This window comes from Strix aluco, chromosome 1 (genome assembly GCF_031877795.1).
Source record: "Strix aluco isolate bStrAlu1 chromosome 1, bStrAlu1.hap1, whole genome shotgun sequence".
In the NCBI taxonomy this organism is placed as follows: domain Eukaryota; kingdom Metazoa; phylum Chordata; class Aves; order Strigiformes; family Strigidae; genus Strix; species Strix aluco.
Genome location: NC_133931.1, coordinates 50,333,034 through 50,440,752, shown reverse-complemented (window position 1 = coordinate 50,440,752; position 107,719 = coordinate 50,333,034). Strand labels below are relative to the sequence as shown.

At 41.4% G+C, this 107,719-nt stretch overlaps 1 protein-coding gene and 1 long non-coding RNA gene across 2 annotated transcripts; both read left to right on the top strand.

The window, feature by feature from the left end:
• Nucleotides 1-16,859: 16,859 nt before the first annotated feature.
• On the top strand, nt 16,860-19,387 carry LOC141933208 (uncharacterized). Its single transcript, XR_012626029.1, has 3 exons — nt 16,860-16,999; nt 18,311-18,370; nt 19,313-19,387. It is a non-coding gene; the product is annotated as an uncharacterized LOC141933208 (long non-coding RNA).
• Nucleotides 19,388-25,332: 5,945 nt separating this feature from the next.
• TAF4B (TATA-box binding protein associated factor 4b) lies at nt 25,333-100,105 on the top strand. The gene is made up of 16 exons (XM_074847653.1): nt 25,333-25,645; nt 40,949-41,097; nt 41,851-41,958; nt 46,195-46,362; nt 46,469-46,591; nt 48,756-48,845; nt 52,141-52,385; nt 52,521-52,854; nt 58,408-58,543; nt 59,133-59,238; nt 64,713-64,885; nt 67,554-67,684; nt 73,323-73,448; nt 74,474-74,530; nt 86,899-87,018; nt 98,288-100,105. Exons 1-16 carry the CDS (start codon nt 25,333-25,335, stop codon nt 98,453-98,455), a joined length of 2,547 nt encoding a protein of 848 aa, XP_074703754.1. The 3' UTR covers nt 98,456-100,105.
• The last annotated feature ends 7,614 nt before the right edge of the window (nt 100,106-107,719 follow it).

Genomic DNA, 107,719 nt, shown 5'->3' with positions numbered 1-107,719 from the left:
CATAAATAGCAATAGATCTAAAGAAACATTGAAAAAAGAGTCCGCAGCCCCATTTTTTACCATGCAAAGGGAAATTCACACTCAAAAATCAACATTTAAATAATGGCACAGATGCATACAAGCAGGGAAGTAGATAGCTACAATGGAAATGTGCCACATGTCTCAGAACACATATCCACAACAGGGTGTCTCTTTTATGACTTTCTTAATGCACTGCAATATGCCTAGATATCAAAGGACATATGGTATATTTTCTCTTTAATTGCACATTTCTTTGCTCTTGTGAGTTACTCACAACCTTAACATTATTTAATTGTAATTTAGATGCATAAATCTAGACCATCATCAAGAGTTTCAAATGCAAATATGTTTTAATCAGATCTTCCACCTATTGCGTTTAGGGTGAGAATAAATTTGGTAAGAGATAAATCCCCTTGCATTCTAGCCGGTCCTCAGAGATTAGAGATTAGAGGGGCAGCTGGACTTATCCCTTAATAGGTATGCCAATTGGAGCCGCAACTATAGGTCTGACCCGGACGCCCGAACAGCCCGTATGCTGTAGGTCCGGTTGCGTTCAAAAGAAGCCGTCAGATTCACGACTGGTGCGGATTAGTGGCCGACACTATAGGTCTGACCCAGCCCAAACAGCCCATACACTGTAAGTCTGGTTGCATTCAAGAGAAGCAGTCAGATTCACAAATAGTACGGTTTATTTTCATGCAACATCTACAGATTCTTTAAGATTGCCTACGACAAATGCACAAACTGCAGGTTGGCTATATGGCACTACACAAAAGAAAAATGATTGCAGTCACACACACACAGTTCCCGGGTAAACACTCGGCGTAGTCGAGGAAGTCTTACCAAAAGGCGTCCCTTCGCGCGGGGGGGGGCGGGCGGCGAGAGCACAAACCCGTCGATCTGTCCCTCCGATTTGGTGTCAGATTATCGTCCTTCTCAGTTAGGTACAAACTTGGGGTACTATTTATCGTAGTAGGTATGGTGAGTGGGTGGGACTGTAGTCAAGTCATTATTCTATCAATAATAACATAATTAGTTTCATGGTGCCAAGGGGTACGGCTGGTTTTGTGGGAAAAAGAGGGAGGACGGGAAGCAAGGTCGACTTGGTACGATAGGTGCAGCTGGGCTGTGTGGGAAAGAAGGGAGGATGAGGCACAGAGTTGGCAGGTTGCTACAAAAAATCATATTTCGAGGGAAACGAGTAGAACAGGAGATAAATCTGTCCTTGAAGTAAAAGAATGGGACCGTGCGGCCTGCACCCCGCCTCGCATTCCTCCTTGGCGCCACATCAAACACAAATCACTGGACCTTCGTCCTGTCCTGTGTTTATTCTGGGCACTCTGTGTCAAGGAAAATGTGTGCTTCGCAGATTTCTCACTGTTTTGCTGTTTTGCCTTCCTCACGCTTCCAAATACCTAACACCACCTCTGTTCCAACTTTTGTCAGAGTAGTGTCTTTTTTGTTGATGTGCATTTGCGTATGTTGTCATATGTTTTTGGAGAGAAGAGAATGCAGAGAAGGATGGGCCCTTTTCTGAAAGATTTTTTCCCTGTGTTTCCAACTCATATTTCTCAGTAACAAGTAGTAGGTAGAGATATAGCTCCTAAGACTGGGGTCTGGAAAGCATTAACATTTAGTTCCTAGAGAAAGCTATCTGAAATGAAGTGCTAAGAGTAGAGTGATTTTAGCCTTCCCAGGATTGTGTCAGACCTCCTCATTGCAGAGGAATTCATTTTGTTTGGGAGAAACCTATAATATTTGCAGTGATCCAGTCTTCCAACAATTCTGAGAAAAAATGATAAGCAATCTTCAGTTTCTGTCTCTATTTTCTGCCATTTTTATTATCTGAGTTTCCATAAATCCTCTCGAATAGGAGAGATAAGAGAAGGAACCCACAGACATTCCCATCCACAAGCAGGAAAAAATAGAATGCTGATTCATCATAATTTTCAAATTTATATTTAAAATTAAAATCCAACTTGGCATTTACAAAGCTATATATACAGGAAAGAGGACAGAAAAGAATTTTATGGTAGCACCATCTGCTTAAACCTGCTTGACTAAAGGTCTCATTATGAAAGTTGGGAATGATTCCTGAGAGTTAGATGTTTCTCAGACAAAGCCTTTAACATGTTGGTGTTACCTCATTTCGTGCATTCACTTCAAACTGACAACCCCACCCAACACTTTCTTTACTATAATAAGTATGATAGCTCAGGATCTACTGCTAGTAGGATGACAGGGTGAATTTGAGCCTCTGTTTCAGAGTAGACTACTTTTTCATCTTGCAATTTTAAGAAAAAGTGGTGTTTATGCATATGTTTTGTGATATCAGCAATACAATCAGGTAACAGAGCAGATCCCAAGGAAGGAGCGTCTTTCAGTAGATGAAAGACAGCAAAAGGAAGGAATGCTATTTTCAGTTTAGTATTTCTTCACTAACTGAATTTGGTGTAATCTAACTTTGATGGCATTTCCCGCATGTCCAGTCTCCATGTTAATTCATCTTGTTGCAAAATGGCACTTGCACCTGAAGGTCTGCTTATGTAAATAGTTGAGTCTTGAAAATGGGTCCAGTTCTGCTTATTTAATAAACAGTAATTTGTCATCAAAATACACAATATCAGACTGTTGGTAGGGTAAATGGTGCTTTTTGCTTCCTAGAAGAGATCACACTGAATAGATAAATTTGTCTTGAATTTATTCTGTCAGCTTCTTGTCTGTTTTTTTCAGTTTTCTAATTTACATTCTGCATTGGCTATTGTAGAGAATATTAGTAAGAAATCACACCTGAAATGCAAGCCTATATGTTCTGGTATAAAGTGAAGTACCCAAACAGCACTGCATGCTACAAGGATATTGGTGGCTCTGCCATATTCCAGAGGGGCAATAACAAACCCAGAAAAAAAATCATTGGGATGCTAAATTTTTATTCTAGTATCTGTCATTTTAGTCTGAAAATATAAATATTTAGAATAAAGAAACTCACAGCAGGTTCAGCACTTTGCACTAATGGGAGCAAGTGCAACAGCTGCGGTGAGAAAATCTTTCTGTGTCCTGATTTTATTCTTCAGAAGGGAATCTCCAGCTACTAGGAACGTATGCTATAAATAAAGAATAGCAGAACATCTAATCTAAGCCTCCTTAGAGCTGAAAATTCTTCAGGAATTCTTAGAGGTTAATATTTTATTTTAAGACGCAGAAGCAAAGCACTGCACTAACTTCCTCATTTTTTGAATGTCAAAAGCAGAGCAGAAAAGTTAAACATAAGAAGGCACTACCAAGCAGTGCTGAAGAAAAGGTAGCAATGATCTTGATGGTCTTAATATTCATATCTGTTAAAGGCAACACATTTGCAATGGAGAGGTATGCTGTTCTTCTGGGGGTGCTTCTGGGAACTCACTTCTGCATCATCTGCATCATCTTCAGCTTCTGCCTTCTGAAGACTCATGACTGTGAAGGACTGAGGAGATGACTGAATGGCTACAGGACAGTACTTCTACCTTATTGTCACAATCCTAATCAACAAATTGCTGAAGGAATATAGAAAGATAATTATATCAAGCACAATTTTCTTTCAGCAAGCTTGATTCCATGACCTAAAGACCTTCCCTCATTCTGCTATCAGTGCTGCTCCCAGTGCTGCCCAGGATGCTGCTGGCCTTTGCTGCAAGGGCACACTGCTGGCTCACATTCACCTTGCCCACCAGGACCCCCAGGGCTTTTTCTGCAAAGCTGCTTTCCAGCCAGTCATCCCCCAGCAAGTACTGGTGCATGGGGTTGTTCCTTCCCAGGTGCAGGACTTTGCACTTCCCCTTGTTGAACTTTGTGAAGTTTGTGTCTGCCCATTTCTTCAACCTGTTGTGGTCCCCCTGAATGGAAGCACAACCATCTGGTGTATCAACAAATCCTCCTAGTCTTGTAATACCTGGAAACTTGCTGAGGGCCTACTGTCTCCTGGCATCCAGGTCATTAAGGAAGAAGTTAAACAGTATTGGTCCCAGTACTGACCCTGTATTAACCCCTGAGATATGTCACTACTGACTGGCCCCCAGCTGGACTCCATGCCACTGACCACGATCCTATGAGCCTGGCAGTTCAGCTAGTTTTCAGTACACCTCACTGTACACTTATATAATCTGTACTTCAGTTTGCCTATGAGAATGTTATGGGAGATAACTATCTAAAACCTTACTAAGGTTGAAATAAATAAAACCCCACTGCTCTCCCCTCCCTGCATGCTCAGACAGTGTCTTTATATTGCTCCAGATCACCTGTCACTATTTCCACCTCTGGTATGCTTCCATTTTATGTCTGGGTTTTGTCAGGAGCTCCTTGTTCATCCCTGCAGGCCTCCTTGCTCAATTTCCTGCAGATCGGGTTAGACCGTTCTTGAGTTTGGAGGAGCTGATCTTTGAAAATTGACCATCTCTCTTGGATCCCTCTTCTCTCCAGGGCCACATCCTGGACTCTTTCAAGCAGGTCCCTGAATGGACCAAATTCTGGTCTCCTGAAATCTAGGGCTGTGATTCTCTTTTTTGCTTTGTTCCTTGCTCTCAGGATCCTGAACTCCACCTTCTCATGGTCACTGCAGCCAAGGCTGCCGCAGACCTTCACATCCCCAAACAGTCCTTGTTTGTAACTGTGAGGTCCAGCAGAGCACCCCTCCTTGTGGGCTCCTCAATCACCTTTGTTAGGGATTTGTCAATCAGTGCACGCCCTAAACTTTTTGCATTGCTTCTGCCCTGCTCTGCTGCCCCTTCCCCAGATATCAGGATGCTTTGCACATGTCGTTCTGCCCCACCAGCTCTCAGTTGACTGCTCATCCATCCCAAGGCAAAGCTCCATGCTCCATTCCTGCTGCTGTCTCACATAAATGGCATTTGGTTTTGTTCTATTCTGTCTGGTCTCTTTGTTGATATACTCTACATATTGCTTTTTAAATCATAGAAGAACAGTAAATAGCCATTTAACATTGTGTTCTTCAACTTTGTATACAGAGTGTATCTCAAAGACACTATTTCATCAGAAGGTCTTAAAATCTTAAAATATTAATTCTTTTGATGAATAAAAAATAATTATACAATGAAATACAAAGCAGGGAATACAGTTACATTTGACCTAAAATAGATTATAGAGATAGTCTTGTCACTGTTAATAACCAGTGGTGCCATTTCTCTTACACAGCACCTCAGTAACAACAAAGCACAGCAAAAGAAACAATATACTCACATTTCTGTAAATATGCTTTGTGAGTATTACTGTGCTTGAAACCAAATTAGGAAAATATACTCTTAACTAAAATCTTGTTATATTGAATGTACATTGATTGTTTTCCACTTTTAATGTCTGTGGGATCCTTGCTTTGTGTTTGCTTTTCTCCATTTTTCAAGTATTTTCAAGGATAAAATTATGATGACTGGAGATATAGTTGCAGAATGAGCCTCTATAATATTTCATACGCACACGATACATGCATTTCACTCTTAGCATGGAATAACAGATACAGCATATTCATATTTTATAAAGTTTAAAAAGAAACCAAAATAAACTTATGTTGAAGATGCGTATCGCAACATTTTTTGTACCATGGTATTCATCCTTCCAAAAGTCGCCCTGTTTCTTTGGCTCCATTTCTGTGTCTGGTATGTGTACAGTAATTGAGTCATTGGGACCACTCAAAAGGCACATGATTCACTGAAGGACAAAACTCTTCCTTTCCTGTGAAAGTTTACTTGTTTATCCCTTTCTGTTCTGAGTAGTCCCATCATCAGTGGAAATACAGTAACTGAGTGCATATGTATTTTCAAGAGGCAAGAAAATCACTAGGAAAAATAACTATGATATTTTGAAATGTTTGTTTTATCTATCTCATCTAAATTTCTTACCATAGACTGTGCAGGTACAGTGAATGGTTGCTTGGAATGGTAGTGTCTCTAACTTGCATTACTGTAAACATATAGATATAGAACATATATATATATGTATAGTATGTATCTATGCATGTGTGTTTCCTTTCGAGCAGGAGCAAAAGGGCAGAGAAGGAAGATACTTCGTGTGAGTGCAGTCTGTGAGAAGATGGTCCCAGGGTACAGGAGGTCTGCTGTGCAGACCAGGAGACCACATCCACGGGGAGAAGCCTGACCTGTAGGGATGGTGTCTGCTGGAGCGTTCCTCTGTCCTTGTCACGCCACTGAGGAAAGCAGGTGCGCAACCGATCCGGGCATGTGTAAAGACTGTTTGGGTATTCCCTGGTCATATGAGGTGTCCTCCTGCCTACCTGGGAGGACGTGCCTTCCTGTGTGCTCACAGGAGTAGGCACACCAAAAGGTGGTGGAAAGGTTGAGCTCCAGGGGAAGCAGGGAGCGCACACAAATAGGAACTATAGGCCTTTGTCTTCCTTTTGTTTTAGAATGAGGGCAACAAGGGATGCGTGCTAGAAATAGGTAAACTGCCTTTGAACTACCCTATAAAGTGGAATTGACTGTAGTTTTCTCTAAGAAACATATGAAACCAGAAAAAAAATAGTAACTCTGATGATTTCTAGCGTTTGTTTTGCTTTAAGGACATAGCAATGCTTTTTACCACTCCCCATCTTTTCCTTGTATTCAGCATAAAATTTTAAAGCATGACTCTAATCTAAAAAGATACTCTAGAAAATTATCATAGTGTTATTACATAATTGCTATATATATTCTTTTGCAAGGGAAATAGCAATTTATCGGTCTGAAAATCAAGCTGAGTTTGCTCTAGATATCAGTAAGAAAAATTCTAATTTAAAAGACTAATTAGAAGCCTTCTTGATGGGAATGCAGGTCATAATAATACCTATGTCTCTCTTGTATTGATTCTATAGGAATAAAAAAGGAGTCTTCTGTTCAACAATGTAATCTACATTTTATTATTATTACTAGTCTTCTGATAATGATAAGATGTGATTTTGCATAACTTCCTAAATATGTTCACAGTTTACCTACTAGTGTATATATCTTTTTGCAGGAATAAGGTCCTGTTGCTCAAATAAATTGATTATGCCATTTTTAAAATGCTATATTCTTTCTTACTGATTCCAGGATGACTTTTGATTCTGGCTTATATGATGCATCATTTCACCCTGCTGATTTAGCTATCGGGAATAATTCAGTTTGGAATAATTCTGGTTTTGCAGGATTCGATGTTTATGTATTTATTGAAAACATTAAGTATCGATTTTATTTTTGCTTGATGTTTGTCTCTCCCAGACATCCTCATCCTGTTGGTCAGCAACAACTTGAAAAGTTGAGTAGACACTGGCATGGACAAGAAATTATAATTCATGAATCAAGAAGAGAGGTAACTTTGCTCTCTGAGGATAGGAAACAAAAAACTGACATTCATCTGAGATTATGATGAGGAGAGCCAAGTGGAAGAGATAGTGGTCAAATCTGGTGAAGAGAAGCAGATGAAACCTATGTTTACTGATATTTATTGGTTCAGCTCTAATTTTTGTAAGCAAAGTAATAAATTGTAGGGCTAGAACAGGGGACAAAACTTGTCATGGATTGAAAATATAACAAGAAATTGCCTACGAAAACTTTTGCTGGCCTGTTTAAAACAAGTAGAATTGATAGCTAGATTGTATGTACCTGTTGGTTTGGACCTTTTTAAAGAGCAAACATCTTACCGTATAAGTATGAAACCATAGTCTGTTATTCTTCCTAAATGCCCAAAGATATCAGCTTATGTCTTTTAAAATAATACACAGTTTTCTACATTCATGTATATAATCTTTTATCTTGTGTGCACTTTATACTAAATAATCAGAGAAACTGAAAAGTTTTATGTTGGTTGTGATGTAGCAAACTTTGGTCTTAGGTAAGGAGATAAGGAGAATATTAAAAGGAAAGTCAAAGGAAGTAAAACATGGATGAGTTTTGTATATAGTGTACTAAAAGAGGTTTTCTTTCTTGAGTGTTGGATAAGAAGATAAATCTCTGCAAGGAGACAACTACTTGTGTGTTCCTGTAAGCCCTCTTTTGCATCAATTCATTAGTGTTGGTAGGATAACATCTTTGAGGAAGACTGAGAAAGCAATGGAGGGGATGGTCATGTGCTATTTCAGTCATGTTTGAGACTTTCAGCTCAAAATCCTAGTTTATTTATCATCGATCATATTGTTCATTATTTTCTTCAGCCCATTGTCAGACACAGTGTTGGTCAGTTTTTCTTTCCTTTCAGCATTCATTGATTTGTGTCTTCTAAGAAAAAGGTTTTATGAGGGGAAATACTGAGTTTCAAACCAACGAAGAAAAAAACAAAGTTCCTATCTGCTCTTGAGATGCTGACCCTAACAACCTTTCCATTAGTCTTTTTCAGACATTTTCAAAACAGCAGTCTTCATCTCTCTTCTACCCATGGATATGAAAGGAGCTTCTCATAAATGTCCGTAGTACATCATTGTCTACTTTCAAAACTCTTCCCCACTGAAATACCTGCAAAACCAGTGACAGCATTTAAGTTGCAGTCTGGCATTATCTTACAGCTGAGTAAACCCCACAGCTTGCTGTTTTTCCTTCAGCCCCCTCTACACTCACCTGTGGCCAAGTGTTCCCACTCGATCTCCTGTGCATTCACTTTTACTCATCTGATCTTGTAGTGGGATGTTTACGGAAGCTAAATTAGCGAAAAACAATTTGTTTTTCTATAAAAGCAGTTTTCTGCCTGTTGAGTTTCACAAATTGGGAGCAGATGAGTTTCAATGTCAAAGCAAGGGAAGACAATTACTGGGGCACGAGAGTGGAGCAACATTACCCTTCTTTGTCAGCAATTAGTTTTTAGATCAACTTAACTATGATTATACCTATAAACAGCGAGTACACCAAGAATACTGCTTATCACATTGATCTGTGTTGTCTTGCTATCTCCCTGGGCTCTTGTGTCTGCAACCACGTTATTTCCTTTGTTTTCTACTTTGGTTGTAAGCCTTTTTTTCAGGGGCTGGCTCTCTGTACTGTATTTGTAAACCACAACTTTTGCAACTTTGAAACTTTTTGCTGTGATGTTTACCACACCTTATCATTTTTCCTTTGTAACAGACATTATTATTTATAGTTCGGGGACAATGGCACAGCCTCCACATAGCTGTTTGCCTGTGTCCTTGTGAAAAGACTTGGTATTATAACATCTCCTCTACATAGCATAAATAAAGTTAATATTGGAGATAAGAACAACTATTCTCATCTAACAGGCTGGATTTTGAGGGCTGGATACAGCTGGATTGGGTACACAAAAAAATCTGTCACCAAGCTTCAAGGGGAAAGAAGAAAATGTATTCACTGGTTGATCATGTCTGTTCAGCTTTTGCAGGTATTGTTCGTAGCATTATTGCTCCACAATACATTCCGAGCAAGTATGCAGTACGTAAAAGACCTTTAAAGACTGGATTTATGAAAAACATTGTGAAGGTGGACGCTGTGGTTTGGGAGACTGGTACTAGGATATGAAGGCTTGGTTTCCTACGTAACTTGAATATAGCTGAAGGATTCTTACGGGGTCAGTGGGAATTATTTTTATTTTTAAAACTTACTGGTCCCTTTTTTTTAATTTTTTTTTAAACCATCTTACATGGGTCTGTTTGCATCTTGTCAGCAGGGACAAGCCCCTTGGATGGCAGAAGCTGTTCTGTACTAGTTGCAACAGCAATAAGCAGACTGGAAGGGAGGAGAAAGGCAAACCTAGAGATCAAATTCATCAAAACAAACCAGAATGATATTGGAAATATTCTTGGAAAGTTGGAAGACAACTTTGGGCTTGAATCTGTGCTGCAGTCCTCCTCTTCTGCCCTCAAAACTACCTCTTGACATGTCTGTCTCATTTATGAGGCATCATGAGACATTATGACACCCTTGTTCCATAGATGAACTAACACTTCTGAACTTTGAGCCTCCCCAAGGAACATTTTCCTTCAGATAAGGATTGAATGAAGGTAAGACTGCATAGAAACTCAGCAAACTGGTTAGCAAAACTGCCTAGAGCATGCATCTTATCTCAATGTACAGGTTCATGTGCCCACTGAACTGAGTGGTCATGGCTAGTTGCCACTGCAAGACAATGGTCTTGCTCCTGGCTATGCTCTTCCATTGTTGCTTTTGTGCTTGAGGCATGGTAAGCCAGGCTGGAAACCTGATCAGCAGAGAGATAAGCCAGGAAGAAAAAGTTTCTTGCAATGTTTGACCAAGGACAGGCGAGAGCCAGCAGAGGCTCAGAGGAAGGGGAAGTAGTTCGCAGAGGAGAGTCACAGTAGCACTGATCTCATAAGAGTGTTTGCTCCTGGGTGGTGCCACTTTTTCCTCCTGCTCTACCCTAGGCACTTTCATCTCCTCCCTGGTGCACTTTCTGATGATTTTTTGACCCCTTATGAGTTGACTCAACTCACTAACCTCACAGAAAAAAAACGCTTCATATGCTCGTTGAATGGATTCAGTGTGCAACTGTATGAACCCCATAACTCTGTGAAAGAAGAGGGGAGTGAAGGAAGAAATTGGTGGAGGAGATGGAACTGTCCATTTTTGGTGGTCAAACTATTATTATCACCCACTGAGGGTGCAATTTGATGTTACACCTAACCAACTGTGCATGCAAACTACTACTGAAGAAAACAGTCCTAAACTTACTGATCTGATGCAAAGTGAATTCTTGTTTTGGTGAGTTGCCACAAAGTTGTGTGATTGTTAAATCTAGTTCAGGGGAAGCTGCAGGAATGTCTCTGTGGAAGTGGTTGAGAAGAACAGAAATGCTGCTTTTTGTGTCAGTCTCCATTTAGGTCATCCTATCAGGATGTGAAACTGTCCTCTTTGCATGCTTTCAGAAAGGATGAAAACAAAACTCAGCTGGTCAAACAGAATGTAGTTCTGAGTTGGGTCCATACACTGATCTGACGTAACAGCTGCAGAACAACTCGTCCTAACACAAGGAGAGATGAGAAGGTGCAGTGAGGGACAGGAGACAGGAGAATCTCCTCTTTTGATAGCACTGTGCTCTTAGATTGTCTGATGCTGAACATGGAGCTGCTCTGCAAGAAGGGGATTCCAAGTGATAGAAATTTTCAGCTTTTTGTAGTAAATGGCTCACCAAAATGATCCAACTTAAAAAAAAATATTATCTTTTACTTTGTGAAGCTGAGTGTTTTCACTGGCCTCACAAGCAGATGAATTTGTGGGAGAATGGGAGAATGAAGAACTACACCAGTGAGCAAGTGAATAATTGACTAGGAAATCGGGAAATCAGGAACCTACTCAACTGGCTTTACTGTCAGGAAATTTATAATGTGAAACTGTGCCTTGGGTTTTCTACAGTAGCTTGTAATGAAGAGGAATAAGGGTGTACTTCAGCAACCCTCTCTTCTTATACACTATTATGGTGCTGTAACCCCCATTTCCTGGTACTGTGGGGTGGAGGGAGTGGTACAATACCAAAACCATAATGTGTTGTACAGTAGGGAGCAGTGTATTTTCATATGTGGTTTTGGAGGGGCTAAATCCATATTTAATTTGTAAATTAACTTTCTGTAAAATTAAACACCGTAACGGCCTGAAATTTACTTAAAGTTGCTGTTCCTCAGAATAAAGTTACTTCTATGTGCTGTTTTGAATTTGTTCCTATCTTCACCTACATTGCTTTTTCAGCAGTTTCTGACTTGAAAAAAAGTTGCAACAGTTTGCTCCTTCTTGAATAATAATTTGTTGCTAGTTAATGAAAGAGTCTTTGTGATGACTTTATCATTGTGATTACACAGACCTGGCTGCTGGTGCCAGAATAGTGACTAACAGCACCATAAACTGACTCTCGAGGGTCCAGTTACAGTAGAATACACTCCATACTGCTTTGCAACTTTAGCAGGTAAGCAGTTTGACACTTTTAGGTTTCCGCTTAAAAGCGTCAGATGATCCTGAGTATTGAAAACAAACCAGTTGTTTCTATTATTATCTGTAAAAAAAAGGAAGTCAAGTTAAGTTTCCTTTGCACAACTTCTTAAAAAAAGTTAATATCCCTTGAGAAAAATAACTTTTTCACAAGAAAATAATCACCATTTTGAGCTCTTTTATTTTAAGGAGCACCAGCAAACATAACTGTTCCTCATATATATATATATCTGTGAAGAACCTTATTGTATAATTTGGAAATAATAATGCAGAGAGCCCAAATGTTATTACTGTATAAAAGAGCTGTGATAAAAATATAAACTTAAAAAGAAAACAACAGGATCCCTCACAGAAGAGATCAATGTGAAAGGCCAAATTGAATGTAAAACTTGCAGATACAGATTCTTATTTGCAAATAAAGACTAGCAGAACACCTGTGAGCAGGCTGATTGATTGCAACCATCTGAGATGTTCCTTCAAATCAGTTCACAACTGTGCCTGAGATCATGTTAAGGGATAATCTGATTAAGCCTTAATTCCTGTAGTCTGTGTGGTTTTAACAGGGAGTAGTTTCTTTGCAGTGAAGCCTGTTTTGCCTTAGTTACTTGTGTGTGACTTGAATGGAGTAGCATAACTAGAACACTGACCACAAACTAACTTCTGGAGATCAAAAATAAGATGTTGATATATTGTAAGTGAAGAATTTTATGATGAAGAGTTGATTTCAGCCTTTTCAGTCTTGTGCTTTGCTTGTGTGTTGGACCAGTAAATTTCTTAATTTTCTGCGATGCTGAAACTGTCCGCTGTCCCATGGTGCTGCATGCAAAGCAACGGCTGTAGGTCTTTTGGTACATCTGCCTTGACTGTGGGCTTTAATAGCAGTGGGAGTCCTGAACCAGACAGATCCATCTGGTACCTACTGGTCTTAGAACGTAAGAGTCAACTTAATATATATATATATATTGTCTGTAAGTATCTAAGTATTTATATGTAAGTGCTGCATATATGGACTGTATGAAGAATCAATTTTATGCATTAAAAGTTTTTGCATACTCAGTGCATGTCTCTGACATTGTATGTTGAATTCTGAACCAAGTATCAACAGGATCAGAAGGAATATTCAAGGTAAGTCACGGAAACATACTTGGTTTTAGAAATAAACTATGGTAAAAATACATAAATAGATGTAAAAGCTTTACAAAAGCTTAATACTTGCTGCAAGAAATGGTAGCCTGTTCATACAGAAAAAAAATAAATTCCATCTGAAATATGTCTTGTGTTTCTTTAGTGATTTTTTTTTTTTTTGTTCATCCGTTGCTTTTTATAGAAACTTTTCTGTATAGTTACTTAAAACTTGCACATCAACTGTATTTGAAAGAACACAAACAGCAACTAGGCCATTACTGGACTTTTTGTAGTGGAGAATTTTGAGTCATACCTTGCTCTTGATCACATGTTTTTGTAATTGACTCAAGCAGGACTGGAACAAATATGGTGAACCCTTCTGTGTACAGTCTGTTCACACTAGAAGCTCTCCCTGTCGGTGTTGCAGCTGTGCTGCTGGAAACAGTAGCAAGAGAGCAATCTGGATGATTATATTCTGGCTCCCATTCCAATTGCAGGGAAGCTGTTGAATACGTTGGTTGGTCATGGAGGCAATGACCAAGAGTAGTAGTATTACTAAATGGAGACAGGTAGAGGCAGGGTTGAGAAAGTCCCCTGGCTAAAGGAATGGTCACACCTGACTACAGCTGGTGTTGTCCATTCTTTGTGCTCAGTCAATCAGATGTTTACCACTTTAATTTACCAGAGTGATTTCATTGCTGAGTTTGTCCCTAGTGGTTTCTGAAAGCTCTTGTAGTGCATGAGCTGATGGGGTACCTCTTCATTAGTGAACAAAATTGCCAAAGCCCACTTTTTGTCTCTGAGACCATGTTTATACCAGACTCTCCTTGCCTCCAAAATGGGCTTGCTGTGTCTCCTGGCTGCCTGCTCCCAGTGTGTGCCAGAGATCACTGTAGCAATAGAGATAACCAAGCTCCAGCATCTGGACCCATGTGCTGATGACTTTTCTGTTCTGGCATAAGTATAGCTAAGGCAGCTGAAAGCTGCTGCAGTGGATTGGTCCCTCCAGTGCAGACAGGGGCGCTGTCCACCTTTACTGCTCAGAAGGCTTTGGATTAATTATCTTTGAAAATAACTGTCTTCCAAATTTAGAAGGAGAAGAGGAGGGAGGAAGATAGTACACCAGCATGATGTAATAGCTTCCATGCTTTGCTTATGTGTAAACTGGAACAATTTTTCTGTAGAATGGATTAAAACTCCCCCAGACCCATGAGCATATGTGCCTTGGTGAAGGCGAAATCAAAGACCATGTTTGTTTTGAGGCAAAGGACTGAAGGACATAAAGATCCTTTAAAGTTGTACACTAGTTTTATGTATGGTCTGTGTATTTTATGAATTTCTCTCTGTCTTTGTCCACCAATGAAATAAAAAATCCAAAGAGAAAGTTGAATAGTGAATATCACTTCTGTATTGACAAATCTTTGTTTCCAAGTGGATAGTTTGATTATGTAAATATTTATTATTACTGTGTTCATACATAAATGCTAGTTTTACCATTTTGATTTTTTGCCATTTTTCTTACAGCTCTTAATGCTACTGATGGCTTTAACATAGCTGCTAAAACTGGCAAGTAAGTAAACACTTTGCATTGTCTCTATTTAAGAAACTTTGTGGGTGTCCTGGTTTAGCTAGGATAGGGTTAAGTTTCTCCAGCAGTGGGGGGAAGCTCTAGCCGGGTTATTCATATACCATGCTGACATCACGTCCTGGCACCCAAGCCCGGGAGAATCGGTGAGCGTGTGCCTTTGTGTAGCCATTCCTCTCACTGCTGTATCCGTACATACCTTGCTCTGTTCGTTGTTATTACTGTTATTATTATTGTTATTGTTTGTTTTGTTGCTGTTGCACTGTTGTATTAAACCTCTCCTTATCTCAGCCCCAGGGCTTTGTATTTCACTCCCTTTGTGGGGGAGGGGCAGCGGCCACGTGGTCTCAGACCCCTGCAGGGACTAAACCACCACAGTGGGGAAAGTTGCCTTTTAGATAATTTGTCAGGTAATAGCCATTCTTGCTGTTACCATTATCTCCCTCCCATGTTTGTTCTGAGATTTGAGTTAACTTGGAGGTTATGGACAAAAGGTAAGAAGTCCTAATTCCTTCTTTCATCCTTTCTTAATTATTGCACATTTGATTGGTTTTATTTTTGCCAAGGTGAATGCAGAGTAGCAGAGTTACTTACTGATGCAAGCAGTAGTGTTTTCGCTTTGCAGTCTTCTACTGTTCTATACTGTGATATGCCCATCACGCCTCCTTGGTTCCCTGTCCTGCTGGGACCTGCCTGTAGTTGCCTCTTATTCCCTAGTTTTTGCCTCAAGGGTGTAGTTAATTAGATTACGGTTTATGTTCTCTGCTTGAATCCCAAGAGACAGAAAGCAGGGAAGTCCTAGCCACCATCTGCTTTTCCCCTGTCCTGTGGATTTCTTTCATCTCTAATGAACTCAGACAAAAACACAGACCACTGTGCTCATCAGCTATCGTAATACTTCAAAGGTGGTTTTGAGCTATCTGGGAAAGAGTCCTGGAACATGCAGATAGATGTTGGCTAGATCAAGCAATAAGCCCCTGAAAAGCTGAGTATTTACAAAATCTGACAACTGGTTTATTAATGATAGTATTGTAAACATTAAAAGAAAAACAACTCTCTGAATGTACTTTTTTGCACTGTAAACAGTGTAAGACACTATCGTTGCCATTCTCATTTTAATTTGGGAAAATGCTGATGGAACCTTGTCTGCAGAATTGGCAGAGGTGTATTGGCGGTTGGGCCTCCAGGGATACGGTTAGTTGACAAAGTCATGGCACAGGTGGAGATGGTCATAATCAGCTCCTCAGTAAACCCAGATGAAACTTCTGCCCACCTTCCACTTCCCTTTTAAATGAACAAATATTAGTGATTTTTTTTTTAACTATTATTACATTAGAATTTTTTTTTTTAATTATTAAACTTCAGAGAGGGGAAGGTAATCCTTGAATCACTAAAAACATTTATTCACTAGATCTTGCAAGAAAAGACAAGAGCTGCAGCACTGGAAGCCAGTCTTGCATACCAAACCATGTGGAAACTCTTCAATTCAGCAGGAAGACCTGATAGAAATTTAGATGACAGTGAAACTGAAAAAAGTTTTGAATTCCATTTGAGAGAAACCCTGCGTGTGCCTTTTTTTTCTTCTCTGATGTAAAGAAATAGGTACCAAACTTTGGCAGTTTCTCCAGACAGAACTTCTTGGCTTTTTGCAAAAAAACCCCCAACCAAACCAACAAAACCCCAAGCCATGGCATTTGTAAGATGCTGAATACAGACCTACATAGGTTAGTAAAACATTCTACATCCTGGCTTACTCAGAATGCTTCTCCCATGGCCAGAATTTGAGTTTCTTCAACTATTGCTCACAGGACCGTGTTAAAGGGTTTTGAAACTTCTGTCTTTCCCCTGCTTCTACATCAGAAGAGGTTTTGGCAAACACAGAGTGCTAGAATAGTTCATATAAAGAAAAAGACATGTGTGGCATGAAAAAATTGAGAACTGCTGTTGTCATATTATTTATGTTCCCAGAGACCCTGAGATCAAGTATTAAAACGTTATCAGATTCTAAGTAGAAGCTGCAAGAGGAAATCATTGACCTGGCAGACAGGCAAGTTGTGTACCACATATTGCATAGTGATAGTGAGGGAGTCCCAGTATGAAATGTACGCAAGCCTTTATACAATTGATTACAACATGTAAGCTAATACATGTTGTGGGGAGACTTATAACTTCCCTTCTGTCCTCCACAGGCCAATGCAGTTGGTGGCAATGCTAAAACTGGTTTTTGGAAAGGAGTTACCCAGAAGAAGTTACAGGAATTCAAAAGGACACCACCTAATTAATAAGCAGCTTTGCTAAGAAGTAATCCAGTACAAAGTACATGATAAATGCTTCAGGAAAAGCTTGAGCTTCTTTCCTTCATGAAAACGTAAAATGTTTCATAAATATATTTGTTTTAATGATTTCATTGTATGTTACGCTGTGAAATCTGATGGAAAAAACATTGAACTTGCTATAACAGGGAGAAACCAGACACCACAGGTATATGTTAATGACTTTATAGGAAACAAGTATATAACTGGTATACAAAATCTCACAAAAATTATTCCAGGTGACACCTGTGCATTTGACTTGATGTATGAAATCTCCCCTAACATCTGGTGGTACAATGTTAGGTGACTTTTTGTAGTGTCTCTCTAGATTGATAGTGCTGGGAGCTATAGTGATTGCTGCTAATTTATAATAGTGTAAGAGACTGTTGGGAATGTTTCATGCAGGAAGCAGTGTAGGAAGGTGTATGGCAATGTGCTTCTTGCAGGGGTTGTAAAAGACATTATCAATGTTTTTGAAAATTATGAAAATGATAGCGATGTTTTATCCTGTAGTGATCCTTATCGCAGTATTTCTGACATGCCGTAGTCCCTTCATAGCTTAATGGCTTCTGTTTCTATCAAAAGTGGAAAATACAGGCTTTAGAATACATACAAAAATTTACATAAAAATATTATCAGAATAGAGTATTTTTATTTTTTGGAACAGTTACTTTAACACTTACTACGTACTACAAAGCATTGCCAGCAGGTTGAGGGAGGTGATCCTTCCCCTCCACTCAGCACTGGTGAGGCTACACCTGGATTGCTGTGTCCAGCGCTGGGCTCTCCAGTACAAGACAGACACGGACATACCGGAGAGTCCAGCGAAGGGCCACAACAAAGATGATGAAGGGACTGGAGCATCTGCTCTATAAGGAAAGCTGAGAGAGCTGGGACCGCTCAGCCTGGAGAAGAGAAGGCTCAGGGGGATCTTACCAAAGTCTACAAATACCTGAAGGGAGGGTGCAAAGAGGACAGAGCCAGGCTCCTTTCAGGGGTGCGCAGTGACAGGACCAGAGGTAACAGGCACAAAGTGAAACACAGGAGGTTCCCTCTAAACATCAGCAAACTCTTTTTTTACTGTGAGGGTGACCGAGCACTGGCACAGGTTGCCCAGAGAGGTTGTAGAGTCTCCCTCCTTGGAGATGTTCAAAAGCTGTCTGGGCACAGTCCTGGGCAACTGGTTCTAGGTGGCCCTGCTTGGGCAGGAAGGGGTTAGACCAGAGGACCTCCAGACGTCCCTTCCAACCTCAGCCATTCCATGATTCTGTGATAGTTGTTAGAAAAAATAAAGATACCATCTTCAAAACTGTGTTCATTGCTCTAGCTCACCATGTTTGGGGTTTGTATTTTTTTTTTTTCTCCAGTACCTCTCAGGTGTGGATGGAGAGAAGGGATGAACTCAAATTTACCTGGCCTAACTACAGGTATCTAGGATTTCCTATTGACTGTATCTAGGCCTTCAGCTTGAATAACAAATTTGAATGACGAGCATGTGCTTTGAAATTCAGTGTGCATTTCATCTCTCCCAATACAATAGTACAGCAAGTGACTGTGACTTCGATGTTTAGGAAAACAGCACAGAGAAAATGGGGGAGAGCGCAATATGTAAACATATTTTCCCAAATATTTAAATAAGTTAAGCAATTTTTAGTTTTAACATTTGTTCAAAGTTTAAAATAGTTCTCCAACCATTCAAATATGAGAACAGTGAGGGGGAGGGAAGAGAAAAAAAAAAATCTTGTTATTATTCAGCAAAAGAAGTAAAAAGATAAATCCTTGTTAGGCACTTACTATTTTTGATCAAGTAAACCAGCTTGCTTGAAACATCCATGGATGTAAAATAAGGAAGGAAGATTGCAGTTACAGGTTCAGAAATCATGTATTCCCATGCTTTTATGCTTTGTGTGTGTTATGGGTGAATCAAATTATGAATTCCCAGTGGAAGGCTAGCAGTTCAGCTAAAAAACATGCACCTGCTTAATCCAAGATGATATGCAAGCACAGGGAGGTGGAAATTAAACACACCACTCCAGCAATAGATTCCTACAACGTGATACTTACGAGGATAAAAGGAAACAAGGACTCAACCTTGTCATTTGAAGGAAAATTCATGATTTGCCCTGATGAAACTGATTTACTTTTTCTAAACCCAACCTAGTGAGTTTTTTGGTTTTGGTTTGAGAGTTTTTTCCTCAGAGAAAAAACAACTGTGCTGTAGGTTTATTTTCCCAACAACGTTGGAATACTCCCCAGAGTGTTCTGTTTTCTTTTAGAAACAAAAATTTCTGATAGCTGGCATAACTACCTATGTGTTTATAAAATGCTGATAAACACAATTAATTATAGTACATATTTTTACATTTTAGAAAGTAACCTAGTGGAGTATGGTTCCGACTGACATCTGAGCTTGTTTAATACTAAGGCACAGCATGAAAAAACAGGAAGACATCCCTCAACAGAATTCTAGTCCCTTTTTAAGGAGGTAGGTGAACACCAACACCAGTTTTCATTTGTCTGCAGCTGAATTTCGGATTTTACTGATGTATTTTGTGTTACAGCTTTCGCTCAGCCTTACCGTAGCTGGTGGGAAGGGGATGCAGTCCCGTTTAGCCCCTCTGGTAGCTCCACCGCTGGTTGCCAGCAGTCTCTTAATTCACCATTATCTGATTCATAAGTCTGATTCTGACTGTTTGCATCACTTTGAAATGCTTTATAAATATTTAGCAGCACAGTTTTTTGCTATGGAATGTAACTAGATTAGAGCATCACAATTGGAAATAATGGAATTAGTAATTTTGTTTTACTCAGATTTTTAGTGCAAAAGATATTGAAATGCAAGTTGTAGAAATAGAGAAGAGAAAAAGAATCTGGAAAAAAAAAGAGAAAAATACTTGTTGCAGAACAATTATGATGGCTGTTATAATGTTTTTGAAGTTCTAAGAGGCAGTAATTGTCTACAGTGCATAGAGTTGCTGAATGAGCTTGTTTCTTCCTGAGTTCTGTAGTTTTCCTGAAACTTGATGGAGCTACACCTGTGCTGAACCCAATACGCTCGTTCATCTTGCACTGTGCAAAGAGGCGTATATTCACATGATCTTTTTTTTTTTTTTTTTTTTTGCAGGTGTATTTGGCACAAAAAGTTACTAATATGTTTTCCAGAAGGTGATGATTGCCCCTGGTTAGTGCTGTACAGGATATGTAAAATCTCTCAGAACCCCCCCCTTTTTTTTTCTTTTCTGCTGTAACTTTTTGTAAAGGGGATAATTACTGTATTATGACTCCAGTAAAATTCTGATTTGTGTTCTGTTTCATTTACTAAGTGTTGCAATGCTGTACATTATTAATGAATAATAGGTAAGCAGTGTCACTTTACATAACGCTTCAGTGATGAAACTGCCTTCTTCTAGTGAATTTTACTGGCTAGCAAGTGGTATCCAGTATGACTTAACTACAGTTATGTAATTCTTAAAATGTGAAGTCTTAATCTTTTTTACTCTGTGTTCCATTGAGAATATGTTTGTGCCCAATGGCTAAGCCTTTAATACTGTGAATCTTTTTTGCAGAGGCATTTTACCATACCTATTTCCTGTTACTGTATATTTTCAGCTACCCATTTCTATTGCTTGTGCCCATTCCTCCCTTCTTTCTCCCTCAGTTCATTTAGTCTTCTGATCTTTCTTCCTCACTTAAAGCCTAGCTTGTGAGGTGCATGTGCTTCCCTGACCTTCCCACCTCATCACATCACTTTTGTGGCTTCATGACGTAGCTCTCGGTTGCCCAGACTGGCAGGAACTGCAGCTGCACAGCCAGGTAGGCTTTGCTCTGCTGGGACTTAACATGCCTCCCTGCATGGCTAAGCTCCAAGTTCAGTTAGCTCTCTTGTTATTAGTAGCTCAGTAGAGTCAACCAAGCTTTATAGATTAGAACAGTGTAAGAGTATGTGCCTAATTCTTTTGCTGTACCTTCCTGTTGTACTTTTAAATGTTTTATAAGGTTTTAAAGCTGCAGTGTATTGTACCTCATGGAACAACGAGTTTGACTTTTATATAGATAAGTATAATGTTTGGTTTTGCATTTGTGACCTGAATGTCCAAAAGAAAGAAGCACCTCCATAAAAGATCATCAGTCAAGACAGAAAAAACAGGTCAGACTGTAATGCTGAGTATAAATTAAAAAAAAAAATCACTGAAATTGCAAACTTAATGAAGAGCTGTGGATACTGAGGATATTAAATAGCCAGCTGTGATTTCACTTAGTCATTTTCATTAGTAAATAAATTCATATTTGCAATTATATTCCTGTTACTTAATATTTTTGGTCATATCTTCTATTCCTGCATTTCCAACTAACTCATTCTTGCTTTTTTTTTTTAAATGAAATTTTCTATTCCCTGATTTTTTTACTGTTCTTACCTACAGTATCTCATTTCTTTCAGCATTTTTTTTCCCTGAAGAGCTAGTGTTCTTTGTTACTATTTAGCTTGTTTCTTGGTAAGCTTTTATTTTTTCCCATTAAAATTAACTATTTTAACTAATGAGATTAAATCTTCAGCCATATTTCTTTCCTTCATGTTGCCATTATATGCTTAAGTTAATTCTGTAATGCTTCTGAGTCTCTGTCATTTAAGAAAAGCTTAAGGCAAATATTACGAGTTTCTCATTCCAGCTAATTTGCTGGTTGTGTTTAATTGATGATTTATCAATTGGAGAGAAAATAAAACTTTTGTAAAAAGGATCACTGACAGATTAAAAACCCTGAAGCATATTAGATGGATTTTATAGGGTTGTAGGAAACTAAAACCAAAGTGTTGGATATGAAACTGACTTAAGATCTAGGGACTTTTATAAAGGTCTGTCTTTGGAAGAGTTAAGGACAGAAATTTTGGAGGATGGGTAGTTGATTTGTATGTTAAATACGCTATTTGAAAGCCTCAGGAAAGCTTAGAACAGCAGAGACTGATTCAGTGTGCACTGTGTAAGTCTCAGCTGTTGGAAAGGGTTATGCAGACCAAACTATGGGCAGTATAGAACCTAATGGTTCCTTTTGTTTACACTAATGCTTTCCTATGCCTGGAAGGTAAAGAAGATACTTCTACATGAATGTCAGATGAGTCCATTCATGGTTTATTTGAAGTGGTGAAGCAGGTCAATTTGCCAAGGCTGGGCATTCATGGAATGAACAGCTTGATGTGTCTTCAGCTGACTTTGAAAAGCAGTTACCATATTTATCAGTATGTCCTGGGGAAAAAGCTGTAGACAAGAATGATGACTTAATTCAAAGGTTTTTTTCAATGCATGGGTTTTTTTGGTGGTAGCAGTCACCCAAGAAAATAAAGATTTAAAAAAAAAAACCAAACTCCAGGTAGGGACAAAAGTAACTCTCCTTACATGCGTTATAACCTGTTCAGTTATGAAAACAGCTTTAAAATTCTGGATTCTTTGTTCCTTGTTATTCTGACTTTTTGCATTTTTTTTTTCTGGGTAATGAAGACTGCATACTGGTAATATATTTTTCCAGTGTGAAAAAAGGACCTTTTATTTTCTGCGCAGTTTCATAGAATGAGGGGTGCATCTGCTTTGTTTGGCAAGGACACTTATGGCACTTTAACGGAGCCCAGAATTTTTTTAGAGACATGTGTATTTCTAAATCTTCTGGGCTTTGTTCAGTGTTTTGGGTTTTTTCTCTTTATTATCATTGTGCTATACCTTTTCCTGTGTTTTCTTTCACATCATTTCCTTTGCTCCTTTTGCAGTCTCCTTATGTTTTTCTCTCACTATGTTGTATTTTCTCCTTCCTTTTTTCACACTCTGCTGTGCCTCACAGCTGTAGTGCATACACTTCTGTCTTCTTCAGCTGTTTCTTTTTGTCTCTTCTAGATATGCTTTCATTCCTGAGCACTTGCATGGGTGTCTCAGAGATTCCTTCAGAAGTTGAATGGCCCCAAGAAGAGGAAAAACTTGGCCTTACATAATAAGCCAACTTCATTCTTCCTGAAATCCAAGAACAGTGGACAGCATGCCTTCACTTGCATCCTCCTCCTCCTGTTAGTCACTCTTGGTCTTTGCTAGAACTGAAGCTTGCCTGTCTCCTGGTCTCTGAGCACCCTTTGGCATGTGGGAGGTAACTCACTGTACCCTGGTTGTTACTCTGTGTGTGTAATGCAGCTTTATACACTTGAGAAGTGATTTAACTTGCTCAGACTTGGCAGAGCTCTAAGGGGTAGAGAGACTACCTCCCTCCTGTGTTATCCCATCACCACCTCTTCCACCATCATCCAACCCTGCTCTCATACTTGGAAACTGTAACCATGTCTGCTGCCTCCTCTTTGGGATTTTGGGCTGAGTTTCTTCTGGAATGGTAGGCACGGTGAGAGCTGAGGCAAGGTGAGGGAGAAGGGATGCTGTGTGAGAGAGCAAATACTGTGTTTGGATCCTAAATAGGGTTTTTTTGTGTTCTTGAATATAGGCTTCTGTGGCACTGTGTTTTGCACCTGGTATGTTGCAAATGCAGGTGATAGCTGTGCTTTCTGCAATCAGTTAAAGCTACCAGTGTAACAACAGTGGTGAAAGCATGCTAGAATTAACTTGATATGCATGTAAAAGGCACTTACCAGCTAGTCCATGCGCCTTATCTGCATGTCTGTTGCTACCTGTACTATTGGAGTTTGGGAAGGTACACCTGTGTTGTGACCATGCTGGAAATTAAGCTGTGGCCATATGCTTCCAGTTCTCATCTCAAGCGGTTTCCGTTCTGTAGCTGAGTTGCTTCTGACAGTATTTTAAAGTGGCAACACTGTGCAATCGAGCAAGGTTGTGAATGGAAATGGTCAAAAATGAGGTGTGTTTCCTTTGCTCCCAGAGTCTGACAAGCCTGTAAGCAGCAGTGCATGAAACTATCTATCAGGGCACGGAAAAAAGTTGTGTAACTTCATGCATTCTGTTCACGTTTTGCATGATTTTCAGTGTATCCTCAAGGATTACTTTCTTGTCTACATTTTTACCTGGAAAACATAGTTGCAAAGGATATTTTAATACAAGAGTAATTAAAAGGGAAATTATTTTTTGCTCTCCTAACATTTTCTTGGATTTTGAGCTTTCTGTACCACTGTAACAAACTGTTCACCAGGCCTTGGTTGTACATCACTTAACGCTGTGCTCAACTTGGGCAGACACCAAGGCCCCTTAAGTTTTATGGGTAAAGAGAAGCACATGTGTAAGCATGCTTCAAAACTATTGAAATTTACCCCTAACTTGGCTATGACATGCAAAAACCTTGAAACAGAATTACTGAAGGTCATGCTGACATCCCTATCAAACGAGAAAAACTTTGTTATACTCCTGAAATGTTTTTTTAAAGCGGTGCTGCATGTACCCTGTAACGATTACGCTTGCTTTGCAAGGGGAGGGAGTCTTCCTTCACATCGGGCCCTGAGCGTGAAGGTCAAACGGGACGACTTCGTCCCCCTTCTCCTTCCAGGTACGCGCTTGCTTGCGCCTTGTCGGCCCGTCGGCAAGTTCAGCTCCGCTCGGGAGCCGAGCGCCATACGGGGCACGCCCCGCGCTTGCCGAGCTCCTCCCGCCGGGAAGGGAAGCCCCGAGGCCCCCTGCAGCCCCCGCTGCCCTCGGCGGGCTGGCGCAGGGAAGCGGCCCGGAGGCTGGCACGGCGGCGGGGGCAGGGCCCAGCCCGCTCGCTGTCAGCTTCGCGGCTCTGCCGGGGCCACCCGCGCCGCACCGGCTCCGCGGACTCAAACCGGGGCTCTGGGGACGGGCGGGGAGCCGGGTCCCGCAGCCAGGTGGGGGCGACGTCGCCGTCCGGCGGGGCCACGCAGCGTCTCCCTGCGGCGAGACCCCGTCCCGGGGCAGGGCAGCCGCCTCCCCTTCCACCCTAGCGTGGACCCCGGCCCCCGCAAAGCCCAACCGCCGCAGAGGCGGAGTACCGCCAACTTTCCCCTCAGCGCCGGCCCAGCCCCACCCGGTGGCGGCGGGGGGCGGGGGGGGCAGGCGGCCCTCGGCGCCTGCGCGGGGGTCCGCGTGGCTCTATCAACACGGCGGGCGGCGGCGCGGCGCGGCCGGGCGGGCGCTGAGGGGCGGCGGGGCCGGGCCGGACCGAGCGCCGCCGCAGTAGGGCGCGCCGGCGGTGTGGGCCCGCCCCGCGCCCGCCCCCCGCCCCCTCCCGCGGCCGGCAGGGGAGGCCGGGCCGGCCGGGCCCACGTGCGCGCAGCGGCCGGCAGCCGGCAGAGCGGGGCCACCATGTGTTTCGGCGGGCGAGCCGGCGGCCGGGGCAGCGCCTGAGCGTCCCCCGCCCGCGATGCCACGGGGCGGCGCGGGGCTCTGCGCGAAGCGGCTGCCCCCCGTCTCCCCTCGCCGCCTCCTTCTCCGCCTCCTCCATGAGCACCTCGGCGGCGGCGGCCCCCCTCAGGCTGATGCCCGGCGGGCCGCCGGAGCAGGCGGCCGCCGCGCCGCCCGTGAGGCTCCTCTGCGCCCCCGCCGCCGGCCCGCCGCCCGACCGGGGCGGCCCCGCCGCCCAGCTGCCCGGCGGCCCGGCGCCCTCCGCCGCCCCGCAGCCGCCGCGCCTGGCGGCCGCCCCCGTGGGGACCCCGGCGGCGCGGGGGGCCGCCCCCGGGGCCCCGCGGCCGGTGGCGCCCAAGGGGCCGCCCGCGGCCGCCCTCCAGTTACCGGCCAACTTCCAGCTGCCCCCAGGTGAGTGGGCGGCCGCGGGCGGCGGCCCCGTGTCGCGACTTCACGTGGCGTGTCGCGCCGCCCGCCGCCGGGGAGCGCGGGTCGTCAGGGCGGGATGGCAGCCGGTGCGCGCCCGGCAGCCCGGCACCCTGCCCTCGCTGCGGGAGGGAACGGCAGCTGCGGCCGCCGCGGCGGGGTGTTCCACGGGGGTGCCGAAAGTTTGGGGCGCGTTGCTTCTCTGCCCCAAACTTCTGGGGACGGGGGTGTCTGCCTGTCTTGGAGGGCGTTGGAAACGTGAACGGATGAAGTCGGTGAGCAGCGGGGATGCTTCCAGCGTCCGAGATGCTTACAGCGTGTCTGGAGGATGGATCTGGAAGTCTCTGGATTAAGGCACCTTTTTTTATTTTGCTGGATAGCGTGAGGAGCAGGAGGACTAACCAAAAACTCAGTGGCCAAGTTACCTTGATTTGTGACTCGAAAAAGACTAGTTGAGGCTTTCGTGGAACTTGGATGAACGAGTAACGCGGGGAAGCGTGAGCGTGGGTTAGCGGCTGCGAAGTAACTCCCACTTACAGTGCAAGTCATACTGCTCTTACTCCCCCTCCAAGCAAGCTGTTCCGGAGGAATTGTTTTCACTGTTACAACCAGGCCGAGGGGAACCGTTATTGAAACAAAATATTATCCTGCATAAAGAGTGTAATGTTGAAATTTCATTGCGTGTTGCCCTTTGAAACGCTTTCTTCCATAAAGCGTATGTGGGAGACAAGAGTTTTAGAGAGGTACCACACTTACGGATGTAATTCCTAGAGCGGCAAAGAAAATATTAATGTAGGAACTGTGTAGCGCTGATAAGCAGCAGCAGAGGCTTAGCCAAGGCTCCTACCTGCACTTTCTCCCAAGAGAGAGAAGGTGCTGTTGGATCTAAACTTACCGCTCTTCCCTGGCAGGCTGCATTTAAATGCTTTTTTAAAAAAGAAAGTGACTTTGATTCTGCTGGTCTTGGTCTCGCTATATTAAGACCCCAAGATGTGCAATCACTTTATTGCTATTGTTGCTGTAATTATTTCTTGCCAGGACAGTTCCTTTGTTGGAGCATCTGTTGCTCCAGTTACATTCAGGTAGGATGTTGCATAAAAGGAGGACTGGTTTTATGTCAGTTCCTATGCTGCTGGTACATATTGGTCTTTCTGCCTTTCTGTCTTTCCTCTTTTTCTTCATGTCTTTATCAAAGACATGCACCTGTCAAGGAAATACATCATGCTAATGTAATTTTTAAAAAATACTGTCTTTAATCAGTAAGTTTCACTGTAGATTGCCCAGCACTCACGTGATGCTGTAATGTTTTGGGTAGTCAGCAGTCAAGGATAAGTCTGAATCCTTACTAGCTTTCCTCCGAAATGAACTGTGATGGACTTTTTTTTTTTTCCTCATAGTAGAGTCCCCCAGATCTTCAGGTTTTCTACCTAATATTTTGGCTTTCTGGAATCTTACCAGTATTCAATTAGACTTTTCTGTGAAGGTGAGTGCTCATGTGAGTTTCTTGCAGTTTGGGAACTACAAGTTAGCAAAAGTTTCGGTTTTGCTAGTAGCTTTGGTTTGATTACATCAAAATATGCTGCTGAATGTCATCTGACTTGTATGGTGGCAGTAGGCAGGTGTAACAAAAGTAGCGTTACTCTTCAGTTGCATCAGCTTGTTTTCCTTGCTCCTGGGACAAGAAACAAAGCAGACTTTGTATTTGGAAGTTCAGAAGTGCTGGTACTGTGCAGTATTATAAATTAAAAGTAACTCTATGGACTTTAATGCTCCAGAAGGAGCATTGAAGTTGGCAGACTTAAAATGGATCAATGTTTCAGGAAACTTGTCTAAATAATTGTCCTAAGGAAGATGTAAAAATGCATTCTGGCTTGAGTGTTAGTATTCTACCTCGATCTTCTATGTGGATTCAAGTGTTAGCATCCTTAAAAAAGAAGGTGGAATAAACCACCAAATTCTTAGGCTTGAAAAGTTTCTATTTCAAATAAATTGCAAAATCTAGCCATGCAGGATAAAATAGAGAAGGGAGAATGCTCCTGGCTTTAAAATCATGGCATTCAACCTGTGGCACCAGCTACGAAAAATGCATACAGAAATCAATCTTCCCCCGAGTTTCAAAGAGACATGTTTGAACTGGCCTGTTCTGAGGAAGCCTGGACTGCACTGCCCTTGCTGGTCATACTGTATTAATCGTGAACTGCTTGTGACCTGGAGCAGGCGTTGCTCCTGTGCTTCACTAGGGCTGCAGTCTGGGGAAAGATGGATAGCAGGGGAGCTGCATTTGCCCCTGTAGCTTGGAGGACAGCAGAGGTTCATGGAAGTCATGGATTTAGGCCGTTCTTTCTCTTCCATCTCTACCTCCCCCTCCCTCTTGCCCAAAATAAAGCCAGGAGGTGGGAAAGTCAGATGACCAGGTATGACTCCTCACCTCTCTGAGCATGGATTGTCCCTCTGCCACATGCCACTTTACCTGGTTACCCAGGAAAGATCACTGAGCTTCACAAGTTTTCCAGGTCTTGCAGGACCCAAACTTGCTCAAGAGTAACAAGGCTTTTTCATCTGCGTGCTGGTACTCCTCCTTCACCTTCAGGGTATCTCCTGTACTAGCATTCGGGAGGTGTCAGTCTACCCACAGATTACCACCACTGGGGGTTTTAGCACAAAGTAGGACTCCAGCTGGGGGCTCTGCCCTTCATATACCTTCAGCTGGATAGATGCTGCCTTGAAGGTTTGCTTGTGGCATTTTGACCTTGCATACAATCAGCTCTTAGACTGAATGGTTGGGCTTTGTCTTCCTGAATGGAGGGAACTTGTATGATCTACCAAAGGGACCCTTCCTCAATTGCCCTCTTTGTTGACAAGAACAGGATAGAAGCATTTCAGAAGGTTTTGCACGTAGCCAAGTAGTCTGTGGGACCGTAGCCAAGTAGTCTGTGGGACCGGCAGAGAGCAGACCAGTGTGGCAAGTGCAGTACTGCCTCAGTCCTTAGCTCTGCTGTTCGTATGATCTGTGCTGATGCTCACAAAACTGCGAATGTCTCGTGTCATGGACCATCTGCTTAACAAGAAATTGTGCCCTTGGTTAACTTGAGCTTAGTGTTGTGGGGGGAAATGGTTGGCTGTGCTATTAACATAGGGAGGTAGTTAAAGGCTTGGGAAGAGGAACGAGTGACAAGATTTCCGTGGGCCATGATGAATGGTCTGTAGCCCACCTTAGTGTCTTTGGGCCCCACACCTTTGGAGAAATGAAGGATAGGAAAGAAGCATAAAAATAGCATGGAAAACATTGTTCACTGGTTTCCTTTCTTCTGTACTTTTCTTGAACTTGATTTTCTGTCCCTTCTGTGTCTGTTCTTGTGGCTTTCATGCTCTCCCTGGCCTGTGAATGCTCATTACAGGCAAGTGTTGAAAGGACAATCAGCAGATGTATCTGCTTCTCTTGAGGAGCGACAAAAAAATACAGAACTTTGACCGTATGCTAGCGATCCTCTGTTGTTACCTTGGGATTTGTTTACAGCAGGAGGCTCTTCAAAAAGCTCGCCTGATGCTACTGCTGCTGGTTACATGGCTGTGGCAGCAGCTGCCAGCACACCTCTGAACAAGTATGGTATCAGCAAAGAGATGTTGTCCTGACTCTGCCTTAATTTGCACCAGTAAGCCGGTGCAAGGCATGGCCACCCTGTGTAAAGGTTCCTTTGCACCTGATTTCGAGGGGAATGGCAGCAGCTACAGGTTCCTGGTTTCTGTTTGCAGCTCCGTTGTCTTCTCTTCAGTGTTTTGGCTTGTCCCTGACAGGTTTTCCACTGCCTAAAGCTTATCTAGGCTGATCATGGGTAACTATTTAGAAAGTACAAGGGCTGTTCATGGCAGGTGGCCAGGGCTGCGTGGCAAGAGGCAGGCAGTCAGTGTGCAGACACCTGTGGGTGGGAGAGAGCTGATGTGTGTATCCCAAAACTGCTACAGGGTGGTACAGGGCCTGCTCTCATCAGATTTCTCTTAATTGTATATAGAAGCTAAGGTAACCTGAAGAGGTAAGGGCTAGTAAACATCTGGATGCTGCTGTCTTCTGCTTTTGAAGTTGGCCTCTCAAGTACAGTACACTCAATCTCTCTCGTCATGTTCTAGTTGTTGTATCTCGCTTGTAAAACCACATGAGGAATTTGGTATTTTCATATGTGCATCTGGTCCCTTCACTTTGGAATAGGAGGAAGTGCTGATTTTAAAATAATTCTTAGTTTATATTTTGTTTGGGTAGGAGGAGGCTATCCAAAGATTTCTTGTTTCAACAAGACAAAAAAACCTAGAAACTCCTTCAAATTCTGCAATTTCTGGATGTTGATAATCTCATGAAGGCTGAGCATAATACTTGTGCTGTAGGATGACCAGTAGAGGCTAAATAATACATGGTTGCAACCTTTTACATCCCAATAGTGTCCTCTTTTTAGCAGGTTTGTCAGGGTGGATTGTTTGCAAACTTCTCTTCAGAATAGGTGACACCAGTCAACTTTTGTTTTCTGAGGAGGGATCAGCAAATCTTTGGCAGACATAAAGAGTTAAATCAAACTTAAAAAATAGTGAGTAAATGTCTTCTGCTCTAACCAGTAGAAATTTCAGCTGCTCTGTAGGACTTGATTTTGCTTTCAGGACTGACTGTGTCTAGCAAAACGATGCCTTCATATCATTAAATACACAGCCCTGTGGGAATTAAGATTTAAATCTTGGCAGAAAATATAAAGCTAACTTCTAGATTTATGGTTTTCACAAAAAAACCCGGATGCATTCTGAATACTGAAGCACTGAAATACGATGTTCATTAAAATTAATGTTAAATGCTGTTCAGTTTTAACAATCAGTTGGAGTGTATTGCAAAGAATTACAGCTACAGATTGGTGAATAGTAAACTTGTTCTAATCCTCAGAAGAGAGAGAATGTGAGCCTGACTTGTGTTGCTTTTGCAGTATTTAAAGGACCCTTCAGCTTGTAGCAGTAAAAATAGCATCGTCCACACACAAGTGACAGCTGGAAGAAATACTAATTATATTTCAGTATTCTTTTCCCAAAGATGCTGATAAAGTAGGTAAGCTCATGAGTTGTTACTTTGAGTAGTTCGCAATACCACATTTTTTTTAAGTTATCTTAGAGAATCGAGTATTTGTCATGCCGTGTGGTAGAAATCTGTGCTGTGCTTAGTGGGTAGGATTGTATGTTACAGTTGTATATGTGAGTTTTGCTGTAAGTTACAAAGCTTCTGATAACTGTCAAAGATGAGTAATTAGTACTACCCTAACCACTTAGACAAAACCCCAGAGGCAACTACTGTTTTTGGAATTCTTTTTGCATTAAGCTACTTCTCTGAAAACTGTGATGATTTCAGAAGAAAAATGTGTATAATTTGCAAAGTAGAAAAGATCACAGTAGATGTTTCTACTTGCTATTCAGATTGTCAGGATTAAGGTCTGTTCTGCCATCTGTGTCACCTTTAGAACAAAGTCCACTAACTGTTCTTGTCCACCAGTGTCTTGAGGAAATAGTCTCTGATCACAACTGAAGCAGGGTAAAAATGGCAGCAGATGAAAGATTCTTGTTGCTAATGAGCAAATCTAGGGTCTGTTAAGGCTGGAGAACTCGTGAAGCTCAGTGATGCGATGGGCAATTTGGTGAACTCAGAACAGTTCGGATGTTATGGTGGCACTCGGTTTTCATAGCTTGTGTTTGCAGACCTCTTTAGCACACACTTTCAGTTTGGTGGAGACAGAGGAGATGGCTTTGTTCGTACTGGCTGCTCCTGGGAGTTGCCTGAGAAATCCAAGTTCCTTGTGTGGATGTCCAGGCTAGATTAGCAAGTGGGTAAAACAGCATACCCTGGTTGGCACAACACCTGAAGACTTTCACTTGCAGCCAACCAAGTGGCAGACGCCATCTAGTTCAAGGGGGGAGGCCTCGAAGCCAGGTCTGGCTGACTGCTTGGGAGTCTGACAGTCTGCCTGGGGCAGCCAATGGTGTGTGTTGAAGCGGGTAAGTGTGTTCAGAACACCTTTATATATGGCTTGCGTACTAGCTGCTTGACAATATCATGCAGTTTTGGTGACAGTTTCCACAGTATCCATGCAGACAGAAGTTAATACTTCTGTGAAGGTTCTGCTGTCTTCTACAACAACTTTTGTTTGCTCCATCCCACTTAGAGCAAGGTGGTAATCAGTGTTAAAATTCAGTGTTAAGCCCTTGCTTGCCCTTCTGAAATAAGTGATAATCCATTCAACGGAGTGGTGAATATGTAGTTTTAAAGTAAATTAAGTGGAATTCAACCTTCTGCTGGTCCCCACGTGAACACTAAGGGAGCAAGTGTCCCATTGCAAAATTAATCTGGATGAGTCGAGTTGATTCTCCTCTTATTTAAAGGAGACAGAGATTTAAAGGGGGCTTATCTTGTCCTTTATTAGAACACTACCAAGACACCAGTTATGTTTTTAGCATCTCTTGGTTTAAAATTAAGATTTATAGCTCAACACTCTATAAGTTTCAGATTGCTCTGCAACAGCTTAATAGCTCACAGTGTTCTAGAAATGGTAAGAGCAGGGTATTGGCATACTTTCTGGTGCCTTTTAAAGCTGTGTGCTGTATGTATATGGCTGCAATGTGCCAAGCATCTAACTTGCTATTTAAAGAATTTGACTCCAGTGAATACTAGGAGTACAGAGCAAACTAGGAGAGCATGTGGTGTATAGATTCAGTGCCTTTTTCAGGGCGGTAGGATTTGACTTGAAAGTAAGGAAGTGTCACTTGGGCTCCTTTGAGGTACTATTTCACTGCAATCAGCTTAGTCCTCTGCAGATACTTGAAGCTCCTTCATGACGTAACTTGGATCCCAGAGAACTCTTAGATCAGATCATCTTACCTGTAGACAATCCTGTAACTGATTATTCAGATAGGAAAGCCACCGAGCCTCAAGTAGCAAAGTTGAAAACCACAAAGATGAGATGGGGAAATACTGATGGGAAATGATCCCGGTTGCTGAAAGACATGGCCCAAGGACAAGAGCTAGATGTTCTCATGATATCAAATAAGACTCTACCTCGTGGAACATGGTGTTGGCTGGGAATCCCGTATGCCTACTCACAATAAAAATGAAAACTCTTGGGGTTCAAGTGTAATAAATACACTTTGAGTTAGAATAGAAGCAGTAGTGCCATCTTGAAACTATGCCCAGAAAACATCTATGACCTGTCAGTTATTTACAGCCCCTCCAAGAATCAATGCAATGTCCAGATTTTCTTTAGATGGCTGGTATGGACATCTGTTGTTTGCTATAAATAAAAGGTATACTACCTTGCAACTGGGACAGTTATATTTTTGCACAACAGTTCTACTATAACTGTAAAATTGCGTGGATATAAATGTATTCTTAAGTAATGAAGCTCAACTGTGCATGCAGTTGAGAACTGTTAACTCTGAAACGTGGGCCTGTATTCTGTGAAAAGGCATCAGCGCTATGGGGGCCCAACTGCTAGTCTGTTAAATAGAGATATCCCATCTGGGCACCAAATGCATTGATGAACAGCTAGCCTCCAACAGCTTGGATAAGACTTACTGATTAAGCAGTGTGTGAAACTTGGCTTCAGATTTTTGCATTTTTAGCACTATGTGTCTAGTTCCTGGAGGAAGGGAGGGAGAGTTGATATTATTTAGACTCTTCAGAAAGATGTGCGGTATCCATTATTACAGACTATTTGAAACAGTAGGTTATCAGACTCTGCTCCATCCTGCCTAGAAGAGTTACCTTCATTTCTTTCCTGGCTCCCTATGCTAGAAAAGGCTGTCCCTGTACTGGCATCTCAGGAGCTGGTGCCGACTGTTAGCACAGAACCCTGCTAGAGAAAGGTTGGAGTTACTGGAGGTAGCAGGCTTTGCTGGGACTGTTAGTGTGACAGAGTTGTGGGTGCGTGGTGGTTTAAAAAGCTGCTCACAGCAACCCAGGCAATCTGGGAAACATTAATGTTAGTGAAACAGTGCTGTCAAGTGGACAGTGATGTCTGTGAGTAAAGCTAGTCCCTGGGTTTCAAAAGGTGAGGTGTTGGCCATCTGAAGCTGATGCAGCCTTGAAAGTTGTAGGCCAGAGTCCACAGGAATATGCGGTGCGGTGTTTGTGCAGTTGTCAAAGATGCAATCAATTTCTTTAAAGAACTTGTGGATGTAACATTGTGTTCTATTTTATTTAGGCTGTCCCTGTTCTGTTGTAGCATGAAAGCATATTGGGATCATGCCCTTTGAACTTTTCTCCTGGAAATGAATGAATTCCGTATCTGTGGGCTAAACAAGGTGTCTTTTACTGGAACTCAAAATCATGCATCTAATTCTGAAACTACAATATCTACACACTAGTCACTGGTCCTGAGCCATTGCTACAAAGACCCATTAGTATAAAAACTTCCCTGGAACAGAGGGAAAGGGTGCAGAGGGTGATTTCTGAGATATGTAATTATTTGGTTAGTGAAATAACATGTGAACGGAATGAATTGGTTGAGGGCTTGGGTATGTGGTGAGTGATTTTGGTGGCTTCCATAACAGTGTTCATTATGGGTTGGTTGGTCATTGCTGAATTCCTCTTGCATCGACTAAAATTGATTTCCAAAGGTTGGAACAATTTGTCGTACAGAGTAAAATGCTTTGTGGGTGTAGTGTACAAGCTGAACAACACAACTTGACCCGTACACAGTGTAGATGAGCCTCTACCCTGCTTGTCTGGGAAATCTAGAGCAATTGGGGATGTTTTGCTAAGAAAAGCCCCAAACAGGCAGTCTTTATGACCTCCCAGATCAGTTGTCTGAAGTCAGTTGTATTTGATTTAAGAATAGAAGTTCGAATTCATCATTGGGAGCCTGTGGTGAGATAACCTCATATGGCCTCCAGATCTTCATTGTAGCTTTGTTCTTAAGACAGTGAGAAGCACAGCTAGATGTTGCCTCCAGATTGGGCTGTCGCCTTTGTTTCTTCATCTTCAGTACAGAAATCTGCACTAGAGATCTAGGAAAACTCAAGTACCAAGTGAGGGTCATGGGGAATGAGTAGTTCTCCTGCATGCAATACAATTCATCTGAAAACATCCAGCCCCAACTTATTAGAAGGGTTATGTAAATCATTTAAAAGTTAAGGCACTTCAGTATCAAACTTACCTATTGTGTCTTTCACAGTATTTCGTTAACACTTTCTGCCTCTTTAGCAGTCTTCTACAGCCAGTCTGCAACGTAACACACCTTGATGTGATCACTGCCTAAACAGCCTATGTTATGTCTCTAATAATGTCCATTCTGAGTTTGTCTTAGTCCTGTAATGTGTTTTTGTAACTTTTAAGTGACCTGTTCTGTGGGGCTCAGTAAATGGGTAGAAGAAGAAAAAATGCATTTTTTTTGAAAGGATGCCTTTAGAGAGGAAAAACTATTTTCAAGCTGTTGCATAGATTAGTGGTATTTGGCCCATTATTTCCTGAATTTTGAGCCATCCTAAATAGTCAGGCTAAGAAACTTAAAACCAATATTTCTTTCTAGTTGCCATTTAGTTTTCTACTAAAACATCCCCTTTAAAGCTTGGCCTTATCTTGTAACTGCCTTAAAAGCTATCCCTTTGTTTTGAGTAGTTCAGTGAAAGAATGAGATTTGTTTAGGAACAGAGAGCACTGAAAAGTTAATGTTGTTTTAAAACATTTTTGTTGTTAAACTGTTCCCTTACTGATTTGGGACCTGAAAGTCTCATTTAGCCCTGCATTTGTAATCGGTATTAAAGTGAACTTTACTAAGGTTGCCAACATACTTGATGTGGGCACCCCTTGTTTTGAAATAAGCTAAATTTACCTTTCTTCGAAAGGGGTTTTTGTAACTTCTCTTAAATGAGTTGGGTGTAATGCAGTTGGTTCTTGCTTGTATTTTATTTTAGGAGAAAGACTTCTTTTTGTTTCCTTACGTTACACCCCAGCCAGCAGTTCCAAGGAGCTGTTGTGTTGAGCAGCTGTCATGGAAGTGGTGGCTTAATTTGGCAACTGCAGCTTCATGTGTAACAGCATGGTGTATCTCCAGCAGAGCAGACCTGCTGTCTGGTTCATCTCAGGATGTTCCCCTTCAGAAATTGCCTCAGGCCTACCTTATGTGGTAGAAATTTAATGGTGGAAGTTGTCCTTATGGTGGGATCCTTGTAGCACAATTGGTTTCAGTGCTGCTGGATGAAACCCTGAGCTTTGGTTGGCAGCACAGCTTTACATTAACAACAGTGTGGTTTCATTAACAATATTCCCTGAAATATGGTGAAGCCCACACAGGTGGCCTTACATACAGTGGCATAAACAGATCTCTGTCATGATCCCACAGCATTTTGTCCATGTCTCTGAGTTTTCAATCTCTGTCTGTAGTTACAATGAAGAGGTATCTGGAAGCTGCTCCTTCTGCTAACCTGTGTTTCTTGATTCTTGGGTTGGATGCTAAAACACAGCTTCAGCTTAGGAGATTTGAAGTGCATTATAACCAGGTTCAGAAAAAGCTGGATTTCCTTGGCTGGTGGTGCTGGGACAGCAAAAATTTACATCAGAATTATCTCAGGTTTGAGCAGCAAATAGAATTTTGATAGAAGGCCTCTGGTTTCCAATGACATGCACTGTTGGCATGCCTAGGTAGAGACTGTACTGGGTGGTGGCTGCCTGGGCTTTGCAGAAGAGACACCAGGCGCTCTTCTTGGAGGCATGGTTCCTGGAGCCCCTGTTCCAGGAGAAGGCAGGTCACTGGGGAGAAAGGGTATGGATCTCAATGAGATGTCTTCAAGGTGAGAAGCTATAGTGTTGCTCCTTCTCTGTAGCTTTGGAGGATGCTGAGCTGGGTTTCATTTGTCACTTTCTTCCCCCCCAGCCTTCCCACAGTACTGCAGCTGAAGGAAGATGTGCAGGGAACAAAGGGCTGAAATAGCTGAATTTATTTTAACTGTCTTCTCTGGCAGTCAAGAAAAATAAATAACTTTCCAAAGGATGTTTTTGGCAGGGCAGGCAGAGTATCTAAAGACAGAAGTTTCAATTCATTGTGAAAAGGGCTGTTTGTTAATTGGAGAGACACCCAAGTCCTCCAGCAAAGGATATAAGAACTAATCCCTGCTGGTAACTGGTGATTTAGGTTTTCTGTTTGTGATCTGAAAGTAGGAATAGTCTTGTAGTCCTGAAGGGATTGTGCCTTACTCTTACTATCAAAGTGCACGAGTAGTGAGAAAGTCTTTCCTGTTCTCTGAAACAACTTCAGTAAAACTATTGAACTGTGTATCTTGTAAATGGTGCTTTCTTGGAAGTGCTACCCAAAAGAGGGCACCTTTGGCATTATGAAGATGTGTGATTGCTGTTCAGTAACTACAGTTGGTGCTGATATTTTGGTCAGAGATTGCAGATATCTTTTCTGTTTTTAAATGCTGTGCTGAGTGATGTTAGCTAAAACTTCAGTGTTTCAGCTGTTCAGAGGTTTTCCTCCCCCATTTTCCTGTGGAGCTGCAATGACTGCAAGACCTGAGCTGTCTTCACGTTTAGTTTGCCTTGTAGTGAATGTGAAAACAGGTCTTGAGAAGAAATACTATCTTTTTTTCTTCTTTGAAGTGAAGGATGTGGATTCTTGCACTTCATTTCTGATAGTAGCATCTTGGTAGCTGCAGGAGTCTGTTTACATGACCTTTCTATTGAGAAACCTCAAGGTTACCATCACCTGCTGTTCCCTCATTTCACACTTGTTCAGCTGTACGTGATGTATGAGACTTCAGGATGTGTGAGACGTCAGGCATTGGGTTTTGAGTGCCGTGAAACCTTGGCTTCTGGCAGAAGAAGAAGAAACCTCTGCTTCTGGCTCCTGTATCTCATCTTGGACCCTGCTCTATTGACTTCAGTGTTGGGTCGTTGCTTTTGTTTCAAGGCAAAAAGGGAGTATCAAAAGATTGGGATAATCTTAAGTTGTGAAAAAGTATAAGTGAATTGCAGCAACTAGAAATAAAAAAGAAATGCTGTTCTCAACAGCTTTCAAACTGTTTCAGACAATCCATGTGTCAGTTTACTGTTGCTTTGTGACATTAGGTTGTAACTGCCCAGAACTGTGTTTTGTGCTTGAAGAGATTTCTTGTGGCTCTTCACTGTATGGATCTGTAGCTATGACAGTTGTTTGATTTGCCTTCAGCTTTATTTGTGCTACCATCAGGCATTTACAGTATTAATCCTACAAAAGCAGTAGTTAGTAGATTACCATAATATTGGTTTTGTTAGTTTTGGAGTCCTAATTTTGTGAGCCATCATGAAAAGCTGCTGCCATGAAAAGGCTACCACCATATTAAAAATTCTGCCAAATGGAATAAATGCAGGGGAATTAATGTTTGTTCCAAGTGGAACAGGTTCTTACCATAAGTTATATGGAAGTAAACAGGCATCATCTTAGTCATATGTTCCAATCAAGCTATGACCACTGGAGTGGCCTTAGGTAACTTCTGTGGCTGCTCTCACCAAGAATAAGTCTAAAGTTATTTTACAGTGTTCTGATGAAGTATGGCTGCTGTCCTTGTATTGACTAATCCTGTTACTAGAAGGAAAGTTGATTTATGTTTCAGGGTACAGTGCTGTTGGAGATCATTGCAGTCATGGTCAAATGTAAAGGGCTACTGGGACTTGTTAATATTTGTGGTGGTTGTTTTTTGTTTACTTTTTTTGGAGATACCAATGAATTTGTATATGAACTGTATTGTATTTGCATAAGCTTGCTAGCAGTGTTGCTCCTGTGTAATTTCCTGTCAAGTGGAATCTGCTGGAAACTCTCCCCATTCAAGTGACTGAGGATGGGATACTCTTCAGTCAGGGTCTCCATCTCTGGCAACTAACTGAAGCTTTGGAACAGTAGCACAGAGAAAAACCCAACCCTATAATCGAGTTGACTGGTAATGATGCTGTTTCTCATATGCAGTATGATTCCTAGAAGTAGAAACTGTGCTTCTGACAGTTTGGCTTAAAAAACAGATGTAATGTGTAGTGACAAAATACCCAAATACGTGAAAATGAAGCACTTAATGCTTTCTAGATCTCTAAAGGAATGTAATGATAAATGTGTGTGTGCTTTCTCAAAGAGTAGAGCTAGCAATGACATTTTTAAGCAACATGAAAAAAGAAAAGTCTAAAACCTCCAGTAGCAACACTTCTGTCATCCTGAATGTAGACCTAGAGCAGAGAGAAATGCTATTGCTATCAAAACTGTGGTATTGTCAGCTTTCTCTCTTCCCCTAAAATCTGCATAAGCATGTGATGTAAACAAGGAAAAAAATGTCCTTTTTCTGACTGATGATAAATTGTATGCCATGAATCATTGTCTAAATAAGATGACATGAAAATAAAATTAGAAATCTGATGTTTTCTATGATTCCGGGTATTCATTGATTAAATTAAACGATCCATCTGTACCTAAATATAATTATAGTCAAGACTTCAGTGGAGGAGGAGAAAGCTGAGTTGTCAGATGGAGTAACAGTGTTTTGCTGGATATGCAACTGTCTTGTGCATCTGCCCCATCTAGTAAAGGCTGCTTGAGAAAGGGGGGAATCATCTAGATGCTACTCTTGCAGTCTCAGTTTGTGTGTGCTATGTAAATGGCAGTATGTTGACGTTACATAATTTTATACCAAGTTTTGTGTTGTTTTGCAATATCATCTTCTGCTTTTAGATGTGGAGGATGAAAAGCTGTTTCTAAGCATGTGGTTATAACTTGATCTTTTTTAAAAACAAAACCCAGCTCATGGAGCTTGTGGCTTTTTCTGTTGTATTCATTTAAACTCAGACAGAAGCAGTGTTTTAGGCTGTATTGTACAGCAATATTTTGACAGCTTCCAAACTAACCAGGTAGTAAACACTTGCATTGATGCAGTCTTGTTTTATGCTAGGAAAGATCATAAGTGTCCACAGAAGATCTGGGATTCTTCAGATATTGGATAACTTGTAATGCAGTCCTCAAAAAATGTTGAGGTACTCTTACTTACGTATCTTGCATTCTCCTGTACCTTCCCCCTTTCTTTTATGCGAAAGGCCTTTGCTAAGTGAGCTGCTTGACGATGGTACTTTTAGCGGTGGATTCTTCTGTGAGGTGAGGCACCAGCAAATGTAGGGTGCTTCGTAGCTCCCTTGAAGGATCTGAAGCCGTTCAGACCAGAGATCCAGCTGGCGTTTTGTATTTGTGACCCTGATAAAACGTCTGGATTTTCCAGAGTCTACCCTTTAGTAGGGGGATGGGGAGAAGGAGGCATTTGTAGCTGAATGGTTTCCAAATGCAGGGAAGATGGGACTGTGTTGTGGCGTCTTGACAGATTCTCCTTAGGGTGATTTTCATTTGAAAGCTTTAGTATAACTACTAATTGTTTGTTAACTGCTTAATTGTTTGCCGTTTACAGCTGATGGGGTGTAAGAAAGGGTGTGAGAAAGGTGGTAGGAGTTGAATAGTGATGGGCTGACATTGCTGTAGGTTTGAAAGTAAAACATAAAAAAGAACGGAAACAAAGCACAAGAGCCTCTTTTTTTTCTCTCTTTTTTTTTTCTTCCCTTTTTTTTCCTTTCCCATTAGAATCTTCCCTATTTGGCTGTAAATAGCTTTGATTAAAAGCATGCATTTTAATGCTTTGGATGGACCCTTGACAGAACGACCACTTCAAATGTCTGAGTGGCCTTGGCCTTGACTTTTATTGGAGACCACTGTCCTCTGACCGAGGGGAATGGTCTTGATATAGGCAGCTGAACTGATACTGATGTTTTTGAATTGAAGTGTTCAGTTCCCACTGCAGATTTTCTGTAAACCGTATCTTCACCTGTAAGTATGTGCCTAAATACTCAGAAAGTGAAAATGTACAGAGGCAGCCAAGTGTGACAGTGGTGACAAATTTTGCAGGTTGAAAAACTACTTAAAGAAGTTACACGATCCCAGAGTGTGTGTGTGTGGGGGCTGTCTTTTTAATGTCCAGAATATCTTCTTGACTCAAATAACGAACTGCTCTGCAATTTGCATCTTGTGTGCACATAGTGTTTCGATGTGGCTGTCTAGTTAAGTTTTTCTCTTGACTTTAGGAATTGTTTTCTGTCATAAAATGCAGAGTAAAGCTGATGTACATTTAGCTCTTAGATTTCTTGGCAGCTGTTCCTTGCAGTAAGAAACTAAATATTACATTGTCTTAACAGTGTGGCCTAGTTATTTCTTCCACAGAAGCATTGGAAAGCCATAATATCGCTTAATTTCTAACAGTGTGCATGTTTTTCTCCAACAGGAACTGTTCTTATCAGAAGCAGTAATGGCCAACTAATGTTAGTATCTCAACAAGCAATAGCACGAGCACAGAACCAGCCACAAAATAACACAAGTGTGAGACCATCTGTAGCAACCAGCACACCTGCAATCAGAATATGTGCTGTACAGGTAACTTTTTGTAGCTTTAATTTGACGTAGCTGTATGTTATGTAGTTATAACAGGCAAACAAGTTGTGGAGGGTTAAATAAGCATTTGAACGTTTTCTGAACGGCATGATAGTGTTTGGTTTTGCACATAACCATCACTATGTGCTTTGCTTTCTGAGTTTGAAAAATCTGCTAGCTGTTACATATGGTATAGTTCAGATAAAGCAATTGCTCTCTGATGATGAAGATGTAAAGGGTTTTAAAAAAACAGCCAAAGAATCCAAAAGCAAAAAACCTACCTAAATGGTTACTGCTAGTAACTGCAACCTTGGGATCCTCTGACAGGATACTTCTCTGAAGCTGAGTGAAGCGGAGGACCTTTCCCATGTTCCTCCTTCCCTGAGGTCTGCTGGCTTTTTGCTTCCATCTCTTGTAATGTGGTCAGCATGCAAGAGTAAGAGCAATTACAAAAAACCTAACCATCTGCATATTTCTTTCCAACAGTTCATCTTTTAACCGTTTTATTCTGATTAGGCATTGTGTCTATCTCTGAATCTGTTCTTGAGTATGAAACTGGTAGACATATAGCTTTGAATCATGTTTTAAACTATATGGACTATGTGAATTATGCCTGTATTGTTACTGTAAAAGCAGGTGTCTTGATTCATATCGGACAAGAGCAGGTACTAACTTCAGTGTGTCTTTGGTCATTGACTTGTCTGACAACTGTTCTCTGCATGTGTATAATTATTTTTTATTTTTGTTTGTTTTAAGAACTCTGGCACCCAGTTACTAAAGAAAGTAGCAGCTACTCCTGTGAAAACATTATCTCAGACAACAAATGCTGTGGCTTCCACTGTTCAGCCACCTGCTGTAATACAGGTAGGTAGCAAGCTTTGTAGTACAGTGGAATAAGTGACAGAGAGAACTGAAGAAAATGGATGCATTCTTGCTATTTCTAACTCTAATCTGGTTCTTACTAAGCTTGGTAACTTCTGTCCTCACAATAAATTCTTTCCTAAATGTCTCTTTTAAAATGCATAATTTAATATGCTTTACCAGTGTGTGTCAGAACATCTTATCTCACTGCAGTAGAAAATGCAGGAACAAAGGATAAAATAAATAGTTCAGAGAGCCATTTCCAGTGCTTTTGTATCCTGTGACAGAGCTCCTTCAAGCTCTAGCTGAAGCTTTTCCGCAAGATGGAGACTTCCTAATGCTCTCCTGTTGGGGTTCCCTGATTCCTTAAGGGGGAAAAAAGCTACTGAGATGATGTTGGGGGGAAAATGAGCTGTCTGCACCAGACAAGCTATTTTTCATGTGTATATTTTTTTCCTTCATTAAAAACTGAAGGAAAGTTGTAGCTGAAGACCTCAGTTTTCTAACTGAGTTTTTCAGACAGGTTGTGCAGATATGAACTGTAAATAGACAGTGGTTGGAAATGTTTCATTATTTTTAGATGGTGTTATTGTCTTATTTCCTAGGTCTTATTTCTCATTTTCTAGAGAAAAATGTTGTAGGACTCTTCTGAAGAGACTCTTGCCACCTGTACAGTATGAGACTTCTCCTAGATACAGTTCATCCACCGTTCTTGGGGACCAGAGTTCTGGATAAGCATGTGATGAAAAGAAAACTGCTTTCTGCAGCTAAAATTCTCTGTTCTCCTCATAATCTGGAGGAGAAGTCGAGAAGAAGTCTGGCTTTTATGTATCTTTTGTGAACAAGAGCTTGAAGGAGACTGGGCTGTAGTGGTTGGCCAAGGACTCAGTAAATGAGCAGGATCAGTCATTCAAAAAAACATGCTGGATGTATGTTCTTGACCTTGAGGGCGGTTGAAGGATTGGGAGATATGTTTGCTGACAGTGGTAGCTAACAGTCTGACTTACAAATTTGTCCTCGTGCTATTCTTCTGTATTGGCAACTGAAAACTACTCACAACTCTTTCTATGATCTTTTTTCTCTTCATTCTCACTGCAGATGGGTAATGTTGGGGCTAAAGGGAAAAACCCAGGGGCCTCACTTAACACATTTTCTGTTTTGCTTAGAATGGAAACAACATACGCTTTGTGTTTAAGAACAGTAAAAGGTATTCCATACCCACTTTTATTTTGGAATACTAGCTTGCAAACTGTGCCTGTGATCTCTACATAGAGATCTTTAGGATATAAAAGCAATAGTCATCTACTATACTACCCTTGCACTGGGGAGAAGAGATGAAGGTAAAGATTTATTCCATCTGATGGATGAAGCTGCCTGCATCCTCACACTCTCATGTGGATAAACATTGAGATCTATCATGCTATTAACTTTTCCTTTAACTTACATCTGCCTTTGACTTGGTTCTTCTGTACTTTCTTAGTTCAGTTTTGATGTAATAAATTTAACTTGTGTTCTTTTGAGATATTTGAAGGGGTAGGCATGGAGTATTTTTTGTAAGCCATATTTTTGTCTGTTTTAGAACCTGGAGCACTTCTAATGAGCCACAGGGCTGGGTTTAAAGAGCAGAAATTAGGACTCTAGGAAAAATTAAAGCACTGTTTTTTTTGGAGTGGCTTCCTTGGAGCCCCCTCTGTTTTGCAGAGGATTGCAAAGCCCTCTGTACAAGCTCCTCATACAATAAAGAGTAAATAAGTGCAATATGGATACATCCAGCCATCACAGGGCCACTTCACTCCTCACCCTGGGGTGGACAAGAGAGGCATGCTGACAAGGGAGTCTGTGCATAAGGTTGACGGAACTGTCTGGGGAAAGGAAGGAAGAGCTCTTGGGTCAGATTTCCTTGGTGGCGGTTCATTCATCAGTCCTAAAAGAACTTGTTGATGTTAGTCTTGACAGTTTTTTGAGGTCACAGGAGAGGAATGTTGGTGTGTAAGTATGATGTCGTCACAGAAAGTGGGAGACAGTGAAGAAGAAATAATCCTTGGCTGGGTTGTGTATCTCCTGTGTGAAGTACAACTTGGAACACTACTATCTGCAAAACTCTTATCTAGTTACTGATCCAGGATTATTTTCCTCATCTACAAAAATATTTCCATTTTTTGGCATTCCTGAATGTTTAAGCTCTGAAGTTAGGCAAAATACCTGCACGTTTTTATTTTTTACCTTCTTCCCAGATGGGGTAGTGAAGCTGCAAAGTATCTAATTAGCATCACGCTGGGGCACTTTCATTTAGATGCAGAGCACTTCTTCTCTTGAAAGTACTTCAAAATATGCAGGATTAATGCCATTTTTTTGGCAACTGTTTCTCTGTTGTTCGAAGTGAGAATGAGAATTGTCAGTAGTGAAAAAGGTTGAGGGCAGATGACAGAAGTTAATTCCCATATATTCATCTTCTTGGGAAAAGGGTCCAGCAGACTTCCTGTTGTTCCCTCCCTCAGCTGATAAAATGCCGTTCTGGTCTTGATGTGTAAACATGCTGGAATTTGCAAGAGATCAGCTCCCGTGAACCTCATGTTTTCGACTTTTAAAAGCCCAGGGCATTGCAGCTTGACAGATCTGTACTCTGTCCCCTTCCGTCTTCCTCCCATCCATCTGTTTGTGGGATTCTCATGCCCAGTTTGCCTCCCTGTGGTCTTAGAGCTGTTGAGCCTCATCCTTGGAAGAGGCAGTGGTGGTGGCAAAGATCCTGCAGAGAGCTATTAAAGTGTTACCAACAGTGGGAGCCTAAGCTGGATAGCTTTCTGGTAGCTGCCGTCTTCTTTCATGTCAAGCTCACAGCAGCTTGCAGGGGGACGGGCCCCACCCAGGAAGAAAATAATTTATAAATAAATTACAAAAGTGCCAGTGTTTTGCTTTAGCTTTAAATGTTTGTTCATTAATTTTCCTTATCCTGAAAGACTTAAAAGCCCTTTGATATTCTACATGATGTCTGTCCAACTCTGATCAGGTTTGGTTTTTTTTTTAATCCATGGTAAGGTAAATTAGGCTCTTGTGTTACTGTCTTATCATTAATGCAATTAGCAAGTATTAATTTGTGATTGTTGGACTAAGCTGCGGCATTTTAAATGTGTTAAGAGTCAATGAAAGCAATTGTGTTGTGCAGGTCTGAACCTAGAATTTGGCCTACAAAACCAGACTTTCTCTTGAGAGGTTTGGAGGAAGAACAACTCCCAACTTCAGGGTTCAAATGCAAACCTGAAACTCTTGCTTTTCTGTAACCTGCAGGTCAATCTGGTTTTTTAGTTTTCAAGTTGAGAAATTGAAAGTAAAGTCTCTTATACTGTATTCTGTTTTATCAGAAGAACTGTGTGGGGTTTTTGGGTGTGGATTTTTTTTTTTTTTTGCTTTAAAATCTGAAGTAAAAATACTTCGGTTTAGTAGGTTTTGCTCTGGAAATTTCTGTTTAGCTGGTTTTCAAAGGAGAGAGGTAACTGTTGTTTTTTTACTAAACCTTCATTACTCTCCTGTTGCTGGAGCTTCTGAATCTGCTGGTAAATTCTAATGAGATTTTAAAAAGAGGTCTCAGAATAACTGAATTTTGTGAGGGTTTGTGTTTGGGCAGCGGAGAGTGAGATCCGCATTGCTGCCCACAAGGAAAAGGCAGGAAGAACGTGGTAGGTGCATTTGCTCAGCTGGCTGCTTCTGTTGGCACGTGCATCCTTCCAAAGTGGACGTGATGTCTTTTGCCTACTGTGTGTGTGATACGAAGAGTAAGGGATACTGCAACTGAGGGAGGAGCAGCAGGGGGAGAAAGGAAGATAATCACTTAAGGTCATATTTATTTATCTTCAGAGTAGTATCACCTGGCTTAGCATTGTCCAAAATTCATTAGTCTTGGACTGTAGGAGCCTGGCAAAGTTAATATATTGGTTTCTTCAATTACTTTTCTCTCCTCTCTTGAAGTTGCAGGTATTGCTTCAATCTGGGTGAGCCTTTGTAATTTCTTCCCCCACCCTTGATTTAAAAACAGAATTGTGGCTGTGGGGGTTCTGTCACTTACGGTATTAAATAGAGCCTCTCAAAACAAATGAATCCAAACTTTTAAAATCAAAAGATAAAAATTGCTTATTTATGTTTTAAATAGTAATGTGGAGGGAGGGTGCCACCTTATACACTAGCAGAATACCGTATGTTTGTCACGTTAGACTTTTTAACCAAAGTGTTAATTTTTCTTTTCAGCCAGCAGCTGCAACAGCTAGTGTTACTACAGTTACTGCTGTAAAGCCTTCGAGTACTGGAACACCTGTAAAACTTCCAGTTACAGGACCACCTGCACAAGCTATCTCCCAAAAGGCAGTCTCTGTGAAAGCAGAGGGCACAACAGTAGCACAGACCAGCGCTTCTACAGTAAGGAAAAAAAAAGTTTTTAATTAAAAATTAACATTCTCTATATTCATCGGAGGTTGGAGAGCCAATGCAGCATCTAACAGTCTTCTCTTTATTTTCATGCTAGGAGATGCTAGAGAATGTGAAGAAATGCAAGAATTTTCTTGCTACGCTAATAAAACTGGCATCTAGTGGGCCTCAAGCCCATGAGATGGGGCAGAATGTGAAGAATCTGGTGCAAAATCTATTGGTGAGACTTTTCTTAAAGTGCATAATCTGTGTACCGTTTTTGACATTGACTTTGTCGTAGTTTTTTGTTCCTTCTTTTTTTTTTTTAAACAACTGAAGAGTTGGATTTGTGACTGAAGTACACCTGACCCTCTTTAACTCTTACATTATAACTCTTATTTTAACTGAATCCCATGCTGTATTTTCCCCCCTCACATTTCTGTTTCATTTTATGCACACAGGTAACTGACTGACAACAGGAGAAGCTAATAGTGTTAACGTAGCTTCTGGGTCTGAGGTGCTTTTTTCTTTTTTCATGTTAGTGTAGTTGTGAGTCCTCAATGGCAACCTTGGAGGTTGTAGTGCAGTGCTAAATCCATACTACTGCTTTACAGTAGGACTGAGTTACAGGTTGATAGTGAAGCTCCAGTGGAACAAGCATGACATAGATAATGTCTTTGGACAGTGGGATGGAGACAATAACGTGGTGGCTGCAAATTTCTCTCCTTGCAGGTGGCTTCTGTATGCTGCTTTGTGCTGTACCCTAGCACAGCTGGGTTTTCTTGGTAACGATTTCTCCTGCCACTTCTTGTCTTGGCATTTGACCGTTGCTGCTGTTTTGTTGTTCCACTAGAGCAGAAGGCTGTGGGCTGGTGGAGGGGGACGGCTTTGCTAGTGGTACCAAAGGACTTTTCAGTCTAGAAAAGCATGGTGTAGACAGAGGTGTAATTTCAGAGAGTAGATTGTTTGAAGATGCAGCCTTGCAAAAATTTGATTCCTATGCCTCTCTGTCCCTTCTGAAGCTTTTGTAGGAACATACTAGAGTTGTTCCTTCTTGTACTTACAGTACTTTTATTTATTTATTTTTCTAAGAACAGTTGTTACCAGACATTTAATACATTAACTGTGCACTTGTTTGCTTTTTGTAGTATTTTAAAAATGCTGGTTTTCTGCTCTTCACTATGTTTGTAGGATTTAAATGAGAAATAAATTAATGTTTTGTATATATGAGGGAAATGAGTAAACGGCAGCTCTGAAGTAAAATGGTCCTTAAGGCAGCACCTCATGAAGTGAATGTCAAGCTCCCTGTGTGCACTGAGATGTAGTGACCAAATCACTGTATCTGTATCAGTTGAGACCTTGGTTACCTGTATCCACAGCTCAGTGAGACCTAACAGGCAGTAGATCAAGTGACTAAATATGAGAGCTGCTGTAAGTTCTGTGTGTCTGTGAATATACAGTCCTTAAAACCCCTGCTCTGATCATGTAGCTCTTTGGAATGGTTGTTCCAAAAGAGAATATGCATGAGAAGAGGAGTAATTTCTCTGCAGAGACAGAGATTGATGTTGGGTTCCCTCTTCCTTGTGTGTCTGTACCTTCTTGGAGGAGGTTACGTTCTTGGTGACTCTGTGGCTGGGTCTCACTTGGGAGGGTGAGAAAAGGCAGCAGTGTCTGGAGCTACCCACCACCTTATTAGCGTCGTGGTGGCACTGAAGTAGTGAGAGAGGGGTCTCGGAAGACTGCTGCAGCTTCCTAACCCTCCCAAGCCCTTGAATCAGGTATTTGTGCCTAGGGCAGAGCAAAAAGCATCAAGAAAGGAGTCTGTACTCTGCAAGCGGGAAGAGTGTTACTGTAGTGTTATGCAGAAGTGATGTTCTGATGTTCAGTTTCTCCTGATTTTGAAAGGTGGTGTTAAGTGTTCTGCTTTATCATGCTATGAATGCATTAGACTAGAATTGTCTTAGAAAAACTACTGAGTTGTCTTTTGTCTCTGGTCTCTTTAAATAGATCTTTATGCAGATAAACTGCTTTTACAGAAAAAAAGTACTGTAGTGGATTTTAAATATCTCTGCATAACAATGAGGTACTCAAAAGGATCAGTGCTACTTATAAACTTGTTTCTATCCATTCACTTCAGTGAATGTGTGTTTGAACAAGTATCCTTAAGTGTGTTAACTGCCTGTAGTTGAAGACAGTAATTTAATTTGATAATACTATATCTAAATTACTACATCATTCTATCCTAAAACCTTTTGTTTAAAAATACAGGAGGAAAAAAGCATTTGAGTACTGAAATTGAACAATTCCGTGATAATGTAAATTTCAATGAAGTTTTGATACATCTGGGGAAAAAAAAGTTAGATTCATAGTTATAACTTACCACTGTAATTATACTTTCCTCTTAGGAAGCAAAAATTGAACCAGAAGAATTTACAAAAAAACTCTACATAGAGCTCAAGTCATCTCCACAACCGTATTTAGTTCCTTTTCTGAAGGTAAGTGTCTGATTGTGGATATGTAGTATTTAGTGAGGGGAGGGAGGAGGATCAGAAAAGAAAAGAGTCAGAGCACTCAAATAGGTATTTGGTCAGGTCAGTTGAGGAAAAGGTGCTTAACCTAACCCTGTGTGACTGTTGCTCTTGGGAAGACAGTATTTTGGGGGAGGGAGGATTCCAGAGTAATTGACACTGTGTTCTTAAATTGGAGAGTAATTACCCTCTAGGCATTAGTGGAGACTCACTTTGGAAGCTGGTGCATCTAGAGTAGAGCAGCTGTATTAAGATGACCTCTTACTTTCTCATCAAAACTGTAGCTCTTCTGAGTTCTAATACAGAAGACTGACAACAGTGGCTGTGCACAGTTTATGCAGTATTTAAGCTCAAAGAATCTACGTAAAGCTATTTGTCCCTCTGCTGGTTTGTGTTTAACTGGAGGCAGAAAAAAAAAAAAATCCCACCCCTTTCTCCAGAAAGGGTCTGGCAGGACTACTTCAGTTTAGGAAAAAGTAACCCAGGACAACTCCACCTCTGTTCAAGCATAATCACATAAATTAAAAAATGCTCTCTTAACACTTTTAATCATATGGTAGATTGGTATTGACAAAATAAAAATTAACATCTTTGTATGGCAAGCGTTAAATACCAGTGAAAACATGGAAAATCTGGTTACATTTACTTAATTGCATAGTATTCTTAGGCTTAATAGATCTGTACTTTTCCTTGGCATTCATTATAGACATGGTGGAGAATCAAGAAAGAATAGTTAAGTGGTAAAGCTGGGACAGAGGTTTTCTGGAGTTTGTCCTCTTTCTTAGTATTTGACAGTACATGTAACAATGCATGTGATAATGTTGATGCTACTTTGGATGGGTGGTGTTAATTTGTTCAAGTGTGGGATGAGTATTTTTGTTACAGTGGCAGCCTTTAAATGCTTTGCTAACAAGTTTGCCAAGAGTCTAGAAGACTACAGTCATCTCTGCAGGGCTTGATACAAAATTTTCATATTGGTCACTTATTTATTCTCTGTTTAATTTCCTGGAAGCTTCTTAAATGCCCATGCAAAACCTAGAAAAACAAACAGCTCAGAGTATGGGCTTTCCTGCATCTGGTGCAGCTCTGGCTGCAAAAGATCAGGCTGTTAAGTGCAGGGTTGGTGTGACTGACAGGTTTCCTGTGAGGTACCTGGAGTCTCAGCAGAGCTCTACTAGCTGCCAGGGCAAGTTTGGCTTCAGACATAGCGTAGCTGCTTTCTGCAGGGCCCTGGCTGATGAGCCCCACTGGATGTGGGATGCCTGTGCCTGCGTGGGGCAGCTCAGGTGCTGCTGTGCTGTGTTCCTGAAACAGCACAGGTGAACCTCGGTAGCTCTGCGCAGACCCAGCCTAAATCTGTCACAGCTAAACCTTGTCTGGGGCTGGTGAGCCCTGTTAGCCCCAGACTAGCTCATGCAAAGGAGCCGAGGCGTGGCTGCACTGCACTTGCTAATGCTTCCACTCCTTCAGGTCCCCTGAGGGTTTATTAGCTCAGGCACTGCACTGTCCTCATGCACTCACAGAAGTGCTCAGCCTGAGTTAATAAGCCATCCCACAACGTGGAGAGCTGCTACACTTGGTGCACAGACCTCGAGGCAGTTCCACAGGAGTTAAGTTGGGTTCATCAGTGCAGGTCAAACCCTGACCCATCACAGCAGAGCTGTTGCACGTTTCTCCTGCAGCGTGCTGGTAGAATCTAGGCTTTTCTGTTTTGGGCACTATCCATACCCACTAATCCTTGACAAGATGCTCTCTCCCTGGTGCATGCTATATTAACAAAGAAATACTATGACTTCAGAAACGTTGTTTAGACATTGTCATGGTCAGTTAGCTGACTCTGTAGTGTTACTGATCCTATAAAACATTTTTCACCCTGATAGCTTTTTTTCCAAAATACCTTAAGGATGTGTAGTTGATACTCACCAGTTAGGTCTGGTCTGTAACTCTGAGCAGCTGTGATGGGCCTGAGTGCCAAATGGAAGCTGACTTCAGGAGCACTTCTGTAAGGTGCTGTGGGGATCGGTGCTGGCCTTGTTTGTGGGGGAAATGCCTGCAACTCGAGTCTGGAAAGACATGTGATATGGCTTGTTGCCAATTCACTTTTAGCTATTGAAGTGGAGTTTTAGGGAGGACTCTCTGGAGTAGTCTCTTATCTTTAAGCTGCAGGTTTTTGATGAAGTTGTTGCACATGTTTTGTCTGTTCAAATAGGTGGAAAAGTACAGTGACTTTGGCTGTGAAGCCTGTTTGATTTTGAAATTTGCTGGATGCTTTTGGTAAATAAACTGCATCAGGAGCATGAGGAAAGCTGAGCAGCTTTTTAAAAGAAAAGGAAGTGAATGTTAAAGATAAGTGTGCTGCAGAAGATCCAGATGTGCAAACAATTTGTTCACTTGGTATATTAGCATGTGAGACATGTTCCTTTTGCATGAAGCCCAGAGCAACAGCACTATGCTGAGATGTACAAACTTCAGAAACTGTCAAGGGGGAAAAAAAAGGGTTTGTGAGAATATACAGGTAGCTGCAGAACTGATTTCCCCTGGTTCCGAGCCATAACAGATTGTACGTAGTCAGGGAGAAAAATCTGTAGAGAGCTTGAAGATTATTCTGTCCATTAACCTTCTCAAACACAGCTGTAGTAAAAATGAGATGTTGCCAGATACCTTTACTAATGTTCTCCTGTTGCAGAGAACTATTCTGGCTTAAGTTGTGCTGCTGCAGCTATACAGAGATTATTAAAGTGGTATCCCCCCCTAGTGTAGATACAGCTGTATTATTATAGAAGTGCCAGTATCTTCAGAGCTTGCTTCTGACTTTACTGGATAATTTGTAGTTTTCTGTCAGACAGGCTCCATAAAATAAGCGCAGCTGTTATAATATATCAGGGGGTTTTGGTAAAACAAAATTTTTTGAGGTAGTAAAGCAGCTAAAATGCTCTTATTCTGAAACATAAATTCCAAATTGAAAAATCTAAGCATAGGAACAAAGTTAAGGGTCAGTTTCCCTATATGGGATTTGCTACGTGCAGTGAAGCTGTGGTGACTGACCTTTGCTCAGCCTGTGCTGATAAATCTTGTGGTCTTCACTGAGTAGTATTGTCATCAATTTAAGGGTGCCTGAATTCTAGCAAAACTTGTTTGGAATAAGGAATTTGTTGCCTCATGAAAAATTAAATTGGAAAATGAGGAAGAGGATTCAGTTGCTAATGTAGCAGTATTGTGGAAGACTGATATTACATCCAGTGTTTTTTCATTTTTCTTCTAGAAAAGCATGCTTGCCTTACGGCAGCTAATGCCCAACGCTCAGAGCTTTATCCAGCAGTGTATGCAGCAGTCAGCTCCAACCCAAGAAGCTTTTTCGACTTGTACCTCTGCAGCACCAGCTCCTTCGATAGCAGTGGCAACCTTCGCTGTAGCAACAACTTCTCTTCCAGTTATAAAACCAGTGTCTGCTTCTGTAACAGTCACAGCCTCTCCAGTTATAAAACCAGTGTCTGCTTCTGTAACAGTCACAGCCTCTCCAGTTATAAAACCAGTGTCTGCTTCTGTAACAGTCACAGCCTCTCCAGTTATAAAACCAGTGTCTGCCTCTGTAACAGTCACAGCCTCTCCAGTTACAAAACCAGTCCCTGCTAGTGCATTGGCAACAGCCTCTCTGCAGACTGCGAAGCCTGTTCCTTCTTCTGCAGTGGTGACAGCATCTCTTCGGCCTGCAGCTCCAGTGCTTACCACGACGATAGCAACATCAGGGCTAACTGCTATTCAAACTGCCAAGCCAGTCTTCACCTCTGCAGTAGCAACATCATCTCTCCAGTCTGCAAAGCCAATGCTGGTCTCTACAGCAGCATCTTCAGCAACAACCCCTCTCCAGCCTCTGAAACCAGTCATTGGAACCCCTATCAGTATTAAAATCTCACAGCCGAACTCCATTGTTGCACAGTCAGTGGGTGCACAGCAGGTGGTTAAAGTGAAACAGTTGGTAAGATTAATTTCTCTGCTTCTCTGTAACCGGGATTCTTTAGTTTCATAGTCAAAGAATCACAGAATACCAGGTTGGAAGGGACCTTGGGGATCATCTAGTCTGACCTTTCTAGGCAAGAAAGGTCTAGACAAGGTGGCCCAGCACCCTGTGCAGCTGAATCTTAAGAGTGTCCAGTGTTGGAGAATCCACCACTTCCCTGGGGAGATGATTTCAGTGGCCAATTGTTGTCATTGTGAAAAATTTTCCTCTTGTATCCAATTGGAATCTCCTCAGGAATCTTTTTCCCTTCATCTTTTCCATGTGACTCCTTGTAAAAAGGAATTCTCCATCTTTTTTGTAGCCACCCTTTAAATACTGGAACATGGTGATAGGGTCTCCCTTAAGCCTTCTCTTCACAAGGCTGGACACACCCAGTTCTCTCAGCCTTTCCTTATATGACAAGCTTCCCAATCCTTTGATCGTCATTTTGACTCTTACTGTTTCGTAAAGAGGATTCCAATGTGGATCTTAGCTTTTTTTTTTTAAAAAACATATGAATCTAGTCTGTCATGAGTTAGTTAATTTTGTTTGTTACAGTTTAGGGATATTGAGCCCTTGTTGAAAAGGTGAATCTGAAGCCAAGCTGTAAACTCGATCTCTTGCAAGACATGCTGACTACCATTCCACCAAATTGAACATCCAGCTTGAGAAACGAGGGAATAGGAGTTCTGACCCCTGCTATGCGTGCAGCCAGGCTAGGTTGGCATCTGAAGAAAAGGCAGGAAATGCTAGTGTTAGAAACAAAAATTGCTTACGTTAATTACTATTAGATGCCCTGTTAGGGCTGTGCCTCAGCTAACCACCAGGGATTCCAGTCTCTCTATCTTGGTAGTTCCTACCTTGGATACTTTGCAGGCACAGGTGGCTTGATGATGTTTAGTGATACGTTAACTGAAATGTATGAACTAGCTCAAGGAGCTTTTCAGAGCAGAGTTCTGACCTCCAAATTTACTAAGACATGTTAATTATGAAGTCATCCGAAAACGAGCTTTTTTCCAATCAGGCCTCATTAGCTAACAAATTCCAGGAGGAATAAATGTCTTATTAAAACAATACCCTCAAAAGCAATGTGCTAACATTTTTTTTCTTGGCACAGGTTAACTTCTTGCTAATGTTAATGTTAAATACCAACAAACTGTGGATCGGAGGTATACCCAAAAGAGCAACATTGTGAAATACAGTAGGTTTGGTTTATGGGTGTTTGAGATACCAAGTAATATGCTAACTGGTCTACCTGTAAGTAATGTTCTCAAGTATTTTGGGAGAATAGTCTCCCTTTGGCAGATAAAGAACTCGATTCTTGAATAAGAGTTCCTTGTAAAGATTTCTTCCTTAAAAGAGGGGAAAACATTAGACTTCCTGTGAAAGTAGTATAGTAGATGATCTGTAGCAGGGAATCTAGTGTGTGAATTTCCTTTGTAGTTTGTTTATTGTGTATACTTGATTTAACAGTATTCAGACCCCTAAAATGTTTTGCTTTTTTAATTTTCTTCCTTTCAAAGTGCATAAGGTGGATAAAATACAAGAATCCTGCATTCTAAATAAAGAGCTTATGCTACCAGCTTTTCACCTTTCCAGACTTGCTTAAAAAGAACAAAGCATTGAACTGTATGGAGGGGATGAGGGGTCCTTTTTATGAGTGGGTTTGTTTTTTAAAAACAAAACAAAAAAAAACCCTCAAAAACAAACAGTTATCAAGCATATGCACTGACAGTCTTCGATAGTAGTAGCTAAAGCCAAATTGGAAAAGGAGTTGGTACCCTTACTGTCTTTGAGGACTAAATTTGAAATTCCAGCCAGAAGAAAATGAGGGCTTCTTAGGTTGTACAAGGGCTGGAGAGCGGTTTGTTGGCTACGCAGCAAGCCATGTAATCCAGGGGAAAGGTTGACCATCTGTACAAATAGACGAGGAAGCTTAACTACACTGGAGAGTCAAAACACTTCTTGAATATGATATTGGTGAACTCAAGAAATTACTTCTGCCTCCTCCACTACTGCAGTGTGGCAGCCTATTGCAATTGCTTTTCTTCACTGTGCCTTACAAACACTGATTTGCATACAAAACATGTTTTTATCCTCATTTGGGAAGATCCCAGGCACAGTGATTAAAATACTTGCTCTTCAAAATACCTATTTGATTCCTGTCTTGGATGTAGTTGAAGGGCTTAGTTGACCACTTCACAGCTTAGCCATATCAGGAGCTTGGTGTTTGTTCAGACATCCTATTAGTACAAAGAGCAAGTTTGAAGCAGCTGCATCTTCTAGGGCTTCCCTGATGCCTTTCCTTGAAAGGACAGAGGGTCAGTTTCCTCCCACAAGACAACAAATCTGGACCTCTCTTCCCTAAACAGACGGGTCCTGCTGCCAGCTGAAAAGAAGCACATGCCAGCTGTGCAAATCTGTCCATACAATGCTGCCAGAAATTTCTTTCCCTTTCCAGCCCGCAGGGTTTTCTGTTGCCATACACTCCCTCTGCATGCCCATTTCTAATTTAGGTCTCTTGTGCTTGAGGAACGTAAAGCAAACTTTTATGTGTTAGCTCCGTTGTAATGTTGGTGGTGCTTAAGAATGCAGCAACACAATATTTTAATATCAAAATTGTGACTGAACTGATGCAACATGTAACTTTTATTTCTGTAGCATGATTATCAAAACTCTGGGTTTGTATGGTGGACAGAGAGGGACCTGTTCTGCAGGGATGCTATTGGGATTAATCACACACCTATGCTGTGAGAGTTGCATGTTTGAAAGGGTTCCCTCCTGGGGATGTTCTTAACACAGCCTCATTTAAGGGCACCGGCTTACAAAGAAGTTTCATCTTGGAAATAAATCTTGTCTTGCCGTAGTATTGCTTTGTCTTTTGTTAAATCACAATAAATGAAAATTTACATTACTAGCCGCTGGCTTCCAATAGTGAGAAAGCCGCTGTAAGACTACAACTTCATGTTAAGCATAAAGAGCAAGAGTTTTATGGTGTAGTCCCTGCAGTTACCGGTGAGACACGCTCCCTGGACATCGCTGATGGTTGAAGAAAGGAGTGAAGTGCTTGTGCTGTTCCAACTACTTGTTCTTATTGTTGAGTCCCCTCAGAGCTGAACTGAGCTTTCTTGAACAGAGTATCCTCTGTTGTTTTTCAAGAGTTTTTTATTCTGCATGTATGGTTTTACATTCAGCTGGTGAGGCTTCCTTCATGAAGCAATACTGCTTGTAGTGTGTGATGATACCTCAACTCTCTGCTGATCTTCGAACTTTGCTTTATGAATGTAAAACAGGTTCAAGCAAGACCAATCAAAGTCTCTCTCAGGCAGTTGTCTCTATGCTGTCAGCTGGATGTTGCATTGCATTCTTTTTTTTTTACTTAAAGCATGTTGGTGCTTTTTGTTCTGATGTCTCTGTCAACCTACTTAACGAGGCACAAAGGAACAGTCCCTTTTGTTTATTACTTCTTGCTGCTAACCTGAAGAAAAGGGACAATAACTCTTTCTCACAGATACTACCTGTTTTTGTAATGCTTCTTTCTGGCATTAGATCCTTGTCGATATTTCTAGGATTGTTGCCCTCTCCTGTTGCAAGTCCCAAGGACTTCCAGCTTTTGTTAGTCTAGCAGCGAGAATGGCAAACAGAAAATCAGCTTTACTGCCAACACATCCTTTCTGTTTCTCGTTGATCTGGTCTCCTTGGTTACTTGACTTATTTCCCAATCTCCACCTAGACTGTTGATTTAACATTGCCTATCTCTGTTCTTTTGTCTGCTGTACCTTAATGTTGAATGCTTATGCCTCCTCCTGTGCGGTTTCAGTTTCTTGCAGGCTGAAGATGAAGCATAATTCTTACTGGTGGTAGGGAGGATCTCTAGGTGCATGTCAGTGTGGGTGCTGGCAGAGCCTGTGAGTAGTTTGTCCAAGCTGGTCAGTGGCTCAGTAATTAGCTGACCACATAAATGATGCTGTTAACATTTATTTGCAACTTCCATTGTATGGAAGCTGGATCTTTCAGAAAGATCAAATTGCGCTTTGGTAAAAGCACACAGAAGCAAATGTTAGGAAGTGCTGCATGGGTGAGCCTGGACTCTGTCCACAGTCTGTCCCTGTAGTCTGGTTCTTTCCTCTTATGGATCTTATGTTTCTTCTCAAGAACTGCCTGTTCAATGTCTGGTTTTCAGACATCACCTTCAGCTTAGTTATTCTACATTACTGCTGCTATGCCAAACCACAGTGCTATTAATATGGGGGTGGGTGGGCTGTATCTTGACTATTTCATACACAAAGTACCTCTTTTTGTGAATGTGTGATGCTTATGCTGATGATGTTTACTGATAAATCTGAAGTGAGATGACAGAAGGAGACAGCCTAATTTCTGAAGTATAATAAATGTCAATTCTTTAATTAAATCTGCAGTGTTGCTGTACAAGCACTCTGTAGACTTTCTGAAGTTAGAATAAATGATGTAGAGGAGAAAAAGTGGTTTCTTGACCTTGAAAATTCCTTTGTATTAGATTTTTGCTGCTAAAAAGATAGGATTCAATTTGAAGATGTTGATAATTTTGTGCTTTGGTAAAAGCATGTCTTTCTACTCCTTGTAATAAAGAACTTTTCCAAAGGATGTATCAAAAGCTGCAGCCCACATTCTGCTAGCTAGGAGGCTTAGAAATGAGGCTTTTAAGAATGCTGCAATTTTATTACTTTCTTGCATTTCAGTAGCTGCCCCTGAAGAGGAGGAATTAGTATTTATGGACTGTACCTGTAGGTCTGTGTTGTGCTGGCGTCCTGCTGTCTGGTTTTGTTTCTTTCAAGAGCCTCTTTTAAACAAAACTATCAACCCCCTTCCTTTTTACCCTTCAGCAGTGTACTGATGTTTTTGTATAGAGGCTGTACTCCCTATAGGTGTTGCTAGCTGGTACTTCATGTTCCCACTAACTGATGGTGGTCAGTGTACTTTCACTTAACACTTTGAAACTCAGCATCTCAATTTACAGTTGATGTTGTGGCTCCAAAAATGCATTGGTAACTTTATAGTGTGTACTCTTAATTCTTGACAGGAAAAGGATTTCATGCAAGACTTGTAGCTGTTTGTTTTGGTGTTCTTTCTTTTTAACTAGGTGTATGTGATACCTACCCTTTTGAACTTACTGTCAGGCACACTCAATATTCAATTGTTAGTCTGTTAAGCAAGACTTAGGGAGAGAAAAGCCTCTTAGTGTAATGGATTGTGTAGTACTCAGTGAAACTTGTCTAATATGGTTATCAATAGAGAGTAGGGGTGAAGCATCAGTTAGAGCTCACTGAATGAGCTGGAGCTAAAGCTTACCACCAGTTGTTAAGATTTCTTGGCATGAAGTAGAAGAAAGTAAGTGAGGTTTTTCTGAGCGTGTTGTTTGCTTTAAACTGAAAGGTAGACATGCATGCCTGCACAGTGATACTTCTGGCTAAACGAACATGTTGATGTTGATACTATTTACTTCTCTATATGTTTAGCTCTTCTCACTCCTGATAATGGATTTTCCATTTCCAGGTAGTCCAGCAACCATCAGGAACTATTGTAAAGCAAGTATCCACACTCCCCCAACCCTCAACACTGACCCTACAGACATCTACTGAGGAAAGGATGCCACTGAATACGCTTGTTCAAACTAATCAGTTTCCTACAGGTAAAGTGGAATCTCTTTAACGGAGAAGGGAGAGGGCTGTTGAGGTATAGAAATAAGTGCAGGCTGTTGGTAGATTGTAGGAATGTAAAGTGGTTGTCTACATAAGCTCTGCGGTAAGTTAAATGTCTTTACTGTCTGCTTGGAGTTCTGATGGCACTCAGTGTCATGTCTGCTTCTGGCACCTGTCACAAGCATGTCAGTCAAACATTTGTACTTGTTAAAATACTGTGAATAAGCTCCTTGCAGTGAACCTCCTTTAAACTGTGATGCTTTTGAGAATCGTTTCATGAGACTTTGCTTTTTCCTTCAACAGGTCCAGGTTGATGCATAACATGAGTTGGTCTCAGCTAGTGAGTTTTCATAAAACCTTTCACTGGTCAGCACAGAGGAGGGTATTTGCTGAGAGCGTGTAGGGTTTTTGGCCATACAAAACATGTAGAATGTAAGACTCTATAGAATGTCTGGTTTTCAGATGGACCTGCTTTGTTGTTACTGATTCTGCAGTAGCCTTTGCTAGAAGTATGAACTGATTAAACAGTTGTCTTAGCATTTTGCTTTCTACTATGACATGTTCTTTGGTTTGTTTTAGGTTCCATTCTGAAACAAATTACCCTGCCGGGAAATAAAATTCTGTCGCTTCAAGCATCTCCTGTTCAAAAAGCTAAAATAAAAGAGAATGGAGCAACGTCCTTCAGGTAAAGATAAACAATATCAGAAGTTTACTGATGTTTTTCTGGAAAGAACAAAAGGAACAGACAGCAAGTATAGAGGTGGGAATGGAGCCCAAATAAAAGCAACTTTCTTTAGAAACTTGTTTATTATACTAATTGGCAAGAGGGAATCTAAAAATTTTGACCTCGTAGCAGATGTTAATTATTTGTAATATAAGAAAACTGTCCTGATGAGATTGGATTTTCATCATGCTATCGCAAGAGTGCAATTATATGAACAGCGTCCATCAATATGTATTAGTTTTTCACTTGTAGAGGAGGCATATTGATCTCTATCCTGTGAGTACCATTAACTAATCTAAAGCAAAGTTACCTTGTATTGAAAGCTCTCCATGGGATTAGAACAGATATAACCTGTTTTTTACAGACGGCCAAATAACATTGAACTGTTACTTGGGCTGGCTGGTAACCTGTCTAAAGCTCTGTGTTGTATTTCAAAATCTTTTATTAGCTCCTCTTACAAGCTTGTTCCTGTATGTAGAGGTGAAAGTCTTTGACTACACCTCTAATTATGGCTTCTGGCATATTCTCTAGGCCTTTAGATTACAAGAGTGCTTAAAGCTTTTAGTTCTGGTATCTGATTAACTTCTCAAAAGCAGAAATTATTTCTGTAGCTCTGAAATGTAATATTGGAACAGAGGTACAGACTGCCATAATCATTACTGGTCTTACGACTTTTAAGTCAAGCTTGAAGATGCTCTTCCAGGGATAAAAGCAGACATGACACCTTTTGTCTTGTTGACCAGTTGACTTCTCATCTCTTGAAAGCTACAGCTTTTTGTGCACTGATATAGACAGAGAGTTGTTGTTGTTTACAGTAACATACAATATATAGTGAACACTTAAAACACTGGTAGCCAGAAGTTGAAATGAAAAGCTGATGTTAAAGCAGTATCTCTGTTCAGCTACCTCAAGTTTTTATGAAATATATTTCAGAATATAATTTGGGATGTAATTTTTGGGTAGTGATGTTTGGGGAAAAAAAAGTCTTCATAAATATCATAGTTTGAAAAAAAAACCAAAAAGCAAATAAATCAACTCCTACCCAAAAAATAGAAACTTTTTTTTCTGTGATCTTCCAATTGGAATATATCAACTGCCTTACATGAAAAAGTTTGAATTCTTGAAGTTCCTTCCCTAAGTTGTTAAACTTTTAGTGTAGGAAAAACTCTAGTTTTACAGTGTGATCCAAGACGGATTTCTGTTCTTGCTTTTGTATTATGATTTTCAAAGTAACTTAAGTCCATGAGAATTCAGATTTGAAATCTCTAACTTGCCTTAAATTTTTCTATTAAGTCTATTGACTCTGAAGAATTTATGTCTTCAAATACACCCCTGTTGCTGCTTCTATTGACTGTTATAACCAAACTTTCTAACTTTAAAGACTACATATGAAAATCTTCATATATCTGAACCTGGACAGTGTGTACCTGAACTTTTGGCTTCCCTCAGTCATGTATCTGTGTTCTCTGAGCAGGTCTAGCACCACATAGTGTAATCTGACCTGGGTAATAGATGTTCCCCAGTAACCCATGAAGTGGGTTGCTCTCTTCTGTCCAGACTTTCAGTATTCCCAGCACAGCCATTCTTTGTGACCTGTGATCCATCAACTGCTGATCATGTGGGAGGCATAGAGAAGCACCATGGTCCCCTTTCAGGTTTTGTGATGAGATTCGTTATGGACAGAGAGCATGTCTTGTAATTGATGTGATTGTACATGTGACAATTCAAACTCTGTTCTGTCATTGCAGTATGTCATCGAGCCCGATTCCATCTGCCATTGTGTGACTGGGTTATGTTAGGATTTGAGAACATAATACTCGCTAAGCTGTACTTAATAAGCTGCAATTTGACCATGTGTGCTCTTTAATGGGCTGTTTTAGGTTGCTTGAGATGAGCAGTAGAAAAAATGGTGACACCCCCCCCACCCCCCCCCAAAAAAACCAAACCCACAAAACCTTGCAGAAATTATTTCAGCTAAGCATGGGCATGGCTGACACTTGATTGCCCCGTGGCACATATTGTAAAGGTCAGTCTGTTTTAAAGGCATCAAAATTTTTATGAACTGCTCTACATATTTCTCTAAAGTAAATGCTAGAGAGCACCCTCTAAAAAAAATATTTGGTTTGCATCTGTTCTATTTAATAGAGTTGTTCTCCAGAGCACATACAACTCTGACTTGTGGATTTTGTCTGGAAGATACTAGTAATCTCAACTAGCAGACAAACAGGAGTGAGATGATGGAGTGGAGAAGATCTGGGCAGCTGCTCCTCCTGCCCCGTGGTGGTGGGGAGCGCTGGTGGTTCTTGCTCTGCTGGAATTGTTGTATCTCATGAGTTGTCCATGATGGTGCATGGAGGTTTGTGTTAAGCGTGCCTTGCTAGTTTTCCCTTTGACTGTTATATAAAATGGAGTAAATAAAGATGGGTTCAGAAGACATGTGCGTTGGTCAAACACCAGAGGGTGCCACAGACTCACTTTTCAGCCAATACAGGCAAATGCGTAGATGTGCAGTGCAGCTGCATTGTTCAGGCTTCTTTTCCAGTGGAGTATTTAGTATAAATGTCAAACCTGACTTCATACAGGGTAATGCTCAGAACTCTGTCTTCTGTTTTCCCCCTTGTCCTGATAAGTTTAAATCTCTGGAGACTTAAAACACTTGGGAGAGTTTTTCTTGTTAATTTCTGGATGTGACATGATCAAATGCAAAAAGCATTAAAGGAGGTGGTGTAGAAGAGGGGCTTTATGGAGGGGTTGCTGAAAATGAAAGCAAGTCCATATCCAGCAGAAATGTCTGCATGTACACTCTGAAATATTTAAAATTTATCATTTTGGTAGAATGATTTTTACAGCTTACCGGAAGTACATGATACCTTACTTAAAATGACTCAGGTTTGTTTGAACAGCAAGGAAAAAAGAATAATAAAAAGTACAAACTTAACATGGCTTCTGAAACTTACATTAATCTTTAGCGAGCGCTACTCCTGAGGAAATGTAGTGATAGTTTCTTTGGGTTAAGTAAAATAAGTGCAGCAGTGTTTTCATAGGTGCAAATTAATCTTTCATCAAGGCTAATGACTTGGTGACTTAACGCAAACTTATGTCCCACAGTGAAGAAGTTAGAACTGGTCCTTGAAAACAGTACGGGTGAAGATGTCTGCTTGCATATAAGCTCTTGTATGTGTGTACTCACAACAGAGACTGTGTGCATGGAAGTATTAAAGAAAATGGTAACCTGATAAAGTCTGGTTTTAGAGAACTGAAACGTGTGTATGTAGAAAGGTGGGTACATGTATAGTACAGAAGTTTACCTCCTTTTTGCTTGAGTATTTGGAGTATGTGGCCAGATTAAAAGCTAAAATTATTTACTGAAACTGCATGCTATACAGTTGTACCTGAGGTATAAGCACGCTTACTTGGATTCCATAGACAGCTCCACCAGGGTGATGTCAGATTCCAGCATCTGCAGCTCTGATGGCTTGTGATCTATGTTCTTGGTGCTAGTTGTGCTGATTTTGTAATCTCCTTTATCAGCAGATTCGTGGCAGTCACTGCATTCTTGTCTCTGCTACCAGCAAAGACTTCTCTGTAGTGGTCATTTAGAAGAGGAAACTGGAGTGTACTTGTGAAGATCAGTTAGCACTCAATTAGCATGCAGTGAAGCTTCATTTACAGGCTTCTTGAAAGATCAGAGTCTCTTTTAGGCTGACAGAGCATGAGTATATTCTTGGAACTGCTCAGTTGCTGCTTGTGAAGGGATAGGAGGAGGGAAGCTGTTCTGGCAGTGGTGACTTAAACTTCAGCTTTGAATTGTAACTGTGGTCACTTAACCATTCTGACAGTCCTAGGATTTAATGCTTCTCTTAGCACAATGGATTTGGGGCACAAGCCTAGTCAGAAAGCTATGTCTAGTTAGACTTAATGAACGAAGCTGATTCGAGAATCTGTTGGGTCTCCTTTTCCCTGAACAAATCACGTAAGAACTCCTGGCCTTGAGGACACACAAACAAAGGCCAGGAGGAGTAGGGGAAGGCTGGGCTCCTTTCCTACCTAGCCAGGCTTCTCTCCAGAAATTTGTGGGAGAGAAGACTTGCACCATAGAAACCTATTGAAGCCCAGTGGAGAAAATGCATTTATAGTTCAAGAAAAAATCCCAATACTGTTTTGGGTTGGGTTTGTGTAATACTCAAAAGACACATGTTCTAATAACTTCAGCTTCTACCTATTGCCAGTCAGAAGACAGCCTCCAGGAGATCCCATTTCTTCTAATAATGGCAAGTTTCTGACTAACCCCTTGCTCAAGAGTTACGTAGGCCACACAGTGTTTTCTGAAGATGAACTTTATCAAACCTTGCCAGCGACTACTTTACAGGAGGGGGGTCTGTGTGGTTTTGGTTTTGTTTTTCCAAATCAAAAGACCTTCCAAATGAGTGCTTCCACCTGTCTGTATTAATTATGCTGACTTGTGTTCTGGTTCTAAGCCCTTGAAGGCACCATTAGGGCCTTTGTCACTTTGTGAATCAAAAAAGACTTTCTTCTGGTGATATAAACTTAATTGAAAATAACTTGGGTATTTGCATTGTGTTCGTCTTGCAAAAACTTTTCCTGTATAAAATTCATTCAATATTTTAACTAAAATGATCTTTTTTTAAAAAAAAGCTGAGGCACACAGGCTATTTGCTTAGCGTGAGCTTTGCCATGATTATAGCTAGTCTTAGTTATGTTAGCCCTAAGTATGCCAGACTTGAGTTTTTATTTTGAACGTGTAGACCAAAGCTGTTACAGCAGAATCCAGCTAATAGGGGGATGTTAAGAACTGGAGCTCTGCTGCTGTTTTTCAGAAGCATAGCATCGTCCCTGCTATGTGCATAAGTACTGTGTGGTAGGATGATTGAAAGGGCAAGGTCTGGTTTGTATCTTGACAAGGAGTGTTTGTATCTTATTTTTTAAGGGAGCTCACTAAAAGCAAAGTTGAAGATCAGGTTTGTGCTAATACACATGTGCTGTAAGCTTCAGTTCTTAGGATAAGCATCTTGGTTAGAAAATGGGCTTGTTTAGAAGTTCAATGAGTCAGTATTCAACTTAGTTCAACACTTGGTTCTACCTGGTGAATTGGAGTTTTAGAACAAATATTAGGCTGTAAGAGTGGGGGGCTTGTGGGGACTTTTAATCCAGGTTTACCTCAGTCCTTAGTTTCCCAGTTTCTAAAAATTTCGATTTCATGTAAAGGATTTGCATGCCTAGCAACTGAGGCATTAGCCAAGCTAAGGTTTGAGAGTCGCTTCACTGAAGTGTGAAAGCTTTTAGGAGCTGTCTGTCCATGTTCAGCCCACACTAAAATCTATCGTATAGGTGAATGTGGCTGTTTGTTGAAAGTCAAGAGGCTTTCTTTTTGTTTCCATTCTGAACTAAGCATAAAATGTTGATTTTCTCTTTAGTAGAGATGAAGATGACATAAATGATGTGACTTCTATGGCTGGGGTCAACCTGAATGAGGAGAATGCGTGCATTTTGGCAACAAACTCTGAGCTCATTGGTACAGTGATCCGCTCTTGTGCAGATGAACCTTTTCTCTCCTCAGAAGTGCTTCAGAAGAAGATCTTGAACATAGGTGAGAACAAAGCATACATAACAGATATGTGTGGATGTAGTATCTTCTTGCCTGTTTCATCAGCCTGCCTCCAGTCTTTGAAAAAGGAGCTGAAACTATTAAGATCTGCCATCTCAATTCATGTGTTTCTACCCAACGATATTCAACTTTTACTTTCCCTTGTAGGAAACAACTGTACTTTTAAGAAAAAAAGAAATTGGTGCTGCTTTTACATGTGAGAACTGAACAACTTTATTACTCTTAAAGTTAGTGGAACACATAACCATATAGATGCTAGTGTCAAATCAGACACTTAAGCAGGCTCTTGTATTCTGTGGCTCCTAACTTGATGCATCACACTGACTTTGCTAACAGCTTTTGCATTCTTCAGCCTGTTCAGATATATGTACTCTATTGACCAACATTACATATCCTGCCCATGTGATTAGGAGGAAGTTTCAAACTGTCAGTATGCACAGGGCAGACCTCTGTTTATCAATTTCTTTATGGAAAAGTCTTTCATTTTATGCAAAAGAGATGTTAAAACTGTTTGTATCGGTGAATAATATTGTGGAATGCATGTTGAATGGCTGACACTAAACTGTAAATAGGAAGTTTTTAATGTTTGTATCTGAGCAAAATAATAACTGTTGCTTAGCAATGTTGTATTATGTCAGAGCAGGGAGCATACATTTGTATAGCACCACACTGATTGGTACCACTACAGCAAACTTGATGAATGTTGCTCAACTCCTTGCTCCTGCTCTCTGCTTGGTAGCAGAGCAGCGAGTTTTACAGCTGAGCATTCAGGAGAGCCTGCAATTCATACGTGCAGTCATAATTCTGTCATGGTGGTTTAACTACATGATCTCAAAGTCTTCCTACATGCAACTTGTTCTTAGTCCAAACTAAGCAGCTAGCCTGTGACAAGCATGTAACCTGCAAATGCTACCTCAATGCATCCCATGTTAGTTAGCCAGATGTGCCATCTGAGCTGTATGGGGCATAGTTGAGTGAAGTAAGTGCTGTGCTACTAGTGGAAAAGGGAAAATACGCATTGAAACTGGTGCAGAAGCTTTTCTCAAAATTCAGTAGAGGGTCACACATGGGAAGTAGATAGAAAGAAAAATGAAGAGCTCTACAAAAACATGAAGACAAAGTACTTCTAGAATAATTGTCTGGTTTGGGATGTGAAGACAATTCATTGAAAGACAGAAAATACAAGCCTGGCTGTTTCATGGCTGGCATGGTAGCGGTTCCACATTAATAATAATAATTCATGTCGTAAATGAAAAGTGTTTTGATTGCGAGGAAAGGAATACTGCCAGGGAGTACAGCAATTCAGAAAATGAACGCTTCTGCTCTTGAATTGAGCCCTGTGTTTTGGGGAGTGTGTGTGTGTGGAGGGAGGTCTTGAGGTTTGGGGGGGGGATTTTGTTTTGTCTTTAAGTTGACATTTCAGTATTCTGATAGTATAGTGGGAAACTGCTGAGGAAGCATTGGAAGGTGCTTGAGCAAAATGAGCTTTGCACTCAGCTGAGATACAGGCCAGTGCTTACTGGCCAAGATCAAATAATGGGAACAATTTGATCGTATCTGGGAGAACATTGTAGATTCTCCCTGACTTGAGATATAGTTATTCATTTTCAGTTAGAGTAGCAAAGGCAAATGAAATAGGTGATTAGTTTTTTTACAGTGTACTGTTTATCCATTCTTAACACTCCACTTAGCAATAAATACCGAAATGGGTTTTGAAGGCGTGCTATATATTGCATCATAAAATATTACAGCCGCTGTAAATGCGGTGAGGGGCAAGGAAAAATCGCTTCTGACGGGTATGGCATATGAAGCATGTGAAACAGCTGCCTGCCGTGCCTACCAGGGAAAAGTTGCTGTTGTCCAGGTATCTTGATGGAGTTGTGTTGAGTGATCAATGGTGCCAACCACGGGAAGTCTTCTCTGTCAGCAGCTTGTGGTCGGAGGAAGGTTTCAGAGGTGATGCCTGGCTCTGGGCACAGGGCTGGGACAGCTTTGGCTGGAGCTGTTGCCAGCCTCAGTTGCAGCCACTGAAATGCGGAGAGGCAGTGGCAGCCTGAGAGAAAAGGTTGAAGGTGATGGCATGATGACCCTGGCTGGACTTGATCTGTGTTTTCTGAGCTGCTGCTGTGGGATGGTTGAGTCTGTTTGCCCCGTGCCAATCAGTTGAGGCAGGTGAGAGGGTCCCATGTGCCTGGAGTGCGCTGCAAAAACCATTCCCGCTCATCGAATAAATGTCATGAGTTGTTAACAAGCACAGTGTCAAGCAGGGCAAAATGTAATTCTCTATTTTTTTTAATTACTGGAATTAACAGAATATGGCACTAATTTCTACAGCTACCATTTCTCCCCCTCCCCGAACATGAAGCTTGATTTGTGTTCTTATTAACTTTGTCCTATAAATGACCTTGCAAGGAGAGTGGTTCTGGAGGCTAAGTGAAACAATGTCTATATTTTCTGAAGCTCCAGGCTAAGTTTTATTAATGTAATGTCTGAGATCTTTGAAGTTGTGACTTTACCAGGAAAATCATAATCTCCAAACCTTTATTCATAATGGGTATGACTTCCAGGGGGAACAGAATACCTGCTGTGCTAATTATTTCAATTATCAGCTACTACTAAAACACGTAATGGATTTTCTCTGCTTCCACAGGTAAAAGGCATGACATTATGGAACTTAACTCTGATGTTGTGAACTTGATCTCCCATGCTACACAGGAGAGATTACGAGGGCTCCTAGAAAAACTGACTGTAATTGCTCAGCACAGAGTATCAACCCACAAGGTAAAGGAAATCATTAAGCAAGTTTTGCACCAAAGTTTTCCTGCTTTGCAGCCTTGAAGGTAAACCTCTTCCAAGTATAGGCACATCATATGCAATATGTGCATTTTCAATATCTACCAAAGGCTGGTTTTGTTTTAACTGTTTATAGCCTCTAACTATTCCTCATGTTTTCTATTCGACTTGTTGGATAGGTGCTCTTAAAAGCCAGCGTAAGAGTAAATGCATGCATTTCTCCTCTTCCACAGAAGTAGTGGCTGTTATACAAAATCTGTCTTGCATGGTAAATGTGAAACTATTTTTGAATGCTCTTGATGGTCAGGTTGATTTAGAGGCTTGTGTTTGCTTTATGCATTTACTGTTGGTGGAACTGTAAAAAGTCTTGAGAAACTGAATTGAGTATTTTATTTTTAGAAAGTGCTTCATGTGAAGGCAGAGACCCCTTTGATCTTAAAGTTTCTGGAACTTTTTCCTGCCAGTGCCACTTCAGAGGAAGGGGAGGGAATCTTGTATTAGCTCCATTCAATATAAAGTATATTGGGTTCCAGTGACCCAGTCTCCCTTAAGATGCTTGTATGGTACAAATGGGAAAGCAATAACTTGGCAGTGGCCAAAATAGCTTTTTGAGGCTTTTTTTTCATTCAGTAATAAGATATTAGTCCTTACTTTTTTCAGTATCAAGCTGTTTTAGAAAAAAAAATGGAAGTTAGAAGCAGATGTATCTGTCAATTCTTAAGTTCTTGTATGTTTGGGGTTTTTTTTACAGGAGCTTTATACTTAATGAAATTTAACAAGAGCAACTAACTGATGGGATAGGAGTTATTTTTGTACTGAACACTTTTTATAGTCTTTTAAGCACTGGAGAAGCAATAGTAAAGAGCAGGAACTATTTGGAAACTTCCAGGTATTTATAGTGATGTCTGGAGCAGTTGGAGTATGCTGTTCCTTGCCAGAAAATGATGCAGTAGAAAAAAAATTGATATAGAAAAAATACAGAGTTTTTCTGAGAAGTCTTTAGAAATCTGAACATGTTCTGTGTTGTCTTTCCAAAGTGGGAGATCCAGTAGAGCTTGTAAGCAAAAGTGAGGTGGAAGCTTAAGTCCTGAGTAACCAGTAGGACTTAGTGTCTTGCAGACACCAAGGACACGAGGGAATGTTTTTGGACAGTGGGCTTGATAGGGCTGATTTCTTTCTCATTGAACTAAAGCAATAGAAAAACTGATAGGTTTTTGTCTGATTGAATTGCTGTAAGCAATGATAATACTGTAAGACTACAATAAGCTTGCTTTCTTTTCCTCTTTTCTCAAAAACAAAACAAACAAGCAAAAAAGTAATGGGCATACTAATCCTAGAGTCACAGGTACCCTCTTTTGTTAGAAAGATGGTATTACACTAGAGGAGTGTCTTACAGGATTGCGTGTTTGAGTAATATTGTGAGAGATCTAAATTCAAGAACAGAACACTAGAGGGGTTTGGAGCCCTATTATGTGTTTATATATGTATTTACACAGCCCTCTATACCATCTCCCCCACTGCTTGCCCCTGTCCTCTCTTCCTTCTAGGCTATCGATAAGTACCAGTGTGCAATGTGGGCTCCATGTATTTCAGAGAATTATCCAGAGCCTTTCCAAGAAGATTGAGTAGTTGCCCTGTAAGGCTTTGTATTGGCCTATCTTTGTTACAAAAAGACAGACAGTAATAGGGGTAGCTGTGGTGTGAAGCCAAGGTAACTATTGTTAGGGTAGAAGTTGGTGTAAAAAGCCAATGCTTCATGGGATCATACTTGGGAAACTCTTCTTTCCAGTTTGCTCAGCTCATGCCGAGCAGCTTACATCTGATGGGTAGCCCTTCAGAGAGAGAGAGCTGGCAGGGTAAAAAAAAGTTTCACACCATTCCATCATATAGACTTTTCAACTTTTGCCCTTTTTTTGCTAAATTTAAGAAAAAAAGTTACATAATTGGAAGTCACTAACTTAATTAGGATAAAATTATCATGGTGGTCTCTTTATCTGAAGCAGGAATAGCCTTCCAGATTGTTGTAAGCCACTCTCTGTGCTGTGACTTGTTGCAGTGCCTTCATAGAGCCTTGGTAAGACCATAAAGGCAGTTAACTAGCTGGTTTGGTTCCTCGGCTGCTTCCCTCCTAGAATCTGGAGAATTGCTGAGGTATGAGCATGCATGTGACATAATATGACACCCAAGACCAGAATTAATAATGACAACTGAACAGTACGGTGGTTAAAAAAGTTTTTGATGCACAGCATGAGATGACTGCCGTGCTCCTGTGTCTGGAGCTCAGGAGCACATGACTTCGAGAGGCATGATAGGGTGCTGTGCTATAAACATTGCTCCATGAGAACGTTTTCCCCATGTGCAGTAGCAGTCAAGCGCTGCAACCCTGAGCTGCACTATCTGTAGGGCAGTAATGGTGTGGCAGCTGCACTGGTTTAAGGGGTAAGCTCTAAATGTAATGAAGGAGTGAGCGCTCCTAGATGTGAAAACAGCCAGCCTCCTCCCACCCACCCCCATGCCACCATCAAACTGCGGAGTGCAGAAGTAGCTTACCAGAAGCTTTTCTGTTATTAACATGGTTTAGGGATTGACTGTATAAATGCCAAAGCTTAATAGGTTCCCACATAGTAGCTGAGCCTCTGCAACTGCTTGCATTCCTGCTTTGTCCTCAGCAAATCTGTTCAACATGACTTAAACTGATCAGATTTTGTGGGAGAACTAGTCTTTGTGGGATTCTTCCAACTTCTTTCCTGGTGGACTGAAGTGGAGCGCAGCTTCCTTGTATGTGGGTTTTTCCTTTCTGCCCCTGGACATGCAGTACCTTTCTGGTGCTAAATTGTCTTAGTCAGGTTTCAGATTCATTTACAGGTATGTGTTAATCTAGAAAGGAAGTTGCAAATTGCAGACAAGACATAGAACTGTTCTTGAATTTGTTGCCAGCTGTCTTCTCACTAAAGACATACCTGGGAATGCTTTGCTTCAATACTGCATGTTGCAAAACCTAACATTGCATATTTGAAAACCTAATGTAAAAATTTTGGGACAAATTGGCTGTGCTTTAGAGTGCATTTGTGGGGAAGTCTTGAGTGTATGCATTTCTCTTGAAGGAAAAAGTGTGGAGGAATGAATTTAATAACAAGATTGTATAGATGCGCTAATGTGCTTTTGTTGTGTGAAAGCAATAGCTTCTTTCAGGACAGCAGAAAAACTTTCTTTCACTTCTGGTGAACTCCAGATTAAATTTAGCTCAAAGTAAAAATTACTTTTTAACTGTCAGATACACAAGTTCAGCTTTGGCACATACAAATCTAACCATGCTCTGTATTGTGGTTATGTGCTTTATCTATCAGTAAGTTAAATTCTGGTCTCAATTACACTTGTAACTTTAGTTTTGTTGGGATTGCACTGTTGTAGCTGGGAACAGTTTGGCCTTATGTGAGGAAGTTAAACTGTTACACGGACAAACACTGAATCCAACTTGCTTCATCATAATGGCTACAAGTTCTGAATAGGTGTGCAAATATAATGTGTTCTGTCTAAGCAATTCAGTGCTAAATGATCACAGAGAACAAGTTTTGAGTAGGACAAGGTATAACTGCAGGTGTTCCTTTTCTAAAAATTCCTGAAATAAGGTATCTTAAAATAGTTGTTGATGAGCTGAAATACTGTTATTATGGATGCACCCATTTCTTGTTCCATATAAGCTCACGGTAGTGCGTTGGGGTGCTTCTGGTTGAGAGGCTTGCATTCCTAATTGGCATAGGGTCTTGGATATGGCTTTAAAAAATGTGAGTATCTGACTTTGGGCATTTCAAAGCAAACCACTTCTAAACTCTGGAGAAAATAATCTTCTGTAATACGGCTTTCTTTGTCCCTTTAAAAGGACTGCAGCGTGTTGGTAGATTATTATAAACTGCTTTTTCAAAATATTGTACTAATGTACTGAGACTGAAAGTAGCGTATGCTTTGTGGGGAGAAATGTAAAAAAATAAAAAATCTCGAGCAGTGACAGAAGCAGGGAGGAAAGGTTTGTTGGACTTTTTTTTGCAGAGCCACAGACTCTGCTTGGGAAAGAAAGTCTCCTTGGTTGCAACACATGGTGTGGTCTGTGCCACAACTGGTAATATGTGACAATGTGGTGGTTCATTGAAAAGGACCAAACTTAATACCAGAAGAGGGATTGATTTCATGCTCTGGCTGGGTTGTGAGAATTCAGATTGGGAGACAATGGTGCCCCACAAGAAGACTTTTACCTTCATTCCAGCTTTTAAAAGTATATGATTGGGTGTGGGAAGAAGAGTCTGAGTATAGTGTGTTTGAAAAAAATTTAGCAACTGAAGTCACTGTTAGTCCGTATATGTAAAATATACCCTTCCCTAAAATACAGCTGTAAAATATGCTGTGTTTATTCCAGAATAGTTGTGTGTCAGGGTTGCTTCATTAAAGCGTGAGATTGACGTAGGGTAGAAAGAAGGGTTGCTGAAAGTATATAGTGTGTTTGGCAGGTAAAAGCCCAAGGACAAATTTCTGAGGAAAAGAAAAGCTCACAAAGTAACAGAGAAAGATGATGTGCATTACGGAGTGGTACAAACAGGTGGCACAGACATGCCTCATCTAGAATAGGCTCCCTGCCTTGTTTTGCCTAATGCCCTGCAGCCAGTGCATGGCTTAACAGCCTGTCTTTGGAAGAGCAGAATAGTAAAAACAAGCTTTTCATTGCCAGTTGACCATGTTTTAGATCTTTCCTATCTAAAGTAAAACTAAACTCAGGCTTTCCAATGAGGGCAAAAACAGTATGAAAAATAAACTACTGATTGTTATTTTTTTGACCAAAAGGACCGTAGTCTTGTTTCAATGCATGCATGTTCAGTTATTGTTGGAACTATTAATTAGTATTCACTGGCCTGGCTTTGCACAGAGAGCTGGACCATATGACTTCCACAGGTCACCTTTCAACATAAACTAGTCTATGACTTGAAAGAATCCACTGAGGCAAAAATTCGTATTCGTAAAGCTATAATAAACCATAATTTATGTCACTTTCCCTACCCCCAAGATTCATTATAACTAGTTTTAAACCACTCCTCTAGTCCATAAAACCTCTTTTTGGAAATACCGGGTGAGGATTATTTCAAATTGTGGATTAAATGGTTGAAACTAGAACACCAAACACTAGAAACTTAAAATGTCAAATTTAGGGGTTTTTTACCTTTTCTCTTTAAAGAGGAAAGGATATGATATTCTGCTGCTTTACAATTCTTTTTTTTTTTCGTGTTAACCTGTCCAGAAGACAGTCTTGTACATAATGTTTACTGGATATGAAGCTGCTGTTTAAAACGAAATTTTAGCCTTTAGACTTAAAGGCGTTGTTGTTACAGTCAATAGAGACTAGATGTTGTTAATGTCAATTGTTCAATAACCTCTTATTAGTCGCAGATGCCAGGAAACATGCTTCAGAGGAGAGGAAATGTGTAAATGACTACCTACCACCTGTAGTCTTTCTAAAACAGCCTACACTTGTCAGCTTTGAAAAAACAGGGTTGTTCTTTACAGGTTGTTCCCATTGGGTTTAATAGCTCTAGTGGTGTGTATAAAAGTCTGGTTGTCTGTAACAAACTTCTTTTTCCAGGGGAGTGATAGGTACATCGTATCTAGTGACACTAAAGCGCAGCTGAGATTTCTTGAAAAGCTTGATCACCTAGAAAAGCAGAGAAAGGTCGAAGAGGAACGTGAAATGTTGCTTCGAGCAGCCAAGGTAAGAACTTCACTTCTTGCTTTCTAAGGAAGTAGTGGTGTCCTTTAGACTGGTGAACATCTTCAGGTTTCTCCTATTTCTGCTTTAAGTGTAGTAACCATTAACCCTGTAACTGGAAATCTGTAATGTTTAGGATAGCTTATGCTATACTGAAAAGGGTTTTAGCTTTTTACATTCTTTAAAAATATCACAGGAATTCCTTCAAATGTGTGGTGGGGTGAACTCTTCTTTTGAGATTATTCCTACTGGTGAAAATGAAGTAAAAGAAGTATTCACATAGCTGTAAATGTCCCTCCGCTCTATTTCTGGCTCTGAAATTGGTAAATCTTTCTCCACATCTGTGTATGGCACTGTTTGAAAATATGGGTTCACTGTGCGTGTTCAAGCTGGAGCCTGGTGAGATCCACCACCCTGCCAGATGTATTTGTTTTCTGTAGTCAGATCAGAGGGCTATCCTTGGAGCTGGTACCCTAGCCACTGCTAGTACAGAATAAGTACCCTTCTTACCACTTCCCTCAAGAACAGGAGCAAAAAAAAAAAAAAAAAAATCAACAGATGTTGTTCCATCAGATGTGACTTGATCAACTTCTATTTGTTGTTTTTTTGGTTTTGTTTCAAGCTGAGTTCTGGAGCCCCTTGGGTGGAAGCCTAATCTAGACTTGAAAGAATTGTGTTGTACTTGCATGAGTATGACTCCCTTGCTTTCCTATACTTCCTGTTCTTTTTAAGTGTCTGCTGCTGACATGAACAACATCATGCCTAGACTGGACCTGACTGACAGTGTTAGCATCATTTTCAGCTTAATCTTGCTTCAGGCTAGAGCAGAGGCAGCCGGCCCAGATGAGGAGGGGGGTGTGCATATGTGTGTGGAGGGGGAGGGAAGCCAGTCTGGATTGAGGCATTCACCCCTGAAGCTAAATCTTTCAATCACCAGAGAAAATTGTCATTTATTAAATATTTAACGGATACGATGGTGTTTGGATGCCAGTAATTTCTATTCAATCTTTTTCCTCTTCCTTTGGTAGAGCCGTTCCAATAAAGAAGATCCAGAGCAACTGCGGTTAAAGCAGAAAGCGAAAGAGGTAGGACTTTGCAGTTACCATGCTTGCCTTTGTGTGTTGAGAGAAGGTTGGCAGTCCTGTCCTGGCAATTAGGTCAGGGTTTATTTTGCTGCTGCATACCATTTGCAGAGGCCTTGGGGAAGGACAGGAACTGCCACAGGCAAGGGCAGTGCTTCAAATGAGGTCAATGAATTATGAGCTCTCTTTTTTAACATTTTATTTTCGTAGTTTCAGTCCTGTCTAGAAATGGTCCTTTGTAAACTGCAGCAGTACACTTGGTAGGAATATAATGTGGGATTAGAGGGGAGGAAAAAAAAAAAAGAAACTTTGAGATTTAGCATCTGGGACTGTACAATAGGCTACATTTTTCCAGGGTAATTGTTCGTTTTGTAAATCTGATACTGCTTATAATTCTTTGGCTGGGAGGCGGTACTGGGATTTAGTTTTAAATGGAAAACGCCTCTGGCTTTTAATTTTCTGGGCCCAGCAGTTTTCTGTTCTGGAATGGAGCCCTTGTTTCACACAGTTCATGTTTAGCTGCAGGGGTTTTAGTTTATAGCTTAGACTGGTTAAGCTTTTACTCCCAGAGGCCTCTGCATAGCAACTGTAGAAATCAACAAATAAGTTCATTTATGTCTGCAGCCTCCTCTCAGTAGCTGACTTTTTACATTTCCCAATATCCATTTCCTGACTTTTCTAGCCTGAGAGAAAAAAGCTCCACTAATTGGAGCTTATTTTAATTGAGCCTTAATATTGGATCTCACTGGAGTTGCCCCCAGAGCTACTGGGAACAGAATGAAATGAAAGTACCTAAGGTTGAAGATGTGTGTGCATGTGTATGTGTGTGTGAAATTTTTCACTTGACCTACAGATTCTTTTCCCTGCTGAATAAATCATCAAGCCTGTTCACATTTCTGATTAAGGATCTGACAGCAGACGATAATAAAGACAATTGAGGTGTGAGACGTGTGATACAGAGCTGAAGAAATTGGTTTCTATAGTTACTTGACTGATTTCATGCAATTTTTAAGGATCTTTGTGCTAAATGAGAGTGATTTTCTGAGCAACCTTTTTCCTTAACTGTGCCTCTTGAACTATGAAATTTGTTGTTGCTTAACATTGCTGCACTTGGCTCCTAGGTGCCAGCAGCAGCAGCAGGTTATTTATGAATGCTTTAAAGGCCCTTATTGTTTGGATTAATGTAGGAGCCCAGGCAAGACAAATGGAAATCCAGTAAAATAGTATTGGAATCAATGCTCTGGATTTGCACCATACTAAAAGAAATTTGTGAAATAAGAGGAGAGAGAAGGAACTTGCTTTACTATCTATCTTTTAATTCTTTCTTTCTGCTTATAACTCTTTCTTCATGCTTTCAATCTGTGAGTACAAAGTTGCCCTGAAGCTCTTCCCAGTTTGCCTCTAGTGCCACCAGGATCAACAGTCAGTGGGTGATGCTAATTTGTCTTGTTTTGTAGGTGGCTTTACCTCTGCATCATCCGGTCGTTTCTAGAGGTTCATTCTTTTAATAAAACACTACAAAGCAATTTCTTTATGCATTTTCTTTTCTCTTTTCTTATGAACAATAATGTGTAGGATTTTGAAAAATATTCCATGATTTGGATGTTTAGAACAGAAATCAGTTAGGTATGTGTTTTGGGTTTTTTTTAGATTGCTTAGTATTGTTAATGAGAGATCTCTTAAAAAGTGACATATAGGTGTACAAAAAAGGAGCCAACAGAGGAGGTGTGTCTAAGTTTAGTGCTTGGTGTTCTACTAAGTGCTTGAGTTCACCTCCTTCCGTGCATCTTACCTTGTGCCGGACTAACACAGCCTTCATTGCACTTGTCCTGCATATTTCTCCATGCTGTGCTGCTCCCAGAGTGACCGTCTCCAACTGCTTCACCAAAAGAAGAGGAGGCAGATCTTTGTGTTGGTATTGCCTTGCTGCTTTGTTCTCTGGAGAATGAGGCAGCCAGAACTTCTCCAGGCTTCATATTTCTCATGGGAAACCTGCCTTCTGTGCCAGGGGTGCTCTCTTATCTGTGACACCATCTCAGGCTTGAGTGGAAATGAGCCTAAATGCAGCTGGTCAGTTTTGTCACTTTATTGACAGTTTGGAGGTAAATGGTCAGCACACATTTGCATTAAAAAATGCAAACGTGAGTAGAGCTGGAATAAGAGCAAAATAAAAATCAACAAATATTCTAAGGCTGAAACTGGTAAGCGCAGTGTATACTGGGTTGAATGCCTGAAAAGGCTCACCATTGTCTGTCTGTCTTGTCGTGTTATGAGTGTAGCCTGCTCCTAAGAAACCACACTTGGGAATTTTGATATCTCTGTCAGCTGGAATCTGATGCTTTCCAGGCTGCTTTCATTGAGTATCCACTAGAAAGCCTGACCTGATCCATTTAAAGTTCTTTAAGAATGAATATGGGCCTTCCTTCCTCAAAGCTGTCTTTTATGTGTTGATGGTGACCCCCAAGAGAAGGAAGAGAGTGTGGGGTAATGGCACTGGAGCATGTTCTAAAGGAATGTTTCCCAAAATGCAGTGTCTACATCCTAACAATGAATACTCATAAATCCAGGATGTGCTGTCATCCAGCAGCTGGAGGCAACATCTTAACGTTGCTGGAAGTACATCCAGAGACTTGGCAGTGGATTCTTTTATCCAAAAGCCTATACATAATTACTGTGACCTTTTCATCCCTTTTTGCATGACCTATTGCCTCAAACTTCCCCTGTGCTAAGTCATTTACTTTCCTATATTCTTAGTCTATGTAACTTGCCATAAATTCTTTATTTACTTCCACCTTTCACCTGTTTCAGCAGATTTTAATACCTATGGAAAGTGCGTGTTCCTTCTGAGACAGCTGCAAGGCTTGCCGCAAGCTGCTCCTTTGTGTGCTCAAGAATTTTGTCCTTGCTCACCTCATGGGCCAGCTCTTTGTGCAGTGGTGTTCCTGAAGTCTGGGTAAATTACCCCTGCTTTTCATTCAGCTTTATCTGCCACTTCAAGCTGAGAGGATACAGTCCTTGCATTGTCCCTGATGCTTGTACTTTTAAACCATAACTTTTTTTAGGTGCTTTTTGCCATTTCCTGTTCTACTTTCAACTATTCTTCCAGTTACAAAGAAAATGTTCAGTTGATGCAATTCTTGTAGCTGTATTTATAGTTTATCTCTGGCTTCATCCCTTTTCTGAAATGAGTTTACTTAAATTGAGTAGGTGTAGGATACTGTCAAATGCGCAAGCATGCCATATGAACAGTGCATCCCAGAAGACCTGTAAAAATGTCAGTATTAAACAGTGTGCACTGTAAACTTAAATATAAACCCTGATTTTTTTCTACTTCTGTCTCTTGTCTTCAGAAGCGAGTGTGCTGGTAATACGGCTTCAGGAAGCTTAGGGCTGAGGCTGGGCAAACCTTTCAGGTTGCGTGTGTGCAAGATTGCTGCTTGGGGTTGAGCAGGTGAACGTGTGTCATACTGAGCATCTTTGCTTATTCCACAGTAGTTACCACCTTCTCTGCTCTTATCTTGTGGCACTTTGCAGCATCTATTGGTGGATAAAGGTGAGCAGTTGTATCTTGAACAAGGGGAAGGAGCGAGTGGAGCAAGCTGATGGACAGCAGACTTGCCTGCTCCATTCCTTGCTCTTCCAGCAGCTCTGTTCACTTACAGCTGCACAGGTCTTCCCAGTCCCTTGTTCCTGCCTGCTTGATGCACTTGTGCATTTTACTGTTATGAGTTTGATACGGATGTCACAAGACGGCAGTAGATGAGATGCTGAGAAAATTCAGTACTTTTAATATCAACTGACTGGGAGGAAAATAGCAGACCCTAGGTTTTTTTGTAGAGACAAAACAAACCCTATCAAAAACATTGAACAAAAAGTCTGTATGATTCTGATGAGTTCCTGGGTGTTATATAGCAATGACTGAAATTTAGTTGTTGTATAGTATCTTTTTACAAAAAATAATCTTTTTTCTTTTCTCTATTTCATGTGTCCATCCTAACTCTCTCCTTTATTTCTTCTCACATTCTCAGATAACAAGTAACTGTAACCTCATTCTTTGCTGCTCTCCCTACTCTCTCCAACCCACATTTTGAAGCTGTTTGTTTCCTCCCCCCACCCCCCCCCCCATATCTCGTGCTGCTTCTGTGTTTAGTCTTCTGGACCTAATGGTTCAAATTCTTTAAGACCACTCTTGTGCCAGGGGAAAAGGAAACTCCCTAGTTAACCATAACCTCTCAAAAAAGCAAACAAGATGCTGCGAGCAAAAGAAGATCTCATCATGATCAATTGGCTTTTTATGAGCCTTCAGTGACATCCTGAGAGCTTCTGCTTAATTATCTGATTTATATTATCATTATTGTTCTGTAGTGTTTCTTGTCACCTTCTACATGTTTTGGAAAGAAAAAAAAGGCATGATTATTGAACAGACATAAATTTTGTTACCCTGCAGTGTATCCCTACACATAACAAGAGGCTATTATCAGAGATGTAGTATGTTACAAGTCTTGCAGAAAGTCAGGGGTGGAAATCCTGTAAAGTGTTAGATTGAGCAAACTAAAAAGTGAACCAAATCCCTGATTATGTGGCATTCATATTGGTGTTTTGAAGGAGCGTAAAAAAAGAGCAGCTGAGATACTGTTGGATAACCTAAAACCAGTTGGCTGGAAGATGATAACAGCTATCTTTATCTAGTGACAAACAAAAGCCCCCCAAAGCTCCATTAAGCCTGTTCATGGATTTTCAGATAACCTTTTCAAAGTTTCTCTGAAAGACTATAATGGACATGTAACCTGCTGAAAGTATGGCCTTGGATTAGAAACTTGCTAATAGAGGAAATTTTAGGACAGAGTTCTGTGCCCAGAACGAGTGTTGGGTGGACTGCGCGATGAGATGGAGAAACCTGAAGGTAGAAGATAAATCTTAAATGTTTTCTAGCTTTGAGACCTCAAGAGTGAGTGAATGAACACGCAGTGTTACAGCAGCTGAAAATCATTCAAAATGTTGTGCATTTGGAATAACCATGATCGGTTTTAAAGTAATGTCTTGCAAGGGCTGGACGCTGTCCCATTGTGATAATGTAGGTCTGCTGATGGTTGTTGAGCAGCCTTCTTACAAGTGATAGCATCTGAAACAAAAACTATGGAGTACATTGCTTTGGTGTGGTGGGCTGTAGCCTTTTTCTTGGCCTTGCACAAAAATAGCTTAAACAGTGTCTGAAAACGCAGAGAGCGGGATGCTGGATGGTAGACACCCAGGAACTTCCCTGGGCCTCCAAGTAAGGCAAGCTGATGGGACTGCACAGGGGAATACACAGAAACGCATCAGTAATTGTTAAACAAAACAAAAAAAATGGTAAAAGACAATACACAGTCCACACCTGGGAGATGCTTAACAAGAATAGGCAAAATAAGGAATCAGAAAGTCACTGCACCCTGGATTTTTTTTCTTGAAGTCTTGTGGGAAGTTACATATTAGGAAATGTCAAATATCAACTGAAGGATTTTTTTTTTTCCTATGGGTAGATTACTTCATGGCTATCCTGGCAAAACTTCATGTTGTTCTCCAAAACATCTTATTGCACCCTTTAGTTCTAGACAGACAAGCCACCTGGTCTTGGGGGACACAGCCATGCAGGGCCTGTGCTGCCACTCAAGCATGTATGTGGAATATTAACCTGAAAGAAATCTACAGTATTACATATAGCTCTATTATAAGTTAGGGGACTGCATATCAAACCGGTGCATGCTATTCTGCCTTTCTGCTGTTAAATCTAAATTACAACAGAGGGAAAAGTCAGTGGAAACTAATTGTATGGCTAATTAAAACAGTTTGAAAGGAAGCAATTGCAAGAAGAGAAATTGCATTATAGGCAAGAGAAGAGGATGGTAAATGTTTAAATATGCAGCCTTCAAATGTCAGTTTTCCTCAGAGAATGTCCCCCATATGAGAAGTCTGCTATTCAGCCGCATTCAACCTGTAGGGCAGAAAATTTTGTATAGGGAAGGTAGAGGCTGGAGGCAGTAATGCTCATTGAGCTTTATGACAAGCAGTGTGAGAGGCTTGGGATTGAAAACAGATTTTTAAGGTTTATTTTTCATTTTTGTCACAAGTTCCTTAAAATGCTTAAAGGAATGTGAAAAAATTTGAGTTCTTTTTTTCCAAAGACAATGAAGGGAGAAGCAACTGAGAGCAGTAGAAAACTTTCAAAGCACTAAATGGAGGACACAATGAAATCCAGTGAAACTTTGATTGAAAAAGGTGGTCAGAAAAAAAAAATGTCTAGAAAGAGAGAAGTCAGTTCAGTGAGATAAGTGGTCACACTTAACAGGTACCTCTATTTATTTCATTAAAAATGTCCAGTAAAGGGCAATAGTAAGGGCCCATGTAGGTGATCAGGTTACTTTCTCACTGATGCAAGCTAGAAAAAAGCAAATGTTGATATTTGGTCACAGTTGCTTTGACTTATTTTGAATTTTAGGACTCATTAATTTATTGTTTAATTTCTTTATTGTGGAAGCTGAAATAATAGGAGGTTTCTGGACCTCTTTTGTGTGCTTATATTCCTTGCTTTTTTCCCCCCGCAAGTCTTATACAAATTCTTGTTCATCTACTTCAGTGCTTTTATTACTGCTGAAGTACTTACTGCTGGATAGCACGCATAACCCTTAGGCATACATTAACTTGTCTTCAGCCTTCCCTGGTTTCCTTTCCTGCCAGTTCTTCTGTTACTTTAAATATTTATTTAATCTGTCCCAGACTCTGTCAACCTACAATGTCATCCCCACTTTTTTCTTTATATTAAACCCAGTATCTTGTACATATGCTTTTTAGTCTTTCCCTTATATTAATAATAACCAAGTCCAGAATTGTGGCATTTAGCTTCCCCACCTGTCTTACCAGCATTTCTTCTGAGCTCATTTACATCCATACAGCTGTATTTATTTGTTACTGCGTTGCCAAGATGATTTTGTTGGGTTTTTTTCTTAAAATAAGTTCCTAACACTTAAATCCGAGGAATAGAGAAAAGAAATCTCTCTTCATTTATTTTCTAGAACTTTGTATATTGAAGCTCCTGCAGAAGTGGACAGTGGTATGAATTTCTTGAGACAGATGTTACCTGCCAGCATTGTGCTGGGCAAGTGCCACCCATTTGGCTTTTCTTTAACCTCAGACCTGTTACTGCTCTGTGAGCCCTGGCTAATACAGATGTTTAATTTCTTGTCTCTACCTTTAGAGAAGCCTTTCCTGGTAAAACTGTTCTTGAGGATCTAGACAGTAAAGGTTTTATATACTTTGTCTTCTGTGAAAGCTATACCCTGTTCCGATTTGGGTACTTTGTGATGAGACCTGAGGGTTTTCTTTACTCCTTTTCAAAGGTGAATGTGTATTCAGCTAGGTAGCTCTTCCATTTCCCCCCTTTGATAATACAGCCACCTTCTGCTGTACACATCATGGATTAACTGGTGTGAATTAGTTGACTTTATTTGTAGTAGAGCATACTTTTTCCTTTCTTCAGTTGTGGTTAAGGGATTCTTCCTTGCAGTGTTTAGGGAAAATCTTGCTAGATTTGCATAACTTGAATTATTTGAGCTCTGATTAATGTTAACAACCACATATCGTGTGCTTCGTAACTGAAAGGGTTTGAAACCAACTTGCAGTATTGCTTTAAAAAAAAAGGTCTTGGCATCTCATAGCTGAAGTATTTCTTGTCTTCTTATGCAACTTGAAATTTAATTTTTGATATTAAAATGCCACAAAAATGTCATTGGTATAGTAGTAAAAATAGATTTTGCGTATTTTCTGAAATGTGGAACATGAGACATAAGTGAGAGAGAATTTCTGTGAGCAGTAAAAGAAATATTTTTCTCAGTAGAGGATTGAGTGAAGAACAGAGAGGTCAATTTTAAAACCTTTCATTTTGTGTGATTACAGCCATGCTGCAAATGCCATTTCACTATAAGGGAGGACTTTAAAACATACCTTACTTCTTGATTTGTGCTGCAGGTCAGATTAACTAAAATGGTTATTGTGTCACCCTAGAGATTCCTGCTTGCTGCAAGACCAGACTTTAAACCCTATTTTTATTATTAAAAAGGCCAGCAGCAACAAAGACTATTTTACAAGTTCTGAGACGTTTTCATAGCAATTTGATCTTTATACACAGGTTTTTAGAACTCTTTGTACTGCGATTCTCAGCATATGTAAAAATCAGAAAGAGGGGACAAGGGGCATGAACATTCATTTGTTTCTTGCCTGGAGACTGTCCCTTCTCAATGCCCTTCTTGAAGAATGAATTTTGAACAGAACATGTGTTGGGCTCCTGTGTTGTGGTGGAACAGCATCATCTTTCAACAGATGAAGTAGGTCAGGTTGAGGGGAAGACTGCTAGTTTGTGGGTTCAATGTATGGTGCAGGTTCCCCCTGTTCCTCTTGAATGGCCATTACACACTTTTATCTTCAAGGGAAAAAAATAATCTGTTTTCAAGATACCAACCTAGGTTCCTCTTTGGTTGTTTAGTCAGAGACACCGTTATTAGTAAAACTGGCCCATAGAAGGGAAATGATACTAGACGCAGCTTCTCTGTGTTATATTTGAATAAAATGTATATACTACTTTTACTGTCTTTTGCTTGCTGCAGTGATCTTTCTGCCCTAACTTGTATGCTACAAAACTGTCTGTTAAAGAAAGATTTGACTCAACATAGTTGCCTCTTACTCTTTCCTAATCTTGTTTAGGAAAATCTGGCAGTAGTTAGCCAGCCAGTATCCTCAGGTATCCCTTGATGTTATCTGCCTGTCTTCTCCTTATCCTGTGCTTTTAACTGCTCACACAATGTTTGGACATTTAATCTCACACTTTTTAATGGAACAAAACTTGATGAAAAGATGGTTTTGCTGGCTTCAGCAGGGTAATTTGGATGCCTGCCCATATCTCTTAATGGGGATCTGTTGAGTCCATTATGGAGATTGAGTGTTTAAATTCATTTGTCTTAATTATGTTCTCAGAAAAATCCCCGAGATGTCTAGAATGCAACAAGACTATGATTTCTTTTTTTCTTTTGCTCCAAAACCCCGGTGAGATTATTCCTGATTTGAAAAATCCTTTGACTGGTTACGAGGTGGAAAATATATTGGGTAGAGTAGATGATGGTAACGACATGCACTTCTGGCATTGTCTTGGGAACTATGTGGTCAAAGATGCATCAGTTCTGTTTCTAGAAAGAACACCTTTTTCATACTGTCCACCAAGTGACATCCCATCCTTTGTAGCGGTAGGCTTTCTGCCAGCAGTGCCCTCAAGCAGCAGTGCTTGCTCCTGCAAGGCGTCTGTGTCGGCGGCATGCTTTGTCAGCTTGAATTGCGTGGGGTAAATGGTGATGGAGCCCAGGCGCTACCCAGTCCTCAGCCAGAGCAGCAGTCTGGTAGTCCACCAAGAGGTACTCAACCCACCCAGTCCCTTCCACCCCATGCTGATGCCAACCCAAAGCCCCCTTGGTATTATTTAATTCATAGCTCTGCCTCTTGTCCTTTGTCTTTACCATGGCTGCCCATCAACATCAGCTGTGAAAAGAAGAGGGTCTTATTTCAATGCTGCTTCAAGCCAGTGACCAAATGTTCAGCAGCCACCTGTTTTTCACATGTCTAACTGTAGTGAAGCTGGTTTGTATGTGTTTTGTAGGGTTGAGGGAGAGGCAGGATATGCTTTCTAATGACTCCCAAGAATGGAAGCACAAGATTAATAAAGGCTTTTGTTTTGCTTTTTTGTTTCAAGTTTAATGGTTTTAAAAGTCCTTTTCATTGTAAGTGTAATGATTCTTAAAAGTAAAGCAAGCCATCTTTCCCCTTCTGGTTTTCTTTGCCACTGGAGCCTTTTGGAATTTAATCTGCCCCCGGAGGGATGCCATGTGCAAGGTGTGTTGGAATGCCTCTTCTCATGGCAGGAAGATGTGGCCACCGTGACTTCCTTCTGCAGTGCTAGAAGGAAGGTGTACTTCCACAGGGATGCTCCGTAGCTGCCTGGAAGTGGGCCTGGGCACCTGGGGCTGGAAGTCAGCACATGCTTCTGCCAAAGAATCTCAGTGGTTTTTTGCTCCCAATTAATCCAGGAAGTGATGAAGATGTTGCATAAAAATAGTTCCTAAGCCTCAGTGTTTCATAGAGTTTATGAAGTTTCAAGTTACTTTTTCAGATTTAGTCTTATTTTCCGCCATCTCTGATTAGTTGCAATGTGTTCCTGAATATAAATATACATATTTAAGACTGAAATCAAAGGGAAGTTTTTCTTAAATATTTTATGCAAGTAGGCTGGCTGGACGTAACCTCAGACAATTGCAGAACACTTAGTTTTCAAGTTTAAGGGACATAAAACCTTATGATCTCTAAAATATTCGTGAAAGTAATACGGTATACTTTGAAAAAACAAACAAAGCTCCATTCAGAACTGAGTGATTTCAAAAGAATAGGTTTATAAGTGTTTACACTGCACACAAAAGTAAGAATAGCGTGTGTGGTAAGTGATGGTATCTAGAAGTACTACTGCATTTCTGTAAGCAAAAGCCTATGTAGTATAATCAAAGCTGACTTTTTGTAACTGAAGCATTTGTCTCATCTTCAAAAAAACCTTAGAAACACTAAACCCCAAAAAACAACTGCTCTCGACATATGTGTGTCAAAGTCTTGCATTCTCTGACTTTTGCTGAAAAAACTTGAGCATGTCTGTAGTTTGAGTCTTACAGGGGTGGATGTCCTTTTAGGAATCTTGCCCTGAAATACCGTTTTTCTTTAAATAGCCAACTGCTGCAGTACTTGATGTGAAGCTGCCAGCATCACTAAAGTAAGAACAAGTCCACCTATCTGAAGTAAAATAAGACTTGCAAAAAAACCCACCCAAAACCCACCTAACCAAACAGCCCTCCTCCCCAAAACACCCCCCGCAAAACCCCACAGTATTTCTTTATTGTGGACTCATCTTTATTTAAGTAGTAGCAAGTGGGGGAGTGGTGCCATGCAGGTGTGCTACAAGCTCAGTTCTTACCCACTGAATTTCTCTTCCCCAAGTGGGATTTCTGAGAGCTGAAAAGCAAGCAAAAGCAGTGTGTTGCAAGCTTAGTAAGCAAAATATTTTTACTGACTGAATGAGAAATTCCAATAAATTGTTTTTATGATTGTCGGGGGTGAAGGGGAGTAAGGGAGGCGAATCGCATGCTTGGCTACCATGATATGGCTGTAATTTCTTTAAGGATGTGCACACATATGCATGCAGAGTATTCCCATCGGAACAATTCGATGAATCCTGGGAATGGGGAGAAGGGCATGGGCTAAGGAGCTGTTCTAGCTGCGTGTCAGATCATCTAAGGGTTAGCATCAAACCCAGAGTTTGTGTTTAAGGACAAACTCAACCTGAGTAAATAGAAGAGCTTCCTTCTCTACAGAGAGAGCACTCCTCTCCACCCATGCTCCCTGCTGGACAGCTGGCGGATCTGAAAGCAGAGTGGTTACATTAGCGAGGTGACCAATCCAAGCTGGTAAGACTATTAGGAGACTTGACTGGGTGGAGCTCCAGAGCAGCTGGCACCTGTAGTTATCGGACAGAATGAAGTAGTATGTAGTAGTATGTACCTCGAAATGCAGAAATTAAAACTTTTTCTTTTTTAAAAAAACCCTCTTGATTATGGCTTTCTCTTCCATCCCAAGTTTACCTAACCCAGGTAGAGGTTGTTTCTAAGGATTTCCTTGTATTGAACAGTTTTTGGAGGTGAGTGAAAATAAACGTAAGCAGCATATCTCTAAATTGCTTTAGATATGCCTGAACATTCAACTATGTGCTGGGAAAAAGAGGAATATCAGTGGACTGACAGCATCCTGTTCAGTTGGATAATAAGATGTTTCAGAATGCAATGTTGAGTGTTGGGTTCAGGTAATACAGCATGAAGAAATTGAGTTTCCTGCTTGTGCAGTCATGAATTGAGATTTGAATTAAGAATATGCCCAGTTCACAGAACTCATTAACTTCAACTTTTAATACTAATCCAGCCTCATAAAGCAGTTCTGATCAGTATTTTTTGTTAATTAGAAATGGTAAAGCTTATGAGCTGAGGAACCAGCAACAAGGCTCCTGTTAAGACTGCATTGATACCACAGTACAGTCTCCATAAAAAGTGTTACTTACACCGTAGGGCTATTAGCATTTCAAGACTATTAAGCATGACTGAGTATTGGAATCTGTCAAAAGCATCCAGAAATATGGGAAAAGATGCTGTGAAGTACGTTGTTTCAGTAGGGACTGCAGAGCCATCTGAAGCTGCCATAAAGAGAACAAGACCTTTAGGATACTGTATATCATAATTAATGTAGGTGTTTTCTTTTTAAATTAGATGCAACAGTTGGAGTTAGCACAAATGCAACAAAGAGAAGCCAACCTCACAGCTTTGGCAGCCATTGGACCAAGGAAGAAAAGACCATTGGATTCATCAAACGTTGGATCTGGGCTGGAGGTACAGAGATAACTTACATGTTGTTGTGTCTTCATACTGAATTATTTTTATCCTTCCCTGTAGGAAGAAGTGAGAATTCTCTTATGTGAAATGGCTGGTTATATACTGTAAGAAGACCAGTCTGTGTTTAAATACTTGAAAGGATTGTTTCTGGTGAATTTGATGGGGATGTTTAATTGTGTGTTACAGGAAGAACTGTGGATGGGAGCACTGTATGTGAAGGATTGAATGAAACGATGTCTTAGAGAAACTTCCATCTGCAGTGGAGGGTAACAAAGCTGTGGTGGTCTTCCACAGCAGCTAGTTGCCATGGCCCCTCAGTTGAAGTCCTGATGGCTATTTTGAAATGGCTCTTGCTTTGATATTTGGCTGTGGACTTTTTTCGATGCACAAGGCATAGGGACTCTTTTCAAATATAGTGAGTTCACCTTGGCTAGATCCCCCCCCAAATCAATCAATCAATAAATAAAGCTAGACCATTCTATTCCTGCAATGAGCCTGATCACTTTTTCTGGCTCATGCTGCATTTTAAAAGTGACTTGAAGGTGCTTTTAACAAATCTTGGTCTGAACAAATCTCTTAATGTTGTGCCGGAGATTTAACTGTTTCTGGGACCTGGGAAGTTTACAGGACTGCAGAAGTTCTTTCCAAGGAGACTGACAGCCTACTTCTGTTAGTGATCATCTTGGATGGAGACAGGAGAAATGTGTTGCGGACTGTTATTCAAGTGTTGTTGCCAGTTTTGCTCCTCTTTCTCATGAAGCCTCAGCATTGCTCAAGTGAACGTCTGATGGGTTTGTGACCCAAGCACAGTGAACAGAAGCCTGGGAAGTAACTCTTGCGTGGAAGAAGTGATGGGAAAGTTGTCCTTCTGATAAACCTTAAGTCTTTCATTCTTGTGGACCAGGAGGCTGAAATAGATGCTAGGACTGAAAATACTCCAGTGTTTTTGCATACTGGAGTCTGGAAGGACCTTGTATAAAGCTCAATTATTTGCAGTGTAACTGAGATAATGGTGGCATCTGTCCTGTAGGTTCTCTGTTGGCCTGGGCTGTGACAAGAGACCTCTGTAAGGAGGTGAGGTAGACTTGTTTCTCTGATTATTTTTTTTTCTGGTGTGGAGACACAATTAGCTCCTTGAACGCTCCTTGTTTACTGCAAGTGAAGGAATCTGTATCTAAACAAGCTGCAGAAAGCAGTGTTCCCAGCTTTTGAGCAGCTATTCTTTGAAGTCTTTTAATGCACTTTCACATGAAGCTGAAGGTATAGTTATTTTTTTTATAATACCACTGGAAAAACTTGAAAAAATGAGTCTAGTACAAGAACAGTTTTCCCCATCCTTTTCTCCTCTTCCCCCAAGCTTCTATTGAGTAACTATTCCTGTTCTTCGTAGTGGTTTTCTGTAATTATTGCCGGATTTGTTTCTGAATATTTAACAAGTCTGCCTGTTAGGTAGTTTTCAGTTATTTCTCATCGTCTGCGGTGTGTCTGCTTTATTAAAAGCTTCATGAGATTGTGCCGAAGTGGGACAGATAACAATGTTGCTTCTGAAAGGTGGTGATCCATTATTTACATTGCCAGTTTAAAAGAACGTGGACATAAGCCTAAAACTGACCATAAACCTTGATAGCATCTCGCTGACACACATTTACCTGCTGTATTTTAAGACGCTTCTCATACAGGTTGCCTTACTAGACTGGAGTTGTAAGGGCGGGAGGTGAAAGTAATTCTCCCAATGAAACTATTTCAGTTTCTCACATGCAATCTTGCATTCCAGTGCCTAGTACTTAGGCTTCATGCTACCAGAAAGCAATTCTCCATGGACCTTTTTTCTTTTTTGTGAAATTATTCAGGCTAGCAAACTTGAGAAGGATGTTTAGACTTAGACGTTTAAGTGTCCCAATATATCTGAGAGGATTTATAAAAGGCTTAAGACTTCTCATGTAGAATAAAGAATGGTTTTGACAAACACTCTGTAGTTCAAGAAGCAGAACATTTGTAATACATTCATGATAACATGGCAAAACATCCTGAGCAGTAAACAACATTCCATTCTTCAGAGATGAAAGGAGGTCTTTGAAACTGAAGGCAAGTACTATATGGCCTTAGGCTGATACACATTTGGGCATCTTTAAAATCATCTTTTTGGGCAACCTGTCTGAGAATAATTTAAACAGGCAGGATGTACTTTCTCATTTCAAATTGCAAATACAGACAGCTTTACTCTCAAGTAATCTTAAATGTCAGAACTTCGTGACTATGCAATGGCAAGGAGCAAATCTGTGTATAATACTCCTGTGACCAATTTTTTTTTTTTATTTTTTTAAACCTACTATCTTGGTAGACAGGTAGGATGGAAGAAGTTACTGAATATGAATGGTCCTTTGACAGTGCTGAATGAAATCACTGGTGCTAACTGCATTTGTTTTTTTTAACTAAGACTTAAACTTTCCTTGGATAATGTTCTTTATACAATGTTTGTATCTCTTATGTCTGTGTTAGAGCAAAGCTGACGCTGTTCAGCTTCTTTTTATTGTTGCCTACTTCAGTAATTAAAGGAAAGGAATTGTTTCAAGCCATTATTGATGTAAACCGAAGCCCTAAGGTATTTGGGGAGACAGGGAAGAAATAATCAGTTACAGTATGTATTTAAAAAGTGAAACTCTGTAAGCAAATTTGTTACATATTTGCCTTTCTTTATTCAGTACCAAAATGTGATGGGTACTGGAAGGTACTGCAGCTCAGCAGACTGGGTTGGTATGGCTCTGCTACCTTCTGTTGCAGTAACAGTAGGAGTGAAGGACTGGGAACAGCATTTCCTTAGCATACCATGTTTCGTTTCTTCTCAAATATATCTGTGTTTAATTGGGATGGTTCTTCAGCCCTAGGTATTTGCTTCCTCTGTACTCTGCCACCTGGTTTTGCACCTCTTCTGGAAAGTATTTTTCCTGGGATAGTTGAATGCTTGATTCCTGCACATTCATCCTGTCCTGTACTCTGAAATTCTTCTTTCTTGGTCTTTTAAGGAGACCTATTATGGATGATTTTAATCTGGGAACTAGAACATGTGGTGACATGAGCACGTGCTTTACAGCTAGAAGCCTGATTACTAGCAGCCATATCATTTTGTAGGGTGGCAGGTAGCAAATAAGGAAAGAGGTTCTTGCCCACAGGAGTATCTGTCAACTAATTTGGACCTAAAAGTAACATAAAAAGACAGAACTATATCTTGCCATGATTATTTCTTATGTATTGCTAAACTTGAAATAGCAATAGAGGCAAATCCATGAAGGTCATGGAATGAAAAAAATAAGGGTAATGCTCTAGGCCTAATTAAAAAAGAAAAGAAAAGAAAAAAGGCACCAGTATAATGGGAATTCTTTCCCTCTTCTGGTTGGAAACACTTATTTTGCATGTTCTCTTCACTACAACTTAACATTTGAATGGCATTGTTCAGAAAGAGTAATTTGAGAAAGCCCTGGTAAGAAAATCCCCCTATTGTGCAAATGTGTTAATTGGTGCTACTTGTATTCCAGAGGTGGTAATATCTTCATCTCTCTCATTCTGGTCCCTCTGGACACTTGGATTCAATGACGGGAGAGGCTTTTGGATTTCATTCATATGTGTTTTCGGGTTTGTGTATTTGTTACCCACCTCTTTTCTTTTTTAGGGGGGCATGCGTGAACAGTAATGAATTAAAGGGTGGGAAGAATTGAAAAATAACTCCTCTTGAGAAGGGAGAACACTTCTAAAACAAATCAGAAAAAAGTGAACTTGAAGCCACAGACTTATTTTTCTGATTCTGTGTTCTGTTTCGTAGTTTTTATTGGTTGGTAACATGACCCATAATGTTTTCAATGCCGAGAAATAATCAAGGATTATTTTGGATTAAGTTTTACTGCTTTTCTGATGACAGAGCTATTTTGGAAACAGCTTTGTCTCATTCTCACTGTAACTGGAGTCTTAGAAGTTTGAAAACCCTTGCAGATATTTAAAGCTTTTTTTCTGTGAGGAAACGGGCTGCAGTTCTGAGTCCTTAAACTTTCTTTCCTTCTATGCAAAGGTCCCGGGTCCCAGCTCATCTTTGGCCTTAAACTGAGAGCAGTATATTTGTGTGCTATCACACAGAAGGGAGAAAAAAAAAGTTCAGACGCATTTTTGAAAGTAGAGTTAGGAGACTGGCAATTACTCTTATGGTCAGCTTCTGTGAAGGCTGTGGTTGGACCATTCTTCTGCTTTATACAAGAAAACTTACTTGGATGCCTGCACTTCTGTATAATGTTTTTTGGGACACTGCTTGCTTCTCATCCATTTTCTGGCTCAGTGATAACACATTAACTACTTGGAAGGCATGCAGTCTGTCAGTCTGTCTTGCCCCAAAGTGCTGTTGGTGGTGTGTCCTTCACTTGTCCATCACTTGCCTCCTTCCAGGTTTGTCACATTGACTGACTCAAGAGTAAATCTTGTGTCTTTTCTTTCTTTTTACCTCATCCAACGGCAAAGGAAATCTCCTCCTTCCAGATAGTTTGTGCCTGTTCTGTCCCCCACCAAGACTGGCTGCTCCATTAGTAAGTGTGGGTCTTGCCTTGCCACCCATAGTCTAGCTCTGCTGTGGAAACTTAGGCTTACTGCAGGTAGCTGCTACAGAAGTAAAATGATGCAGCTGATATCCTGGGGTCAGTGCAGAGCCATTCAAGTACTTTCTTTCTGTCAAACTCTTAGCTCTGTCCAACATGCATAAAATAATGTGATACTTCCAGGGTGATGCACATCTTCCAATACAGCAGCCCACAAATAAGCTTGTATTCTCCTTCTGGGAAAGAAGTTTGGCAAGAAGAAGTGGAAGAAGTGTCTTGTTTACCACACTGGTCATTGTTCCATTTTTAGTATTGATTGTGGGTAGAGAAAACAAGCTTGTTGTCTTCTCTTTTAGGTCAAGGTGTCTGCCACATCTGATCATTGTTAGCAGAACTTAAACTTACCCTACTTGCTTTACAGCTTAGGATGCCGGTATACATGTTGATCAAATGTATTCTGTATGTGGTGCATGTTTAAGCTTTGGAAATGCTCTCTAGGCTGATCTGGGAAGAACTAAGCTTTTAAGCACAAGTCCTTTTCTGCTGAATGAAAGAAAACCCCAACTCTTCTAAATGTTTGGGAAAGAGAGATGTTTGGGGTTTTCCACTGTGTGGCAATCAAATCACTCTCATTTTTTTGGTGTTTGCAGGAGGGCTGTGTGGTAGTTAAAGGAGTGTCTGGCTTTACACTCTTACAAGTGATAGCTGTAGAAGTTACTGCTGCCTTTCTGGCCATGAGCTCTTCTGATGAGAGGACATGCTAGCATAATTCATCAGCTTCAGTATTGGTGTTAAGGATGTGACTGTGTCTAAATGTGAATTAAACGCAGAAGTTGGCTCTGTAGCGAATAGACGATGGGTTTGCTGCTCCCTGTATATCCATGGGGCGCAGAGGCTGCTGGCTGGTGCTTGGCATTGGTACATGATAGTCTGCTAAAGTATTTTCTTAAAAGCTGCAGAAAATTAATTTAAAAGCAATCACTTTAAATTGGACCTATCCTACTTGCATGTAAGTAGGTGTTCAGAGCAAGGCTACAAAATCTATTTCTACACTTGAGGGGTTTCCTTCTCTTTTTCTGTGTCTCTACCACCCCTTCCCCCAGCCCATTTTGAGATTTAGGTCTGAAGGAGGGTTCTTCTTTTTTTTACTTGGCATATGCTTAACATATGCAGACACTTGATTTCAGTTTCTAGTTCTTACTCAGGCTGTCGGGACAATTGAAGTCTACTGCGTGGACATACCTTTGGGGAAGAGGGGAGCTAAAAATGTTACTGCAATTATAAAATATGGCTTCAGCATCTTACTTATCTGCTGCAAGACCTAATCACAGCTCTGTCAGCTAGAGAGTTACAATTCCAGTGCTGAATTTCCTGCCTGTTGTCAGTCTAGGCCATACACTTGATGTGAATTTTTCCCCATGTAAATCGGCAAAAAATATTCTCGACTGCCATTCACACACTTCAGAAATACAGTTCATTGGCCCATATCGTGCCTTCTCTCTGCTAGAGATGAACTTAATTCTTCTTATGTGTGAAAGATATCTGCAATTTAAATGACTAATTGCATTGTAGCTTTAGGCTGAACATATTGGTAACGTGCAAATGTTGATGACATGTGAAGGGTCAAGAGATTTATAATTTAGTTGACAATACATTGCTTAAAATGATGTGGCAAAGAGCCAGAAAATTTCAGCTTAATAATTGTCTATTAACTAACATGACATATTTGTATAGTATTCAATACCTCCAGGTACAGATTAAGCATCTGATGTAGCCATATGAAGTGACATGCGTACATGAATATTGGGCATAATAGTGAATAAACTGACATTACATTCACAGTAATTTGTTCCAATATGTAAAACATGTTGTTGCCTACATTTGAAAGGACTTGTAGGAATGTTGCAATGAACTCTGAGGAAAAATGCGTAACTGAATATTGTTCTCTGTTATATGGATCTGACAGCTTTGTGAGGCTTCTTTGTAGGCTGCAGGTAACATCATAAATATACATGTTTGTTTTCAGCTGCATGAGAAGCAGCCTGGACATAGAGATCTAAGCTTTTCAGACATTGGCTTGGTCTTTAAGGTTAAAAAAAAAAATCCTCGAAGCCCCAACCACCTAACACAACCAACTTTATTTAAAAAAAAAAAAAAAAATCATATAAATACTGAGTAATGTAGTATTTTAGTATTGTGAATTTGGGAGTATTTCTATTAGCCTGAGCTTGTTAGAATAGGCAAGCATCAGTAGGCTGGCTTGTCACCAAAGTAAGAGCAACTTCTTTCACTTTGTTTTCTCTGGCCTAAATGAGGCACTTATTTGTACAAGCAAAACTGTCACAATTCTGACAGGGTCTCTTCCTTCCCCCTTCACCTCCTCCCTCCCCTTGGAGGAGACCCAGGGAAGTGTTTGAGCACTCCACAACGTGTTAACGGCTTTTAAACCTTTTTTCCTTCCATGAGACAGGAATGCATTCTGTATTTTACAGCTGGAAAAATAATGTACAGGGTACACTAGACACCACCGACCTCAGTGTGACCGCAGGTGACAGAGCTGCGGGTTGAACCTGGATGCCTTTCCCCCAATTCACTAGGTGCTCTTACCACCTTTCAACAACGTCTCTGCTGCACACAGCTGTAATTTCTCAGTGTTTGGAGATGTCATTGAAAACTGTCTTGTGACTTTGCTTCCTTCTGCTGGTGGTATTTTTACAATATGCAGCAGAGCTGCAATGACAGTTTGCTCTCTTGGGATCTTGTCTCTGGGACTGGGATGTGTTTATGCCACACCAAAAATTGAAATGAAAACTCTTGGCTTGACTTTTGACTGAACACTGCCCTCTTAAAGTGCCCCTCTCTCAAGGGTTTAAAATTTTGAATGTGATTGGTGTGAAGCCATTGAATTTGAGAAGGGAGCATGTACTCTGCCAGGAACATCTCACTGAGCCTGACCCGAATTTGGTGGAAATGAAGGTGTCTGCTGACCCCTCTGATCTTTGTATCGGGGACTGTAGAATAGCTCTGAGCAACTTTAAAGTCCTTGTCAGTACCTGTGATGCAGACTTGCAGATCACATGCTCCAGATACCTTGGAGACTAGGAGTAAGGTGGTGATGGTCACTTGGGTAAAGGAAGAGCCTTGTGAGCTGTGGCTCTGTATCAACTCTTGCCTTTTCAGAGAGTGGGTGTTTAATTCTCGGTCCAGCCACTGGAGAGAGCTCTAGAGATCTTAAAACAGGTTTCAGGAACAACCTCTCAACAAAACTAGCTGCACAACAGGCATGGGACTACAGCAGGAGCTCCACAATGTCTTCTGCTGCAAAGATCAGTGAGAGTAACTGATCTGTCAGGTGTATATAAAAGGCTCTAAGGATCAAGAAAGGGCAACAGCGTGTTGCTTTGGCAAAGTTCCTGATTTGACTTGACTCTGAGGACAGACCAAGAGCAGGACTGCTGCAGTTGTGCCCTCCTGGGACTGGTTTTAAGCCAGCTGGTGCTCTCGGTATGTGAAGGATGATTTCCAGTGGTGCAGAGCCATGCAGTACCTCACCTGGCTTATGAACAGGGTCTGTCAGCTGTTGATATCCAGGTTGATTGGTAGTATCTATGCTGGTAGTTACCCCTTCTGGGCTGCATGTGTCTGTGTCATTTCCCTTTCAGAAGGAAAGAGGGGTGCTGGGGGTTCAGTGAAAGGCAGGAACTTCAGGATATGGCTGACATCTTCCAGCCTCCCCTGTGGAGGAGTGTTCCCAATTTAAAAAAAAAAAAAAAAAAGTTTCTAGTTAAGGCACTAATGTTGGAGAAGGGGGGTGTAGGCTGATGCAGTACCCTTTGCTAGAATTGCTTCTACAGGGATGCATTTTATATTCATTTGTCTTTGTATTTGTCTGTGGCTTGACTGCAAAGTGGCACTTTTTGCTTCCCCTCAGAAGAGGCTCACAGAGTTGTCTCAGGGTAGGCTGAAGACTTTTGCAGTGAAGAATCTCCCAAAATAGCAAGATGCAAGCAGTTGCTGCCCAACTAGAAGGAATGTAATAGAGAGCAAGGAGTGGGCTGGTGGTATTCTAAACCAGGGTATTTAAAGTCTCAAAAGCAGTGTGGTGGACCTTCTGTGCAGGAAGGGGCATATGAGATGTAAAGGAGAGGATTGTTGCCTAGGGCCAGACAAGGTCAACCTGCTGCCCAACAGGAGCTTGCTCAAGAGGAGGCTCTGAGAACTGAGCAGCAGAGGACCCTCCCCTAACATGTCCCTTGTGTCAGCTGGAGAGCTCAGAGTTGGACACTTCTTAAATAAGGTCTTGGACATTAACAGAGGCGCCTGTCGTGGTTCATTTTGATGCGCAGATGGCATCTTAACATCAAGTGTTTTCACTTTTGGTTCTCTAAATATTTTATTACAAAAAGGCAGTAAGTACATCACGCTCCACAGCTTGGTCTGAAGTCCAAAACAAAACCATGAAAGACCAGTGTTTTGATGCAGCTGTGGAGGACAGTAGCTAAAAGAGTTAGTGCTCATGCTTGTATAAACTTAGTTCAGAGTGAGTTCCCCAACGCAGTCCTAGTCTGGACTGGAATGACCTAGGCTGTCTGTTGGCTTCTTCAATTTTAAACTGTCATGCACTTTGAGAGAACAACCTTTTCTTTTAACTTGGATGTGGTAGCAGCTGTTGGTTTAGATATGGTCAGTAACTGGTCCAACTGGCCCTTGAAGTGCTGTACTCAGTAGCTCTGATAAACTGGTGTAATGCTACGTGAAATTTAAGAAGTATGCACTGGCTGTCTTAGCAAACAGGAGCCCAGTCTAAGCTTTGGCTTTGGATGCGATATTACAGCATAACACCGCTTTACGTCTCTGCACTGGGCATGATGGGTAAGAATTTAAGAATAAACAAATTCATAACTGTCTGAAACACAGGCAGCTTGGTGCTTCTGCCCTATTGTAGCATCTTGCATCTCCAACAGCTTCCAAAGCAGGCTGGGGAATTTGTGCTGTCTGCTTCCTTTTGTAAGGGAGTGAACAGGATTGGGGTACCTTTGTTTTTAAAGGTAAGACTTCTAGTCTAATGACTATTTAGAGAGAAAATACTTTCACCTCAGTAAAGTTCTTTGAATTATAAAGGACATTGCTGTTGGGTTACTGAAAACCCTTGGGGTTTGTTTCATTTATAACATTGCCTCAGGCCTTCTGCTGCATCCTGTTGAATTGACCTCCTTTTCAACCCGTGCTGGCAGCTGCATTGCAGAGCTATCTCTTCCCTGGATCCTTCAGGGTTGTCATATGACAAACTTGAACTGTGACCCCTTTGTGTCTTACCAGGACAGCAGTGCCCTCTCTGTGTGATGTGGCCAGCAGTCTTCCCCACACATGCATTTGTTCCAAGCCATTTAACAAACTGAAAGTTTCAAATGATGGCATTTCATAGTGTTTAATAGTATCGACTGTAAAGCAAATGAAATGGTGCTGAATACCGTGCATGCTGCTAGTAAGAAATACAGCTTCCATTTCTGCAATATGCCCTGGGTTTTCTGTGGTTAGTGTGTGCTCTCTGGTGATTCTCTTTATTTTTTTAACAAATTTCAAAGCTTCCCCCCTAACAACAGTAGCATTCACTGCTATAGATAGTCCAGCACTGGTATTTGTTTCTAATATATGGGGTTTTTAACCAGATTTCTCTAAGCAAAGTGGGCAAAGTCATTTTGCTGAAGTCTTGCAGAGAGTGTTAGGGTAAGAATTTATATAGTTAACACTGCATCCAAGCAACACCATCTCCAAGTGGTGTTGATGCTGGCAGGCATTGCCTCGCTGAAGTTACAGAGACTGAGCACTTGTATTTGTACAAATTGCATTCATTACCAAGAACCCTCCAGTAGTGATAAGAGACTGGCTGTGTAGCATAGATTGGCTCCAAGATAAGTAGCCAGTCTATTGTGCAGCTCATGGTAATCTTCCTCCTCCCCGCCCCTAATAATAAATCTTGGGGCATTTTGGAATGCGTGGGGGTTGCTCATTCCAGTAGCCTGAATGTATAACTACTAAACATCATCATCTTCTACCAACTGTGCTTTCATAACCAAGCGAGGCAGCCGACTGAGATGGATAGGCTCAGATACAGTGTTCTGAACATGCAGATGCTTCCACTGTGTGTATTTCATACTCCCTTAAAGGACAAATCACAGGTGATGGCTTGGGTAAGAGTTTCTCCCAGCTGTGTTTCAAGGTTAGAGCCCACTTGCAGTGATGGTTTTCTTCAAGAAGTGAACATCTGGAGCTCGAGGGTTTGCAAGTGGGAGTAAGAGCCATTGCACTACCTAGGGCTCTGCATACGAACTGTGGTAGTACATTCTTTGTAGTTAGCTTGTCCTCTCTCAGTGCAAGTGTCTATGTAGTATGACTTCAGTCATACTACAGACACGGGCAGTTATTTATCTTACTATAATAATATAGTTTTAAAGAAAGATAGAATTTTCTGGTTGCTTTGACTGAAATAAACCATCAACTGGCAAGTGCTTGCTTTGTCTTTTAAAGTCTCTAACGTGCAAGAACTTCTGGATTGGTGGTTTTCAACATGTAAAGCTAAACATCAGCAGGCTAGTTTTATGCAAGTAGGCAGTATAATCCAACCAGTTTGGTTAAAAACTTGCATTTCCATGAAATTCTAATATTTTTTTCTCTCTCCCTCCCCCATTTAGGGTTTCAATGGCAATGGAATTGCTTCTGGATCATCAGGTTTTAGCCTTACGAAACAGCTGCTCTGTCCAAGAATAACCCGCGTCTGTCTCAGGGACTTGATATTCTGCATGGAACAAGAGAGGGAGATGAAGCATTCTCTAACCTTGTACCGTGCTCTTCTGAAGTGATTTGAATTTTACATTTCACCTTGCTGTCTACTGCCAAAGAAAACACTGAAGCATTGTTGCACTGTCTTGAAATTCCAATTTCTGGAAAATGATCCGTTGTAAGGATAACTCTTGTTTACAGATAAACATTTTTATTAAATACCTAACTTAGCACCTGTAGGGTTTTTAATAATATTTGGCTTAAACCAGTCTGTAAACCAGTGAAAATACTCAGCTGCAAACACAAGCACCTGACTACCTGCTTGCATTTAACTGTCTTGCAGGCTCTGAGGGCTTGATATGTGTCCCTGGTTTATGTATGTCGCTTGCTTCAGTACTCCAGAGTCTGCAACATCTGTTCTACGTGTAGTGCCTTCTTCTAATCCAACCTCATTTAGGGAAACAAATAACACTTTAAAGGCACTGCATAGCATGGCAACTGTATTTAATCATGAACCAGCAGTCAGTCAACATGCTAATGTATTGCCTACCTAACTCAGCATCTCCTTAAGTTTTCTGGTTTTAGAATTACTACTGGATGCTCGTTTGTGGAGAGCAAAGTCGCAAGCAGAAGGAATGAGGGGTGCTTTCTCCAACCCCCCACCTTGCTTCAACTGCCCTCCTCCTTTCCTCTGAGAAAACGACTGAGGGAAAGTGAACAAAATTAGTCATTCTCATGATTGAAGTACATCAGACAGTGTAGTTGGGCATACTTCGATGTTCAGGGAAAATTTGGAATTACTAAATTTGAATACAAGGAGTGAAAGAGCCTAAAAAGAAAAGATAAATGAAAGAAACAGTTTATCTTTCTGTAGATAAAAAAATAGCATTGGACTTGAGTATAGATGTAGAAAGAAATGAACAAAAGCAACCTGTGCTGACTGCAAAAAAAGGGAAAGCTTGGGATACACTGAAACTTAGCAGCTGGAGACTCTCTTAAGGAGAAAAGCAGTGTTTGTGAAGCACGGGATTCACTGCTTTATTTAAAATATTGATTTAATACCTTAATGTGGTATAAAAGGGAAACTTCCCAAATAGCAGGTATTTAGACAGTTGCTTGGTTTCCATTGAGTGAGGAGGACGACTCCAGATTATTAAGACTGCTAGAATAGATTCACAGATTTTCTACTTGCTGGTAAAGACTGCCTTGTGGTGGAAGGAAAACCTTCTGGGTCACCCTTTTCCCCAGCCTCCAAACATTTTGCCTCCCATGACACAGTGCTGTATAGCATGGCTGTTTCCCAGGACCGGCGGGAAAGGCTCTGACTGTATTGAATGGCTTCCTGCTGAAACTTTTAAGGAACAAGCTTCCTATGGTTATTTGGCATGCTACTTCAAAACTTGAAGCAATGATTCAAACGCCCTCCACCGTCAGAACTACTGCAGATAGTTACCAAATTCAATAAGTTTTGAATTGGTTATGGGTTTTTTTGTTGGAACAGTAGTAAACAAACCTAGTAAATGAATGCTGTAAATTATTTATATATGTATATATAGCATATATATATATATATAAAAGAAAAGCAGTACTTTAACTAAGCTATAGTTTGCAAGATATTGACGGCATCAGGCAAAATTGTTTTGTATAATTAAATGCTTAGCTTTACTTTTTATGTAAAGTGCAGCATTTTCCATATTTGTGTACTATATCTTATTGATCAGATGTTTAAAATTATTTTAAATACTACATTAAAGCAATTATTTTATTAAAAATAATAAATTGGTAACTTTGTTTCCTAACATGAGAAATTCAGCGTCTGAAGCTGTCATCACTATGACTAATGGCGTGGCTCTGAGAGCGGGCCCCAGCTATCTGCCCATCACAGTAATTGGCATGGTTGCCTTATGTGACGTGTCAAGGATAAACATATGTATTTTAAGGTTTTTAAACAGAACCAGGTGACAGAGCAAAGGATTACTTGAAGTGGGAGTGGGCAGGGAGAAAAAGCAACCTCTCATTTGTCTGATTTTCCTCAGTCAGTCAGCACAGAGGCTGGGGTGGTTGGTTTTCTTTAACAGCTGGGCAGAGGTGAGTGCTTTGCATGTGTTCTGGGAAGTAAAAACACAGGAACAGTCTCAGACTTCAGCAATGTGCAGTGGAAGCATTGTCCTATTTTTAAAGCAGCTCATAATTAATTAAGTGCAGGTTGGAGAACAGAAGATGAACATCTGCGTATTGGCCTGTCTCTTCATCTTCTTTAAACCAATGCGATATTAAAATGAAAAATGTTGGAGAAAATAACTCAATTGATAAATAGATATATATAAAGTATGATAGATGATTCAAGTGTTTTTATGGCCTGCCTACGATGCAGATTGCATGCTTTCATCACTGCCATAGCAAGTTACCTCTTTCACCAGTAGTTGCTCCCTGTGTGCCGCCTCTTCCCTTGCACACACACATACCTCCACCCCCCCCACCCCCCCCAAAACATACCCCAAAAATTTTAGCCTTTAAGGAGTAGCAGACATTTTCAGAAAGATTTTTCAGCGGGTCTTTAGGCCTAATTTCAGACAGGGACAGATATAGCCTTGGTGCAAAGGCTAAAAATACTTGTCTTGCTCCCAGGGCTTCAACCTGCCTCTCATTCAAGCTCAACTTTGCTTCTGAGTCTTCTAAAGTGGCACTTAGAAGACACTTGGGCTTTCCTCAGCCACACCAGGAGTTAAAGGAGAGATGACCAGGGGTTCATTTCCTCCCTTTTCCCCAATCTTGCTGCCCTTTATGGGAATACTAAAATCCCAGCTGTAAGGTGATGAGGACAAACCCTTCCATCATGCTCCCTTGCCACTTTGTTCTTGGCATGCTTGTGTTCAAGCTTGGGAACCTAGCAGCAGAGCTGTCTATGCCACTGATGCTGCGAGGGATCTAAGGCTTGTTCTAGGCACTTCTTGCTGTCCAGGTAGCCTGCTAGCCTAGTTGCTATTTCTGATGCACTGAGCTGTCTGGGCAACTATCCCTGCCACTGAAGTATTCAGGCTTTAGAGAAAACAGTATATACGGTTGTGGGTGGAAAGCTGTTGTTGCTGGCTCTTGACTACTACTGTCTTAGCAGCATAGTAGGCCAAGTTTTGTATGTTACGTGGTGAAAAGGGGCCCTGTACTCTTTCTCCTCCAACACCTGCTTCTTCCCTTTATTGCCATTTTCAAGTCTTACCACTGAATCCAGCCCTCTGCACTGTCTTTGACTCCAGCTTTTCCCTTCCACCCTTGGCAAAGACTAGCTGGCGTGCACTAACATACCCTGCAGCTTTGTTCGTGGTTTAATGAGGAAGGTCGTGGGGGCCTGTGAGAGGTTGCTAGATAATTCCTCAAAGCCATTGCACTCTCTTGGACACTTTGACACGAGTAGCTTAAGGCTCCTGTTTGCATCAAGTTGTTCTAGGCCCACTCACTTGTAGGCACCTGTGTCCTGCCATGTGAGTACACGGTGCTCTGCAAAAATGCTGTCAGCTGTTCTCCAGGTTCATTCTTCTGTTCTATTCTTTGCTTTCCTCTTCATTTGTAATCACTAGGGTGAAGAAGGAAAGACTAAAGCAAATGAAGATGTCCTGAAGGGGCAGACATAAGTCATTGGACTTAGTGAAACGGGCTTGCTCCCAGCAACTTTTTGAATGAGAGCGGTTGGGTTTCTGAGGCCAAGTGTTGCACACACTTCCCTCTGCGTGTAGCACACATGATGTCTACACATACTTTGAGAACTGGATCCAGTCGATGTTATCCAGAGTCCCATGGCTGGAGCAGAGAACTGCAATCTGCAGTGGAGGCTTTACTCCTTTGATAAGTGCAAAATTGAGTGCCAAGACTGAAGAATGTAACCCACTGGACCTCTCTGTTTTGCCACTTTTGGTACTGGGCTTGTTACGGTATGTCAGTGGCTTGTCCCACCCTCATCTGGTAGAAAGGCTGCCTACCCACAGGCCACGATGCCAGTATGTTGCTTGGTGCAGGCCTTTTGTAAACTAGATGAGCAGCACCCCTTTTGGCTTTGTAACAATTCAAAGGAATAAGCAAGAAACTGTCTTTTCCTTCCAGGTACATCAGTCCTTGTTCCTACCACCTCTTCTTTCCTCTTCTACTATAGGCATGAGCTGGTCACTCCTTGCCTGCTCTCTGCAGCTATCCTGGCGTGTTAGCTGCTAACTTTGCTACCCAGTCTCTCCTCAGGATCTCCTGCTTCACAGTTCACTGGTTGTCTCCAGGCATCCTGCTTTTGAAAGGGTTTTTGCTGTGAAGGAGGGAGGAAGAGGAGGATCTCCATCCTGGACTTGAAAGTTGAATGGCTCTGCTGGAGTCGAAGGAAGTGATGGTGGTGCAGGTCAGCTCACGTCATCCCTGAGGCTGCTAGTTTCTGTGCAGGGAGCAGATCCTGGCAGGAAGTTTGTATTTCATGGTAGCCTTCTACCATTAAGTCCTACTTCAGTCAAGAGTTTTCTACAAGGTCCTTGCAGCAGTAGCTACTTCCCACCTTCCAAGGGATGTTTCCCTGACAGAGTCACCAGAAGTTCCTGCCGGAGACCGCATCAGAGCCAGTCATCCGTTCTCTTCCTCAACTCCCGTCTCAGAGTCCCACGGCTCTTCCTGGTATCTCCTCTTCGGTCTGTTTCTGTCTCAGAAGTAGAAAAGGGTATAGAGACATGTCTTGTGTGATTCAGGTGGACATTAGGTGGTGTTAGGGCCTGCGCTGGACCTGCGGGGGGTGACCAGTACGTGTTTCTTCAGAGCTCTGCCCATCAGTAGTTCACTGTTGGACTGCCAGCCCTGGGGCTGTGCCCTGGTGGGGTAAAGGAAAGGTAGGGGTCTTCTTCGTTGGTACTGCTAAGGCAAAAAAGTCGTGTTCATCTCAGCAGCTTGGCAAAAAAGTCGTCTTCATCTCAGCAGCTTGGCAAAAAAGTTGTCCTCATCTCAGCAGCTTGGCATGAGTGCTGCTGCTCCACAGGCTTTACTTGAAGAACTGCAGTTATCAGTAAGCAGATACTCTCCAACAGATCACAGGGAATATTATTTTTAAATCTATTTGGACTGGAAAATAATCTGACAGATCATCTGTATCTGTTTTTGAGAGCTAATTCATAATAGTGTATTTCCCCAAGCTTCTCGAGATATTTACACTTCCACTTTGAACTGTTTAGCATGATGGGGTTTATTATTTACAGTTATTTGAAGGTGTTTATTATTTCTGTCCTTAGAAACTGGAAGGGAGGAGGGGAAGGTTTTTTTTCAAGTAATTATGTGTGAATATACATGTAGTCTGTGTGTATATGGATGGCTAAGTAACTTCTAAAAAGAAATACCCTACTTCTTGTAAAGACTGAGTTATAACAGCTCCCAGGTGTGAAACTCCAGCAACAAGGAGAGAGGGAGGAAGGAGACAAATTTTTGAAGAGGCTGCAGGTTTTAATATGTTAAAATCCTTTGATACCTTTGTGCAAAATTGGGCAGAGAATAAAGACTCCCTTGAAGAGCTGATCAGTGGGACTTCTCAAGAAGGGAGGGTAGGAAAAAGAGAAGGCACTCGGAGGATCGAAGACAGAGCACGCTCCTCTCTTCGGGAGCTTCAGTGATACCTTTATGTGCATTCTGGCAGAGGCTTTCATTTACAGAAATGACAGAAAAAGGCCTTTCTAGAAAAAAAAAAATCTCTCGAAGTAGGTGGGTATGTGTATGAGGTTATGTATTTAATGAAGCAGACTTATTGAGGAAGAAACCCTTAAATTGTTGCTTCCTGTTCAATGCAGTTTTCATTCTTAACTTCATGTCTTTTAAAATTGGAGAAATCCTTTGTAATCACCTCATCTCCGTTTGAAGGAGTGGCAAAAAGGATTATTGCCAGCTGCAGCCCTGTGCTGTGGTCCAGCCACAGAGCTGAAGCACTGTGAGATGCGGGATGGAGGGACATGTGCCATCCACAGGGATTGGTGGCCTGACTGATGCTGAAAGAGGCTGGAATGAGCAGAAGGTGTGTAGATATAGTAGATACCAGAAGTTGTGTAGATACAGCATAGGCTGTTCAGCATCTTGGAGCTGAAGCAGTTTTCCCCTAGTGATGTGAATAAACCACAGTTGGAGGCTTACAACCTCATGTGAGCATCCGCCTTGCATGGAGCAGACATGGTAACCAGGGTTGCACTACCTCTTGTCAGGGCCAGGGCTGTAATTTTCTGCACCCTGACTTTCACCAGCCGATTCATTAGCCCTTTGCAGCACGGCTGGCCGACGGCACGAACTCAAACAGACCTCATCTCACACAGTGCTCAGAATCTCTGCTTCTAATTTGAAAGCTTTAGCTGCCTTTATTACAAGGGAAAAAAATTGAAAGTGACCCAAACTTCAAGTACAGAGGGCAAATATTAAAAGTAAGGTTGGTTTTGCCTTTGAAATTCCTTGCTTCTTAGAGACTGTTGGTGAGCGATGCCCCAGAGCTGGGGAGGATGGCTCCAGGAGATCCCCTCGAGTGTGCAATCAGCCCTTCACAGCAGTCTGCTGGAGATGCTGAAACAGAAATCAGTGTTTCGAGTTTTTTTTCCCATGCCATAAAGAAGAACCTGTGGGAAGGTTCTGCCTGTGTCCTTACACAAAACCAGGATATCCAGTAATTAGTGAGAGATACCTCCAGGGCAAGCTCAAATTTTGCAACACTTCCCAAGGCAGGGAGAATGCCCTGGGCTAGGGCAGTCTTGGGAAGAGAGTGAGTCAGGAGGCTTTTTTTTGCTTTTTTTTTTTTCCCTATACTCTTGATCAAGTCAAAACTTAAGAAAACTTTGCAGGGACCTGACTCTTCCAGACCTCCCTATACCTGGGTGAGACTCCTCCACCTTCTGAGGTAGATGTCTGCCTTTTCAGGCTTTTTCTCAATAACAGGCTAAATTTTTTGCAGTCCTGAGCCACAGCTGAGTTTCTGACAGTGGTTGAGAGCAGGGAAGCCGAGCTGACCCCAGGGGCAGTATCCCTCAAGGGCAAAAAGCTAGGGGGGCACGGCCCAGCCCTTGTAGGGCAGCAGGGGCAGGGTGCTGCCTCTTTTGGTGAATTTCCCCCCCCCACCAGAAACACAGGTTTTCTGCTTGAGAAGGGATTTAAAACCCTGTATAGCTATCACCTGCCTTGGGCGACACTTCAGCACGTGAAGTCGAAGCAGCGTAGGGTTCAGACAGGGTGGGTGGTATGGGGACAATGAGTGGCAGGAACCGTGGGCGACTCGCCCGTGGCTCCTGCGCGGAGACTCAGTCCCAGGAAGGGCGGTGGGGCTACGCTGGCAGAGGCACCCTTGAGGAAGCCGCCTGCTTGGCAGAGGGCCCAGAGGAGCCAGCACCACCCCGCTGCCCTGGGGCCGCCAGGCATGCCCAGCCCAGCCCAGCCTGCCAGAGGCACGGAGCTGCTGCGGGACTGCCCTGCCCCTTGGCTGCGCAGGGCTGGGGTCCGGTGGCTCTCGGCCAGAGGGTGAGCTCGTAAGCGGATGGGCGGGAGGCCTGGCTGTGGCAGCTTTGATCCCTCGTTGGGCTGATGGATCCCCCTGGGTGCTCCTTGATCCGTCATGGCACCATATGCTTAGCTTCCCCAGACGCATTCACGTTGAGGAGGTCTCCCTGACAAGCCAGACTCCATCATGGGCGGTAAGCCATATGTAAGGGGCTCGAGTTCCTGACATCAGGATGCAGCACAAACGCTCCCTGGGTCTTTGAACAAAGATCCCCAGACACGTCTGGCTGAGATGTGGGTGCAGTGGCCCACCTCGTCTTTCCCACTCCTGCCTTTCATCCCCTCCACCTGGTTTCTGTGGTGTTGGATCTCCTTCCCATCTCCCCTTTTCACCCCCAGCTGCCTTAGTTTTGCATTTTGCCCCCATGCTCATGCCTTGCAGCATAAACACACTGTAACACTGTCTGCCTTCCCTTGCTGGTCTCCCTGGCCACTGCCCTTTCTCAGTGGTTTAAGCTCTGGGAATGATTTGTAAACACTGAGTGAATTGTCTGCTTTGTCCAGGCACTGTCCTGCCTGGCTTTAACTTCTGTGCACAGGTGAAACCTGAGTGAAATGCTCATGGCCAAGCCATATGCAGACCAAGTGCTTCCACCTTCATCTTGCACAGCTTGTTGAGCAGTTCTGCTCTTCCCAAAAGCTTGCCACCTTCTTCAGCTTCCATGGCTGCACCAGTTGTCCTTCCCACCCCTCAAATAATCTGTTTCCTTTGGATGACTACTGTCACTTCCCAGCCTTCTTCAGACTCACTGCTTTGATTGCTTTCCATAGGAGACATCTCCTGCACAAACAGCTCCTGAGCTGCCACTTGTCTGGACTAATGGCTCACAGATCTTGAGCACAAACCTGTTGTCCTCTGCACAAGCAGAAATTGTGAGCACCTAGAGATCCTCTGGGCATGCTGAGACGTTAAATTCAGCAGGGCTAAAATAGGGCTCAGCTACTTTCTCTTCCCGTGATCTTTGTTAATGACTTGACAATGTTGCTCCTGTTGCACTTGCCCTGTGAAGAGCTTCCAAATCTTGGATGTGACTTCCAGAGAGGCTTGAGGAGTGCTGGCTGCAAAGGTGTCCACCATCATCTCCGGCTTACCAAAGTGTCAGACATGCAGGTTCCGTTTTCCTCAAGGAAGGACTGCTGGGGTGGAACGGTTTTCCTTTCCTAGACCACTGCGTGTGCCTACTGCAGAAAGGAGGCAGGCTGTCCCAGGCAGCTGCAGTGCTTTTAGGCTATTAAGCTGTTCCCTTGCAGATGTCTCCTTCAGGTTGGGCTTTGCTGAGATGCCAATACAAACTTGCTGTTGTTAGGCTTCTGCGGCATCACAGCGAATGCCGCGAGATGGAAGCACTTGCTTCTCAGCAGCTAAAGCCCTGTGTTGGGGATTTCCCTCCATCTAGTTTTGGTAGTTCCCCTTCCTGATATGCCATCCTCTGGGGATCTCCTTGGCACGTCACTTGAGGTAGTGGAGTCCCAGGGTAGCAGGGGCTATTTATACCTCCCTAATATTTACCACAACAAAGCCCTTTCCTGAAATTAGACACAAGTGCCCAAACCCACCAACAAGGCCACATCTCCCAGTAGCACCTCCCCTGCCTGGCCCCGCACACTCAGAGCATGCTGCCACCCAATTTGGGTCTGGCACCCTGCAAACCTTCTTCCTCTCAGCGGGACTCCCTTTTGCTCCCTGATTGCTGCTCTGTCTTCAAGTGGGCAGGGATCCCTCACAAGGAATGGAAAACAGTCTCCACTCCCATGGGTGTGGGGTTTTGCCTTCTATCATGCCAGCAGCAGGCTGTCTATGGGAATAC

Coding starts and splice junctions, on each gene's coding strand:
- TAF4B (XM_074847653.1), top strand. CDS start 25,333: ATGAGCACCTCGGCGGCGGCGGCCCCCCTCAGGCTGATGCCCGGCGGG. Junction 58,544..59,132: donor AACTAATCAGTTTCCTACAG/GTAAAGTGGAAT, acceptor GGTTTGTTTTAG/GTTCCATTCTGAAACAAATT. Junction 67,685..73,322: donor ACAGAGTATCAACCCACAAG/GTAAAGGAAATC, acceptor TTCTTTTTCCAG/GGGAGTGATAGGTACATCGT.